Source organism: Dipteris shenzhenensis, chromosome 27 (genome assembly GCF_047967505.1).
Source record: "Dipteris shenzhenensis isolate YYH24624 ecotype China chromosome 27, Dip_SZ_1.0, whole genome shotgun sequence".
In the NCBI taxonomy this organism is placed as follows: domain Eukaryota; kingdom Viridiplantae; phylum Streptophyta; class Polypodiopsida; order Gleicheniales; family Dipteridaceae; genus Dipteris; species Dipteris shenzhenensis.
In genome coordinates this window covers 21,321,504-21,465,682 of record NC_141622.1, presented here as the reverse complement: position 1 = coordinate 21,465,682, position 144,179 = coordinate 21,321,504, and the positions used below count along the sequence as shown (strand labels likewise).

At 43.4% G+C, this 144,179-nt stretch overlaps 1 protein-coding gene across 7 annotated transcripts; it reads left to right on the top strand.

Moving 5' to 3' along the window:
- Positions 1-60,088: 60,088 nt before the first annotated feature.
- Positions 60,089-134,314, top strand: MEE18 (maternal effect embryo arrest 18). Of its 7 annotated transcripts, none has more exons than XM_087398557.1 (13): positions 60,089-60,456; positions 72,337-72,453; positions 72,606-72,738; positions 88,221-88,317; positions 96,048-96,091; positions 96,665-96,821; positions 97,171-97,254; positions 97,397-97,480; positions 127,800-127,901; positions 128,424-128,471; positions 128,686-128,811; positions 129,020-129,112; positions 133,551-134,314. In XM_087398557.1, the coding sequence occupies exons 1-13, from the start codon at positions 60,123-60,125 to the stop codon at positions 133,647-133,649; spliced, it is 1,518 nt and encodes a 505-aa protein (XP_087254683.1). In that variant the 5' UTR covers positions 60,089-60,122; the 3' UTR covers positions 133,650-134,314. The 7 variants fall into 7 exon arrangements, with proteins under 7 accessions (XP_087254683.1, XP_087254684.1, XP_087254685.1 ...); XM_087398559.1 differs by having other exon boundaries at positions 60,327-60,456; positions 72,337-72,457; XM_087398562.1 differs by having other exon boundaries at positions 60,439-60,456; positions 72,337-72,496.
- The last annotated feature ends 9,865 nt before the right edge of the window (positions 134,315-144,179 follow it).

Here is a 144,179-nt window from a genome sequence, read left to right as displayed (position 1 = left end):
AGGGCATGGGGCAGAGAGAGGAATGAGAGGGCAAGGGAGGTGATGGAGGGCTGAAATGGAAATGGGCCAAAATGGAAGGGGACTGATAGAGGGCTGAAATGGAGAGAGGGCTGGGAGAGGGCATAGGTTTGAGAGAGGGTTGAAAGGGCAAGGGGGAGATAGAGTGCTAAAATGGAAGGGGGTTGATAGAGGGCTAGGAGAAGGCAAAATGTGAAAGAGAATTGAGAGGGCAAGGAGGGCTGAGAGGGTTTAAGAGGGCTGAGAAAGGGATGAGAGGGCTGAAATGGAAGGGCGAAGAAAGAGGGCTGGGTGAGGGCAGGGGTTTGAGAGAGCACTACAAAGGAAGGGGGCTAAAATGGAAGAGGGCTGAAATGGAAGGGGGTTGATAGAGGGCCGAAATGCAAGAGAATGAGAGAGGACTAGCAGAGGGAAAAAGGAGCTAAAGAGAATTGAGAGGGCAAAGAGGGCTAAGAGGGTTTAAGGGTTTTGAGAAAGAAAGAAAGATGTATTACCGTCTGTGGGAGGCCTCGCGGGCCTATGAGACAAAGTACAAAATTAGAGTAGCACATACAAGCCTTTGTGGGCTGAGGCAAAGGGCTCACTAAGGCCCTTTGCTAAGTATTGTACTAAACTAAACTAAACTCAAAAACTCTAAAGTTCAAAGCTAATACTCAATCTCAGAATTCAGACCGCATAGCTAGGTGCCATGGTAGCTCTCCTATGATCTGCAAAAGTATCGTGTGTCTATCGGGTTGTCTCTCATTGTGGGCGTGCTCTCTGGGATCTCTATATCCTGGTGTGTCTCCGGGATTGTTGTGGGTGTGGCCTCCGAGATCTCTGTATCTGGTGGGCCATATTGAGAGTGACACATTTGCTTGTGCGGACAGGTTCGACCATCATGTGTGCTCTGGTCCATCTCTTCACTATGTGTAGCCCTTGCATCTCTGGTTGCATCTCTCCTTGTCTTCGTCTCATCCCATCGACCCATGTTGTCCTCATATCATCTATCTCTTCATCCTCTGTCCCACCATGTCCAGGGGCAGACTTGAATGTGTAGAAGTCAAAGACGTGTCGCTGAGCACAATCCATCCCTGTCTCTCGAGGTACTGTTTCCTCTTGTTGTCTGATTTGGCACAGTAGGGGCTCTCTATGTCATCGCATCTCCATCAAATAGAGTCCAATGTAGACGTAATCCTAGAATTGAATTAATTGGGAGAGCGGTCCAAAACCGTGTGCATCCTTAAAGAGACAATGGTACGTACAATCCTCGGATCTCATAGTAAATTGGGCAAGTACACAAAAAATACTCCTGCATCTCTACCTCATTCGTCGTGCATAGTTTGCAAATCCATTGCTCTCTAGCCTTGCCCGATCCTCAACTGATGGGACGAGATCCAATATTTGTCCGATGGCAATCCTCAGGGCACGCGTCCTCAAGATATTGGGGTCTGATAATCGCTCCATCCTCTGACACTCTCAAGAAGTAGTCGTGATACAACTGGATCTTGGTAGGGAACTCCTAGTCCCCTCCCCAAGTCCGTTAATGACGTTGGAGTGGGTCCAACCATATAATACGGTTGATCTCATCTCGTGGGACCAAGGGATTAAGGGCACCCTGTGACGTAAGAAGCTGGAGTAGGTCCAACCATATAATGAGGTTGATCTCATCCCGGGGGACCAGGGATTAGGGGCATCCAAGCTCAAGTGAATGGACCGTCTCCACGGTCCATTTGAATACCCTGGTTGTCAAACCATTTGGATGTGTGTGCATATACCAAGCTATGCAAACCCCACTTTCAGCTAGTCATATAGATGACTCCAATGCCAACCTCTGTAGTCTAGGCAGTGTCCAGACCCTATGAAGATAAGTGACCATCTAGAAGATGGCATCAACCTAGAGTGGTCATGGCAAACTCTGCCTGTGGGGAACTGAATGCCGCCACTTGATTGTTGAGAGGTGACATCCTTAAAAGGGTGTCACATACATAGCTGTCAATCTCACCAATGTGTCAAACAGTCGGGGGGGGGGGGGGGGGGGGGAGGGGGGGTCCTCGAAGTGTGCCTGAAAACATCGTTGCTCTAGTCGAGCTAAAGCTCCTTGTCCTATGTCAGTCGTGCTATAGCTGTGTGGGTCATCGTGAAGATTGGCCCCATGAAGACTGCCCCTAGATAAGTGTATGACTGTGCAATCTCTAATGGCTCCCCTCTGCAGTGAAGTTGTGTCGGTGAAGTACTTTCTGTGAGGTGTTGAAAATCATAACCTTAGTGTTGCCAAGGTTGATTGTCAAGTATCTCTCTCTACAAAACGCCTCCAGGGCCTCTAGAGTCTAGGTGTGTCTATAGGCCCATTGCTGCTGAGGAGGATAGAAGGACTATGTCATCTGCATATAAGAGTATCTGTATTATCAGGTCAACCAACAAAGATCTCACCTCCTAGGCCTTCAATGAAGGTCGTAATCTCATCAATATAGAGCTCATATAGTGTCAGTGAGAGGGGGCACCCCTACTTCAATCCTATCATGTTCTTGACTCAATCTGATAGGCCTCCAAGGGTGCATACTCTCCCTCTGACTGACTCGTATAAGCTCATCACCCCCCAAATTATGACTCTCGGGATCAAAATATCCTGAAGTCACTTAATCAAGTGAGATCGTGGGATTGTGTTGAAGGGCCTTTCGAAAGTCTACGAAGCAAGTGTAAACTTTCTAGGATCTTGATCTTGCCTCCTTGATGACTGTTTGTAGGGTGAAGATATGATCAAGAGTGGAGTGTCGTCTCCAGAACCCAACTCATCCCAATGCCTGTTGCCCATGTGTCTTTGTGTAGGAGCTGATCTATCTCTCTAGTACCGACCCATAAATCTTATCCAATGTATGACCGATCATGAGAGTGCAGTAGTTCCCTATATCCATGGGATCCCTAGCTTTGTGTATCAGCACGATGGTGGTGGTAATCCAACCAGGGGGCAAGCCATGGCATACAACATGATTCAACATCTGGGGTAGAATCGGGGCCAAGATCTCTTGTGCATATCCAGAGTGCTCAGTCCATAGTCCCTCATGGTCTAGGGCTCTTCGACTGTGGAGACGGCGTAGTGCAGCTCAGTGCGGTGAATAAAATGCAAGTGGTGGGCTTTGGAGGTCCGAACATATTAGGTGGTGTCTAAACTGGGACATCGTAGAGGGATGCCGCATAGGTGTGCCATAGCTCCAGGTCTGTGATGGAAATATGTGACTTCCCCTCAAGGATAGGAGTCCCCATGAAAAGGTGGGGCCACCTCCTCGAAAGGACTAGATCACCTCATCCATGAGGAATGCCCACCTCTTACGTAAGAGGTGGGCACCTCCTCGAAAGGACTAGATCACCTCATCCATCTTATGTAAGAGGAATGCCCACCTCTTATATCGTGTCAAACATCGTGAGATCTATTGTGCCTCAGACCTTGTCAAATGTCCCAAAGCCTACGTATGAGCTGAGATCTCGTTTCTCGGCATTCATCATCAAACCATGGATATTGTGGCATAGAAGAGCTCAAATTCAGTGGGAGACAATTGCAACTGAAAATGTTAAGTACATTACCCACTCTCAATCGGTATAGGCCAGTGGAAAAAAGACTCCTAAATTGATGCCAATAGATGGATGAGGATGAAAAAAATGTGTTTCGTGTCTCAATACATGTAGGCCTCCTACGCTTGAAACAAGATGCAAAAATAATCTATGAATGTTTGATGGGAAGCCCTCCTCTTTAGGTAGTAGCTAGACTATTACCTTTATTACCAAATCCATCATCCTCCTCCCTAGGGTTTAATTCCAAGTCACATCCAATCTTGAAGTTGACAATGCCAACCAAAATATTAAAGGGCTTGTCTAAAGACCATGTAGTCTACCTCAAATCCAATATCCCCTACCTTCTACTCTCTTCTCTAATCTCCTCACATCCTTCCCCAAATCAAACATCATACTCCTTACCTTTTCTAAAATCAGACATCATACTCCTTACCTCACATCTCTTCTCTAATCTCCTCACATCCTTCCCCAAATCAGACATCATACTTCTTACCTTTCCTAAAATCCAAGCTAGCTACTATTCATTGCCATGCCCTTTGCTCATGCCTCCCGTCAATTCCATCGAATGTAAGACTCCCAATCATATCATCTAGTAAATTCTACTCTGTGTGGAAGAAGTAGAAAGGGGTGGGAGTGTGGTTGAGCGAGGGCACTTTCTAGTTGAGCTAAGGGGAAGGGGATGCCTTTAGATAGAGTATGGTAACGAGATGGTGGTTGGGAAGAAGATGATGTATTAGATGGAGGTGGTGTATGGAAATTGAAAGATGGTGGTACTAGTGAGAGAGTAGAGACAGAGGTAACAAGTGGTGTTAAGGGTTGAGAGGGGTCCGAGTAGAATATGTGGCGAGGCTGATGTGGGTGGAAGGAGAGGAGATGGTGGTAGAGGTGGCGAGGGCGGGATCAAGGTGATCTATGAGGAAGTTGTTGGGGACAAGAGAGTAGTGATTAGTGGTGTATGGAAAGTGGAAGATGGTGGTACTAGTGAGAGAGTAGAGACAGAGTAACGAGTGGTGTTGGGGGTTGAGAAGGGAGTAGAATATGTGGGGAGGAAGTTGTTGGGGACAAGAGAGTAGTGATTAGTGGTGTATGGAAAGTGGAAGATGGTGGTACTAGTGAGAGAGTAGAGACAGAGTAACAGGTGGTGTTGGGGGTTGAGAAGCGAGTAGAATATGTGGGGAGGAAGTTGTTGGGGACAAGAGAGTAGTGATTAGTGGTATGGAAAGTGGAAGATGGTGGTACTAGTGAGAGAGTAGAGACAAAGTAACGGGTGGTATTGGGGGTTGAGAAGCGAGTAGAATATGTGGGGAGGAAGTTGTTGGGGACAAGAGAGTAGTGATTAGTGGTGTATGGAAAGTGGAAGATGGCAGTACTAGTGAGAGAGTAGAGACAGAGTAACGGGTGGTGTTGGGGGTTGAGAAGGGAGTAGAATATGTGGGGAGCTTGATGTGGTGGTACTAGTGAGAGAGTAGAGACAAAGTAACGGGTGGTGTTGGGGATTGAGAAGGGAGTAGAATATGTGGGAAGCCTGATGTGGGTGGAAGGAGAGGAGATGGTGGTAGAGGTGGAGAGGATGGGATGGGATGGGATGGCTATGGGGATGGGATGCCACTTTAAAATATTTTCTCATGCCACATCCTTGAGACCTTACCACATGTCAGGAGTTCACACCCTAACTGAGTCTCTAAACCATCTTATGACCCTAGGGTTCACACTCGCCTTTGTGCATCGTAGGTATTAACTAATTTCATGAGAGAGGAGCTCGCTCCCACTCTTCACAATGCACTCACCATGTAACACTATATGGAGGCCCAATGAGGAGAGTGGATTGTGGAGGCAGCGACCTTCAAGTCACTCTATGAGTAGTTATATATGCAGGTGCACCACCATGCCCAGGCGGTATCATCCCCAACCTCGTCATTGACACCCCCCTACCCTCGTCATCGACACCCCCTCTATCCTCATTAGCAAGACCCCCTCTGATTCCACAACAACCATTCTCTCCTCCATTAATTCCTTCCTTCTCCACTCTAGGAGCATCGTCCTCTCCATGGCCACCCCTTCCATTCACCCTCCAATGCCTCATACACTCACTTATGTCTAGTGATGATGATGTCTCTCATGGTGATGAGGATGATAAGCAGACTCCTAATAGTTCACAAGCATCGGATGGATCCGAGGAGGACCCATCATCCATCTATTTCCATCATATGCCACTATAGCTAAATCATTGTCTGCATTTGATTTCCATCTCACTTTTGTCCATAACATTGTATTCAAAAAAATTGGACTCATATAAAGTCCAATTCCAAAACTGGACTAAATACAAGTCCAATTTTTTTTAATATCATAGTCCCATGGTTTTTTTATATTGCAATATTGGTTGAAATTTTACACACCCACTTATATAAAGTAACCACTGGCAATTTTTCTAGCAAACTTTGAAAACCCAAATTTAGTCAAATTACCAAATACTAGATAAGCTTACAAAAAATACCTGAATCTATGATTAACCAAATAATTACACTTTGGTCGACACCACATAGATTTGAACCAAAGTCCTAAGTATATCAAGATGACTTGTTCTCTTAGAGAGATGCTGTAGATATACACCTTCTTGGTGTAAAAATACATCGTTTAAGCATAGGCCGTTTTCAATTACAATTGGATGCATGCTTGTTTCGACCAACTTTATGATGAAGGGTGGGGCTTGTCCCCCTATATTGTCACTAGGAATCCAAGTGGAAGCAAAAAATGCATGTAGAGGAGAGAACTTTTTGTTATATATATTTATTTATTTATTTGTTCACAGTCTCCATTAAAAAAAAAATCCCCACAAAAAATTCTCAAAAAAAAGAGTTTTTTAAATAAATGTTTTTTAAAAATCAAGATAACCTTAATTTATATTCAATTGACCTATATATCTTATATAAATTTAAATCAATACATACAAAATAATCTAATATTAATCTAACTAGTTAATTAATCTAAATCAAACTAATCAACCTTATATTAGTTAGTATATATTCAATTGACCTATATATCTTATATAAATTTAATTCAATAGTATACCATATATTAATAATTTTAAATAGATTAAGTGATTAATTAATCTTAATTTAAATAGATTAAATCAAAAGGATTATTTTCAAAATAGGAATTAATTAATTTAAATATAGTAACTTAAATTAAATAGATTAATTTAATTTCAATAAACTAATTTAAATAAATCGATTTAAGTAGATTAACATAAATAGATTCATTTAATTGATTTACTATTTTTAATTAATTGAAATAGATTAAATTAATTTCAATAGATTAAATTAATTAAAATCGATTAAATTAGCTCATCTTGATTTAATATGTAAGTAATCTTTTTTTAATGTAATTAGATTTAAAATTTTAATCTAACAATTTACTAATTGCCTTAATTAATTTAATTTAGATTAACTTAAATTAAATAGATTAATTTAAATAGATTAACTAAAATTTACTATAAATTAATTTAAATTAACTCAATTAGATTAAATTTAAATAAATTAATGTAAAAGATTATATTTAAATCAATTAATTTAAATAGATTAAATTTAAATAGATTAAATTAATTCAAATAGATTAAGTTAATTTAATTAGATTAAAATAGTTTAAATTAAATAGATGAAGTTAATTTAAATAGATTAAATTAATTAAAATAGGTTACATTTGTTTAATAGGTTAAATTAATATTTTTTTAATCTAACAATTTGTTAATTGCCTTTAATTAATTAATTAAATTGATCATAGAATTAATTTTACTAATTAACTTAAATAGATTAACTTAAATTAATTAATCTAATTAATTAGATTAAACTAAATTAATGTAATTTATCTAATTAAACTAAACTAAACTAAATGGAACTAAATTAATCTAACTAAACTAAACTAAATCTAACTAAATTAACTAGATGAATTAATATAATTAAGATAAATTAATTTAAATTAAACTAAACTAAATCGAACTAAATTAATCTAATTATTCTAACTAAACTCAATTAAACTAAATCTAATGTACTTAATCTAATTAACCTAATCTAACTGGATGACTAACCTAAAGTACGCACTAACCTACGTAGCCAAACTACTAACGCAACGTGACCACCAAGCGAATCTAACCTAGCCTGTGACCTAACCCCTAACCTAACCGAGGGCCAAGATATGGCGCACCGAGGGCCAAGATGTGGCGGAGGGCGAGCTCGAAGACTCGAATCCTGTGATCATCATGCGCGAGCAAAAGCTCGCGTTTTCCTGGTACAAACTGCATCCAAATGATGTTGCTAGATGGTTTGCTCTTTCGATGAGTAGATCGTTTTCAGGCCTTAGACTTTTCGACTTTGCGGTTGCCATGGATGTCGCAGCTTGAAAAAGCCAGTTGCTCTTCGCTTTCCGTCGCCCCATTTGGAGAGGGCAAACGTGATCGTTTCCGAGGGCAATCTCACTTTAACACAACCCCAGGAGAAAGCTACTACGGTAGAGGAGTTTCCAGGCCTCCAGATGTTAGACGCACGATCGGCTCCGTGTAAGTACCGGATGAAGCTAGCTACGACTCGTATCCAGCTGCAGCTCCTCGAGAGAGGAATTCAGGACAGCAGCTGTGCAAGCTGAAAGCCCGTATGGCCAAGGCGGAGGCCGTAGAAGGGAGGCTGCTCTAACAAATGAGGCAGCTGGGAGGTGATCATGATTTAGCGCTGGAGAACTCCGTCCGTTTAGTGTTTCTGCATTGCTAGCTATAAACGTAGAATTAACAGGAAATATGTAACAGGCTAAACGTCCTTTATCCTTTACGTGCATTTACTATCTACATGAATTTCATAAAACGACAACACTATTGAATAGGATTCTACTGTGTGCTTTTCAGATGCAATTTAATTTGATGGCGGCGGCTGGCTTTGTCGCCGGTTCTGGCCAAGCACAAAAATGTTTGTTGAGTGAATTCTGTAGTGGTAAAGGTACGTCAAAGTTCTCGTGAGAGCTTTCGTGGGCAATTGCTTGGGAGAGCAAGTGAAAGCCGAGAGCCCAGTAGCCACCGCAATTCAGGTCTCCTGCTTTTTTGCACTGCATCTGTTTCTTTGCGGAAGCTCCCATTTTCAACAGCCTCCTGTTTTCCTGCAGCTCATCCAACGACGACCAAGGAAAACGGCTCTGGAAACAGCTTGGCGAATCCGAACGATGCATCCTATGATCATCATCCGCGAGCAAAAGTCCGACAGCTTGATGTCGATGCCCGTCCAATCCACATGTTGGAAGGACTCGTCGAAGCGCAAGGCCTGGATGGTTGAAGAGCTACGGTGGTACATCGCCATGAACCTCGATGTTTCAGCGACAACTACCAAATCAATTCCTCTTCTCCATACTTTCATAGGATTTCTTCCTGTCATCGACACTCCTAGCCTCGGACACACATACAGATGCAGATAAGATCCGTCTTGGGCTTTCACGAAGATCAGAACTTGCCCCGACTTCATCAGCAGCACCCTCTAGTCCAGCCTCTCCAAGCTTGGATCCAAGGTTATCAGCTCCACGGCCTCGGCACTAAATGGCGGAACCAATGCATTTCTAGACTGAGCGCTCATCACCTCCTCCACATCTCGTTTCGACGGAACCATCTCGATTGCTTTCCATGTGACTGTTTCTGCCTCTAACCCTTCCTCCACATATATCAAAGTTAACTTTGTGTTGCTCATCAAGTCTTTTGCGCTCTGCATCCAACCACGGACCGAAGCTCCAAAACTCTTCTGCGATCTTGGTTCAACAACAGTCAACTTTTGCATTCCGATCGCTTTCAATTCGTGGATGTATTTTACATCGTTGATGATGTGGCTTGTAGTCTAGCGTGATTTATAGTTTTCAGTTCGTGCAGTTCTCACTCTAGTCGTTTACTTCATTCTATGGAGCATTTTTAAAAAATGTAATTACTTAATGGTGGAGCATGAAGAATCAAGAACTTCTCACCTGCAGCTATGGATTTCTCGGAGCATGAAGAATCAAGAATTTCTCACTTGTAGCATGAAGAATCAAGGATATCAATACCCTTTTCATCATAGCCTTACCCAATTAGAGTACTTCTACCTACGGAAACTCCTAGTCTACTCATACTCTATTGTTGCATTAGGTTCAATGTCTACACATTAGGGTGCATGACACAATCTTTTACTTTGGACAAAAGCGTCCTTAGGACTTGAGATTGAACTAATTAAACCATTCAAATCATTTCAAAGCTATTAGAACTTTCTCTTTTCGTTATCTTATCATGTGCATTTGCTTTCTTTGTGTTAGCATTCCCTCCTTATAGGTCACTCACTGTAGTGGAGAAATGGATTCTCTTTTTTGAATTTTAAAGGAAGATTTTTTTAATTTAAAAATTGTGTGTAAAAGAGAGGGAAAGATAGGCGGGAAGCGTTTTTTTGAAAGGGCTAGGAATATATAAAGAGAGAGGGTCAGTCATTTCACAAGTATGAACTAGTGGGAAGGCTTCCAACTTCCAGCGAGATTCTAGAAAAACGTCCAAAATCAAAATGAAGGTAATGTGAAACATATGGCGCACGCCACATCTTCTCTTTTTTTTGAACATGTAGCTCATTTAGAGAAAGAATACAAAATTGAGCAAAATGATTAATTCACATATGGCGTACATCACATCTCCACTTTCTTTTGAGCATCTCTACTTTCTTTTGAGCATGTAGCTCATTTGGAGAAAATATACAAAATTGAGCAAAATGATTAATTCACATATGGTGTACGCCATATGTTGTTTTAGAGAAGGCTTCCTTTGAAGGTGTGGCTTAGGTTATACCTTCATCTAAATATTTTTAAATTTGAGAAAAAAAATAAATTAATAGCAAAAAATGTTATTTTAGAGAAGGCTTTCTTTGAAGATGTGGCTTAAGCCACACCTTCATCTAATTTGAGAAAAAATATACAAAATAATAGCAAAAAGTGAGGGTTTTTTAGAAAACGTTTTTACTTTGTTTTTTTAATAAATTTCTTTTCAAAAAACATAAATTCACTTTTGAATGATATTTTTAATTTTATACCTCAAAATGGGGGTTTTCTATAATTTTTTATTTTCCCTCCAAATTACTAGCAAAAATGAGGTTTTTTCAAAAAACGTTTACAGATTTTAAACTTTTTTGTATTTTTTTCTAAAAAATAATAATCACATTTGGATTTTTTTTTCAATTTGATAGCTTAAAATGGGGGTTTACTAAAAGAATTCTTCACAGTTTGTTTTTTTTATTTAATTTAAAAAAGATATGGTTTTTAAAAATATACTTATACATTTGGATTTTTTTCTAATTTATACCATTAAATTAGGGTTTAGGGTTTCAATAAGAAAATAAGAAAATATGTGTGTCCAACCATGCAAATGATGTTCCAAGGGTACGATACTTTGCAAGGACTTATATTAAGGCCTATGCAAAGTATTATGCCCATCCAAAACACAAGAAGCATGTTTTATGCTTTTAATACTCATGCAAGATCCATGGTTCAAGTAAGTGAACAAGGAAATATGCATGTCCAACTGTGTAATTAATGATATTCCAGGTGTCTAATCCTTTGCACAGGAATCTGATACTTTGCACATGCCTTAATATCACTAAAGTTAGGCTTGTACAAAGCATCATGTCCATCAAAGATACATACATAGGTTAGAAATACACCCTTGCATGATTCATGGAAAGAAAGATGAGTACTAGGATCTGTCTATGATGAGTTAGAGATGTGCTCCACTGAGTCTCTCTCTCTCTCTCTCTCTCTCTCTCTCTCACCCCCCCCCCCTCTCTCTCTCTCTCTCTCTCTCTCTCTCTCTCTCTCTCTCCCCCCTCCCCCTCCCTCCCCCCCCTTCTCTCTCTCTCTCTCTCTCTCTCTCTCTCTCTCTCTCATAGTGTGTCAAGCCACATTTACTAACTCCCCCCACTCACACACACACACACGCATGTGCACGTGCGTGCACAAACATATACACATGCACACACATACACACACACACAAAAAAAAAAAAGCACACATATATATATAATTTTTAAATATGTATATATAGAAATTATATATATATATATAATACATATATACATATATCTATATAATATATGTAATAGTACATAATAGGTTATATAATTCCCTCTCCTTGTCTCTCCTCCCCCTCCCGCTCTCTCTTTCTTCTTCTCTCTCTCTCTCCCTATGTGTGTGTGTGTGTGTGTGTGTGTGTGTGTGTGTGTGTCGCGTGTGATATTATAGGTCAACATGTATAGCTACAGAGTGTCAGAGTTTCAAATGCCAGATGTTTTAAATCTTAATATATGCTAATATATTGAAATCTTAATATATTTGAAAATAAATATGCATATTTAATACTAAATAAATATATTTAAATCTTAATTTATATGAAAGATTTTCTAAAATTACAATATATATTTTGGACCTTAATATATCATAATATATTTTAATATTTTAATGAATTGTAATAAATATTATATTTAAATCCTAATTTAAATACTTTCTAAATAAATATATATTAACTAAATATACTATTTTAGTCTTTAGAGTTTAGGGTTAGGGTTTAGATCCTATACCCTTTAATTTTTTTAGAAGAAATTTTTAAAAAAAATTCATTACTAAATTAAATTATCTTTGTTGCCAATAGAGGATTTCACTCTTGAAGAGGGTTTAGATGTGGTATTATATAGAAAAAATGAAGTGGTTGCATTTGGGCAAATACATAGTCTGGATCCCATAAGCTTGTGTCACTTTCAACGTTGCATTTGCTAGAGAGTCCACTATAGCTGAAGATATGGAAGAAGCTGAGCAATGCCTTTTGCCTCGTAAATTTTGTGGTAGGAAGGGTAATAAGCCGTTGCCAGAGTTTGTACCATCCAATGAAATCCAAGAGGGACTTTTTGTTACCGTTTGTGCAGCAGATCCAAAATCAAAGTTGGATGACCAAGGGGGACCAATATGGGTCGCAAAGGTTGCTCGGATAACACATTCACAGCATTATGGCATGAACCCAAACCATCAAAAAATCTCCCAAAGAGGTATACAATGAAACAACTTTATGAGGGTTGTTTGGAAAAGAAACAGGAATGGGCTCCAAATAAAGAAGGCTTGGGTGAAGTGGAGGTGAGTAGCATCAGCCATTGTTGGAAATCAAGGACTCAAAATCTTAAAAAGAAGCATGGGTATGATGTGGAAAAAAGTATCATGATCCCTGACAGCAACCTCGCACATATGAAACATTGTTTAGGTAGACTTGATCCGAATAAAGATGAAGTAACAGAGTCTGATGACTCAGAAAGAGATTCTGAAGCATAAGAAAAGATATATCCCTATGTGGCGGTCCCCTCTCAATGATCTTATACACCATTTTCCAAAATGGTGTCACCACCTCTATGTTGATATGAAGAACTCTTGATTTCTATCTATTAATAATTAAGTTTAAATTAAGAAATTAATTATCAATTAAGCAAAAAACTAGTTAGTAATAAAGGTAATTAATAATTATAGAATTGACAAGAAGTAATAAAAATCAATAAGTTAATAATTAATCAAAAAAATATTTAGTAATAGAAAAGGATTAGTAATAAAAATTAATTAATAATTAAAGAATTAATTTTAAATTTTAAAAAATAATTTAAAATTAGCTAGTAATAGAATGCTCAAGAATGAGGTGGGCATGTAAGGATCAAGCCCTATGTGGCCACATATTAAGGGGTGTGTCACATGTCTCTCGTCACATTCTCTTTCCACTATACCTACACCTTTGCTTCTAAAGATCATAATTTGCAAAGATAGATATATATAGTGTTGCAAAAGCACCCTTTTTTGAGTCTACTAGATCGATATCAAGTGGAGGTGATTGGTTTGGGAAAAAAGTCCAAAAATTATGAATACAATGTTCCATGAGACTGTCCTTCATGGAACATGTTGTTTTTATTCTCACGTTGATGTCCATACATGTTGTAATATTGTATCCATATTATTTTTAGTCATGTTTTCTTACAATCGAAATATCCCATGGATTCCCCAAGGATGGCAAATGGCTTAGCAGTGTGGCAACTATCCTTAGATGATCTTATCTTGTACATGTTTGAGGCCCATGTGCGCATGTCTTGGTTGAGGCCCATGTGCCCACGTCCTTGGTTGTTTAGGTGCCCCATCCACTCCCCAAGAGCAAGACTGAGATTGCAACGGTCAAGGAGAGAAACCTTGATCCGGATGTGGAGGGTTTCATTGAGCACCATTCCAGTGTGTGAGCAAGTGGGAGAAGCCCTCTTCTTGGAGCTCAAGTCTACAGTTTGAGGGAGACTGCAGAGGCTTGAGGACTCAAGGGTCTTGGTTGGTAACAGTGAGGGAGTGTAGCTATGTGCTTTCAACTCCTCTGTGCATCCAACAAGCGCGAGTTCCTCAGAGCTTGGTGTATTCTTGTTGGCAACAATGGAGTTTGACTCACTGCTTATTGGGAGTCTTCCTCTTGCCTCGCATAGAGTGGGTATTCCCGTGTATGCTGGCATATTTCTTTTGTCATGTGACATTGGTATCCTTGTTTTATGAGGTGATATTGTCCATCGATGTGCATTGTAGGACATTGGTTGTGTGTTCACTTGCCATTGATTGTGTGTTTGCTCTCTCTTTTCATACTATCACCGAGAGGACCCTCTCTCTCCTTTGTGTCTCTTGATACTCATCATCACCAAGAGACTAACAAAGAGGACTATAGTAGCATTGCTACAAGCCAAAATTATAGGCATAGTAGCAAGAACCCCTGAAACATTCATAGGTGACAAGGACTGCATGTTTGAGTGCATTGATGCTTGTTTGAACCATTGAAAAGGTACACTTTTCTTTCCATCCCTTTTTTTGCTCTTTAAAGATCCAAATGGCAGTGGAAAAAGTTGAAAGAAAAGCCAATGACGGGCTAAATTCAAAAAAATGTTTAGAGAGGAATTCATTCAAAAACATCAGGATGAATTCAATCCCCTCACAAAATTTACACTCCCAAATATGAAAAAAATACCATCCAATACCTATTTGTAGAGATTTAGGCCCAACATTCAAAATCCTTGTACATGGATCCTACCACCTTGTGTGGGTTTTTCATCAATGGTTTGGCAAAAGAACAAAAACTCCAAGTGAAAGACAACCATAGTAAGAACCTTGACAATGCATATCAATACGCCAAGGCCTATGATGATACATGGTGAAGGGCAGGTCTTCATAGAAACCACTGGCTACCATGAATATGATGATACTATGGTGAAGCGTAGTCCTTGGTGGGCTATTAACATGAAAGAGTCCCAGAAAGCTGAGCTGAGTGGGTGAGCTCCCCCTCAGTCCATGGCGGTCTGACTGCCCTACCCGTTGCTCCTCCGCCCCACCCCCTTGCCGCCTCTCCTCGCTGACCTTTCGCCTCGCAGCTCCACCACCACCACTGCTCCGCCCTTCCTTCTCCCTGCCATCTTGCTGCTCCTCCACCCCTCGCTACTCCTTCTGCCCCTCGATGCTCCTCCACCCCTCCTTCTCCCTGCCATTTCGCCCCCCCGCCTTCTATCCCTTCCGCCTCCCCCGCCAATGTGCCCCCCCGCCATTTCGCCTCCCCCTCCATCTTTACACTCCGCTTCCCTTGCCCTCTTCTCTGCCCATCTTCCTCCTCCCCCTGCACCTCCACCCCTTCACTCCCTCCTTCTCTCCTTCTCCTCTCCTTCCCCTTCTCCCTTCTACCTTCCCTTCTGCCCTCTCCATCTCTCTCCTCCGCCTCTTCGCCTCGCCTCTCGCCTTCGCCTCCCCCTTTGATGCACTTCTTCCTCTCCACCCCCCCATTTTTCTATTCTTCCTCTATGCAGTGGGAGCATTTGTGCTTGTTAAAGCGAAAGAAAATCTTGGTGGTGACCCTTGGTTTGGCCAGAGGGGCTCTATGGCAGCACCCCGACTCTCACAGCCGTTAAGGTTCTTCTTTCCCCTGGTGACAAGCAATAGGTATAGCTGGCCATTCAGTCCCTCCAGGACAAGGCACTTGTGGGTGGGCAGAATTGTGGGCCTCACGCCTACATGGAGATAGGTGCGAGAGTGGATCCAAGCGAGCTTGATATAGAGGGTGACCACATCCAGGAGGTCACCATCTATCGAAGAGGCATTTTCCTCATCCAACTAAGCTCCCCCGACACTGCCTCGTCACTCGTGGAGCAAAGCCCCATCCTCCTTGGCCCGCACCTAGTTTACCTCTTTCCTTGGTATCATGGGTTTACAGTGGAGGACATGGACACGACACACCATGTTCACCATTTTTTGATTGTGCTCCACTTCCCAGGGCTCCCCAAGGAGTATCGAGCCATCCTCCCCTCCATTGGTCGGGCATTTGGCAGTGTGCTCGAGTCCTCGCCAGAGTTGGCCGCCTTAGTTGTAGCAGATGATGGGGTCCCCAGGATCAGAGACTAGTGGTTGAGTGCCCAGAGTCCCTCCTACAGCTGATCCTCCTAAAGACCCTTGAAGGGGGCACACTTCACCAGCGTGTGGAGATTTCTGGGCTACCATGCCAGTGTCTTTGGTGCAGATAGATGGGTCACCTCTAGAGATTGCCCCCATGGCCATGGCCGAGCACCTCCCCCATAGAGTAGGTAGAGCTAGTAGACCAGAGTCTCGCGCCCCCTCTTGGATAGGAACAGCAGGAGTCTTAGACCCCCTGGGTGATCCCTTCACAAGGGGATTGGACCGAGGTTAAAAAGAAAAAGAAACCAAGCAAACAGGCTCACAAGCGCCGCAGGCAGAGAGCCAAACACAAAGAGAGAGACAAGGTTTTTCGCAAGGCATCTGAGGAGGAGCAGCGGCAGGCAACAGGAGCCCTTGCATGGGGATCCACCTCCCTCAGCGGAAGGGGCCACCACCCAGCTAGATGTTCCTCACGTGGTAGAAAGGTTCAGCATCCGCATCCACCCTTGCATCAGCAGAGAGCCCCAGGAGTTTCTGATGTAGTGATGGCAGATGATGGCTAGATAGCAGTTGAGGAGGAGCGGATCCAGAGCCCTGATGAGCCTGATCAGCAGGGGGAGCCTAAGATCGCCCCCTTTCCCCCCCCTCCCCCTTTAGATCCCTCACGAGTCTTCTGGAGGTTGGGACCTTGGAATTACCTGGAGACCCCGAAAACCTATCCTTTACTGCTGGAGGTAATACTTATGATCCTGTAGCCATGGAAGGCGGGTCTGATCAACGCAGTGGGCTCTCAGACACACCCCATTTGGAGTTTCCAATTTGCCTCCATAGGGTTGGAAAAGTGGACCCCAGAGGTGTTTGATGCTATTATTGAGACTAGATTTCACGCATGATGGACGAGTGGATGGGAGCACCAGGACTGGATCTTTGGCACGCCCATGGTGCGGAGGTGAATTTCTAGCTGAGCTTCACACGAGAGGAGCCGATGTGTGGTCTGGCGGTAGGAGTTATCAGATTGCCGCTTGAGGCAACAGTGGATCATGCATACTACTGGCCCCTCCAGAAGTGTACGGAGTGGTTCGGGGTGGAAGTCTCCTTCATGATGAACTGGGCACTGAAGATCGGCATTGAGCCGGTATCCACCCTAGTACATCGTTGCACAAACATGGACTATTCTCCCTTAAAACCCCCGACAAAGTCACATAAGGCAGTCATTACTTCCATACTTCAATCTTGCTTCCATACTTTGTTACATCCATGCTACAATCTTGCTAGTGCTTGATTGAAGGAAGAAGACTATAGTTGAAGAGTCACCCAAACATCACAAGAAAGAGAGCTTCATGTGATTAATAATTGTTGACACAAATAAAGAAAAAGAGCATCAAGACACGTTAGATATTGAAAGATCAGAGGTAAGCATTAACTACTACTACAAAACATAAGTAAACCCCTCCCACTCAAATTATAGCATAAAAATAATGTCAATGGGCTAAAGGCTACAACTCAACACCCATCCAAATATACTAGGTTGTTGCATGGTCATTTTTAGGTTGTTCTTTTTGGCTCAATGGATGTATACAATACAAAGAATCTAGAGAGTCCTTGAAGCTCTTCAAGAAGATGATCAACTTATTAGATTGCTTAAAACCTCAACTGAATCTTTGAGTGAACATGTCGAAATTCTGTGTAATACTCATGCAATATCTCTCTATGGCAACATTCACTGAATATGCAACCATAGATGAATGGCAAAGGATTGCAATCAAATCTTGAAAGTACATGTAGATAGGCAAACTCTTCTACCGCAAAGGGGGGCATGGTCCTTTGGTGATGTATTATTTTGCATGAAAGAGACGTCATCATGGACAAAGCACATCAAGGCATGGCCAGTGGTCTTTTTTCCACCAAAGTCATAGTCAAAAAAATATTAATTGCCATCTTCCAAGGTTAGATGCCATTAAGGCTGATCCCCCATTCCATATTGTAAGGTTAAATGCCATTAAGTTTGACCTGTCCATGGGAACCCTTTTAGAAATTGGGATTGGATTTCATCATTCCATTCAAAGTAAGCTCTTCTATTTTTACTTGTAATTCATTGTGTCAATACCGAATCCCCTCAAAGATGCTTGTCCCTTACCCATCAGTTATGCCTCAACTTCTATCCATTTGGATTTGGAAAGGGGACCTTTTCCAAGGTAGTGTCATGTTGAGCTTCCAACATACTAACTCCAGTCTTCAATTCTATGTTCTCTCATTCCACCCAATTGTTGTTCATTTTGGTAGCTTCAACCTTATTGTTATGACACTTGCTCTAGTATTTGAGCTTCTTGAGTTCGTCTTTTAGTGCCTTGTCCTCATCTTTGGCTTTGTTGCTTCCAAATTGATGTTGAGAGCATATTTGACAAAGATTTAGAATCAGAAAAGTGAACCCAAATTCTCAAAAAGCTTATGTATTGGGGTGTTTAGGCTTTTTCCTACCACATGCTCCTATCAATTGGTAGCTCAACACTCTCTTTTTTGTCATTAGATTCTCCCTCATCCTAGAATCATAGCCATTTCACAGTGTACATTTCTAGGAGTCCATGGGTTGATTTGGCACTCATCTTGATCCTGGTTTCACCTAGTTGCACCGTTAAACCTTACTTGACGTTTGGGATTGGTGCCCACACAAGTTGTGCTTGCAACCAAAATAGTTTGACCTTCATCCCATTGATTTGTTTTGGTATTTTGTTTCCTTCTAGGCCTTCTAAGGCGACGGTCCCATTGTCAAATCATTTCTTAATTCGTTATGGCTTGACCGATATCCAAGTGAGATTTTGCTTCATTGCTCCTAATGGGACATTATGCATCAACACCAGCATTTTATCTTGGAATGATCTCTTTTTTATGTGGCAAATCATGCCATGCCTTTCTCCTCCACTAGATTATGCTTTGCATCTAAGCTACCCTTAGCTACAATTCTCTAGCTTGAACAATTCATCCAATTGTTTTTGGAGGGCTTCTTCTGGGCCATTTGTATGACTAGGTAGTATGAATTCCATTAGTATGACTACTTCAAGACTAACCACCAGCTAGGAAGGAGTGTTCTTCATTGTGACTTTAATGCCATTTGGTAGGCCCACAGGGCCATTTGGAGCTTGTGATCCCAATCCTTTCAATCTTCATTCACCATGTTGTGGAAACTTATTTTGAGTACTTTATTTGTTGTTTTTCCTTGACCATACGCTCATGGGTAATGTGTTGTCAAGTTCATGTGTTGAATTAATAATTTCTTTGCCATGATTTCAATCTTGAATTGGTGTGAATTCCTTGGTTAGTCATGATTTCAATGGGACACCTAAATCTATAGATGATATTCTCATATAAGAATCTTGTGATGCTTCAAGTTGTGTTGTCCCTTAGAGATTTTGCTTTGGCCCCTTTGGTGACATAATAGGTTGCAATGATGATGTATTTGTTTTGGCTAGGGGGTGTGGCCATGGTGACTGAAACCATGATGAAAAAATGACCCTAAAGGCAAAGGTAGAGTAGCTACAATTAAAGGAGTGTCTGGGTCAATGACCTCATAAACTTCATCCAAGGCCACTCCCACCAAACCCAGGTGCCAAAATAGTAGAGGGAATACAAGAGCTCTGGAAGTAGAAGCAAAGTGTGATGTCTTTAAATGAGGAACCCTACCCACAACATTAAGGACTCTCTCTCCCTCTAAGTCCCTCTCCCTATCCCTCTTCCTTCTTCCCTCCCTCTCGCAGTCCCTCCCTCCCTCTCTCTCTCTCTCTCTCTCTCTCTCCCTCTCTCTCTCTCTCTCTCTCTCTCTCTCTCTCTCTCTCTCTCTCTCTCTCTCTCTCTCTCTCTCTCTCTCTCTCTCTCTCTCTCTCTCTATGTCTGTTTCCCTCACTCTCATCTCACATGTACTCTCTCTCTCTTTGAATGTATGTTTCCCTCGCTCTCATCTCACATGTACTCTCTCTTCTTTTGAACTCCCCTCTATCTCCTTGTCCCCTTTCACACCCTCTTCCTCTCCCTCTCTCCCTCCCCCTCCTCCCCCCCCCCTCTCTCTCTCTCTCTCTCTTTCTCTCTCTCTCTCTCCCCCCCCCTTTCACACCCTCTTTCTCCCTCCATGACTCTATCCCTTCACACACCTCTCTATCTTCTCTCTTTGAATGTCTGTTTCCATCACTCTCATCTCACATGTACTCTCTTTTCTTCTCAACTCCCCTCTATCTCCTCATCCCCTTTCACTCTCTCTCTCTCTCTCTCTCTCTCTCTCTCATGTGCAAGAAATCTCTTGAATATTTTTCTTGTGAATTACGTCAAGGGTCTAACTATGGATATATAAAAAAGATTAAAGTAAGAATATGGAGAAACACAACCATTTTACTTAAGATTTTGGAATGGTTTATAAGTATTATGCTGATCAATTATGCAAGTAGGCATTCTTGGAGGTGGTGGCTTTTCCCCCTTGATTGAGCTACGAAAAGCTTGGTTTATTAGCAGGTGTGGCACTATAGGACTCATTGCATTGGTGGGTTTAATCCCATAAGCATAAATGTGGCCCTAATGGCCCTTGAATATATTGGCTTGATCACCCCTCTCTTTCTCATCTCTCCTACTATGCTCAGTATGCATCAATGGGGGCATAACCTGGTCTAGAAAAGGGGACTAGTCTCTCCAATATCTCACCATCCTATTGAACACTAAGCAAGTGTGGCAATGCATGATAAAGCTTCAAATTGAAAAGAAAGAGGAAATTCAAGAGGTGACGACGACGAATCATCGAACAACACTACCGGACATCATTGTACAATTTTGAGACCCACACAGCCAATACTCTATTTTAGCGGACTCTAAGATTGGAGATGGAACTGGCAGTGAAGTACTACCACTGGGTAGATTTGCTGATGGGATTGGGAGTCTCATCAGATATAATGATGATATGGAGACTCTCCACTTCTCCAAGGTCAACTAGACCAAAGATACTTCTTTGGTACAAGTTTTCCTCCATGTCAACTTGGAAGACAAGTGGGGGCCATGAAGAAGGAGTCAGCAGAGAAAGTGACAAAAATGTGAGAGAAAGTGATGGAAGTAGGGTCCAAACGGCTAGAACAAACATTGGCTCTAGAAATAAGAGAAAAGATAGTAGGTCCTCTTACAAGGGTATAGTAGGTCCTCTTACAAGGGGAATTTAAGGGAGGGCTTTTTACCCCTCCCTTTTCTTAAAACTTTGCTCGCACTTCTAGCTTAGATGGAAGGGATTTCAAGAGAACCACCCTAGGAACAGGTGGAGGAAAACCCCCACTCAACAAGCTTCAACAGAACCAGTCTTGTGGGCAATAAAGAAAACAAGCTGTAAGAACCAGCCAAGCCCAAGGAGAAAATGATGGTGGAACCTCTCAAGCATGGATGTCACGTGACCCACAAGAACCTCAGGCATACTTGAAAGAGTGATCAAAGTAAGGAGAAAGAAAGAGATACATCATCCTCAACCCTTGCCAACCATTATGAAGGACAAAGTGTTGTAGACAAGGCAGGAAGCTGTAGACAAGAGAGCTAAGACACTCCTAGCCATGCAAGAGCCTCAATAGCTAGCCATGGTCCCACAACTAGAATCGAGCATCCCCACCAACATGAAACCCAGTTATCTCAATTTGCATGAAAATTAATGAGGAGAGTGAGGAACACCAGGAGGAAGAAGCATCATTTGCTAAAGGTAAAGTTGTTACCTTTCTCAATGAAGACTTGCATCTTGAGTCAATAGATTGGTTGTCTACTCATGCACTCAAAGGCTCCCTTCCTGGGCCTAGACCCCCTACTACTTTTCTTGAACATTGGATTAGAACAAGCTGGGGGAGAAGAGGAACGGTCATAACTAGTGTGAGATTCTTGAGAGAGGGCTTCGATTTTTTCCTTTTCAAGCAAGAAGGTATGGCATATGATGCATTGAATCAGGCCCTGGACCATCAAAAACCAACCACTTAATATCCCAGTGTGGGTTAAGCTGCCAGCCCTACCTTTCTCTATTGTCCCTCAAGCTACAAACCTCTACAGAAGTCTAGGGGACGTGGTTGGTGTAGAAAAAGAACAATTCATTAATCCTAGAGGCACAACCCATAGGTCTGCGTCAAGCTATATGTGGCTGAGGAATTGCCTGACACACTCAAGATTGTTACCAGGAATGGTGAGGTGTACAAGGAACAGCCCTTGGTTTAGAAAAACCTCCCAAATTCTTATTTTTTATGTGGGATGTCCTCACATACAGTGAAAAACTACCCGCTCAAAAGGCCTAAGGCTAAACCTATCAAGGAAGCTGCTCCCCTCCCTCCCAATCCAAGATGGACTGTCAAAAGTAACAAAGAGCATGTTGGCTCTATACCAAGCAATCCAGCAAAATCTCCCTACCTCAACAATAAGGGGTCATACATCCCCCCCCCAAGGCTATTGAAACAAAAGATGCCATAGATTCTCTCATGGACCATGGACAAACGAGGAGGATCTCAAGCTTGGATGGTCCCAAGGGTTTGAGAATGAGATTAACCAAAGGGACACTATCATGAGTGACACTGATGTAGATGACTCTGAATAGCAACTTCCTCCACACAATGTTACAACAAAGAAAAGCATCACCCTAAAGGGTAAAGCCCAAGTCACCCTTCAGAAAAAGAGAAGGATTTCCATGTCAAGGGCTAGAATGCCCCCCCAAAAGAGCCTTGCCCCTAAGGCAAAAAAGGGAAAAAACAAGAATGGTAAGTAAACCCATTTCCTTTCTGACATTGAATGTGTGCGGACTTACTGATCCTATGAGAGTCAGGAACTATCTAGCTAGTTGAGAACCAATTCTTTTTCTCCTACTTTTCTTGTGATGGAGAGGAGGTCTTATTGGAGAGCAACAAAGAAAGGGAGAACACCGAAATTGTGGGTGCTAACTCACCCAGATCAAGGTAAGCTCTCATTATGTATGTATGGTACAAAGGGGTATATACTAGGCCATTCGCCTTTCACCCAAAATTTCCCACTTAAAGGCCAATGCACCTTTAAGGGAGAAGATGGGCATCCTAATGTCATCTGACACCCATCAATATTCTGCAATGTGCAAACCGCTCTGAGGAAAGACTCTTTGTAAGAAGATCTGCAGGGTTCTCATCTGTGTGAACCTTGACAAGCTGGATGCGCTTGTCCTCAATCACCTCTCTGATGAAGTGATACTTCATATCAATATGCTTTGTCTTTGCATGGAAGATAGGATTCCGTGCCAACTAGATCGCACTATGACTATCACAGTGCAAAACTGGAACCTCTCCTGCAATGCTCAAGTCTACCACTAGACGAGTAAGCCATATAGCTTCCTTGCATGCCTCAATGGCTGCAACATACTCTGCCTCAGTGGTAGACAAAGCCGTACATGGCTGCAAATGAGAGACCCATGAAACTGCACCTCCAGTGAATGAGAAAACATATCCTGTAGTAGACCTCTTGGTGTCTATATTCCCTGCAAAATCAGCATCTGCATGTCCAACAACAGATGTGTCCTTCCTCCCAAAGAAAATGCATATGTTTTTTGTACCATTCAAGTATCTCATGATACCTTTCACTACCTCCCAATGCTTCTTGCCAAGATTTGACATATACCTGCTAACAGCTCCCACTGCAAAAGCAATATCTGGACATGTAGCAACCATGGCATACATCAAGCTTCCTACTGCAAATGCATAAGGTATCTCTGCCATTTCAGCCTGCTCCTCGTCTGACTTAGGGCTGTCCGCTTGGCTCAGTTTCACATATGGAGGCAACAGAGTACCTATGGACTTCCCCCTCTCCATATTGAAATGCTCAAGTGCCTTGCTAATGTACTCTTTCTGTGACAAATGGAGTTTCTTATTCCTATCTCGAATAATCCTCATGCCAAGTATGTGACTGGCATCACCCAAATCCTTCATGTCAAAGGTCTCATGCAACCTTTTCTTCAAGGCATCCACATCCAAAGTAGATTTCCCAGCAATAAGCATGTCATCAACATATAAAATCAAAATAAGAAGGCTGCCATCTGATGCCTTCTTTGTGTAGAGGCAATGATTTGTCTCACTCCGTGTGTACCCTTGGGATCGCATAAATGCATCAAACTTATGGTACCACTCCCTAAGAGCCTGCTTTAGCCCATAAAGACTTTTATGAAGCTTGCATACCATCCGTTCTTTGCCCTGCACAACAAATCCCTCTGGCTGCTACATATAGATGTTTTCATGAAGATCTCCATGTAGAAAAGTTGTTTTTACATCCATTTGGACAAGCTCCATGTCCTCTCTGTTAACCAATGCAAGCACTATACGAAGGGTAGTCATCTTCACCACTGGGGAAAAGATCTCATCAAAGTCAATACCCTTCTCCTGCTTAAAACCCTTGGCTACCAACCTTGCCTTATACTTAGGCAATGCATCTGCTGGAGACATCTTTAGCTTGTAAACCCATTTGCATGGCAATGCATGCTTTCCTTTGGGCAAATAAACCAAATCCCAAGTAGCATTCTTCATCAAAGAATCCATCTCTGACTGCATAGCCTTCTCCCACTTATGCCTGTCATTCCAAGACATAGCATCCTCAAAGCATGAAGGCTCACCACAATCTGTCAACATGACATAATCTAGAGATGGAGCATATCTCTGTGGAGGTCGTGAGACTCTAGTGGAACGTCTCAACACTTGCTCACCTTGAGCATCTTGGTGTCCCAACTGATTTTCCTGCATAACCTGAGGTTGTCCACCTAGATGTGGCTCTCCCACCTCACGATCTATGGGCTATCCATGCCCTGCATCATATGGAACAGTTTGTGCATGCCTCTCATATGGTGGTTGTCCATCCTCTTGAAACACCACTCTGCGTATCTCAACAGTCTTTTCTGGCTTCTTGTGCATCTTGTCCTCATTAAATATAATATCATGGCTGCGTACTATCTTCCTGGCCTCTGGATCCCACAATCGGTAATTCATCTCGCCTAAATTACCATATCCAAGAAAAATGCACTTCCTTGACTTTGGATCAAGCTTGCTACATTTTTCCTTAGGGATATGAACATAAGCTTCACAGCCAAATACACAAAGATGCCCATAAGATGGTGGCTTGCCTGACCAAACCTCTTCTGGCACTTTCCCATCTAGTGCCTTGCTAGGCAATCTATTGATAATCTAGATGTACTGCTATCTTGATAGACTCAGCCCAAAAGCCATGAGGTAGACCGGCATTAGAAAGCATGCTTATATCCCTTTCTTGAATAGTTCTATTCATCTTCTCAGCAACCCCATTCTGAGAAGGATTCTGAGGAGTAGCCAACTCCCGCTTGATGCCACGTAGCTCACAAAAATTCTTAAATGCATGAGAGATATACTCTCCTCCATTATCAGTTCGCAAGCATTTGAGCTTCTTGCTTGACTGATTTTCAGTGAAAGTAGCAAAGTAAGAAGCACCACCCAATAAGACAGTAGGCATAGGTCCACACACATCACTGTGAACCAACTCCAATGGTTCAAGCCTCTTCTTGCCCAAAGATTTTTTATGTGAAGACCGTGCTTGCTTCCCATACATGCAATGCTCACACATGCTAAAATCTGAAAAGTTAAACATAGGAACGTACTGCAAACCAGAAAGTATCTTCATTCCTGTCATGCTCATGTGTCCCAACCGATGATGCCACAAAGAGACGGATGGCTACTCGGTCACATTGATTACATTATCTCTTATGCCTGACACATGCATTGAGTACAATGTTCCATGCTTGGAACCTCTAGCAATCACAAGTGACCCTTTGCTAATTTTCCATGTATTGTTGCCAAAAAACGCATGATAGCCATCATTATCAAGCTGTCCCATACTTATCAAGCTCTTTTTCAGATTTGGAACATGCCTAACATTCTTGAGTACAAATGTAGAACCATTAGGAAGAGACAGGTGGATATCTCCCACTCCAACAATGTCAAATGGATAATCATTTCCAAGTCTCACAGTTCCTTTCCTTCCTGCATCATAAATGGTAAACCACTCCCTATGTGGAGTCACATGGAAAGATGCTCCTGAGTCTAGTATCCAATTCTATGACAATGCATCATCACTAGTCACAAGAAAAGCATGCTCAAACATAGAGGGCATAAAGAATGTCACCCTCATCACTATTGTTACTTATGGCATTCACTTCCTCTATATTGACCGTGGATTTCTCTTCCTTCTTGGGCTGCACATTAGCTTTGCCTTTGCCTTTATCGTTCTTCCATTTGTAGTAATCTTTTTTGAAATGGCATTTCTTCCCACAATAGAAGCATTCCAAATCCTTTTTGGCATGGGATTTTCCTCTAGATTTGCTTCTAGACTTGCTTGTATTTCTGTCGTGGTATTTCCCCCTGAAATATGACCTCCCTCTCACATTGAGAGCACTTGAACTTTTAGTTCCAGCATTGTTCTTTCCATTTACCTCCTCAGTGAGAAGGCTACTCTCAACATCACTGCTTGTCAGGCCTCCTGCATGGGCTGAATTGCTTATAGTAGTCCTAAAAGTGTCCCAACTTTCAGGAAGGGTGACCAATAAGAACATTGCCTTAACTGAGTCATCAAAGGCAATATTCTGAGCTGAAAGTTGACTGAAATTTGTGTTAAACTCGTTTAAATGGCTAGACATTGAAGTCCCTTCTTCCATGCGAAGATCTATGAGTTTCTTCATCCAATAAACTTGACAAGCGGCACTTTGCTTCTCATAAAGGTCATGCAACTTTGTCCACACACCATAGGCACCACTTGCAGTCTCTTTCACATTGAAATACACCGATTTTGAAAGTGTGAGCATGATCGTGGAGTGTGCAAGCTCATCCAATTCCTTCCACTCTTCATCATCTTCCCAATCCTCTGGCTTTATGTCTTTGCGTTTTATAGGCTTTACTTGCTTCTTCTGCACCAGAACATTGTAGATTTGCTCCTTCCAATAGGAGAAGTTTGTGCCATCCAACTTCTCAATGTTAAACAATGCATTCTCTGATGCCGAAGCCATCACAATGGATGACAGAACAACCAGGATACATTGCACCAATGTACCAAACTCAAGCCCAAAAAAATATCAACTGCAATGACAACAGCCACACTGTCACTGTCACAAATACATGTTCTACTGTAAGTGACTCAGGGCATCCCAAAACTAGCCAATAGCTTTTACACGGTAGCTCCGATGCAAAAAGTGTAAACAAAAGAAATGTAGCTTGTAAAAAACTCTACAACTTCTCAGTTTATAGCAAGTCCAAAATCCTTACAGATTTCCTTATATCTATTGTTGGAAGCCGCAAACTTTTACTGCTGTAATAACAGTCTGCAACAGTTTTTGCTTGTTTTGAACTGTCAATATGTTCCCAATCGTAACTCGGTTGCCTTTGCTATAAACACCAAAGTTGTAGACAACCAATAGATCTACAAACTTCTAGTTTAATGCAAGTCCAAATTCATTATGGATTTTTTGATATTCACTATTGAAGGCAGCCCCCTGCTCACTTTTTTTGTCATAAACTATCAAAACTATAAATCATGGGCATAGTGGGCATCATAACTTTTTCTCTAAATCTCGAATTGAAATGCTTTCAAAAACAAGATTGTAGATTGTCCCACTGTCAAAACTGTAAATCATGGGCATACCGGGCATCATAACTTTTTCTCTAATATCGCGAATTGAAACACTTTCAAAAACAAGATTGTAGATTGTCCCAAAAACTAAGACTTCTTAGTTCAACTCAGAAGACAATTCCTCATGGATTCTCTGATATTCACTTCTGAAAACAGCCACCTGCTCACTTTTTATTGCTGTCACAAGACTGCAAACTACCAATCACCAACTTTTCCTGAAGCATTTGAGGCGTAAACTCCAATGAAATAGCCCAACAATTCTGAAAATTGTTGTCCAAAAAATTCCCTTAGTGGGAAGAGTATTGCACTCACAAAAAAATCCCTTCCTGGGATAACAAACAGCTTCATAAAAACACTGCTCACTTATGCTCACTTTCTCAGCTAAACAAAGGCTCAAAATGCATCAATTGTAAGCAATCACTTTCAGCCAACCTTTGGCTTGATATGCATCAACTTGAAGACATAAACCCAACTGAAATTTGAATGTACTAGCCGCCTTTGATCAACTAGAGTCTGCCACAAGCAAAAGACGTTTTTTGCTTTCGGGCCCCAAAAAAGCAACTTCCAGTGGCTAGAATTGCAGAGCAGCAGGTCGTTTTTTACCGTAGATGAATAATATTCCTTCTCCCCTGCTCAAACAAGGCAATAGATTGCTAGAACAGTCGAGGCAACCTTATATATATGGCTGAAACAGTAAAAACAAGCTAGTATATGTCAAAATACAGCTCCCAGGGGCAGCCCACGGGTAGTAGGAGACTCCATGCAACAAGTTCGGGCTCTTGGTACAGCAACACCGCAATGCTACAGTCTCCTTGTTGGCTTCGCTCAACCAAGCTCTGATACCAGTTGATGGAGAGGAGGTCTTATCGAAGAGCAAGAAAGAAAGGGAGAACACTGAAGAGGTCTTATCGGAGAGCAACAAAGACCATTGGCCTTTACCCCAACAAAATGCAATGATGTTTTTTGGGTTTTTTCTGAGCCTCCACGTGGCAAATTATTACTAGGCCATCCAAGGACCTCTAAGTAGGCTTCGTTATAGTTGACAAATTCTTTTCTTGCGCCATTTTATGGTGCTATGGCGACCGTCGCTCCTAATATTTATTCATTTCCTTTATTGTTCAATGGATTCTTGCGATTCTATCATTCATTCATTAGATTTTGTACAGGGATAGGCTATAGCGCATACATGGATAGGTTGTAGTGCATGCTTTGCCTATAAATTGATGTAGTCTTCTTCATCTCGCATTGAATTAGGATCTGGTTCTCTTTGTTTCGTACACTATGGCTGACAACGACCACTTACCAAAGGCGATGGACACGGAGAGCAGCACCTTTGGCAAGGGTACTCTCTGACCTTCCTTTATCTTCAACTTCAACTTCATTTTTTGCTTCGTTTTCTTATTTTGCAGTTCGTAATAGTATGGTTTAGTTATAGAACTAGAGAAGCGATACGGAAAGAAGGTTTTGCATGAACGGGAAGGCGAAACTGGCAATATCTCTGGTGCAGTCATACTAATGCTCCTTATTTTCCCTGCAATTTCTTTCGTTTGCATGTTCTTCATTCATCTTTTCCTGTATGTGTGCATGCAGATGGCGCTACTTTAGGAAAGTTGGACGTTCAGCTCGGTGGTGCTTGCATGACGCCTCTCTCGACTCCCATCTTAGCGTTCAACTATGGAAAATTTGAACAAGATGCCCACCTGTTGAACCTGCTGGGATATGTGTGATCAAGGGCTTGCTAGGTGCATGTGTGCATCCACTAGCAATCATATGGTTGTGTGTGTGTGTGTGTGTGTGTGTAGAAGAGGCACACTTAGTGCCATAGACCATGACACAGGTGATGATGTAATGCAAAGGCCCCCACATGGGGTGGTAGCTATGATTGTGGAGTTCCTATGATTTAAGAGTTACCTCCTTTGATGTAGGAGAGGTGCCATTGATTTAGGACACCCACTCTCCATTTCTATAAAAGAGGGACTTCCCTCTCACAATGAATAGAACACCCATTGCAATATCTTTTGTGTTCTCACTCCACTTGCCACAATGCATCTATTCCTCCCCACGTTCCAACAATGGGTATCAGAGCCAAACCATCCATTGAGCCCTAAGTCCATTTTAGCTTCAAACTACCACCTCATCACCTTCTTCTCCACTCTCCACCTTCTTCCACATTTTGCCCTCTTCTCTCCAGATTTTGCTTAGCTTTGCTCTCTCCATCTGCCGTGCCATTTGCCAAACCCTTTGAGCTGGAGATACCTTGTCTTGGGGCAAAACTATGACACAAAGGAATTAAGCTTAGGCCATCTCTGCTATGCGTGTCGATACGTATACAGTGCACCAATTTGTCGTGTAATTCCGCCTGTTCGAGCCATATCTCGACAAATGCTTTGAGCACAAGCGGGCATACCTCCAAGTGTGTAACCACCTTAACAATCATGAACTATATTTATAAGAGGCCTTTCCAGCGACAACATACAGTGGCAAATATGCCTAGTGAAGGATGGCGAACATTCCCGTTTGGTCTCCATGCTCTTTTTCCCCATTTTTACTTGGCCAGCACTAGGACGTTTTTTCAAATTTTGAAATCCTATGCTTCCACATGGCACAATATACACCCTTAGATTTTTTAAATTCTGAAAGCCCAAAATCTTTGAAAGCTTTTGAAAAGCTGCGTAAAAAGCCAAGGCAAAACCTTTAAATATAGGCGAAACGGACGAACGAAAGCCGTCTCGTACATGAAGGCTCTGTAACGTAGGCTTTGCCAAATTCAATCAAGGTAGGCTTCCAAATCTTCTTTTGTAAATGCAAATTCTTTTGGAGCTACTTTTAACATCGCCTAACACGGACAACTCGTGAATGCCACTTAGTTGACTAAGATGTAGTCTTCATCATCATCCTCCGCTTCAGAAATCAACTCCTGGCAGCACACCTTTGCCTACTGGTATCCTCCTGCTCCTCTTATGCAGATGTCCTCCTTCATAGCTTTCGTCCAGGGAGTCGCCCTTACTTGTTACGCCGTGCTTCACTTGTTGTCCACTCAGATCATCCCTCTTATTGCTACCTTGGTCGCCTCCCTTCTCTTAGGAATCTTTCATTCACTCGCCTCCCTCCTCCCTGCATGCTCTAAATCCCGTTTCTCTTCCTCATCCAAACGAGGTCGTGTAGTTCAAGGTTTTTCTGGGACCCATCAACAAGAGGATGACAATTTCAACGACTCTCAGTTTAGAGATTACGATGTCCTTGGGCCAATAAGAACCCAAGAAGAAGAAACTGATGATTACCACGAGAGGGAGCAATATGATGAACAATTAGCTACTTTGGGCCACGATAACAACGACGGAACGTCAGCCCCAATTCCAGAAGACGAACTCTCGGGTGAAGTGGTTACTAACAACCTGTCAGCCGTCCACCTTCCGAATTCGGCACCTCTGGATGACATTAAACCAACATCCAGGCCCAAAACATTGCTGCCATCTTTCTCGATGATGTCGAGGAGACTGAGGGAATTCTCCAGTACCGGTGACAAGGTAGACGCTTCTGAAAGCTCTAAGCTACTGAAGAATGAGCATGATGGGTTCACGGCAAAGTTTCGAAAGCATTTCAAGCTGGACAGATGAAAGTGGGCGTCTAGTGAGCATAGATGTACAGTTTGATCATTTTACATTTATGCACTGCATTTCAAGCTGGATAGCTTAGATGTATAGTTTAATCATCTTACATTTATGCACTGAAACCTATTTAGGTAGCAGGGTATTGTAGTCGATTAGAGGGTATTCAAACATTCACTCTTAAATGGTATTCTGAGTTTAAAAGATCCGTAGATGCCAAGGTCTTGAGCTTGTGGTTACACTCATCTTGTCGATATCATAAATGTTTGTTAAGGAGTGCAACATCCTGGACAACATCTTCAATTTCGGGAGGCAATGGATGGGCACGAGAGGAGCCTCCACCTATCGCAAACCTTCTCTTGGATTTGAGAACGCACTTTTATATTTCCATAGTCGTAATTTTTTGGAATCTTGCAAAGGCAAAAATTGTAACTACAACTGCTCGAAGATGTGTGAAGATGATTACCTTGATGGTTTGAACATTTTTGATCGTTGGATTGTGTATAGCTTTTGTGCTTGAATTTATCATCTTTAGGAAATTGCACATATGCTAACCAACATATCCAAACATGCAGAACATGAGGAATGCATATTGACTGATCATGATTGTTTTTCAGATTCCAACATTCCAGCAAAGAAATAGGCGACTTCTCGTCGAGCTGTGGACGTCACAAAGGATACTCCACGTAAGTTGAATATACGGTCATTTCAATTCTGGAATGTTTTTGCACCATGTGTTGCTCTGGTCCGCATTAATGCGCTACACCTCCAACACTGGAGGTGACTATTCGAAACGGGGGGATGGCATGTTCCCCTATGATATATAATTTTTGGAGAGACATGTGCCGGCTCTCCACCATACATTACGTATGGTTTTTTTTTTTTACACCTCATCTTGAGCACGCACACTTCTTTGCACATTCTGTTTCTGCAAGGGAACATTACATTTGCTTGGTTCGACCAACATACTAATCATGTCTGCAACACTTCTGTTTTCGAGATGTTTGCAGCCTCCAAACGAGTGTCTTCTCCTAAAGGTATGCACAACAAAATGTATTTTCTTGATTAAAGTTATTTTATCAATTCTTTCACCTTCTAAAGATAGAGGTTCAGTCCATTTTGTTTTTCTTGTTGCGTTTAGACAAAACCACGTGAGTGAAATTGTAGCAAAGTTTCGGATGGTTTTTATTATTAATCCATGTAGGTGTTTAAACTCGAACATAAGACATCGATTCATGTCACGATGTAGAAATGACCACCGGAAACTCCTTCGAACATGACCATTCGTCAATGCTCAGAGCAGCCAGAGGTCGAGCTATTCAACTTGATATAACATCAAGAAAGATGTCCTTGAGGCCAACTACGTCATCGTGGTTGACCATCGCAGATAGATACAAGCAATGGGTTAGTAATTGCGTGGCTATTTTCTCTAGCCTTCAAATCTGTTTGCGGTGTCTGTGGCATAACCACGCTACTGTCTGCAAACCAAAGGATCGTTTCTTCGCAAGGCATAGGCATCTCGAGCCACAGCGCCGCACTTGGAAACATGATACTTTTGGATGCCTGCGAGAATATGGGCATGCAAGTGACTTACTGGAAATGCCAAAGCTGCACACGAGATGCCCAGCGGAGTAGATACATTGTGCGGTTGATGCCACAGTACTCTCAGCAGTTGCTTAAAACAAACCACCTCCACACGCAACTGCTAAGCATCATAGATGTATCCATTTCAGTTACCACGACTGCAAATGCGATTGCTCGTGGCACACTCGATCGAAGGTCACTTCTAGACAATCCTCTGATATCTTGGCGAAACGTCCCACTAAGCTCGGCTCAAGAAATCGTGACGAATGAGCTGTCAGCTGTGCTCGCATACAACATCAAGAACAATCCAATATTGCGCAAGTACAATTCTTTAGCAGAGCGTGCGGACATCAAGATGGGTATGTGCATCTTGAGTCCTCAAACCATTGCAGGTATCTTGGAACTACACGATGAGACAGCTCCCTTCGAGTTAATGTCAATAGCAGAATCTCAGCCTGAGCTCCTGCTTTTGCAAAACATGGTGGACCGCGCGAACCATCGCACCTTTGATGCAAGGGACAAGCATGAGTTTGCCTCCATACAGCTACGGGGTACAGAAATGCTTTCAGCGAGGGTCGCTTCATTCCACATCGATGGAGTAGCAGCAGCTGGCAGTGCGTGCGTTGACATAACCATGGAGTCAGCAGTGTTCCCCTTCCTGTTCCCTTTCGGACGGGCCTACTATGATGGCTGCATACAGTTCAGCAACTATGTGAAAATGAGAATATGCACCTTATTCTCTATCTACACGCTCTACAAGCCGTACTTGTTTCAATCATGTTCCAGTTAAAACAGGCAGTGATGATTGCCAATTCAAGCAACTCTACATGCTTGCAACGAGACATCGACCAATATAGGAAAGCCAACACTGCCACGACCGATGAAGACGCAATGAGACACGTGCTTCGCTACAGCATGCCATCAACAATGCCGGGGTCCCCATCGTGGCATCGACGGCAACTGAAGGACCTCATAACGATGGTCGATGCTTGGGGCCTCCCAGATTTCTTTCTGACATTCACTACAAACGAGGTCACCGATACACGGTGGCAAGAAATTAATGTGATCGAGAGCATCGCAACACATTATAATGCGCAATTCACTTGGAAGGACTGTCCTGTTGAATGCGTGGCACTTTTCCACGCACGCTTCCACATGTTCATGCGCAAGCATTTGCTTTCATCCGACAGTCTGCTTGGCCGAATACAACACCATGTTGTTCGTTATGAGATACAAAACAGGGGCTCCCTACACGCCCATGTCATATTGTGGGTCCACCATGATGACCGTCAGCGAATTGCAAATGAGATTGCGGCTTACGTCCCCAGGGACGAGGCCCTGGATCCTCGAAACACAAGGCTGCGAGAACTAGTTCTCAGGAAGCAGTTGCATGCATGCAGGAAAGCGTGCTACGTCGGACCGTCACACCACAGTTGCAAGCACGGCTTCCCTTTCGCAACAACACAGCCAGAATATGAACCCATCCTCGACCCTCTGATGCAACGTTGGTTGTATTACCGGCCGGGACATGAGCACCGAAACGTCGTCCCTTACCACCCTTCCGTGTTACTGTTGTGGGGTGCACACATGAACATACAGCGGGTGACAAACTCTTCAATCTCTCACTACCTCCTCAAGTACGCGATGAAATCTGAACCAATGGGCAAACTGAACATCCGTTCAGAAGACGCCTCGCGTTTGGGGTGGCAACATCTCGACGAAGTAAAGCTGAAACTCATTGCCGTGAGCCTCCTATCAAAACCAACCTCTCCAACAGAGGCCGCGCTAAACTGCATGCAAATACCAACAATCACAAGGAGGGAGACCGTTCACTATGTCGACTCCTCGCCACGATCTCTAGGACAACGCATCGTCTCGCAAGACAACAACGTCACCCTGCACCCAGTCGACATATACTGTGAGAGACCGAGCATCATCGAGGATAGCACGTTCTACGATTACCATAGGCAATATGTGATCCGAAAGCCCAAGGAAACGCAACGTGGAACGGTCGGTCTTGACCTATTAGGCAACAGGATCGCAAAATGTGAGCGAGTAGTTAGATTCACTGACTACCACCCTGGACATCAACCAGAGGGGTACTTCTACAACGTGCTCTTGCGAAAACTCAGCTTCAAGAATGAAACGGAGCTCATATCACCTACCAACACAGCTGGATCCTACTTTGTCGAATGCCAAATGCACGGCCTCATATTGAGCAACGAGGACCTCGAGATGTATGTGACTGAATACACGCAAAGGAACTTGCTAGCGACTGACCACACGGACCAGTTGATCAATATGATATTGCAAAAGGTTGCGATCATCCGAGACTGCCCGATGGAAGCGCCTAACATCGACCAGCGAAGGGCCAACACACGCGAGGATGTTGGAAAAAATGGCCAAGTTTCGCACCGTCGCCAATGCCGCATTGACAGTAGAACAATAAAGAGTCTTCGAAAGCCTAGCTTCAACAAGCTCGGGGCTGCACGTTGTCTGTGGAACACCAGGTAGCGGCAAAAGCTTCTTGATACGGTACTATGTTTCGCATCTGGTAGTGCAAAACAAAACGGCAATACTCTGTGCATCAACACGGGCGGCTGCGACGCGGCTGAGCGGGATTGCAACCACTGTACACTACCAATTCAAGATCCCTGTGCGCAGCAGTCAATACCCACTGAACATCCATGAGACGGATGAGCGACACCTCGCAATCAAGGAAGCCAATGCGATCATCATTGACGAGATGTCCATGCTAACAAGGATGACTTTCGATCTCGTGGTAAGACAAATCATCAATGTGACTAATGGCACATTGCATGAGCCATTCAGACACAAAATGCTCATAATTTTTGGTGACCTGGCGCAATTACCGCCAGTCTGCAAACACCGCGAGGATCTCTGCGAGCCGTGCCACATCACGTCCTCCGCGCACTGGGCTCAAGCGAAAATGTACCACATGCAATTCTCGGTGCGACATGCACGAGACATGCCGTTCCTGGCATTCTTGCATACCATAACACTCAGGACGCCCACAACTTTGAAAAGACGGTGTAATAAGTCGTGCCTGCAAGCAGCTATTTGAGCTATACAAAAGCAACGCGAAGGCAACAAAACCTCCACTAGCAAAGAGGAGGTTCTTCCTAACCACAAAGCAATTCTGGCTAGCAAACAATGCAGGAGAACGTCCGGGAGCTTACATCAACGGCTTCAACACGTATGCGGAACTACGCGACTTCATTGACAACTGCAATAGGCGTTTGCCAGCTAAAAGAGAGCCGGGAGGCTTGTGATTCGCAAATGGTGCGTAATGCTTCCGAAAATTTAAAAAAAACTGCAACAATTGAGAAAAAGAATTAACGAGTTGCAAGAACAACAAACTCATCATGGATTGCACTTCTCCTGCAGGACTCCTCAAAGAGATCCTTGTCGAGCTTGACATTGAGTTCGATGAGACCGATAGGATGATGGAAAGTTTGGAGGGGCAGAAGCTACTAGACACGAAGACGAAAGGGATCACAGCGTATGCGTGCGAGCTGCTGCATTACGGGTACAACGTATCCTTGGAGTTGCTGAGGGACACGACGCGTGATCAAGGAACGGCTATACTCGAACAATTCATGGAACAATTTGGAGGGACGCACGACGCGACGCACCCGATGACGACAATGGAGAAGCTTACGTATATTTTCGACAGGGACTTATACGAGGAGCGCTTCGGTATTGGAAACGATCCTTTCACGCCAATAGAGAAAAACTAGGGCAAGTAAATAAATGCATTCTATTATGGACCTCAAACGAAAAAAAAAAGATCGAAAACCTCGATGACTAACGTAATTGTCAATGTTTACGCAGGTACGACATTGAAAGACGCGAGCCTCGAGATGAAGGAGGAGCCTCCACTGAAGCGCCCGCGCAAGGGAATCGTGCGAGCCTCGTCATCTACTGCATCACGTGCAAGCCCAACAACAGAAAATACATAGGGAGCACGACGGACCTGCCGCGGAGGATCAAACAGCACAATAAAAAACCACCGACAAAAATGAAAGAGGACTTGCAGCGTTACAAGCCCTTCAAAGAAAATTTCGAAATCAAAGTTTTGGAAACAACAGACACTGTAGACAAAGCACGAATTTTAGAGCAGTACTACATAAGGAGCCACAACACAGTAGGTCCATTAGGTTACAACACGCTCGAGGGCCATCCGGCTAGAGCGCGGAAGTACTATTTCCTAAAGCGTAGGAACATAATTTGACCCAAAAAATAAACATTTGTGCCTTCGAAAAAAGGGATCCAATGAAGTTGCAAATGGTGCTGGAACTTTTGTTGTACATGCAATGCAGCTTTGGGTTTGGATTATTCCTGTCACAGTTGCATGCTTCTGTCTCAATTTGGTTTTAATTTATTATTTATACATTTTTGAAATACATCTCCCCGTCGTTCGCTCGAAGTGGAATGACAATAGATTCGCTTACAGTGCAAAGAATAGGAATTAGTCTTCCTCCGAAAAAAAGAAAAACTACGTTTTACTATCGACATGAACAACATCAAGTGCAAGCAGGACTGGATGATAACGAAATCTCTAGAAAAGGTTGCATGCAATTGAACATCAATCTTCTGCATCATTTCTGACAACGTGACTCATGTGAACCTCAACAAGATAGCAAAAGAGAGAAGTATTCATCAAGAGCCCAGCTGGCCAAGCAATCTAGTTGCAGGTAAGGGACCCATTTTTGCAGGTCGTTGCAGGTAAGTAGTGATGCAGATACGTCCAACAGCTTTCAGCCCTGAAATGCTCCTCAGGTTTGCATCTACAACGGGGCATTCTTTTGCTACATCTTGGCACCGAAAGCTCTAGGGCGAGACGGGGAACACGTGAGGGCCAAAAACGAAGTATCATCGGTTACATGGATCGAAAAGGCATCAAATTTGCACATTGAGGTCGAAATGTCCAAAACCATGAAGAAGGTGGGTCCTAATAAAGGCTTTAATTGGGAGGCGCAAGGGGACAAAAAAGGTTATCCACGGCTTTTGGAGGTCCAACGCGGCAGCCCCACCTCAAAACGACGCCACGTGGATCCCTACCAATCGTTATCCGCAATGGGGGGTGAGCATTCTAAAAGATGCCACGTCGCATTTACTGCGTGGTAAGCAGGTCCACGTAGGACATGCTCTTTTGGCTTTTAGACTTCTGTCTTTATCTGCTCGTTTCGTGCCTTTTGAAGAAGCTCTTCCACTTTTTGCTTCTGCGGATTATATACCTGCCCTTTGCACTTTTAGAATTCTCATCCTCTTCTTGCTTGCTTGCTTGCTTCTGGATCAATACATCTTTCTCTTCTAGCCTTTTCAAGCTACTTCCACTCTTTGCTTCTGCACTTCATACAGTTGCCCATTGCCTTTAGACTTCCTTGCTTGCTTCTGCATCAATCTTCTAGCCTTTTCAAGCTCTTGCTTCTGCAGATCATATAGCTGCCCATTTCTCATCATCGGCTCTATCTGCTTGCTTGCAATACATCTTTGTTCGGCCTTTTCAAGCTCTTCCACTCTTTGCTTCATTAGCAATTCCACCTTGGTTTTGCAGATCATATTGCTTCCATCCTCGGCTTTATTTGCTTCTTGCTTCTGGGACAATACATCTTTCTTCTGGGCTTTTCAAGCTCTTCCACTCTTTGCTTCTCTCATCTTCGGCTTTGCATCGATACATCTTTCTTCTGGCCATGTCAAGTTCTTCCACTCTTTGCTTCTGCAGATCTTAGACCTGCCCACCGGGTTTCTCAGCTCCTTTCTTCCTACTCTTGCTTTCTCACGCTTATGCCCTTCCCACTCCTTCCCTTCTAGCCTTCTCCATCTTTTCTTTAGTACAGCTTTCTCACCCTCTCAAGTTTCTGCCCTTCCACGGTCTTCTCTGGCACTCCTTCCCTTCGATCCCAATCCTCCCTTCCCCGTCTTGCTGCTGCATCAATATACGTTTTGACAGTTGCTTTGCCATTCTGCCCATCCACGAAACCTCTCAAACCCGCCTTCCCTCCCTCTTCCATGGCTTCCCATCCTTTCGTTGCCTTCCCCAATTCCCGTGGTCCCTGGTTACGTGGGCTTCCTCTTCCCGATCAACTCCTACGACAGCTTTCCTTCATCTCCCTTAGCCTCCTGAATTCTCCTTCGGCTTTTGTTCAGATGGGTCCTGCCGATCGCCCCCGCCCAACCCTCAGAACGCCTCAGTTATCTGCAGCAGGCCTTGCATCGCTTCTGTTGGGGATCTCTTCCACGTTAATGCTCTTTGGGTCTTTTGCTCTCATGATTGGCGTGATGCTGATGCCTCTAGTCCTTGTCATCATGTTCGTGGTCTGTATTGGAGCGTTACTCGCCAACTTCAAAGCACCTGGGATTGGTCGTTACTCCTGGGGAGCCAGCGTCTCGCCGAGGAAACTCGTCTTGCAGTCATAGGAGACAACCGATGTAGCAGCGTTTGTGGAAGTTGAACTCACAGCTCAGGCAACAGCACGACACTGTGCCATTGTAAGGAGTGGGGCATTTCCCCCCATTGATATGGTCGTCTCGATCGGTAGTGTGTATAATTACGAGGAGTAAAAGAAAGGAAAAGAAAGGAAGGGGCATGACGTTGGCGCAACTGTACAAGCTCGGGAGTACCAAATTTTCAATTATGTTTGAGTCCAAGGACCATTTGAACGTTATAAAAATGTCGTCTTTGGCTTACATGTTCTCGCCACGAGAGTAACTTGGCATACTTCTCATCTCATTTTATAAAAAATATTTAAGTTGTAAGATTAGAGATGTATCAAGTAGGTGTCCTAAAACCACTTTTGGGCTTTGGATGTTAACGAGGGAGATACTATTATAGTTAATGGTTTCTAACTTTTTGGTAAAGCTTGTACCTTTTGTTTATTGTCACAATGGTGCATTCTCGATCTTCTCGCATCATCTAGATATACAATTTTAGCAATTAAGCAAAAATTGGCCAAGGCCCAAGATAGATATTTATCCTTTGTATATCTCATGTTGCATCTCTACTTTAAACATCTACAGTTTTTCTTCATCTTTTCCTTGAAGCGTACATTTTTTTCCCTCTTCAAATGTGTGGGCTCGTGTTCGAGTTTGCATGTGCATGTGCTTGTAGGCATGCACACGTACTTTTGTGTGTGTGTGTGTGTGTGTGTGTGTGTGTGTGTGTGTGTGTGTGTGTGTGTGTGAGAGAGAGAGAGAGAGAGAGAGAGAGAGAGAGATTTTAAGCTAGCTTCTCTAATGAACTAATTTCTATCAAGATGCAAATGTCAAAAAATTATAATTTGTAAGTTCAGGTCAAGAGAGGACTAACTAGCCCCTTGACCTCTTGGGAGATTGTTAGGAAGAGGTTACCTCGAGTAATAAATTGCCATGGATTGGTGGAAAAAGGTTACCTCAAGTAATTAATTGCTCTTATGGTGTTCTTCCTTGCTCACTTCCACCCTTGAATCCGGGAGCTAATTTTTCAACTGCATAACATCTCAAAACTTTGTTTACAGGTATCTAGTGAGCCTTGATTACCATTCCACAAGACCATGCAATTGTCAAGCTTTATGCAAACCTATTCTCAAAATAATCTTCTTATCGGAGAACTTTTGAATAAGATCTTGTAGAGCTCCTTGTATGGAACCAGCTCTTCTCTTTTCATGGAAGCATGGATTGCTTCCACGAAGACAATGTGCTCTTCATTCTTTAAAAAAATGAAGACTGTGTTCCTCAAGCTTTGTGCAAGCCTATCTTCACAAATTTCTTCTTATTAGAGAACTTTTGGCATAGGATTTAGAGCTCCTTATATGGGACCAATTCTTTCATTCTTTGATTTCATTGTCTAAGGGATCCATAGCATAGTTACCTTGCCATGCTAATAAACAAGGGTGATGATGACTACTCCTAGAGGTCAAACATGGTCCAAATGATATACAATAGATTTTAACTATTTCTCTACAAGGTAAACGACTAGTGCCTGTGTGAAAAATACCTGTGATTTTTTAAAAGTGAAAAAATGAGCCTCATGTCAGAGTCATGCTTTATTGAAAGTGTGCTTCCAAATATTTATTTAATTAACACTTGAAATTAAAATAGCCATAACTTGGGAATAAATAAAAACTTCCATCATCCATACATGGTTTTATAGATGGATTGGAACACACAAATTGTGCTCTTTGGATTGTAGAGGCCATACAAAGGAGTAGTGCTGTTTGGATAGTAGAGGCCATACAAATTGTGCTCTTTGGATAATGGAAGCCATACAAGGGAGTTGTGCAAGTCCAGCCCCTAAGCATAGTCAAGCCCTTGAGAGATGAGGAAGAGAGCCCTCTCATGAGATTTGGCATTTGCATAGAGGCCAAGGGAGCAAGAGCCAAACTCCCCTTGGTTGACAGATATGAGTGTGCCCGCTTGACCCTACATGAGTAGACATGCAAAGTACTTGTATCACTCCTCACGGGCTCATTGGGTATAATAGGGAGATAGGGTGATGAGATGCTTCTTTTAGACTACAGGTCCATGTTCAACTAGATCATCTAGGTAGAGGAGAAAACTCTGTAGGTTAGGACCACGGAGGTATGTACCCACATCCCTCGGTGTTTTTGTTTAAATCATCCTCTTCCATTTGACTCATCTTATAAAGCACCATGCTTATAGGCTAAGCTCATGGAACTAACTCTATTTGATGATCTATCATGTTAACATGTAGTAAACTAAGTAATAACTCCAAAGGAAATACATGAACAAATTCTGTTTTAATATTAGCAACCAACAAGTGCATGCGTTTCCCATGCATCTAACTTAGAAGATTCATTTATATTACTAACCCCAAAATGCAAAAGTACATAAACTAGATCCGAGCAGGTAGCTATATTGAGGTAGAATATATATAAATGAATTTATTAAAATTTCCTAAAATTTTTTAAATAATATTTTCAAGTTTGACTTAATTAAAGTGAATTTTGAAATTAGATTTATGTAAACTTGCATTTTTTATAATTAATTATGATATCAAGAAGAGCACTATAATAGTAGAAATTTTTGAAATACACTACAATATTATTATAAGAGTAACAATACATGAAAATTTATCTCGTATACTTAAAACTAGTTATTATTGGAATTGTTATATGCTTTTAAAAACATGATGTTTTTAAAAGCATGAATTAATAATAGTTCATACATGAAATATTTTATGTGTATTGAAAAAAAGTAGTAATGCTTTTAAAAAAAATTTTGAGTGATATATGCTATGAATTAAGATTCCTTCCTTCAAGAGTATGACTTAAATATAGTTTGAAATTGTATTGAAAATGGTCTTCTACTTAAATATACTAGATTATGTCTCTATTTTTTAGAAAGTAAAATTTTTTTGTAGATGCCGGATTTCCACTGAGGTTATTGTAGCCATATGTCGAGTTGGTTGCGTTGAGTTCTCTTATGAATTTCTCTTCGAGTGTATCCGCTTTGCTTTTTAAGGTTGTGGTTGCTAGGATTTCTGTTTTGAAGTTCGAGTGGAACGGTTTGTACCTATTAACATCATGTTTCATTTTTAATGGAGGATTGGTTTGGTGTTGTGCTATCCATTTTTCAAGATTACTAGTTTGTCCAATATATCGTTTTTCTGTAGTAATACATAGAATAGAATATACGTAATATGGGCCTTTTGTGCCTTTTTCTTTGTCTTCTTCGCGATTTCCTATTTAAAATAGCAAAATGAAGTACAATGAGTTTTTTCATGTGTACTAAAAATGAATTTTGTATGTATTCTAAGATATGGAGTCAAGAATGTACCTGTAGGTGGCTGAAATATATTATTCTTTGGTGGAGTTAGGAAAAACTCAAAATATTCGCCATATGCTTCTTTTGCAAAATTCAAATCAATAATGGAAGTTATACCTTCAATGGTAAATGGCAACTCTTTTGCTTTTTTTTTATCATATGTTTGGAACATGTTGTTGAACTCCGCTAGTATGACATTTGTAGTCTTATGATCTATTTTGAAGAGTTCAACTAAGCTTACATTTTGTAGCCAAAGTGTAGAAGTTCAAGGCAATAAGCTGAAATTCCTTCTAAGTGCTTATCTATTATAGCTTGTGCTTCTGTTCTCAACATCATTGGAGTAATGATATCGTCTTCTTTTGTGATTTTTTGAATTATGTACTTAGTTAGACCTGCATTATGTTTGAATTGACATTATGCATATGTTATTTTTTTTTAATATGTAAAGTTTAATAAATTTTTATAAATAATTTTTTTTAACTAACCGTTAGCTCTCATTTCTTTGTCTCCATGTTCTGCCTTCCATTGTTGTACTTCATGTTGATTGTTATCCATGAAATTCCTAAGGTCTTGTAGTGTGCTCCATCCATAAATGTATTCATTTGGTTCCTTTCCAGCCATGTTTGCTAGACGCATTTGAGCTGTATACAAGAAATAATTTTGTCCCTTTGTTCTTTTTGTTGATTTTTCTTGATCTTGTTGAGCTAATCGGGCCTTACTTTTAAATTGATTAAATATCTGCGAAATAGTAATGTATTATAAATTTGAATATAAACTAATGTAAAGAAATACTACAATGTGTAATATTGAAAACGTACCTCGTTTGATGTTGCCATATTTTATTGTTGGCTATTCTTCAAATAAGTGTTCAATAGATCTTGCATATTAGTTTGTATATCAAAAGTTTCTTTTGTCTAATATTGATGAATATTTAATAAAAGGATTTTCTATTGATTAATTATTTTTTTAAGTTTATGGAAGCATTGGAATGAAGTCAGATGGATTGATTTTATTTAAGATTCTTAAGTTGTTTTGAGTGGTGATGTGTGAAAGCATGACATGTTAGGCCTGGTGCAAATGATTTTTGTATTACTATAAGAGCCTTTCCTTTCAGTGTGCATCCTTGTGACTTGTGTCCTGTAATTGCATATGCTAGTGTGATTGCAAAAGTTATTTTGTGATACCATATTGAGTTTAATCCCTTCCGTTTATGTTTTGATCGTCTTAGTGTGATTTTTTCATTTGTTAGATAAGATCTTGGCATGAATTTTTAAAATGTTGTTTGTGTTATTATCTATTTCTAGTGATATGACACTTGCAATAGCGCCATTTGTAGCTCCGATTGTGAGATCTATATTTTTTGTGATCATCACTTTCGCTCCTATTGCTATTTGTTGTATGGAGTGGAAATCTGGATCCATTATCCATTCTTGTAATTCTAAGATTTGATCTGCATTGGATGTCATAGAGACGCTTTTAATTTGATGCTCATTGAATTTCTTATGTAGTATGAGCTCATAGTATCGTGTGTCTTTTTGATGGGTGCACAGTATAGTTGTGTCCTTGTCAATGAAATCGTTTGCTTCACTATCACTTATGATTAAATTACCTAGGTAATACTGAATCTCTTCTACCGGTGGTTCTCTTATCCTAATTATGTTTAAGAATTCTATGTATGTTGGATCTTTTAGGTGACGTATTGATGTGTGAAGGAATGAAAAGGTTGCAATTGTCCAGAAACCTGAGTTTCCAATATAGCATTTTCTACAAAATACACCTTGCATTTGCATTTTGCATTTGCATACTGGAGGCAACTGGGACATATCTCTGAATAAGAGCATCTTTTTATTTTCAAAGGCTGCAAGATTGTTTGCTTGCAAGTTTTGCACAGCTGACTGATTACTGTGTTTAATGTTTGGCATGTCATCATTGAGATCTCATCAATTATTATGATTTCTGCATTTTGCAATTTGATGTATCGTTCGTCTGGTGACACTGGTAAGGAGGCACAAAACATATCATGTCTCTTTGGTAGAGCAAACTGATGATGGACATAATCGACTTAGTCTCATTGCAGCTGCTCCTGTTGTTGCTGCTAGAACAATGGACTTTCCTTGTTTTACATAATTATAAGTAATATACTTGATCATAAATGTCTTTCCTGAACCAGGAGTACCACAAATGACATGAAGTCTTGTGGGTGATCCATTAATCTTTTCGTAAATTTCTTGTTGTTCAGAAGAAAGAGTTGCATTTTCAAAGTCCTTGAACTCGTTCATCATTTGAAGTAATTTTGTGCGTGCTGTGTTATGTGTATTGGTATCTTTATGAAGGTCGATTGAAGCCATGAAGGAGTTTTGAATAACACGTAATGGGCTTTTTTGGAGTATCATGTTTGTTAGTTGGTGGCGATTTTGATCAATTAGCAAGTGCACTTTGCAATATTGATCGATAAGAGATTCTATGTCCTTCTGTTTTTATGAGGTCTCGGATATGGCATTCTAAGAAGTAAGATTTCGTATGATTGTTTTCAAAAATGAGCTCATTCTCATTTTCTCAATTTATGTTCTTTAGTAGAAGGTTGTAAAAAAATCCTTCAAAATGATGAGCAGGGTGGTAATCTGTGAAATGTACAATCCGTGTTGATGGATATACATAATTTTCGAAAGAATCTCCCGTTGTGGATGAGAGTGTTAAAAATGACTTGAAATTCACTAATTCGAATAATCTGCAAACAAAATATCAAGGCTGTTAACACTTTATTTTTTTCACTCAAAATTTATAACGTCTCTAGTTTATTTTGATACCAATTTGAATATAGCATATAGGAATTTGAATGTAGCACATAGCATTTCGAATATAGAACATGGTAAATAGCTCTTTCTTTTTGCACATAGGAGTTTTGTTTAGTATATATTTTTTTGCATATATTTTGTAGCTATTTGAATTTGGGATATAGCAGTTTTCATTTATCACTTTGTATATATTTGATGGCAATTTGAATTTGAGATATAGCACTCTGAATTTCGTACATAGCATTTTTCATTTAGAATTAGCACTTAGCATTGATCAACGAGCATTTTTGCATTTAGCATATAGCACTTTGTATCCAACACATAAACAAATAAACTTAACCACACATTCGTGTGGGGGGAGAGTTGGCACATTTCCTCTCCAAAAATTATAAGACCAAGGAACATGCCCTTCCTTGGGTTCATATCATTTTGCATTTTGCACATAGTATTTTGCATATATTATGTAGCAATTTGAGTTTGGGATATAGAACATAGCACTTTGCATTTTGCACATGATATGATTTTGTATTTTGTGCATAGTATTTTGCATTTAGCACATAGCATTGAGCAACTAGCATTTTTGCATTTAGCACATAGCACTTTTTATCGAACACATAAATTAATAAACTTAACCACACATTCGTGTGGGGGGAGAGTCGACACATTTCCTCTCCAAAAATTATAAGACCAAGGAACGTGCCCTTCCTTGGGTTCATATCATTTTGCATTTGCACTTAGTATTTTGCATTTTGCACTTAGTGAGTTTGTGATATAGAACATAGCACTTTGCATTTTGCACATGGTACTTTGCATTTAGGAATGTATGATTTTGTATTTTGCACATAGTATTTTGCATATAGCATGTAGCAATTTGAGTTTGGGATATAGAACTTTGCATTTAGTATATAGCAATTTCCATCTAGGTATTAGTGTTAAAATGGCTAACATGCCATATCAACATCTTGGGTGGTTGTTGTTCTAGGTATATGTGCATTGAGCTATAAGGTGCATTGACTTTGTATGGTTTCAAGCTTGTAGAATAATAGCTAGGAATGAGGAGGAGCTTTCCTACACCTAGGTTAGACGGGCATCATAAGAGTGGGCTTGTGAGGAATGAATACTTTTGTCCTCTTGAAAGCCTGTAGGATGAGATCCATTTGGTGAGGGATACAAAATCAAATTTTGGCAAGTACGGGGGGAATTGTGATTGGTCCAAGGTTGCAAAGGAGGTGCTTAAGGAGCTACAAACTAGAAACCCTTGTGATATACATATAATGGATTAGCACCATCAAATTGTCTTTGCAAGGAATTATGACTGCTTTTTTGAAAGCTTGAATGAGGAGATGCTTGTTTAGTTCTGAGAGTGAGCGTGTGCATCGATACATGAACAGGCATGGATATCTGGATAACAGATTTTTGAGTAACCTTCTTGTTGAAATGTATGGAAAATGTGAAAGCTTGGAGTATGCACAAGTGGTGTTCAACAAAATACTCCTGGAGTATTATGATCGCTACGTAAGCCCAGAATGATTTTGGCTAAGAAGCTTTACAATTGTTTAGCTAAGAAGCTTTCCTACACCTAGGTTAGACGGTCACCATAAGAGTGGGTTTGTCAGGAATGAATGCTTTTGTCCTCTTGAAAGCCTGTATGATGAGATCCATTGGGTTAGGGATACGACATCAAATATGATCACTATGCATGCCCAGAATGGTTGTGGCAGAGGCTTTAGAACTGTTCGAAGAAATGCAAACATAAGTCGAGCCAAAAAAGATAGCTTTCACTTGTATATTAGATGCGTGTGCTAGTGTAGCAGCCTTAGAGAAAGGTCGAAAGATCCATTCTCTTATCGTTGGGAACACATGGGAGTTAGATGTGGTGGTGGGGACAGTCCTTGCTATATGTATGGTAAGTGCAGCAGGCTCCTGGAATACTATGATTGCAATTCTGATCCTTAATCTAGCCAATAGAAGTAGGGGCAACCCAATCAGTTTGCTTGGACGTACCTGTTGTATCAGCCATCCAATAATGGCCAACTGGTCTGCTGTCTCCTAGGCCTATAAAATGTCCAAGCTAGGGTATTTATGCAGCCCTCAACCTGAGACTGCCTTACATTTGGTAGTCCATTGGAGTAGCAGGAAGGTGTGTTTGCGGGGAAGGTGTGTTTGCGGGGAACCACTACAAAGGCCACAGATAGTCTAGGAGATCAACACAGGTTGAAGTGTTTTGAAGTTCCCACTAGGAGGTAGGAGAAGGAGATTTTGCAAGCCACAAGGGTCCACATCTAGGCAATACCCTACTGATAAATGGTGGCACTCTATGCCCAGATTTTGTATATGGTTTGGTTCATCTTTGGACAAACATATATTAATGTTTCTACATCTCTCTACAGCATTGTTCAATTATTGTATGGACATCTCTCACTCTCTATATTAGTACACACTAAGGAAAGTAGTTGGATTTGAAATTAGGCCTGTGTGATCTTGGGCACTATCTCTTTATCTTCTAGTTCACAGAGTATTGGTAGTAGCAATCAACCTCCACCTCGGTTTACTAAGAGCCTTGATGGACACTCACAAGAGTTGTGCTATATCTTTGTCAAAGCATTTGCAGTTGTTCCCATAACTATGGAGAGCAAGTGCATCCTTCAGATTCCATTCCTTCATGTTATCTCGATTTGCTAGAATTGTGACCTTCCTTGAGGCATCCACATGTCAACAAGTTTCAGCTCCGTGCCTTCGATCACAGACCCCAATTTTCTCATCTCTAGAAAGGGCACAGCGAGGAGGCTTTACAACTATTTGGTCAAATGCAGGCTGAAAGCATTGACCATAACAAGGTCACTTTCATTTGCATTTTGGACCATTGTGTCCTCCAAAATGTTGTCTCCTGCTTCCTCTTAACACCTTCAATCTTTTGTCAGCTTGTGTGCTCTCCAGTGAGCTTCAGTGGGCTACACACTTGCTCTTGGATGAGTGTTGGGTCACTGTGGATGCCTAATGAGACCACAAGGTGCCTAAGGTTCCCTTTATACAAATGAGGGAAAGACAGCCCTCATCCCTTTGATTTCAATAAATTGGAGAATCGATTCTGTCAGCACCCCACAATGTCGGTTGGACAGCAAGTTCACCCACCCAACTGACATGCCCACACTGCTTGTCTATTTGTGCCTTTTTGCAAAGGCATTCCATCCCTTATGCCTAGATCATCTAGCCCATGGTTGCCCTGGTTTGCAGCACATGTGTCAGCCCACATTACTCCTTAGATGCAGCATAGAGCTGCTCTTCTTCTAACTCCATGTTCTGCCCATGTGGCAGCCTCACTTCTTCTCCTAGGGTTTTGCTGACCTTCACTCTTGTATTCTCTCTCTCTCTCTCTCTCTCTCTCTCTCTCTCTCTCTTTGATTTTGTTTTCCTTTCTTCGATTTTCTTGCATAGCCTGCCTACATTTTGCTCCCTACATTGCTTCGCAATTCTCTTTTTGCTCCCTACATCACTTCCCAATTCTCCTTCATTCTTCCTATGTTTTGCTGCCTACATTGCTTTCCAATTATGCCCGCATTTTTCTCCCTACTTTGCTTCCCAATTCTCCTTGTATTTCGCAACAATGGCCTCTATTTATATTTAATGACTATTGATGTGGACCCTTGTGTCCTCCAAAATATTGTCTTCTACCTCTTCTTAACACCTTCAATCTCTGTCAGCCTGCATGCTCTCCAGTGAGCTTCAGTGGGCTATAGACTTGATCTATTCTCTCATAGTCGTGACACGCATGCAACTCTAGCATAAAAGGGTGGCACAATGGAGGCCAAAGGGAAGGGAAGTGGGACATTTAAGTGCAGAGGGGTGGAACTGTAATGAGACTCTCACATCGGAGTTGCATAATGCATTTGATTAGACAGTTGAAGGGCCTCTTTGGCATGCCCATTCTAAACAGACACTCCAATCATGGCATTATCCACAATGGGATCCTTGCAAACACAACCTTAGAATCTTCCAAGCTCCCACATTTGTTATACATATTGACAAGGGCTATCCCCACAACAACATCAGAGGCTCAACCATCTAAGCTCTTCTATACCATTTGCATGCTGCCACATATCAGCACCAGCATCTTCTCTACCATTCATGGCTCATAATCATTATTAAGGGCATATTCCCCTAGCAGTGCATTCCACCCTCTTGGCTCTTTAAGTGGAGGCATGCTGGCTGCAGCTTCTTTGTGCATTTAGCCATGGATAGGAAAATAGAAGAGTGTGGAGGTGAAAAGAGGGGGAAGAAAACTGTGAGTAGATGAGTAGGGAATAAGGACAGTTTAGGCTAGTACAGCACAGAAGTAGAGTGCTGCAAGAGAAAGTAAGATCAAATAGGTGCGCACAATTAAGCTCACCAGATAATCTCTACACAATTGCTGACGCCTGCTATTGCTGCTACTTATGCTTCTGCTGCAAGCCTGCTGTTGCTGCTGTAGCCTCAACCTTCTCTAGTACCATGAGGTACTTTTAATGGCTAGAGTAGGTCTCTTGATCCTCAGTCCTTGCGGCTGTCCTTTACTTCCTTCTCTGTGAGTGTGGGATCGATTAGAGGGAAGGGGTGAGGGCTAAGACTGTGGGCTGGCTTGCTGCTACCGCTATCCACCATCTTGCAATCTTAGCTGTATATTTGGCTCTTATCTATGGGTCTAATGCTGCCACAACCCTTCAAGCCATAAACAAAATTTCAAGACACACTATCTAGTTGCATTTTTGTTAAACAGTTTAGTATTTCCTCACAAAGCCCATGTTCAACATATTATCCAATTATTGCAGTCCATGAGAGTAAATCATGAGCATAAGCCTGTGAAATACATCGCTTAAATTCACAAGGAACCATAATTTGGCATACACAACAGCCAAGGTGTTGCCTACAGTCAACTCTTGGGAAAGCTTGCAAGGAAGCATCCTCCAGTGGCTTAGCTACAAGTATGCTAAACATGTTGAGTGTAATCGCCTATGGGGCAAATCTTCATCCATTGGTAAAAATTCATCATGTTTTCCCCAAATGAAAACAAAACAAATCATCAGTAATATACCTACAAACTTTGATCTGTTGGAGAAGTCACCTCCCCATCGGTAAGCCCCCCCACATGAGGAGTGCATAGGGAAGGTAGACTTAGGATTAGGGTTGTCACATGGGCAAAAAATTGCCATGTGAGCAGCAAAGGGCACGAAGAGGCAACACCTAGGCTACCATGTGGGTAGCAAGCTCTAAGAGAAAACCATAGAGAAGGGGTTGCCACATGGGCAACAAATAGGCTACCATGCGGGAAGCACAATGAAGGACTTACTTGGCATGTCAGAGGCTTCCTAGAGGACTGCGTCAACATGGATCAGAGGCAAATGATGGAAGGACACATCCAACTATTTGGAACAGGTAAAGAATTGGATCTGGGATTGAGAGCAGTCCAAACAGAGGGCAGAGGACAGGTAGGTATTGTACGGTCCAATGCCTGCAAGCAATGCCCATTGTTAGCACCCCACAATGCAGATTGGACAACAAGTTCACCCACCCAACTGTCATGCCCACACTGCTTGCGGCAAGAAGCTTAAGACCAAATCCATAGATTCCTCTCATTTCAACACGCATGCTTATTTTCAAAAAATACATACCGATCAAAGCATACCCATTGCAATTTTTGGTTGGAAGGAGTTGACTTCTCTTTTCCTTTTCTTTGTGTTTTAATCAATGATCCCCAAGACACCAAAAGAACACTCCTTCTTGAGGTGATCAAGCATGTGTCATTGGCTTCCATTTTGAGTAGGTCCTTCAGAGGTTCACCTTGTGGATGTCTTTAGGGATCCTACGTTGGTCCACCTCCTTCTCATGCTCAAATTTATCCTGGAGTGTCTTGTGATGTAGACCATACAAATTGCAGGTAAGGAATCCTGTGAGAAAGGGTATGAGCGTTGAGTGTGTTGATTGCCTACTAAGCTTTCTCAACCAAAATTCTACCAAAATGCTATTTGAAAAAGTTAGATATATCCCCAGAAAGACATTACAACTCCACCACATTTTACTTTCTAACCCATCATCAATAGACCACATCCTTGAACTTGACTAATCATGAATAAAGCATCCTTGGATTTGACGTCTATTGAGCATCTATTCCTCTAGTCCCTTTAAAAACTTAGCCAATGCTAAAATATAACCAAGGGAAGTTGGGATTCTTTGCCTAAAACACCCTCCATGAAGGTTATACAATTATAAATATTAGAAGGCCTAAGAGGAAACACAATTAAAGCACGATGAAAAATAACAAGAGGGAAATTGAACTTAATAGAATCAATCATGTTAACCATTTTTCAAGATTCTAGTGAAGTGTTAGACAACCAGACACATCTCACATTAACCAATCCTCATTATGTTTCTCTATCCTCCCCAATAACCTCCTATGCTAGCATTGAGACTTGTAAAGCAATCATTTGTTTTTTATTGTTGGGAATAGTCCACCATTTTAATATCATGTGCCTAGGTCTCTAGTATATATAGGAAGCAAAAAAAACAAGTCGGGAGTAATCTTGCCAAAAGAGGTCTCCGTAGAACTACTTGAGCTAGGACCATTGAAATCCCACTATCTACTTGTGTTTGTGTCCCCTCTAAGCAATTTAGATGTAAGCACCAAGTTTGGCAAGACAAATTGAGCCAAGCCAATTGTTGTCCCAATCAATCCCAACTACCAAACAACTTTTGATCAGCACATCCCAACATTGAAGGACAATGTCATAAATTTAGTAATTTTGCAATAGAATAGAGAGGTCTAATACATAAAGAATAAAATATGCTCATACATCATCATCAAAAATGTTTTATATGGATCATTCCAAATCTTAAGAGAATTCAATACTAGTTAAGCATTATGTTGCTTTACTCTAAATATTTATCAAGTCGTGAGAGGGTTGCACAAGAGGATTCTTCAAGGGATGAGAGGAACAATGACAAAAACAATTTTGCTTTCCTCAATTCTACATTTGATCTCCCAATGTTTCCCAAACAATAATAATAACCAAATGTAGGGAGTCCACCAACATTATCTCCAAGACCTTCTCCAAAAGTATTTTCACAAAACTTGTCAAGAACATATCCATAGTCTTGTAGGTAGACTGTTGCGTCATGTGTCACCTTGCAAGAAGGCCAAACTCAATACTTGTTGCAGAGGGTAGATAGGCTTAAAATCTAGTCTCTGGTTATCATTCCTTCATAACAATTTGAAAATATATACAAAGAGATTATTGCCTTTAAAAATCCTGATCCATTAGTAAAATTTAAAAAATAAATAAAATTCGAAAAGAATCTTAAAAAATGCAAAAAAACCCTTCCAAGAGGATCTATTCTTCAAAATTGGTTCCCAATATGTTATACTAATCCAAGAAATTTGAGAGACTCACAAAAGTGCATCCATTTATGTGTAAATATTAACTACAAGCATACATGAATGAAAGGAGCAAGGAAGAGAAGTAAGGGCCTCAGGGATGATGTCTGCCTCCCCACTCCTTAACATATGAAATGATGACATGCATCCTCTCCATCGCTAGTTCCTTTGACTATTAGCATGTGGTGGGAAGGGATTAAGATAGAATGGGACCTATTTTTCCCATTCCATCCTGTTTTCCTCACTTGTGCTAGTAGCACATTCCCATGAATGACATTTCTACCACCTATTTTGCCAAAAGCCAAAAAATAGGATGGTCACAAAGTTCACATTGCTTTATAGGCCTTGAGAAGCTTCCACAAACGTCAAAAATGGTGATAATAAGTTGGACACTTTGGAGCTCCTCTTTGACCAATCAAGCTCTTGCTTTTGCATCTTGCTCTAGCTAAAGTCTTCCTTGTAGGGTGAAACAATGCTCTGTGAGGAACGGTGGAGACAAATGGGAACACATATAGATCAGCAAGGACTTACTAGATCCTATTTAGACCCTATTCACATTTCATGCAAGGACTGGTAAAAATAAACCAAGTTGCAATTTTTAACACATACACAGTTATGAAACAACATTTTTATAGTCTAGAGGTAGATATTCAGACTCTACACTCATAAAGATGACAGACGTGTCTCTGGAAGAAAATGTCCCAATAATCATTATTGCTTTAGGGTGTCTACCAAGCTAGAAGGGGGTAGCAACCAATTTTAAACCCAAAAATCATGATTATTATAAAAAGAATGTTGGAGATAAGTGCACACTAGGTGTACTATTTCCCTAGTCTACATTTGTCTAGTCTCAGTTTAGTCTTTGTGTCTTGAGTGTGTGCCATGTGGCACCTCTACAATTATCCCATAAGCACTCTTGCTCTATGTCTTGTACTTTGGCCCATATATTCATGGGTCACATCATTGCAATCTATCTAGCTTGTGTCTTGTCTACACTCATCTCAAGGTAACTCTTTGTCCTTCAATCTTGTTCTTATTTCACTTCTAGTCTTCTAGTTTCTAGCTCTTGCTTTTATATTCCTACATGGTATCAGAGCCAACTTCCCTTCCTGTCATCTTCCTCTACATCAGGCCACCTGTCCTCGGAATTTGCCCGCCATTTTCTACACGTTTTTCTCCAGCTGCTGGTCGCCCTTCTCTGCCCCGACACTTGCTCCAAATCTGGCCGCTCATTTCTGCTCCTGATGCTGCACGTATTCCTGCTCTAGCTACGGCCATCTTCATATATGATGCTGTAGCAGCCCTGCGACAGGCCGCCCCCCATCCCTGCAAACAGCCGCTGCTGTTTACCTCTGGCTGCCGCCCTATTTCTGTCCCTGTTCATCCGTCTACAATTGTCCGCCTGCTGAATCTGCTGCCACTTGCTCTACTCACTTCAGTTCTGCCATCGCCTCCTCTTGAAGAGTCTACAAGGTACTATGCATTGTCTCTTTCAGTTTGCTGAGCAGTCCTTTTTGTTATCCTCATATCTGCAAACTGCTGGTTCCTCATGCTTCGATGGGCTGTCACATGCTATGGCCTTGACAAGTGGTGAGAGAGCCGGCTTCTTGGATCTCTTCTTTCATTCATTTCTGCAATCTTGTAAGGGAATAGACACTGCCCTTGCATCTTAGCAAGAGGTAAGACCTTCCCACATGGCCTCTTCTACTCATTCTCTCATGTCTATAGACAAATTCAATGGATCCAACTTTCATACTTGGCAAATTAAAATCAAGTGCCATCTTATGAAAGAAGGTCTTTGGGACATTGTTCATCGTGCTGCTCCCGAAGATTCCGACATTGAGCAAGTTATCACTTATGTTTCCACTACCAAGAACGACAAAGCCTATGCTATCATCTTGCTCAGTCTTGGAGATGATTACATTCATCACATCTCCGACATACAGTCTGCTTCTCAAGCATGGATCACTTTGGATACCCTTTTTGGACCCCGATCTAAAAACTCTAAGATTGCACTTATGATCTCATTCTTTGATCTACATATGCAGGAGGGAGCTACTATAGCCTCTCATGTCAATTATCTTTGCAGTCTTATGGTTCAGCTTGCATCAGTGAAGTCCCCCATCTCTGAAGATATTGCTATTGCTGTGCTTCTCAAGAGCTTACCTGACACCTATGCTACTCTTGTCACTACCTTCAAGTATCACAATAATCCTACTCTTGAAGGTATCATCAATGTTCTCCAAGAAGAAGAAAGAACTCAACAACAAAAGGTAACTGACACTGCATTTTTAGCAAAGAAAGGAAGTTCTAAGGTAAGAAAGCCTTGCACCCATTGTGGCAAAACTAATCATATGGAGAAGGACTGCTTCAAGGCTCATCCATGCACCCTTTGTGGCCGTGATAATCACCGAGAGAAGGACTGCTACTCCAAACCCTCTACATCAGCCCCTGCATCTACCTCAGCCCATGTTGCTGCAGCATCTCCATCAGCAGATCTTGCTGTTCATTCCTCATATGATGAGAAGTGGGCTTTCTGATTACTTCATCTTTCTTGTCTACCACTTTGACCATCGATGATGTAGGTCAAGGGGTTCTAGTGTCTTACTCATTCTGCTTTTGGACCTCTCTCTTGTCCCTACCCAAGAGGAAGAGTTTGCCCTTGAGGAGGGAATGTCTTCAAGGTCTATCTGTTTGTCTACAATCAGTCTTCTGTCTATCTAGTCTTGTTTGTCTATCTATTTGTCTATCAACCTGACTGTGTTTTGTTTGAGATCCATCTTGTCCCTACCCTTGTGGACCCATATGAGGATATCACTTGAGGAGGGGTGTCTCAGGTTCTTTGTCTGTCATGTCTTCTATCTTGTCTCTCAGTCTATCGGTCTTTATGTCTGTCTTCTAGTCTTGTCTTTCTGTCTTCCTCCTAGTGTCCACTTAAGGAGGGTGTTGGAGATAAGTGCACACTAGGTGTACTATTTCCCTAGTCTACATTTGTCTAGTCTCAGTTTAGTCTTTGCGTCTTGAGTGTGTGCCATGTGGCACCTCTACAATTATCCCATAAGCACTCTTGCTCTATGTCTTGTACTTTGGCCCATATATTCATGGGTCACATCATTGCAATCTATCTAGCTTGTGTCTTGTCTATACTCATCTCAAGGTAACTCTTTGTCCTTCAATCTTGTTCTTATTTCACTTCTAGTCTTCTAGTTTCTAGCTCTTGCTTTTATATTCCTACAAAGAAAACCTCTCTCTCTCTATGAACAGGCTATTAGAGGGCATTCTTGTGATGGAATGACCAGCAAGGCTATTTTCATGCAAGCAAGGCGTGGGAACATCTCTGGAAGTTTTGCAATGGAGCTCCAAACCATTTAATGGAAAAAGGTTTAGGGTTGTTGTTTGCAGAAGAATAGGCCGAAATTCGTTGGAAGGATTTGGCTCCATCTCCTCTCCCTTCCTATTTTCATGCCTAACTTCGCCCATATCCTTGATATTAGGCATATTCTTGATATTAGGTGTGAAAGTAGGGAGCTTCTCTTGAGGTGATCAAAAAAGCGTATTTCATGCTATTTTCTACCTCTGTGTAGAGTTCGAGAGAGCAATTATGCTACATGGGAATGCCCTCTTAGGGCCAGCACCTGCCCACATACGTGCGATGCATATGCCCACACTCCCACCAATTCACACGTGGGGTATCAATTAGGCATCGATGGTGAGGCATTCTGAGCAGTCGAGTGCTGAGATCGCCATCGAACGCAGTGTTGCGGAGTGGGGAATGTGCAATATGCTGAAAGGCTAATGGCCTCAAGCGAGGTGTTTACACACATGGCCCACCCCAAGGGCAGGCAAGATTGCATGCCCATTGCTCCCTCATTGTTGAGATGAGTAGCATGACCCGTCTAAGATGGGTTAGAGACCTGCTCCGCAAGGTCTCAAGGTGGGATCTTTAATTTCAAGAAATACAATTTCAAGTTTCAAGATCCCCTCCACCACAGGTATTGCTTAGCTTGTCTCTAGATGCTCAATTTATTGCTAGGTGAGTGACCATGTGATGTTAATCGAGGGTCAAAGCATTCGCACAAAAAATTATGCCCCCTTCCTTCTCTCTCCTTGGGATCTTCCTTATTCCCTCTCCGAATGGATTTATACACTTGTTTTTTGTTGTCCCATAGACCTTTTGGTCTCCCATGGAGATTAATAGACTGACTCTCTCTCTCTCTCTCTCTTTCTCTTTCTCTCTCTCTCTCTCCCTCTCCCCCCCTCCCGTCACCTCTCCCTCCCGTCGGCCTCTCTCTCTCTCCCTCTCTCTCTCTCTCTCTCTCTCTCTCTCTCGCTTCTACTGCTCCCCTCCATGCTAGCTTCTCCCCCCCCCACCCTTGCTCTCTACCTCCACCCACCTTGCTTGTTGTTCTCTCTCTCCTCAACCCCCGCCACCCTTGCTACGTGCCTCCGCCCTAGTCACTCTTGTGGGAGCCTCGTTTGCCCCTCCAAGCTATCACGGGCATCGCAAGAGCCCTCCAGCCACATCATAGGGGCTTCTTAGCCCCCCTTCTCTATGTGGCGCCTGCTGCTAAGGTAGCGGGTGCACTTGTGTGAGCGGAGAAGATAGAAGACCCGAGTGTCAAGGTTTGCATATCGACACTCAATTAAGTATGTAAGATACAAGACATTGAAATTGAATGCCTATGCAAGAAGTTGAGAGAGACTAGAGGAGACAAGCTCTCCAACCTTTGAGCCCAAATGCAAGATGAAATGAAGAAATGGCAAGAGGAGATGCAAACCAAATGGACATGTGAAAAAGGTAAAATGTTGCAAGACATGAATTGTATTCTAGGTAAAAAAATCAGTCATTTGGCCTCTCAAATTGAGATATTAGAAGCCCATGTTGTTGCCCTTAAAGATGAGGATGACAAAGGCAAGTGCACACTAGGAGGAAGGGGAGTTTCAGCCATCAGTAAACGAGAAGCTAAACACCATTAAAGAATAAATGCAACAGCTCAAAGATGCAAAGGGGGTGCCAGAGGAAGGATACAAGATCATTGATGTGTTCTAGATGGGAAGATGCCCCAAAACCCCTGGTTCGATGATGAGTGTTGAGAGATGAGAGCCCACCTTACATGTGAGTGAGCACTGGGACACTTGACTTCACCAAAGGCAAAATGGATCTCATGCCAAGTGACATGACATAAGAAGAAGGCTTTCCTCATGCTGAGAATGGATGAGGTGATCAGCTCCTTTCGCGGAGGAGACCCTACTACGGGATGGGGGCTCTTGTCGGAGGGGAAGTTGCCCATCCCCATTACAGATCCAGTAGTATGGCAAACATATGCATGCTCCCTATATGATGTCCCAGGTCATGTCCCATATCTATCTATTTATTTATATATAGATAGAGTTATGCCCAAGGTTAAGCAGTGAATTTTTTTAACTCATTGAAGGGTTATTCAAATCAAATGACCAACATTGAGGCAAAAAACAGTCACGTCCAAAAGATTTTAATAGAGAGGGCAAGAAGAGAGAGAGAGAGAGAGAGAGCTTCTGTGTGTGTGTGTGTGTGTGTGTCTTTTTCTCCCTTTGTCCTTGCCCCCCTCTCCCACTCCTTCTCTCTCCCTCCGTCCCTGCCCCTCCCCCTTCTCTCTCTCTCTCTCTCTCTCTCTCTCTCTCACTCTCTCGCCCTCTCTCTCTCTCTCGCTCTCTCTGTCTCTTTGTCTCTCTCCCTCCCTCCCTGTGTGTCTCTCTCTCTCTCTCTCTCTCTCTCTCTCTCTCTCTCTCCCAGTCTCTCTCCCACCCTCCCTCTCTCCCTCCCTGCCTCCCTCCCTCCCTCCCTCTCTCTCTCTCTCTCTCTCTCCATCTATCTATCTATCTCTACCCACACACACATATATACCCCTCACTTTGCCTCTTGCCATTCTATGTGTGTGTGTGTGTGTGTGTCTGTCTGTCTCTCTCTCTCCCTCCGTCCCTGCCCCCCTCTCTCGCTCCCTCTCTCTCCCTCCGTCCCTACCCCCCCTCCCTCTCTCTCTCTCTCTCTCTCCCCCCTCTTTATTTCTCTCTCTTTCTCCCCATCTCTCTCTCTACATTTCTCTCTCTCTCTCTCTCTCTCTCTCTCTCTCTCTCTCCCCCCCCCCCCCCCCCATCTGTGTGTGTGTGTGTGTGTGTCTCTCTCTAGTTCTCTCTCTCTCTACTTCTCTGCTACCTCATCCATCTGCGCCGACTGTATTTGAACGTGCCACGTGTCGTCAGTGGGTTGTGCGTGCTGCTCGTCGACCACCACGTGTGCAGACTAGCCCACGCGCAATCTTGCACCATGCCATGTGTCCCCACCCGTTGGCCGCCAGTCTGCAAACTGCCGCCACTAGAGTTGCACCTGTGGCGCACATTTACTTTACCCATGTCTACTAGCCCTTGTTAGCACAGGTAGCAGTACCGCGCCTTTGCCATGTGGCAAGACTGCCTTCGCGGGGTATTGATGGACTCTGGGTTTCGCTCCCACTGTGTCACTGTAGGCATGCTGTGACTTTTTGAGCCGCCTCCAACCATGTTCCCTGCATGCCACACGTCATGATGAGCAACAGTTGCTTGGTCCCACAGTCGGACAGTCCGCCACCACCATTTACTCCCAAGCTAATGGCGACGTGCCATGTGGCTGCTTTTGCCCCGTCTGTCCCTTTTCCTGCAGCCTCTGCCCCCGATCGCATAGCGCCACGTCTTTTCTCGCAATGCACCATGTCACCCCAGATTGTGCCATGTCCTCTCTACGCTTTGGTCCTCTTGCACTGTCGTGCCACATGGCTGGCTACAGTTTGTCCCCTCTTCTACATATGCCATGCATGGGTTTAAGCTTCTCTCCTTTTCCCCGAACCTCCTCCTCTTCCCGAACCTCCCTCCTCCTCCATCGAACCTCCAGAATTTGCCCCTGAACCTCCAAATTCGTGCCATGTCATGAGGTGTGCTAATAGAATAGAGGAAGAATAGAAGATGCATTTGAATGAAGGTTGGGGGGGGGGGCTTGGGGACCCATAGGGTGTAAACGGCTTGAGAGTGGTATAAGTAGGTAGTTTCCAATGTTTCTTTCCCTTGGGTGGCGTGCAAAAACACACCCACACAACTCAGGGTGTTTACACACTTGCCCGCCCGTGGGCACTCCCAAGGCTCATGGACGGGCAAGATTGCCCACCCACAGCCCGCCCACGGTTGAGATGCATTTATTGCATCTTGGGCACTCGCAGTGTGTAAACACCCATCACACTAACACTGAAGTCACACAGTCCTCTCGCAATGCCGATGCTTGGTTGTCTCCATGCTCCTCAACCACTGGGAGTGGGAGCATCAACAGCAACAGCAACAGCAACAGCAACAGCAACTGCATTAGCTTCAGCAACAGCATCATCATCATCAGCTGCAGCAGGAGCTTCATCCCCACTCTCCTCTTGCCTCTCCTCCCGCTTCACCTCCATCACCATGACCTCAGGTCGTCCCAGACCTTGCCCCTCTCCCTCTTCCGCTCCCCTCATCCCCCCCCCCCCCTCCCCTGCCCTGCCACATGATTCTCAGCAGACCCATGTATTTGATTCACCCTCCCCTTCGCCTCCTTTCATGCTCGTTTTTTCAGGTACGCAGTAGCTGTTTGTTTCTCGTTTTGTTCCTTAGGCATGGTTCTGTTTCTTTCCATGCTTGCGCAATCAATGTTAACGCTTAAAAGCACGAGCTTTGCTCCAGGAAAATCTCCACGACTTTCACCACATGGCTGTACAGCCTTGCAAACGGACTCTAAAGTATTGCCACGTGGCGACACCTGTAAACCTAACGCTTCCAAACGCATTGTTGCTTGTATTGCCAATTGAAGATATCTGAAATGGATCATTTGCCTCATCTTGTTACTGTTCTCAACTTTGAAAATTTATTGAATAGTGATGGCGGGGATCTCGTGTGCATGTCCACTAGCATGGATAGAGCCGTTTAATTTTAAATGGAAGGCCCCTTGCTGAATCATTAAAGCGCGGATCCATTGAACATTCAACTCAACCCTATGATTTATGACCTTTGTCTTTGCAGGCCCATGACATAATTTGATTAACGTGCTGGAAAGGGAGTCCTGGTGCCTCAGCTGAAGGCACAATCCAAGCTATTCAAGGCCTTGTTTAGATAACCTTCAACCAAATTTGTACTAAAGAATCTCCTTGGCTCTAATACCACGCATAGCAGGGACTGGCTACTATGACATCCCCAGAGGGCCCAATCAGCATATTTCTGCATTCATTGCACATTTTCTGGTATTAGCCTGGATGTGCACTCGTAAAGGGCTGGAATAGAGTCTGCAATGAGCTTCTGCAATGCTTCCCGCCCAATGGGTGCCTTATATAGGGAACTAGGCCCTATGGTATCTGGCCAATTGGGCCCTTGTTTTGCCAATTGGGGTTAGGGCTGGCTGGCTGACTGGGTCAGACTACTGGAGTCTATGAACTTGCCTACGAGGAGAGCCATGGGGATCTATAAATTCCCCTTACTTGCTCCATTTCTTCTAGGCTGCATACAACCCAGGTGTGGCCCAAAAGATTGCCAACATGTCACGTGCACGGATTGGTATTTGACGTTACTGGGTACACAAGACTAGCTCGGGTAGCGTGGGGAGGCTTAGGGCTAGGCAGGCTTGATTCTCGGGTTGAGTAGCAAGGGTACGAACCTGTTAGTGGTCTTTGCTATTTTTGGCGCATTGGGTCCGAGTCTATATAAGGGCCCTAGAGGTTCAGTTCTCAGAGAGCCGATGTGAGTAAGTCTCGTTCCTAGGTGCTAGGTCTGATCTTGGATTGAGTCGCGGACGCGCGTCTACTTCATAGCGTAGCCCAAGGCCCAAGAGCAGATCCCAAGCTTCACGGCACCACTTGGTGGTATGGGACATCAGGCTAGTTAGGCTCTGGTTGGGAGTTCGTGCCAGTAGCTCAGCTCATGGCTCGGAGGGGACATCTCCTGATTTGGGATCGCATCTCGTAGATGTCATGGTTGGGTGGTGAGCAGCCTGCTCAGATTCCTCACGTTTGGTGTGTTCTTGTGTTTGTTTGCAGGTCAAAGGTTTGAGGATTGCTGGGTTTGTGTCAGTTGGTATCAGAGCCAACTCCTGCGATAGGAATCTCTGTTGCGAGAAATTTGGACGAGATTTTCTCCAGGTATGCCTCAGTTTCGAAATTCATGTTCATGCCTTGCAAGTGTCAGCTGGTTCATGGTTTAAGGGTAGTGGTTGGATTGGGAAAGAAGGAGAAAGAGAGAGTGGGTGAATTCGATGTTGATATGAGGGGTTAGGTGAGAGAGAGTGAGAGGTGTAGCTTGGAGAGAGCGGAGAGGATTGTAGGAGAGACGTGAGAGGAGCCGCTAGGCAAGTGATGGGTTGAGGGGAACCCTAGTGATCCCGCGTACGGCCAGGCTGCGCAGAGATCAGGATGGCGCCATGCAAGGGAGTGCAGAGGGGTGCGCCATAGGTTGGAGTAGGGTCGCGGTAAGGCTGAGCTGTTTTGGGGGGGCCTAGAAGCTAAAAAAAGCACCACACCTCCAAGATTAGGAGGGTGGGCTTTTTTAGAAAGCTGAGCTTTCTAAAAGCTTGGACCTCCCACCTTATAGCCTGGTGAAATTGCAGCTCTGCCCCAGATCGTGATTGTGCGCACAGCACAGACTAGAGCAGGAGTATCCGGGTTCAGTGACTCAGGCTGATCGTCAGCTTCGTACCTCTTTTCATTGGCCAACCTCTCTTCTCTTTCGTCACCTCCTATTTGGCCAGCTTTCCCTCTGTTCTAGTCTCTAGTTCTTATCCCACCTGTTGCTTCTCTTCTCTAAGTCTGCTTCCTTCATCAGATCAGATGTTTGATTCCATAGACCCCGGGCTCGCAATGGGTGATCAAGATATGAACTACCATGCATATGATGACTAGGGCCTCTACGATGATTTGACTGCCTTTAGTGAATTCACCACTGCTCTCGATGAAAAGCACCGAGAGAAAGGCATCCCCTTCTTTCGTTACATGGTCATTAATGCCAGGAAATTCCAGCTCAGCTGTGGGGGTTGGAGGCCCACCAGAGCTCCTCATTGGGAGAATTATCAGATTTCTGCAAACTTGCAGAAATTTTTTTGGCAGAGGCTTTGGAAATCCCACGGAATAGAAAAATCACTCTCTTCTTTTGGCTTTCTATTCAGGGTGGGATAGCAGTGAATCAATGGAGATCCAGGTTTGTGTGCTGACCCCTACTTGCCCTCGTTGCCTTTCTGCTTCGGAGACAGTATAGCACTGCCTTTGGGATTGCAGACAGGCGAGCATCATATGGAAGGGGATTGCAAGACTTTTCAGCACTTTTGTTCGCCTCCCCTTCTATATGACCTGGGGATCAGTGGCTTGGCTCACTCTTTCAGGGCCCCAGGTTTTCTTCGAGAGACATGACTTGTCTTGGGCTCTACACATCCGACGACACCTTGTGGAGTCGCCCTCTTTAGAGGATGTTTCGGCCACTCTCTTCAGGGCTACTCATTCCTCGGTTGACTCTCCATGGGAGGTTTTAGCTAGCATTGCAGCATGGCACATTTGGAGAGCCAGATGCACTGAGGCTATGGAGGGTTCTCAGGTTTACCCTTCTCAAATCTTGGCCAGTACTTGGACAGATACGGTACACACTCTGATGGCCATATGGGCGACCATGTAAGGATCCTCTCGAGCAGCCTCCTCCAGGAGAGTTACTTTTTTAAGGGATTGGAGAGACTCTCCCTTCCTTGCTAAGACTTCTACAGGGTTGAGTTGGCATTTTCAGCCTCAGCCTTGGTTTCTTTCTACCTCATTCTTCTGAGGTGTTTTTATTACACGCTTAGCATGATGTAATTCCGCTCAGAGCTTGCTCTAGCGAGTTTCTTTCTTACTTAATAGAAGTCTCTTTTTTGCAAAAAAAAAAAGTTCGAGCGAGTTAATACGAATCAAACGGGGTTGACATAGCAATTTCAAGGGATTCAGACTTCTCTCACTTTTGACTAGCACTGTTTAGGCGCTCACGCATGTGGATGCCTTGGCTTCAGTGTTAGGTCCGAATATCACTCCAGATCCTTTTCTTGGAGATCAGAAGTCTCGTACCAAGGAGGTAGTTGACACTTGGTTGCACAAGTGGCAAGTAAACTTCCAGTTTCACCCTCACTCAGATGACAAGAAGATGCAACTTGCAGCAGGGTATATGTCAGGGAAGACTTTATTGTGGTGGAAGGAACTTCGACCCAAGCCTATAACATGGATAGAATTTGAAGAGGTCTTCAGGAAAGAGTTTCTGAAGGAGGAGGAAAATTACGATATCGTAGGCAAGCTCAAGGCCCTCGATATTTCCAAGCTGAATTTGACTTTTGAGGTTTATCTTCAGAGGTTTCGGGATTTGTAGACCAGAGCTATCAAGATGGATCCAGTTACCTTGTTAGGTTTCTTTGTGGATGGTTTGCCTGACTCGTACAAGCTTCAGATTAAGAACAAGTGTAACACTTTGCAAGAGGCCATGAACTATGCGCATATCTATGATGATTTCATGGCCAGCGCAAAGGGAACCACTGTTGCCGACACGAGTGGGAAGAACAAGAGGAAGTTCTTCCAATCTACCACTGGTACCGGGGAGTCGAAGTCTATAGACAATGCCTCCAAGAAGAACTCGACTCAGACGAAGAATGGTCATGCTTGTTTCTTACGCACATTGAAGTTAAAGAAAGAAGGACGTTGCTTCATATGCGAGGAGCGGGGCCACACTCGAATGATTGTCCTAAGCGCAACAACCAGATGCAAGTGCTGGGACCAAAGCTCCATGCGGGACAAGGTACCAAAGCCAAGGGAGCTAACCAAGCCTCGATGACATGTATTTCTATAAATGTCATTACCTGCCTACTTTCTTGTAATTGCACTTTTAATAATTCATTATTTTAATTCATTATTTGGCCCCCATGATATTTTCAGAGTTTATGGAGAAGTAAGGGACCAAAGAGTTCACATTCTCTTTGACCCGGGCAGCTCTAACAATTTTGTTAACTACAAACTTGTGCAGAGGATGGGGTTGTTCACGATACATAGCGATCACACCTACGAAGTGCAGCTTCCAGCTGGGAAGTAGTTTTGGGATCGCAAGATTGAAGCACTTTCTATCTGGATTCAAGACTACACAGGTGCTCTTACGTGCTATGTCATGCACTTGGAACATGTGGACTTGTTAATCGGAATAGAGTGGTTTAAAACCCTCAATATTCGGATTGGATGGAAAGAGCATACACTCTCTTTTTTGGATAAGGACACCCAATTTTGTATTCAGTGTGATAATATTCCCTCTTCTCAGGGACCTATTGTATCTGCGATGCAGTTTCGGAATGTAATAAACACTTCTCATTATGATGTATATTAGTGTGTCTTTAGAAACCCAGTATAGCTACTTATGCTTGGGCACTGATGACGACATAAGTGTTGCTTTGCTTGCTAAGTATGTCTTCCTTTTGTTTTTCATAAAAATTTTTGTTTACCTCCTTTTTCTTCTCTTTCATTTTCTCTTTTATTTTCTTTGTAGATTTTTGATCTTTAGAACAACAAAAATTCTAAATTTGTATGATTGGACTTATTCTAGTCTTACAAAGGTATATATATATATATATATAATATATCAGTGTGTTTTGATTCCGCTTTCTTCATTTGTTGTCTCTGTTAATAACAAAAATGATTTAAGCGTGTTTGAACACCGTGAATTGAGAACGTTGTTGGATGATTTCATGCATGTATTCCCTACTCAACTACTGGAAGGTTTACCTCTAGAACGGGTAGTAGACCATCGCATAGATTTAGTACCTGGGGCTCAACCTATTAGTATTCCACCTTATAGGATGAGCCAGCTTGAGGAGGATGAGTTAGCTTCACAGCTACAAGATTATCTGAATATGGGCTACATTTGCCCAAGTAAATCACCTTGGGGAGCATCTTTCTTAAGAAAGAAGAAAGATAGTTCGTGGAGAATGTGTATAGATTATAAACGATTGAATAAAGTGACAATTAAGAATCGATACTCTCTTCCTCGTTCCGATGATTTGTTATACCGTTTGGCTGGAGCAAAGTATTTCACTAAGATTGATTTGCGTACGGGTTATCACCAAATCCGTATCTATACGAAATACATAGATAGAACCGCATTCCGGACTAGGTATGGCCATTACGAGTTTCTCGTATTATCTTTTGGTTTGACCAATGCTCCTGCTACCTTCCAACAAATGATGAACGATTTGTTTCGAGATTTTCTGGGCAAATTCGTTGTCGTGTTCTTAGATGACATCTTGGTATATAGCCACACGCTAGAGGATCATATTGGACACCTCCGAATTGTCTTAGTTATTCTAAGACAGCATAAGCTAGATGCCAAGATGAGTAAAGGTGACTTATTTATGAAGGAGATCATTTACTTAGGACACAAGATTTCTTCTGAAGGTATTCGGACAAGATGCCAAGATGAGTAAGGGTGACTTATTTATGAAGGAGATCATTTACTTAGGACACAAGATTTCTTCTGAAGCTAGATGCCAAGATGAGTAAGGTGACTTATTTATGAAGGAGATCATTTACTTAGGACACAAGATTTCTTCTGAAGGTATTAGCATTGATCTGGATCGTATCCAGAAGGTTTTGGAATGGCCTATCCCTTAGACTATGAAACAACTTCGTTCTTTCCTAGGATTAACGGTTTTTCTATGGTAGTTTGTGCGTGATTATTCGAACATCATGGCACCCCTGACCAACATATTGAAAGGTTGTGGACGCAGGTCTACCCAGCCGATCTCTTGGAATAATGCATTGAACAAGGCTTTTGAAACCTTGAAGTTAACTATCAAGGAAGCACCTGTTCTTACATTATGCGATCCTACCCGGCCTTATGTTTTAGAGGCCGATGCGAGTGATTTTGCGATTGGGGCAGCTTTATTCCAAGAAGGTAGACCTGTAGCTTTCGAGAGTAAAAAACTAGACGACACCCAATATCGTTGGCCCACACTAGAAAAGGAACTCTATGCCGTTGTGTATGCTTTGAAAGTTTGGAGACTCTACTTGTATGGTTCGAAGTTTCTTGTATTGACAGATCATCAGTCAATCAAGTATGTGTGTGATGGATTTGAATTAAGGGGAAAAAAGGCTAGATGGGCAGATTTAATGCAAGATTTTGATTTTGAAATACGTTATTAAAAGGGTTCGATGAATAGTGTGGCCGATGCCTTAAATCGAGTCAAGTTTGTAAATGCTATGTCATTTACGAAAATATCCTGAGACCTATTTCAATCCTTAAGGAGGCTTTACGCAACTGATAGTCATTTTAGTTCTTATTAGCAGAAAGTCTAGGATGGGAGCTCCATGGTTGACTAGGACTCTGGGATTGTGCCACCTATGGTACAGGCGGCGGGAGGTCAGTGGTTGATTAGGAACGGCTTGCTGTTCCGGAATGAAAACATGTGTGCCAGATGTTTCGGATCTTCAATCCAAGATTCTCTGGGAGTGTCTTGATGCTCCTAGTGCTAGACATCTAGGTATACATCGAACTCTGTCTCTTGTGAAACATACCTTTTATTGGCCTAAGATGCGTGCATTTATTGAAAACTATGTGGTAGGTTGCCGGGTTTGTTAGGTTACTAAGGCAGAATGCCTTAGAAGCGTGGGTTTATTACAGCCATTGCAAATCCCGGGTAATAAATAAGAAGGTATTTCCATGGATTTTATTACCGGTTTGCCTCGAATGCGCAAGGGTCATGACTCCATTTGGGTCATAGTGGACCATCTGACAAAAATGGCTAGATTCTTATCTACTAGAACAACTATTTCAGCTGTTGAGCTGGCTCACGAGTTTGTGGACCACTTATTTAAGCTGTATGGTTTGGCGTATGACATAGTCAGCGACAGGGACTTAAAGTTTACAAGTAACTTCTGGACACTTGTTTTTGAGAAGTTGGAAACTACTCTAAGTATGAGTTCCTTAGATCATGCATAATCTGATGGTAGTATAGAGAAGGTCAACCAATTGGTTGAAGATATGCTTCAGGCATATGTTTCTAAGCGACAGTCTTCATGGAAAGATTATCTCCCCATGATAGAATTTGCTTATAACAGTGCAAAGCATTTGAGTATTGGTTACAGTCCTTTTATGCTTATGTACGGGTTTCAACCTAAGTCACCAGTTGTGGTTGGGTTAAAGGGAATTCAAAATGATGCTGCAAAGACCTTCTTGCAAGACATGCAAGAAATGTTGCAATTTGCCAAGGAGTCTATTAGAAGTGCCCAAGATCGGGACATTTTTTATCCTAATAGACATCGTTTACCTAGAGAGTTCTCTGAAGGAACGATGGTATATTTGCGTATGCCCAAGGAATCCAAGAGCCTAAGTACTGGTTTGGTTCCGAAATTATCCCCCAGATATAGTGGTCCTTTCAAGATTATTAAAAGAATTGGACGAGTTGCATATAAACTAGAATTGCCTCTTGATGTTAAAGTACATCAAATGTTTCATGTCAGTAGACTGAAATAGTTACCGGGTGTGGATGATCAACTTGTTTCTCCTCAAGAAATAATAGAAGTTACATATTTGACTTTTATTCCACACGAGCTTGAGAGTATTCTTGAATTTCGTGAACGACAGATTCGTAATAGAACTATCACGGAATATGAGATCAAGTGGAAGGATTGTGTTGAGGAGGATGCAACATGGGAGACCTTACAGAACCTCCAGAGGACATTCCCGGGTTTTTTAGCGAACTCAGGAGTGAGTTCTCAGAGGAGGGGAAGTATGTCATGTGCACGGATTGGTATTTGACGTGTACTGGGTACACAAGACTTAGCTTGGGTAGCCTGGGGAGGCTTAGGGCTAGGCAGGCTTGATTCTCGGGTTGAGTGGCAAGGGTATGAACCAGTTAGTAGCCTTCGCTATTTTTGGCCCTTTGGGCCCGAGTCTATATAAGGGGCTCAGAGGTTCAGTTCTTAGAGAGCTGATGGGAGTAAGTCTCGTTCCCAGGTGCTAGGTCTGATCCTGGATTGAGTCGCAGATGCGCCTGCTTTATAGCATAGCCCAAGGCCCAACAGCAGATCCCAGGCTTCCCGGTGCCACTTGGTGTTATGGGACCCCTGGCTGGTTAGGATCTGGTTGGGAGTTCGTGCCAGTAGCTCAGCTCGTGGCTCGGAGGGGACATCTCCTGATTCGGGATCGCATCCCATAGATTTCATGGTTGGGTGGTTAGCAGCCTGCTCAGATTCCTCACGTTTGGTGTGTTCTTGTGTTTGTTTGCAGATCAGAGGTTTTAGGAGTGCTAGGAATGTGTCACAACACCACGGCTTTCCCTTCCAAGACAGATCTGCCTTTATGGTTGGATCTCCATCAAATACAAGAAGTACAAGTATGTGCTGCCTATGTGGCAGCTTATTTGTTGCATACATGGCAGCCTCTCTCCCCCTTCATAGTCCCTCTAGCACCTACAAGTGTCACTCCCCCATGCTCTCCTCATTTGTGGGCTTACAAGCAGGGAGTTTACCCTTCTTTTCTGACAAGTTGCATGCTAGATATAGCAAATGGGGACTTCTTGGCAAGAAGTCTGGAGTAGAGATGGAAGTAGGAAAGTGTTTGCTAACCAGAAATCGTTGCTCCTTCGTCTTGGCCAATTAGCTGTTTGTCTTTCAAGTGTTACAATGGGGAGTAGGATCTTAAGGATCATGTTGGGAGCTACTAGCTAACTCCCTGACAAATGACTAACTAAACTAGATATTTTTAAAGAGCACCATGGTCATCTCCTTGAGACTTCTTGTACCTATGGGGACTAGGCCTCTGAATTCTCTCTCTAGTAACTGCCCCATTGCTTTTGTGCTCCAAGTTTGACTCAAGTATAAGGCTGAAATGGATGACAAGAATGAGGGCAAGGCCCTACGTCTATAGCCCTCAGAACTAGCTGGCCAGCCTGGAGGACAAACTAGCCGACCTTGAATGATTGTGCCCCAGGTTGACTGCTAAAAGGCCTATGGCCATATCTTTCTGGCAGGTGCTCTGGTTAATGAGCTAATTTATGGGATGGGGTCTGATTTTTATTGGTGCATGCTTTCTACTAGATAATGTTTTGGTACATGCCAAATAGATAGGCAGTATGCAGTGTACCAGATAATGATGCAATTGACATGTTATACCCTGAGGGAAGTTTATAATGGGTGCCAAGAAGAATTTGTGGACATCATCTGAAACATTCATTCTTAAACATTGATTCTCTCATGGCACCTCTTCTTTATGTTTGTAGTGGCTTTTTTTTATCTCAGAATTGTGAGTGCTGACCCCTAACTTGCAACATGAAGCTGAAGCCTTGGAACCGCCCCAACAACCTATGCGTATCATTAATTCTCTGACGGCACTTTTCTTTATGTTTGTAGCGGCTTAATTCTACCTCAGAGTTGTGAGTGCTGACCTTTAACTTGCACCATCCTTAACTTGCAACATGAAGCTGAAGGCTTGGAACCGCCCCAACAACCTATGCGTATCAAGCTTCAAACTAGCACCAATCAGCAGTCTGGAGTGTCTTGCAACAGAGTAACAAGCTAAAGAATTCTATTCAGAAAATACATGTTGCTGCAGTCCTTGAAGGATCTATTGTTGAACATTGTTGTGATTAGTTGGCTTTGAAAACAACCCAAGCATGATAGCCCAATGTAGAAACTGAGCCAAGCTGAGGCACTACAATCAACTTGTGTGTAACTGACATTAGAGAAGAGCCTCCTGTGCTATTTGTTATCGGTGCTGTAACTAACGGCATCGGAGATGGAGGCAGTGCTCCTGGGGGAATTATCGCTGCACATACTCCCTTTACTTTGCTGTCCTGCATTTGCATCAGGCATTCATTGGCCAGGTGTTTGCTTGCACAACTGCGAAAACACTTTTTGTTGGCCCTGTTGTGCGTTGTGAAGACTTGTGTTTTTGTAGCTGTGGCTTCGGAGGAGTCATTGGCAGACTTGTACTTGGCTTCCATTCGTCTGAAAGTAGTGGCAAGGTATAAGGCCTCACCCATTTTTGGATTCAAGGGATGCACATCATCTCTGAACTTAGTTTTGAAATAGTTTTCAATGCATTGGGGAGGGGACGAGCATTTTCTGAGCAAAATCTTCCGAGCGTCCGAGCGAAGGAAAAAAAAAGCTTCCAACTATGCAAAAATATGGCAAAAATGGATCAGAAGTAAACATAGTTTCACTTAGAAATATGCAAAGTATTATAGCAATACCTATTTTATACACGAATCTTTATGTGAATCTTTGGGAATGGTGAGAACAGAATGGGATGGCTTTTGAAGAAACCCACATGTAGAGTAGACTTCTCCATGAAAGTTCCCTTATGATCCTTCTTATGACTTTTACTTAATAGGGGGTGACATTGAACAATCTCTCTCAACCAATCTTCATGAAAGGGCTTCTCCAAAGAAAACTCATTGAAGCAAGCCATCAAGGTAGTTTCGCCAGTGAAACCCCTTTGAAGTAGTCTTCCAAGGTAGTTTCGTTGGCGAAACTACCTTGGACAGCACTTTTAAAAGTGACATAACTTTCACATCCAATGTCCAAATATAGTCATTCATCCACTCAAATTGATCGGAAAACCCCATTTGAGCACATCTATGGGGTTATATTTTGAAAAATCTTACATATATAGTATCAAATATTACATGCATTTTATGAAAGTGATATTTAAGCCCAAGTTAATACTTGTTTATAGTAATTTAAACTTCTTTAAAAACATGTCCATAAATATCTTGTTATTAATACTATAAAAACAATAGAAAGATGTTGCCATATGATATAAATGTGTTTAATAAGTAATTATTTATGTATAATATTATTACATTGAGAGTGATTATGAGGGATGTTTCTTAAAGGAATTATTTTTCAACACTTTTTTAAGGTAATAACAAGGGTACAAATGAATGTCTATGAATAAGAAGATTTATGTTATGTAAAAATGAATGAGTGACTAGTCTGTATAAAATAAAAGTGAAAATACCATGTTTCCTAAAGAAATACTATTTTTTAAATCTCTTGAAAAACACGCTCGGATAAACCTGCTCATAGGTTTTTGCTCGTAAAATTGACGCATCCCATTGGGGAACCTACAACAATTTGCTAAATCCAGAAGAAAACAGTATACATACAAAATCATACTGACATGGAACATGCCCTTGTACACATAGCATATTGTTGCAAGACACATAAAATTGCTTCAATTGGTCGCAGGATGTGGAGATTGGCGCAATTCAATAAAGTTTCAATTCAGTGTATTATCATCCAACAAAGATTAACTGACATGTTATGCTGCTAATTGATCTAAATTGAAATGAATTGGTCTTGCATAGAATCTTGTTTTCTTTTTGGCCTCCTTTGATGTCATTAGTGTTTAAAAGGCCCAATTTTATGGTAATTATTACATGTCAAAGATAGAAACAAGGTGCATGATAGCAGCATTGATGCAGGTGGTACAGCTTTCAATGGTGTAGTGGAAGAACTCAAAAAGTTCACAACTCATGTGACTCACGTTCTCCCAGTCTCAGACAATGGAGGCAGCACAGCTGAAATTGTCCGTGTGCTTGGTTGGTTGGCTTTTATGATCCTATTTTGGTGATCCATTTAAAGGCATGCATCATTAAGAGCTACAATTTAGTAATGTCTCATTTAAGTGCTACTCCCTTTGTTCCGTATGTTACTGGTTCAACTTTATCTTTGGCATTGTCTTTCTTAATAGGTGGACCAGCTGTTGGAGATATTCGGTCTAGATGTGTTCGGTTGTCTGATGAAAGTACCGTAGAGGCAATGGCTGTGAAACGGCTCCTTGGGCATCGCTTACCTTTGAATGCAACCCAGGCAAAAGCGGAGTGGTATGAAGTAAATATTGTTGACCATGGTGGCTTCTACTTTTTTTCCCATCTGCATTTTAGTACATGTGGCTTGTAATTTTTGTGGAGAGGGTATGATGAAGCCATCTATGATATTCATAGAGCAAATTGATAAGAAGCTGATGAGCTCAGCAGGTTTTGAATAAAATGCTTTTGTGGACATTAATAATGAACTTGCTGACATATGTGGGTCCACAGAAATACAGTCTGGACATTTTTCAAGCATAGTATCGAGTCTTCCAGTATGTTGGAATACAATGCTGAGGCTGCCACATGGCTTACGACAGGCAGGACCGCAGCAGTACTGGACTGCCATGTGTTAGGTCAGGACGCCCCTCTGACGATTACCCCTAGCTCACCTCAGTCTCCGACTCTGTCCCCTCTCCCTGTCACGCATTGTATTCTCTTCCCCGCCCTCAGATACCGATGCTGTACTAGACTCCCTTGACTGGGTATTTGGGTATTCTCCAGCTCGCTGTACACATATCCACCTCAGCAGCCGTTGGCCTTCCCTGATCTCTTACAGTAACTCCTCATGGAGTTGCACCCCACACGAGATTGAGAGGTGGAGCAGGAAGGACAGATAGATACCCTCTGGCGTGACTTCCTCACGACCTAGGCAGATGCCTTTGATCTCTGAAAGGCGGTATAGGATATCCGGCGCTGAGCAGATTTAACCCCAGGGAGCAGCCCTGTTGTAGATACCCAGGCTCAGCTGGCGGCATTGCACAAGTGCCGAGATCACCCATAGGTCCACATGGGTGAGGATCTTACTCCCTTGTAGGTAGAGGAGAGACATGTTCTCTTACAGCAGCGGGATGCCACCCATAAGAAGGAAAATTGGGCAGTGGTACGTGAGAAATGCCTCTTGGCTGGTCATCTCCCTTCCCGTCTTCGGAAGGACAATTGGATGCTGTTGACATCTAGTAGAGGAGAGTGTGGCCAATAGTTGTATGTGGAGCTTCTTCATCCTGGTTGGGTGGCATGTTCCTTTCTCTTTGTGTGAACTAGTCTTGACTTGTGTCGCTTTTGCTATTAGCATATGTGCATCGTGAATCCTCTCAAAGGTCCATCCGGTTTGTGGGCCCACTTATAGTCTAGCCATAGATAAAGGCACATTGTATGCTTCTGCTTAGCAGCCCATCGAGTGCTTCCAACAGGCTCTTGATTGGAGCATGTGAAGAGATGGCAGCTGTCATTGATGCATATGCGGTTCTTATGAGGGACATCGGGCATGGTTGCCTAGCTCTCATAGGGGAAATGAGTCTTTGAGTTTGAGGCTGACAGTGGTTCAGTGGCCAACATGGCCTTTGTGATTGTATCCCTAGCACCCAAGCTGCCTCTTGCAGCCTAGGGATATGCAGTCAGGCTATCCAAACAGTGGCCTCCTGGGTGGGAATCGGGGTTGACGTTGTCTACACCATGCATTGCATTTGGGATCAAGGCTAGAAGGACCCGAAGCATTGTGAACACTTTGGTAAGACCTAGCGTACTGGCACATTTACAGATATGTAGATCAACGTATCTTGATCAACAGATTTGTAGATCAACAGACCTAGCCTCGATGCACTTTTGAGCCAGTTGTAGTGAGCTGAGAGCCATGGGCAGCAGTGGTATGCGCCGCACCATTGTGAATAGCTAATTTGTACTCATTTCTTCAAGCTTAATTGGAAGTATGAAAACTCCGTCCTCCTGCCTGCGTGCCTGCCCGCCTTCCCTCCCTGTTCTCTTCCCCCAAAAAAGGGTTCCATTACAAGGAAAATAGCAGTCAAGGCAGCTGCCTGCATGCAGTTATAAGGGTCGCTTAGTCAATTAGGTGATTGACCAAGCAGCTGGCCATGAGATGAAGCAGATCATTCAAATCCCAGTCGCCCCTTGTAAGAGGCATATTGATTTATCAAGGTTTGCAAATTTTCGAAGGGGCTGCCTATTCATGAATGAATGATCAGTGGTCCAAGTGCTCACAACGTAAGAACATTGATGTTTAATATTTTGTCAATTAATGAATGGTTGAGCTGTTATGCTTTGCATCGCTTACATCATCATTGGGTTCCACAGAGAGTTAGGGGGCACTAGGAACCGAGATTGATTCTCACTGCTGGTGTTACTGACTCTTTTCTATCGGTGGGCCTCCTTGCTTCGGCTACAACCCCATATAATTCCTTAAGGAGTGCTCGTTGCTCCAAGCCCGAGCCCATAGCTGTAGTCTGGATTCTGCTATTTGTCAATCTTACAAAAGGGTGGTTGAGTTCTTCTCCTGCAATATGTGTTGGAATGGTTACCTCCCCATTTGTAAGCCCCCATATGAGGAGAGCATGGGGGGGGTGAACCTAGGGTTTGAGGGAGTGCCACATGGGCAGCATCCTGGCTGCCATGTGGGTGCTAGTCAGACAACAAAGAGTGAATTACCTGGAGAGATCAGCATGGCTGCATCAGAAGACACCTTTGTGAAAGGGAGATGGCGGGGACAGGATGTCTTTGATCTGCCCTGGCAGAAAGGATCTGATGAGGAGCATGATTGCGTGGTGATCCAGAAGAAGAGGCGCTTGCAACAGGTGTCTGCAGCAGCAAGGCCAGCACATGGTGCATTAATGGCGGGGGGGAACCAGCAGGAGTGTCTGCCATAGAACTGGCTGGTTAGGGCTCGTTGGAGCCAGCCAACCAGGCCAGCTATTGGGCAGAACTAGGGGCTGGACTCGGCCTTGAAGTGTGGGCCAAAGGCTGTAGAAAAGAGGGCCCCAAAGGGGCATTTATAGGCAGACCAGGTGAGGGCCTGGTCGGCCTGTTTGGGTCGGCCATAGGCAGCCTGACTGGTCAGTTGGTTTTCCCAGCCCCTTGGGGCCTATAAAAGCAGAGGCTCTTGGCCTCATTCCACATCATCTGGAGCAGCAGAGCCTCAGCAGGAGCAGCAGATCAGTACCTATAGGGCCTACATCCAAGAGGTGTATAGGAGGCTGAAGAGCTGCAGAGTCCAGACAAGCTGAGTTAGGGCTGCACACCTAGGCTGACATCCACGGCAGCAAGGTGTAGAGATCAAGTTTGGACAGAAAGTCTACAGACGCTCGACAAGGAGCACGCGGGCTCGAGTCTAGAGATAGCCAGCAAAAAGGAGAAGTACCTTGTGGTAAGATCAGAGGACCACACCATTGGTGGGACTCTGGATCTCTCTCTTTTGTATTGTGTCCATAGTTTTGGACTGTCATGACAAGAGAAATGATTATTTAGTTAATTGATAGTCATTAGAACTTTATTATTGTTAGGCGCCAATTTGATGGTGCGGTTATATGTTTGTATTTATGATCGATCAAGCGGTGTAAATAGTACCGCCAAACTATGTAACATTGGCCAATGATTAGTAATAAAGATGTGCACACACGTGTCTAGGTCCTAGGGGCAATAGGAAAGGGAAAGGGTGCATTAGAGTGCATTGAATGGTAGGTGCATGGGTCATAGGCTAAGGGTAGGTGTAAATGGGAAGATGGAACTTGAGTGATCTCAAGGGACATTAATGAAAGGGTATCACCCTTTCATTGTGAATCTCACGTAGCATTCTTTCTACCACATTGCATTCATCCGTCATCTCTCTCCCACCTTGCATGTAGGTCGAAAAAGAAACAAGTACTCTCACGAGGGCGCTCTTCCCCATTGGAGGGCCAATCGGCATTCAAATTCTGCATGCATTGCACACATTTGCATTTTCGAAAAGCGTGGATCTTCACATTTGGTATCAGAGCAGCGACGATCCACGAGCGGGACGAGAAGAGGGCGACAGTTACGAACGACGGAAGTCGCAAGAGAGGTTGGTGGAAAAGGATCACGACTGACCGATCTCGAGGTTCTGAGACAAGGGATTTTTCTGAAAAATTTTGGCCTTCAACGGCGAACGGCGAACGGGGTGTTCTCTTTTGCCCCCCCCCCCCAATGTGAATGTACCCTTAAACCGTGAGAAAAAGGGATTCCCGTTCTACCCAACCGGAAGTCGGATCGGAATAAGATTTTAAGGGAGTGATCCACCCATCAAGTAACCCCTATAACGGTATCTAGAGCTCCAATCCGCTCAAAACAAGTAGCCCAAACGGAGCGTACCCGTTTACAGCAGAAATACAAGAAGAAAAGCTTCAAAGAGAAGGGAAAGGAGGTCATTTTAAGTGTCTTCTCAACACAAACGAAGCGGGAGTCGGATAAGTACCACCACCTCTACAACACTTGAAGTTTGCTGTAAAATAAACCTTCTTTTTTGAAATTACAGCAAGACATTTTCTCTCTTGTATTAATAAAAGGAAAGAATGGAAGGGGAAGGGACATATAACAATGAACTTATTCCTTTTCCTCCATTACCCCAAGGAGAGAGAGAAAGAACACCTTCACCCCCTCTTGAAGAGGATGGATTAGGTGAGAGTTATACACATCTTGAGTATGATAACCCACAAATAGATTTACAACAGTCTCTCCTTCAAGAACCTACTGATAGGGAGTTCTCCTTTCGTAATGAAAGAAGAAACGAGACCAGCCAAGAACAAGGTGATGAGTTCACGCCTTTAACTCAAAACCCAATACACATGGATTCTAATCCAAGTGCAAGAGGAAGAGAGGAGACTCCTGTTGATAAGCTGGTTTTCCAGCTTAGCAATATGATTGAGCAGTCCATTATGACAAGATTAGGGACTAAGAGGACTTTAAACTTCGGGGATGAAGAGTTGAGTAACCCTTCTAAGAGGTCCAAATTCCAACCGCGAGAGAGAATTGAATTCCCCAAATATGATGGGGCAAGGGAGGCTGACAAAATCCTCAATTGGATTCGTCATTTTGAGCTATACTTTGCCCATCAAGACAAGACCGAGCAAGAGAAGCTTGCTCTTGCCACATTGCATCTGCAGAAGGATGCTCTAATGTGGTGGTCCTTGTCACAAACAGGAAAAGAGCCTATTCATGAATGGGCTAAATTTGTGGAGCAACTAAAAACCACTTTCATGCCACCGAGGCATGAAGAGAACCTAACCTTTCGTTGGGAGAGGTTTAGGCAGTTCGATAATGAGAGTAATGCAGATTTTACAGCCAGATTTTGGAAACTCTCTCTAGAGTTACCCGAAAAGAGTGAGGAAGATAGAAGAAAGAAGTATTTAGCAGCTTTAAGCCCAAAAGTAAGGTATGAGGTTGAAATGTTTAACCCGACCACGCTTAAGGACCTCACTAAGCTGGCTGAAATAGCCGAGAGAAAATTGAATCCTCGTAAACCCTTCAATAAGGAGTATGGGTCATCATCTAAGACCAATAATATACCCACTTTTAGGAAACCAAACCGGTTTAAGAATAATAAAGGGAAGGGTAAAGCTCTTGTAAGGAATGTGAATAGCCAATCACGTCCTGGATGGGTGCCATTTCCTTCTATGACTGACGAAGAGAAGAGGAAATTGATTAAGGAAGGAAAATGTTTCGGTTGTAAGAAACATAAGCCAGGGCACGTATGGCATAAGTGTCCCGTTCTCTTGGCTAAGATTGCCAAGACGAATTCAGTAAAAGGGAAAGCCAAGGCATCCAAGCAGGAGGGTGAGGCTTCCACCTTGTCACCCTCGAAATCTACTGTGACTATTGAGCCAATAGTGAATGCTGTCCATTCAGCCAATACCTTTGGGCCTCATGATCTTTTTAAGGTGTATGGATTCGTGAATGGACAGAGAATAGTGGTTCTCCTAGATGATGGATGTAATTATGACTTAGTAAGTGATAGATTGGCAAAATTACTCCATCTTAAACCAGAACCTATAAAAAACATGTCGCTTTCAGGAGCTTTTAGGGGACACAATGAAGAAGACACATCCATAGTACGAAATATTCCTTTTCGTATACAAAAATATAGAGATCGAAGGGATTTTCTAGTAGCCCCTTTACAAGACGTTGACATGATACTAGGTAAACCATGGCGGTATGATTTTAACCCTGCTATTCATCCTCATACTCATCATTGTTGCTTTGTACATAAGGATGAAAACATAAGGATCGTAGCGGATCGGGACGTGTATACAATTCCATTGATTACTCCTACCCAAGCCAAAAGATTGGTAAAAAGAGGGGTAGATTGCAATCTTGTGTATATACGGGATTCACGAGATCTTCATATCTCAAAAGAAGATCGGAAGAGAAATGAGTTCCTTAGAGCTTATGAGGATCGATTTTCAAGAGATGACTCATTCGAATTGCCCATGGAGAGAGAAGATGATCATGCCATAGACTTAGAGCCAGGAGCTTCCCCTCCATGTAGAGCCCCATATAGGATGAACAGGATAGAAATGGAGGAGGTAGAAAAACAAATTGAAGATCTGTTGCAAAAAGGCCTGATTCGACCAAGCAGTTCTCCATTTGGAGCACCTGTATTATTGGTTAAGAAGAAGGATGAATCATATCGTATGTGTATAGATTACCGTGCTTTGAATAAACTTACGATTAAGAACCGGTATCCGATTCCAAGAGTGGATGATTTATTGGATATGCTTAAAGGTGCTAAAGTTTTTAGCAAATTGGATTTGAAATCTGGTTATCATCAACTTCGTATGAAAGCTGGGCATGAACATAAGACTGCTTTTCGCACTCTCACTGGACATTATGAGTTTTTGGTCATGCCTTTTGGCCTAACTAATGCTCCAGCCACTTTTAGTAGGCTGATGAGAAGGGTTTTGCGACCCTACTTGGGAAAATTTGTCATAGTCTTTTTTGATGACATTTTAGTGTTCAGCCAGAATGAGGAAGAGCATAAGGATCACCTTGCTAAGGTGATGGAGCTTCTAAGGAAGGATCGATTGTTCCTAAATATCAAGAAGAGTGAGTTCTTCAAGACAGAAATAGAGTATTTGGGACACATTGTGTCTGCCGAGGGAATTCGGGTTGACCCTAAAAAGGTCAAGGCCATAATTGAATGGCCAATACCCAAAAACTTACATGAGCTGAGATCCTTCCTAGGGATGTGTAGTTATTATCGCAGATTCATTAAGAATTTTGCACGTCTTGCTTCCCCACTAACAGATTTGTTGAAGAAGCATTCCTTGTATGAGTGGGGAGAGGTTCACCAAGTAGCTTTTGAGGAGCTTAAGAGAACATTAGTGACTGCACCAGTGTTAACACTTCCGGACATGGACAAAGAGTTCTTTGTTGTATGTACGGATGCAAGTGGTACCTCGATTGGGGCAGTGTTGATGCAAGGAGGGCATCCCATTGCTTATGAGAGTAGAAAACTTCAAGGGGCTGAATTGAAATATATCACGTATGAGAAGGAGTTATTGGCAGTCATTCATGCTCTAAAGTTATGGAAGCATTATTTATATGGTTGTGCTTTCAAGATTAAGATTGACCATCAAAGTATCAAGCACTTGTTCTCTCAACCCATTGTCTCTTCAAGACAAATCAAATGGGATGAATATATTCAATCCTTTGGGCAACCAAATATCGAATATCAGCCGGGAAAGGAGAATTTAGTAGCTGATGCTTTGAGTAGACGGCCCCAAGTTAATCACGTTTCTGTGATTAAGGAGAAATCATTAGGAGCAATGGTTGAAGCTTATCCTTTAGATGAGGACTTCGCTGACATTTATGGGAAGATTCAACGTAATGAGGATGGGGATTTAGAGGCTTATTCCATCGTGGATGGATACTTATTTTTGGGACGTGCCATATGTGTACCCAAAACATTTCGGTATCTAGTCATGAGTGAGTTACATGCGAGTCCATATTCTGGACATAGAGGTATTAGAGAAACCATTGACAATATTGAGAGATACTTCCATTGGCCTAAACTTCGCAAAGAAGTTTCGACCTTTGTTCAACAATGTGACGTATGTCAACGCATTAAATCTGACACAAGTAAGACTGCTGGTCTTTTGCAGCCTTTGCCTATTCCTTCGGAAAGGTGGGAACACATTACAATGGATTTTGTGTCTGGTTTCCCCAAGGTTGGTCAGTTTGAGCAGATTTTCACTGTTATAGATAGGCTGAGTAAACAAGCTCATTTTATTCCCTGTAAAAAAGAGCTGTCTGCTCCTGAAACAGCAAGGTTATTCATTAGGGAAATCTTCAGGTTACATGGGTTACCAAAATCCATTGTATCCGATAATGATGGCCGTTTCATTAGCAACTTTTGGACAGCTCTATTAGAGAATCTCGGAACCAAACTGAAATTTACTACAGCCTTCCATCCTCAAGGAGATGGACAAAGTGAGAATGCCAATCAAACCATAATTACTTTACTTCGAGCTTATGTCCATGACCAACCTAGAAGGTGGCCAGAGTTCTTACCCATGTTAGAGTTTGCTTATAATAACACTGTACATACTTCCACCAAGAAAGCCCCATTTGAAATCATCTATGGGCAATGTTTACCCACTCCAATAACACACTTGGGGGAGCGAATTTTTGCTGCTGATCAGTTTGCTGAGGATATGTCACAGGTTATTGAGCAGGTAAAAGAACATATTAAGAAGGCCCAGGTTCAACAATCCAAGGCAGCCAATAAAAAAAGAAAAGAAGTTTATTACAAGGAGGATGATTGGGTTTTATTGAAGATTGATAAAAGAAGAATCAAGTCAGTGAGAGGAAGTACCAAACATGTCAAGCTAGCACCGAAGTTTTATGGTCCATTTCAGATTTCAGCAGCTTTATATCCAGAAGAAGGATCCAGAGCGTATGAGCTGAAGTTACCAGCCCACTGGCGTATGAAGAACATCTTTCATGTGAGCAATTTGAAGAGATACCGTGGCGATACTTCTGCGTTTTTGGATACTCAGCAGCAAGAAGAACATGAACTTGAAGATGGGACTGAAGTTCTTACTCCGGAACAGATCGTATACCATAAAGAGAAGAGTACTCGTGGAAAGAAGAGATATATGTATTTACTGAAGTTTAAAAACCAGCCAGCTAGTGATGCACAATGGATGGAAGAAGAGTTCTTTACAGATTTTCCACAGATACTCGCAGATTACAAAGAGGCGATGCAATGGCAGAAGTAACAAGAGAAAGTGCACATAAGAGGAAGAGACAAGCAATAATCCAGAAGAGGACTTCTGCTCATTCAAGCAGGAGGGAGTGTCATGACAAGAGAAATGATTATTTAGTTAATTGATAGTCATTAGAACTTTATTATTGTTAGGCGCCAATTTGATGGTGCGGTTATATGTTTGTATTTATGATCGATCAAGCGGTGTAAATAGTACCGCCAAACTATGTAACATTGGCCAATGATTAGTAATAAAGATGTGCACACACGTGTCTAGGTCCTAGGGGCAATAGGAAAGGGAAAGGGTGCATTAGAGTGCATTGAATGGTAGGTGCATGGGTCATAGGCTAAGGGTAGGTGTAAATGGGAAGATGGAACTTGAGTGATCTCAAGGGACATTAATGAAAGGGTATCACCCTTTCATTGTGAATCTCACGTAGCATTCTTTCTACCACATTGCATTCATCCGTCATCTCTCTCCCACCTTGCATGTAGGTCGAAAAAGAAACAAGTACTCTCACGAGGGCGCTCTTCCCCATTGGAGGGCCAATCGGCATTCAAATTCTGCATGCATTGCACACATTTGCATTTTCGAAAAGCGTGGATCTTCACATGGACGGAAATATATTATTTTGGTGGTTTCTCTATCTGGCTGGTTCATTGTCTATTGATGAGTCTGCACATCTATTTTATGCACATAAGTTAAGAAGTTTGTGATTCCACATCCCACACCACACTGTGTGAGCTCTTGGGCATTACTATCAGTCTTCCGCTGTGCATACCCTCTGTTGGGTCATTTCTATCATGGTATCAGAGCCCAAGTAGGAGGCTCACAGGTGTGGGAGCTTGGAGGCAAGGACCTTGCTGAAGGATGACCCTGATTCAGACGCTCTTGGGAATCGACTTCCACGACTGGAGGATTGTGCCCTTGCGAGAAGGAGGGTGACTCAGGTTCAGTCAGGTGCGTTTAAAGTTCGCGGTCCAGGTTATCTGGAGATGTACTTTGGTTGCAGACCTTGTCAAAGGAAGGACGGGTTGAAATAGACCCTCAGAGCATGGTGCCTGGAAGACTCCAGGTTGTTCACTCATTATGAGGGGGACAACTGGAAGATTGTGATGGCTGGATTGCTCGAGTTCAAAGGCGGGAACGTGACTGAAGGAGGTGGTGCCATGAGGTGCTACCAAAGATGGATCTGTGTACCAGGATCGTGTGTAGAAGCGGAACCAGACCTGGTGGAGCAGGAGCCACTGGATGAAAAGCTAGGAAAAGATTTTGACACCGAAAGGTTCCAGAGGACTATGACCATGGAGTTATTGGAGCATCGTCATCAACGTGTTGGCATTGGGCCGAGATGTGTCGGTGAGAGGGGGTGTTGGAATGGTCACCTCCCCATCTGTAAGCCTCCATATGAGGATAGCATGGGGGGGGTTGAACCTAGGGTTTGAGGGAGTGCCACATGGGCAGCATCCTGGCTGCCATGTGGATGCTAGTCAGACAACAAAGAGTGAATTACTTGGAGAGATCAGCATGGCTGTGTCAGAAGACACCTTTGTGAAAGGGAGATGGCGGGGACAGGATGTTTTGGATCTGCCCTGGCAGAAAGGATCTGATGAGGAGCATGATTGCGTGGTGATCCAGAAGAAGAGGCGCTTGCAACAGGTGTCTGCAGCAGCAAGGCCAGCACATGGTGCATTAATGGCGGGGGGGAACCAGCAGGAGTGTCTGCCATAGAACTGGCTGGTTAGGGCTGGTTGGAGCCAGCCAACCAGGCCAGCTATTGGGCAGAACTAGGGGCTTGACCCGGCCTTGAAGTGTGGGCCAAAGGCCGTAGAAAAGAGGGCCCCAAAGGGGCATTTATAGGCAGACCAGGTGAGGGCCTGGTCGGCCTGTTTGGGTCGGCCATAGGCAGCCTGACTGGTCGGTTGGTTTTCCCAGCCCCTTGGGGCCTATAAAAGCAGAGGCTCTTGGCCTCATTCCACATCATCTGGAGCAGCAGGGCCTCAGCAGACTGGAGCAGCAGATCAGTACCTATAGGGCCTACATCCAAGAGGTGTATAGGAGGCTGAAGAGCTGCAGACAAGCTGAGTTAGGGCTGCACACCTAGGCTGACATCCAGGGCAGCAAGGTGTAGAGATCAAGTCTGGACAGAAAGTCTACAGACGCTCGACAAGGCGCACGCGGGCTCGAGTCTAGAGATAGCCAGCAGATAGGAGAAGTACCTTGTGGTAAGATCAGAGGACCACACCATTGGTGGGACTCCGGATCTCTCTCTTTTGTATTGTGTCCATAGTTTTGGACGGAAATATATTATTTTGGTGGTTTCTCTATCTGGCTGGTTCATTGTCTATTGATGAGTCTGCACAATCTATTTTATGCTCATAAGTTAAGAAGTTTGTGATGCACATCCCACACCACACTGTGTGAGCTCCTGGGCATTACTATTAGTCTTCCGCTGTGCGTACCCTTTGTTGGGTAATTTCTAACAATATGAACGTTATGACAAATCTTATGGCATTGTAACTGATTATAGGCAACTGTTGGTGATTAAATACTCTATTCCTCTTACATGCATGGTATACATATATATGTACATTCATACTTTCATACATACATACACATGTATATAGACGCAACGTAGCTATTACTGAATAAAATGCCATCTAAGTAGTTAACTCTTCATACAAAGGAATACAATTTTCTTATGGATTGGCTTTTTTGTCAGATAAGCTTATCAACTAGACCCTGATACAAATAAGTGCATCAAGCAGTGGACATCTATCTCACTTCCCACACCATGAACACAAGACTGTAAGAGAGATGAAATTTCCCCAACTTACCGGATACAGGGTCAGAGCATTCATAGGATTGAGTTCCATGAGGCGGTCCCTCTTGATAGCCTGGTTCCTCTTCCTCCGGAGGACAGCGTATGGGAGGTAGTAGCTAGTTTCACTGCGTGGAACATTTGGGTTGCTCGCTGCAGTCTGGTGATGGGTGAGCATCTGGTTCCACCCTCGGCTACCTTGGTCGCCATTTGGCAGGATATCATCTACACCCTCCGCTCCCTCTGGGAGCGTGGGACCCCAGGCTCTAGGGCAATGGTTGCGAGGCGTGCTTGTTTCTGCAAGGCTTGGCCTGCAGGAGTTTTTTACATTTTCACTCCGCGAGGGATTCGGTAGTTGTATAGTCCCCCCCACCTGCCTGTTAGCCCTAGTACCAGAGATCCCCTAGGCAGTGAGCTGGGTTTCTCTGGAACAGGCCGGTTTTTTCTTTCAGCCTTTTTCCGGTTTTTTCCATACTCAGCACCTTCGGGGCTGCTGTTTTGTATGAAGTTTTTTCAAGCATTAATAGAAGATTCCTTTCTTTCCAAAAAAGAAAGAAAGACTGTAAGAGACAGTGGACATCTAATTTTCAAAAGTGCACATGCGTTTAGATGGTCCAGATTCTGTAATGGTTTATGAGCTGTTTTGTCTCCTGAAATCAAAGTTCTGCAATATATCGTCATTGTACCTTTCAAGGTAAATGCATGTTTATTCAAATCTTAAAATGGATACATTTATTAGAATGCAATTTTTAATCACACTTGTCCTAGCTACTATTTATTCATTTTATTCAGTTGGTACGTCGATTTTTTGTAAATAAGAATAGTAAACAAGTGGGGAGGACAGTGGTTTTTGACAAACTTCTGGTAAAAGATGGTTTTCTTTCTAAGTATTTATTCAAAATTACTATGCAGACTTCTGAGTAAGGTCCCAAAATTCTCAGTGAACATAAGCAGCTGCTTGTGCTAAACAAGTTTGGCCCTGTCAGTTGAAGTTGAAGAGAAAGTCAGGTAGAATCACTGAAGAGGATGTTGTCTTCATGTTTTAGTGATATAGGATAGCACTAGTATACAACCCGCGCTATGTTGCGGATGTAAAAAACTTCAGCATACGTTAAATTATCTATATGTTGCCTGTCACACATTGGAGAATCAAGACCAAATCAACAACAATTTGAAATCACATGGATTCCGTTGGCGGACTTGTCCTAAAACATGCCTTCCACAGTCTCTTTACAATGCTGATATTTACGTTCGCATGTGCAGAAAACCATTCATCATTTTCTTGTAAAACATTATTTTAAACTTTGACAAAGCTCAACAAGTATTTTCCATAGCTTATCAGCACACCCATAAAAACAATTACTATAAAACCTCTTTAGATTGCGGAAAAAAGACTTTACATGAAGCTTTTACCACGCTCAACAGTGGTATCCTTGCGTCTTTTGGTCATTTATCGAGTCTAAAAACAAATGCTTATCACTAATTGCACCTTATCTGGATCGATTTCAACTTCTTGTGGGAACCTCACCAAATTGCAACTCAACAACGATGACTTGAGCGACATACTGGCAGCATCTCTCAGCTTGCTCTCTAGCCTCACGAAGCTTGTCCTTTCTAGCAATTCACATCTTACCGGTCCTATTCCCATGTCATTTGGTAGCATCTCCAAATTGCATAATTTTGATGTCCAAGATTGTAGCATCACGGGTCCTCTTCCGTGATCCATAGGAGGAATGGGCTTTGGGAAAGGAAAGACCTTGCAAGCACTGGAGACTCAGCCATTAGAAAAAGCAAGACAAAAAATCTTCTTGCAATTGGAGGTGTCGTCCCTCGAGCTGCTATTGCTCCTTCCACCGCCCTCTCCTCCTCCTCTTCTTCTTCTTCAATCTTCTTCTTCTTGTCTTTGGACTCGGTCTCTTCATGTAATGTACTTTTCTACCTTAAGGCATGTAATTAATAATGAGTTATTTATAGTACACTATATTCCAATGTAATATAATGGAAAGGGGTTCCCTTAGACTCTTAAGACTATGTAAACTCCATTCATTATATATATTGGGGTGTTGCCCCATCCAAAACATTGCATTGATATATGCTTTTGAAATCATTTCATTTGTGTCTTACCAATGAATATAAAAAATTAAGAAATCTTAAACATGTAGTCCCCAAAAATAAAATAAGTTGTCACCCGAAGAAGTGCTACATATTTGCATATTTGGTTGCCTTCGAGAGATTGTTGATTTCTCATGATCGAGAGCTTAGCAGCTTTATATTTCAATGCTATAGCTTACACTTTGTGACTTTTGGTAGCTTGTGCATATCCTCGGAAGGTGAATGCCATACTATGGTTAATGCAATCATAAATAATTTATTTTCTGCAGGAACAATGCTTTGCTTCCTAAGAAAAAATATGTTAGATCGTTGCAAACTGGACAATCCAAACATGCCGATTTCTTCTTCACTAGATTTTCTTCATAGCGGTGTTCTTCTATAGTTGTATTTGGGCTTTGATGAAGGTCCGTTAGCTTTTCATGATCGTCTATCAGGTGTGTTGGACACAAAGTGAAGTAGCAGCTTACCCTTTAAATTTCTTATTTTGTGGCTACTTCTGGCCTTGATCTTCGCACTTTCCTTTGTGGGCACTCGTTCCTTGGTTTATGCTGCCCTCCTCCCCCTCCTCTCCCCCTTCGCCGGACTCCACGCCACTCTTCACCCATCCCTCCTCCATCACTTTGCCTCCTTGCATACCTATGGAAAGTGGTAGAAGATAATTAAGGGATATACGCTGAGGCAGGGGAAGTATACTGGCAGTTCTTGTACGATCAGGCCGAACCTTAGAAGAAAACCTAGTGCTCGCACTAACTTTGCAGGTACAAATGCTGGTTGATGGAATCACACTAGCTTTGTACAAATGCTGGTTGATGGAATTGATTGCAAAGTTTGGTGGTGGTGGTGTACGTAGTCACTACCTGCAATACGTTCGTTATTATCCCCCCAAACATGGCTTGATTTGAGAGGCGTTTTGTACATGGATGCCGATTAGGAGTCCCTCGCTTTCACCCGCTCTTCACTTCTCTCTAGCCTTGACATTGGTTCACCAACGAAGACCTCCAAACTATGTCGCAATCCTATCCTCCCTCTCACTCGAGCGCTCCAAATCTCAAGCTTCCGCTTTGCAATTTGCCAAATGCTTCAATCGGGAGTCCCTCACTTTCACCCGCTCTTTGCTTCTATCTAGCCTTGTCATCAATCCACCAACCAAGGCCTTTAAACCTTGTTGCAATCCTGCCCTCCCTCTCACTCGAGCGCAGGCTCCTCTTGTTGATGGGATAGACGGATAGGGCTCCCACTAAAGGCTCCAACGACTCCATTCCTAGGGGTTTTCTAAGGACACCATCCGGTTCATTTCTCAATCTCTTGAGGGTACCATACATCAAACCCCCAACCTTTGACCTTTCGAGCTCCATCTCCTTCCCATCGACCTCTCCCCTTTGAACAATCTGCAATCGTCCCTATTTGTGACACGTGGCAGCCCCTCTTTCTCCAAGCTACCACGTGTCCTCTTTTTTTTTTTTTCATGTCCGTGGTTAATCGGTAAAAGATTAGATACCATGGAATTCTTACAAAATTTTGTTCACCACTTATTTCAATATGATTTGTAGGTACACAATTGTTGAAGGGGAGAATAGTCTTTGGGAAGGTGTTTCTGGGCCTTATCGAGAGACTATCCAGGCCTTCCTTATATATTTTCAAAGTCAAGTAAGTTTATCTTCATAGAAAATGCAAAATAATGTGACGTGAAATTTTTGGGCTGGTATCACCTTGTTATGTGAATCATTTGTGAAAGTTGTGGGCAAGGACAGCCTTGTCTGAAATTGCAAATAGTGTATTGCCATTGAGCAAAGTTTGCAAAAAACAGATAATGTGGTGGTGTGACCACTTTGCTAGTATAGAAGAGGTATAATCCAAGAAAAATAATGAAAATAGTACGCAATCTTAGATATGAAGTCTTTTATCTACGGTGTATTGGCCTTAGGTATGTTTAGAATGATTGAACATAAGCTGAAAACAAAAACCGGGGAGCTGGACAGACCGTTTTTGTTTTAGTTTTGAAAAATAGTTAAATTGAGTACGCATATGCTTTCTACGTAAGGACTTTAATATTGCATCATTATTGTAGGAATCACAAGTGATTCCTTTAGTGTTTAAGATTTTAAATAATTCATTGTTTCTGTCATTCTTTCTTTCATTTAGACTTGAGAGAGAGACAGAGGGAGAGGGAGATTTTTTATTCCTTTTTTTTGGTCTCTTTTGTTTCTTGATTTGTTTGTTTATTTTTGCTTAGTCACCTTGTTCCTTTCTTCTTTATTTCTTGTTATCTTTCCCTTTTGTTTATTTGACGTATTTTAATAAGCACCGGGTTTGCCCAAGAGACTCCACGGGTCTTTAGAAATACAATATAGCTGCTTATGCTTAGGCACCGGTGACGACATAAGCTTTGCTTTGCTTGCTAAATATGTCTACCTTTAGTTTTCAAAAATTTTGGTTAGCCAATTTTTCTTCTCTTTCGTTTTTCTCTTGTATTTTCATTGTAGAAATTTTTTTTTTCAAGAAAATTACTTCATTAAGTATGAATGAAAACCGCGAGAGCAAGCTCAAATGCGGGAGTGCATCATGCAATGCATGAGGAAAAAACAGCTCAAAGTGAGCTAATAAAGAACCAAGGCGGAGGCTGAAAATGCATGTTACACAATAAACTGTGGGAAAGGGCAGAATATTGTTGTCTTGCAGGTTGTAATAATTTTGTGAGCTATTGTTACAGAAATTTGCAGTTTTGGATGCGTTTGGATTCATGATTTTGCAGGAATTCATTGTAAAGATTGGGGTTTTTGTGTTTGTGCAATATATTACACTTCAGCTCAGCAAGAGATTAGCCCATTTGTTGTGTGTGAAGGAAATACAGGTTTTGTGCTCATTTTGGTTGTAGTCTGATAAACTTTGAGCTCAAAATAACGTCTGTAAGTGATCAGATAATTAGTGATGCAACAAGCTGGAAGGGTTATATAACTATCACATCTTGAAGCACAAGGTTCAGAATTGCCTCTTAGCTTTTGAATTATGGGAGGTTGGGGATGGTATAGAATGGTAGCTGGAGACAAGTGCTAAATGAATAGCGGACTTTGTGGAAGGTAGAAGAATGCGCTTGCATCATTAATCTTCTATTATCCTTACTCAAGTCCTCTTTTATATCCTTACTCTACTTTAAGTCTATTACTTGAGTCACCCCTACCCACTCAGCCCTAGTATACCTTAAGCCCTATACCCATGTGCCTACTCACTTAAGAGTGCATAGAGCAATGAGTGGTATATCTTAAGCCGCTTGTGATACCCTAATCCCTAAAGCAATATCCAAGGCGCCCTTTCAAAGCACTACCCTTTCAATACCTTGAGTCCATTGCAATTCCCTAAGCTCTAAAACAAATGCCAAAAGCCCACACCTATCCTGGATGTGTACAACTATTGCCTACCCACAGCTATATACAGAGCTAAAAAACTTGATACAGATTTTGTCCTATCATTTTGCCCACCCCCAAGTCTGCAGACATTCATGTCTTGCACTAGAGGAGCGGGATATCTTCAATCCTAATCTTTCCACACAAGCTTGGGTAATCACACAAATCTGTGCACCTCCATCTGTATAGGCCTCTCCAAAACCCTTTCCTTTATGCGAGGCTTCTACAGCAGGTAAAAGATTTTCAACTCTGAGACAGACATCAGCTTAATTGTACCTTTATGAGAGTTCTTCTTTGCTGGATTTACAGCCTGCCTCCATTCTTTTTTAAGCTTTGGGCATAGACCAATCATTTGAGCAAATGTAATGTTCAGTTTCCTCGCTGAAAGATCTTCCACCAAATCATAATCTCCCTGCTCCTTCCCCATGGGATAATCTACAGTTCTATACTTCCTTCTGGGCTTCCTGCTCTTCTTCTTTTGGTAGGTCATCATCTCCTCAGACTGCTTCCCCTTCTTTGCACTCGGACCAACCTCCTCTTCTCTATCTCTCTTCCCTAATGGCATGACATCTTTAACTTCCTCCAACTCCAACAAGCCAAATGTAACTGCCTTACCTTTCCCTTTCTCTTCTGCGGTGGCTTTATAGATTCCAGAGGTACTAGGCTGACTTGCATCTTTTACTTCTACACTATGATCATTCATCCTGTTATTTAACCCTGTTGGCAATGGATAAACATCACCTCCAGCACGAGGAGGCTTATCACAGTGTGTGCTGTAATGTCCCCACTCTCCACAATTAAAGCACTGAATACAAGGTGCAAATGACCCTTGACCTCGTCCTGCCTGCCACGAGCCTGAATTATTTGAAGAAGGCATGCTGCCTCTACCATAACCACCCGATGATCTACCTCTTCCCCTACCATTCATCAAGTTCAAACTCAAACTCTTCATAAGCTCCGACATTTCATGAATTTCTTCTTTCATATTCTCCTCCTTCTTGACTTCAGGCTTTCGTATTTCTGGCTTCACATGAGAGATAATTTCAGGCACATGCTGAACCATTGGCATCTCTTGCATCATTTGTGACAATCTTATCTGCTTCCTCTCCTTCTCTTTTGCTACCCTGAGAGCATCCTCATAAGTGACCAGCTCTTTACATTCAATCTTTATCCTAATCTCCGACTTCAGACCAGCAACAAACCTATCCTTTTTTATGACTCTGGGAGGAACTTCAGGTAATAAGGCCACCTGCCATTTATTCCACAACACAGTGAACTTACCGACATACTCATCCACTAACTGAGTCGGCTGTTGCTGCAATAAACATAGCTCTCTCCAGATGCCATCAGGATCTCTAATACACATAAACTTGTCCAGGAAAGCTGTCCTCACCTCTGGATAAGTCGGTTTTCTGTGAGCACCCTGATCATCACGCATCCTTGCAGAGAAAGTCTGCAGCCAAGTTCTCGCTTCTCCCAACAGACAAAAGGATAGAATCTGAAGAAGAACTCCTGGAGCATTCCTGTCTTTAATAAGAGCTGTAAACTCCAAGCACTCTAAAAATCTCTCTGGGTCTTCATTGGGCAATCCATGAAATCGAGGAAATTCATGAGCCATCTCTCCTCTTAACTGACTTCTCTCAAACACACTTCCAACCATAAATACCACCCAACCTCTTCTGGGAAGAAAGCGAAAATAATCACTCTACTGAAGAAAGCTTACCCTGCATCTGATTGGCATTCTTCTTCCTAAGAGCAATCACTTTCAAAGCCTTTTGAATCTTAGCACGGAGACGTATCACCCGAAGTTCAACATCAAGGCATCTATCTCTCCTGTGTCCACACTCCCCACATAACTCACAATGAACCACTCTCATACGAGGCTTTGTCTTCATAGTTTCAATCCCTAACCACACATAAATTCAAGCAACATTCCCCAGCCAATTCTTTTGGGCCGTTTTGTCTTGAGTACCCAATCTCAATTCAAAACTCCTCTTGTCCCCAGCAGGATCACCAAAAAAGATGATAAGGAAAAATATAGAAAGACAACCAGGAATTATGTACTTCACCACGTCAGATAGGTGAGACTTCACAGGGATCAGCTGCAATGCGGGCTCGTAGATGATGAGCTTATGAACCAGGTTCCAGAGCAGATATCCAGAAGAGCACACAAATAACAAGTCAATCTCCCACACAATTTGACTAGAACACACACAGACTCTTTGAAAGAGGGGAAAGACTACACAGCCCGAAACAGATTGAACTTAGAACTGAACTTCCCCCCAAAAAAAACTCAGAAAACAGTCAGCCTCAGAATACTATGAACCCACAGCCCACTGCTTAATGGCCAGCAAGACCCCCAAGCCCACAAGCTGTTCAAAAGAAGAACTGGCGGGTACAATCATCTGTAAACTTGCAGGTACATTCACCGTACAAGCAGCCGTACAATCATACGTATGACAGCAGGTACTTACACCCCGTACAACCATGCATAGTAATCCGTACAGTCTGCATTTAATGACGACCATCCTCCGTACAGCTCGTAGAAGACATCTTTAATGACCCGTACGTGCCCGTTCAGCCTGCAATCAAGGCACCGTACTACCAGCCCGTACCAATCAGCAATTAAGGCCCGTACAACCTCGTATTGCAGCCCGTACAAAGCCCATGCTTGAGATTCCGTACCAGCCCGTACCAATCTCCTTTGCAGCCCGTACAACCTGTACGGCTCTTTCCGGCCCTCAACCCACGCACGTCACCCGATGCAAGGCTACCCTTGTTCTCAGAGCTCATGAAGCTCCCAGCCCTTCCAAGGTCCTCCCGCTTGTTCTGTGGCGACGCCTCCACCGTCACAAAGCTCTCTTCTACTCACTGCCTAGTAGCCTCTCTCGTACACGATCCCCGTTCTCCTTCCCTTCTTTACGTGATCATCCTCCAGGTGCCCACGAACTCCTTCCCGAATCCTCCTGCAAGCTGTCACCTTCATCTACGTCCAGCTCGTCGACTAGAAGCCTCTCTTCATCCATCACGTAGCCATCTTTGCATGAGCAGGGTGCCTTCCTAATCAGTCCAGCCACCTCAGCCTAATTTGCCTTCTCATCAGTGACATTATACCACTCTCAAGACATTTCCCCCAAATCACGTTAAATGCACATTTTGGACCTTTAGTCACACAATTCCCACACACATTAGCATGCACATTAAAGCTTGCATGCACCCCCGTACACACACATGAAAAGCCCCTTGACATGGGCACCAAAACATATCAAATTCCCGGAACATGCAAGTGCACATTGACTCAGGAAAATAAAATTAAAAAACCCTTCATGACTTGATTTTCATGACCCCAAAAACATTTCACTTGACCACACAGTGGATACCCTTGCTCTGGAAGTCTGGTACAACCACATTGCATTTCATCATTTCCCATGAAGTCCCTGCAAAACATACTTTATTATCTCAAAAAATATATACATTAGTCCATCATGCTTGTGAAAGAAAAATCCACAAATGACAAAAGCCCACACCTATCTTGGATGTGTACAACTATGTGCCTACCCACAACTATATACAGTGCTAAAAAACTTGATAAAGATTTTGTCCTATTACCGGATACAAAATGGATACAAATCAATGTCCCGTCTCATGCAGAAAACTGTACGCTGAACTAGAGGGAGTACGATGATGGGCGACTTTTGCTGCATCCATGGCTGTGGGATATGCTGGATCTGATGCGCCGTGCTGCTGTCCATGAACTGATGCTGCTGAAGCCAGAAATGGATGAAGACCGAATCCCCAAAATGGGGGGGCTGAGGCCCCTAATATAGGGCCTGGTCAGCCGATTGGGTCAACCGATTGGCTAACATGGTGAACTGACCAGTCAACCAACTGACCTGATCATCCCAACTAGGCCGACTTGGTCTGGTCTGAGGCTGCTTTTTCGCCCTCCTCGGGAAGGAAGCTGATTGCTTGTGAATTTCTTGCTCTTGCCAGAGGAGCAGAGTCGTCAAAACTGGGCTACTTGCAGAGGAGAGGGTTGCCATTAGATGGCATAAAACATTTTCAAGGTGGCTCTTGGAGACTCTCATGGACAGCAAGCAAGCTCAGCCCTTGGCTGCCCGCACAAGAGGTAGTCAAAAACATATGCATGGCAATGTGCTTGATTGCCACTGCTTGTAATGAAGAACCCTTATGCCATAAGGATGCATTTGATGGCAAGGAATGGATGGATGCCATGAGAGCTGAACTTGATTCTATTCATGCAAATAGCATAAGGGCAAGCGCACAATTGGCACTAAGTGGGTTTACAAGGTGAAGTGGAAACCTGATGGGAACGTAGATTGTACAAAGCCTGCCTTGTTGTTGCAAAAGGCTATGCACAGCAACATGACATTGACTTTGACGAGACCTTTTCTCCCATGTCTCGTATCACGACCATTAGATGTATCATTGCCATTGGGTGGTTCACCAACTTAACATTAAGACAGCTTTCCTTCACGGTGATCTACTTGAAGAAGTCTATGCGAGTTATCCATTTGCAAGTACAGTTCAGTTTCTTCAGCTTGTTGTCTCCTCCTTGCATTCCAGCTTCCTTTGATTGCTCCCCGCATCCTACACAATGAGGGTCACACGTAAGCTGGAATTCCTCGTGATGTAAAAAGTCCAAAAGAGAAATTGGGAGGAGACTATAACTCATCGATAGATGAACTGATCTGCTTAGAGGTCTTGTTATCCTATATTTTTTATGAACCAAGGCGATTCTAGATTATAGTTTGAAAAAAATAAAATTACGTGTAGTAAAGATGACAATAGTTGGGAAGCTTTGGAGTCCCATAGGGAGTGATATCCTGAGTTCATCTCTCAAAGATTTTGTTTGTTGAAAGCCTTTGAGAATGCTATGTCCTTGTTAGACATAACTGGGGGTCTAACCAATGGTGCGCACTAGCTCAAGACTGAAATCTGAGCTTGCACGGAGGAGGTCCAAATAATCTAGTCAAGATTGTCTTTGGAAGGATTGATACCCACACAAGGGCTTCTTCATATTCTTGGTGCTTAACTCATGGAGTGAGCACTGGTTTGGTAGTGACTAGCAAATTTGTGATTGTTCTAGAGACCTGTCAATATTATAGCAAGGAGATTAATAACCTTGAACAATATCTTTGATGTAGTGAACGGGCAAGAAAACGTAAAGGTGATGTTGGCTTTAGAGTGCCTTGGGGGAAAAACAACAGTATTGGCTGCTGTAATCCTCTAGACAAACTAATGCAATACTCCCAAATGTCAGGAAGGATATCTATACTATTTGTCAAAAAGCAAGAAAAGGTATTTGCATCTATAGAGATCACATTATCAGTATTTAAAAGCATTGTGCCCACTTTATGTGAGATTTGAGAGTTAGGCTAAATGTTTCATAGATGAAAACTGCTAATTGAAGCCATGAAGTCTCTCATGCAGGATCTAGCCCTCTACAGGAAGCTTCAGGCTCTGAAAAAATCACCATGCTAAGCTTACATCAGACCTGTAGTGGGGCTGTGCTTGAACCCAAAGCAATTTCTCCATACTATGACATCTGAAATTGTCATCCGCTTGGCTGGCTCCTCTTCGTTTATACTAAATGAACAGCCTCGTTTTTTCCTGTTCTGTAATCCTGATAACCTTTTTTTCTTTTTGGGGGCTTGTGTGAGTTGCGACGAATGGGACCATCTTTCATTAATAAGAGGGGTTGATTTTGGGGAAAATAATCGATGATTTTGGGGAAAATAATCGAAGCCATTTAGCTTGCTTGGTTCTAGTAGTTTTAGAAACTCTTGAAGAACTCACTCTCAAATTTTCTTTCATTGTTTCAAAATTTCCATATTAACAGCATAACTTTGACATAGCAATCTTAGGGCGTGTATTTGATTCATGGTGGCTCTCAGAAAGCTGCCCGTCTTGTAATGGAAAACTGAAAATGGCTCAATGTTTGTGGTTTTGTAGATTCTATCTCGCTCAAGCGAAAGGTTCTGTTTTAGTAATGGAAGGTACTTGGAATTATCATATTTCTTTTCAAGTAAGAAGTTGTGCAGATGGGGTCCCTGCTTTTAGGGTGTTGGTTGTGTCCCATATATAAGGATTTGAAAATGGATCGTGGTGTTGCTTGTGATTAATAGAAATCTCAGATTTTGGGGTTTGTTGTCTGAACTTCACCCTTTACATTACCCTTTGTGGGGGTGCGGGGTACCTTTTGGTTAAACTTGTCTTCTTTGAGCAGATGTCTATTGGTGTTGGAAGTTCTGTATGTGAATGAGGCAGAACACTTTTTAGATGCAGCTTGCTTGAGTGCAACTTTGTGATGACTTTGCTGCTGGACTTCACAGTGTCATACCTGACCTTATGATGAATGGTCATGCCTGTGGTGGCTCGTTTTCATGATATTTGGTATCCATGTTGTAAAGTATCAACACACTGGTTCTACTTGCAAATCATTTCAAACTTGTAAATTTCAACTTCCATTTGTATAGATAACATGAGAATCCTGATTTAAAGAGTCTCTTTCATTTTTGCTAATTATTATTATTATGCGATCTCTCATTCTTAATTTTGCACTTCTGCAGTATAGGAAATTTCTTCTTTGCTGGAGCTCGGATTTTCTTCCAGTCACTAGATGCGGCGATTTTTTTATTTTCTCGCGTTTCCCAGATTCCAACAGATAGTTTTGTCCTTCCTGTTATTTGTACAAATGACCGCCTCACACTTGGGTGCGAACTACAAGTGAGTCATGATGCCTCTTGACATTTGTGCTGATTTTCTCTCGCTCAATCATATGTAAGTGGTTGCATATTTGCTTGTTTCTTTTGAAAGTAGTGGGTGGCATACATCTTTAGATTTAGTTTTAGGATTTTTCATTGGTGTGATCGGTGGTGGGCTTATGAAAGGGAACTGTCAAGAATGTAGAAGGGTGGCTCGTGGACCTGCTAGTTATGGACTTATAATCTTGTAGCTCATTTCTTGCTAGGGGATACTTTCCCATTGTGTTCCCGTCTTTTTCCATTTTAAGTCTTTTGAAACCTGTTCTTGAAATTTAATTTATTTTCTCACTTCATGTCCTTCTTCCAAACAGGACGGGACAGTTATTCGTGGGCAGAATGAGATATCTCATCCATTTGCTTTGGATTCTGTGGAAATCCCACACTCTGTGAACAAGGTTTCTCTTTACATTTGCATAACAGTGCATTCATACCAGCTTTAGAGGGCATGTGCATGCATAGATTTTTGGTTTCTAATTATTCTCCATAATGGTACAGAGTTCTCATTGAGACTCCCTAATGTATTTGATTTTATGGTAGGTCATGCATTCTTCGAGCAGGCTTCCGGCAGCCATTAAGCGCATATTCTACATGTCAAGTGAAGGCACAAATTTGCTGCATGAGGTGTGTTATATTTTCTTTTGAGGGTTGTACAACAATCCGGTCTTGTAGAAGTGGGAGTGAGACTGGTGTGTGTGGTTCCAGAAATAGTAAATTTCGGGCTTTTCCTTTAACCACCTCAGTAATGGTGGAAAGCATGTAGATAATTCCTATGACATGCTTTTGTGGGACAATGGACATCTGATAACAGTATGTTCGGACTTTTAGGAGTTTTCAACAGCATGTCATGTGGAAATCTATTCTGCAGGGTTGATCTTCAATTAGTAGCTTTAGGAAATGTTGTGAAGAGTGGAGCATGTTGTTTGTATTGGTTTTGAAGCACCCCTTGCTTTCGGTCAAAATGGAAACAATTCCTGGGTTCAAGTTTTAAGGAATCTGAGGCGAAGGTGAGACGAGCATAATTATACTCCGGTGAAATCTGAAGGCAAAATTTGCATATCTTAAACTTTCTCAACTAATCTTAATTATAGGGCAGTTGCAGAATGACAGGCCTTACTGGGTCTCTTATTCTGAGGTTACTCTCTCACAGACCAGTAGGCTATTTGCTATAAGGGACAAAATGTCAGCACTTTGTAATCATTCCATGCAAACTGGGGAGTCCTCTAGGAAAGCACCCTAGTTAATCCACATGGCAGGGGATTATAATGCATGCCCACTTGGATCTAACCCTAAACACAGCCGAATCACAAGGCTATGCCCATAGCTTTGACATCCCTCGCCACTAGAACCGTTCATAAGGAACCTTCAGCATAATATCTTGTAATCCGCCATGTGGAAGGTAGGCAGGAGCCTAGGCTCAAAGTCCAGACCAGAGCATACAGTGGCGTGTAGATACTGAATACGAACACAATAGCCTTGGCCACTCTTATATAGAAGAGCATCCCACATTATGGAAAGCGTCCTAGCTAAATATAAGCCAACTAGCCCTTCGCTAGTGTTCAACTCTCTAGTCCCACGTTAGCCTTCTTCTTTTAGCTTTGAGGTACATAGCATTTTCCCCCTCTTTTAAGCGTTTACTCTAAACGAAATTGGGAAAGTTCTACAAAAAACTAGCAATCGTGTAACAGGGAGAGAGCCTCACTCACTCTCATCAGAGGGAGGATATATAGTGGGCCTCTGAAGAGGGACATAATAACTGAAACAATGTCTGGCCTAGAGGGCTGAATAGCACATACTAGAAATTCCTCCTCCTTGCCTGCTTGCTCTGAAAGCAAACCATGCACCCCATGGTCACACACTCAATTCCCTGTGTAGTCTTGTAATGCCCCTTGTAGTACTACAGCTTCCATCTGACCTTGAATCCATAGGTCCTTCCAAGGAATCCTCCCTCGTGTTCAGTAATACTAGCCAAGCAACCAAAAGAATCCAAGCACTCAGTGCTGTCATTCATCTTCATAAAGTCTTTGAACTCCTCTCTAGACCAATTCTCAATGGCAGACATTGTCACCAAGAAAAGCTGTTTCTTAACTACGCATTTGTTGAATTCTTTGACTCCTGATTCTGAATTGGACTCTTTCCTCTGCTTTAGAATTGGAATTTTTCTTCCTCTTTTGATTTCCCTTCTTTTTCATGTAGTCCTTTGCTAAGTTCCCTGGTAGATCACAGTAGAAGCGCTTCTTCTAATGCTCTCTCTTCTTCTTAGTCTCACCATCTGAAGTGTCCCCATCATCCTCAGATTGTTCTTCTTGGGCTTGCCATTGCTAGGCTTGCCTTTCCCCCTTTCCTTTGCTCTTGTCCAGAGCGGTAAAGGCCTTGTCCTTACTGGATCTGCCTTCGTACTTCTTTTCCAGAGCCTTTTCTTGTAGAAGCAAAGGTACTAGTTCCTCGAAAGTAATCAGCACCGACTCTCTCCCTGTAATCATTGTAGTATCAAAGCTTTTGTAGCTCCTGGGAAGCATGCCAAGCAATAGCCTAGCCGTCTTGGTAGAATCCATAGACTGACCAGCTGCTGAGAGTTTGTCCTTGACCATGTTATGCTCTAGCCGAGATAGCATGACCTCGGAAAGATCGGTGGGCATTTTCCCTTAGAGGACCGACTTCTGTAATATTTTCTGTGCGTAAATTAAATGGTCAAGGGAAGTAACTGCCAAGGTCCTAGGTGAGGTGAGGGTGCTTAGGCCAAGGTGCACCTAAATGTGTAAAAATGCCAAGGGGCAAATGGTTTAATTGTGCCCCAATAGAGGGGTAAATGGTGTACCAAGCTAAAGGTCTAAAATGATGACATGTGGTAGGAGGGAACCATCTAGGGAATTGTGGCCTTGTGGATAGGCATGAAGGAAAAAGGAATTACGTATCTTTGTGTGCATGCAATCCATGAGAGAGGATGGGAGGAAAAATACGATGTCATCCCCTGTGATTGCCCGTGATTCGACGAAAGGAACTGATAGTAGTAATTAGTGTATCATTTGGTGTCAGAGCGTTCAGGCTGGACGAGGGGATTCATACGGGTTGCGTATGAAGGAAGCGCAGGGTATTAGGACGTGCGACGGAAATCAATGGGGTAGGCTGACGATGGGCGGCGATGGGCATTGACGGGCACTGACGGGCTCTTGGCGACGACAGCCTCTTGGCTATTTTAGGTGGCTCTGTTCGTGCGGGCTTGTAGTGGTATTACGCAAAGGAATTCAGGATTCCGGGATATTGCAGGGACGTATGGCTCACGTAGCCAGGTGATGAAAGTTTAGACGCCCACTGGTTTACGGTGAGTTTAGGACCAGAGAAGCAAATCGTCCGTTGGCATCATGCAAAGAGTAGAGGTTATCTTGGTAGCGTGGTCGAGCGGTTCTTCAAGGTGATTGCGCATCTGGGATGTGGTCACGTAAATAGCCCGTGGGCTGAGGCTGATTCCGAAACAGAGAGCAGGCTTCGGGACATCTGCGTTACGTGGAGCTTCCAGGGAGCATCAATTTTTCCTTCTATATAAATTTTCAGTTTCCAGTTTGCAGTCGATTTAATCCTGTACAGCAAAGGGAAAGTTGAAAAAAAAAAAAACTATTTTCCCTTTTGAAAGAATGGAGGCAGAGGGACAGCATTCCAGGGTAAATCCTGGTGAATCTAGAGCGCGGTCTACACAACAAGTGTCCCATCACACAACACCTACTCTGGTGGGTAGCATGAGTACCCGAGAAAAGGGGGATTTCAGAGGAAATGGACTTCAAAGACAAGTGTCTCGCAGCCAAGTGGCCAAACCAAGCAGGTGAAGCCGGTTGAGGGACCAACAAAGACAAGTACCACCGTTGGGATGAAAAGAAAAGTAACTCCAATGGCAGCCCGGGCTTGGTCAAAGTCCTCGTTGACCCCTGAGCAAAAAGAAAAAGCTAGGAAAGAAGGATTGTGCTTCGGCTGCCTTCAGCAACATCAGTGGAAAGATTGTCCACTAAACAAAGACCGTCGCACGGCCAATATGATAATATCTGAATGCGACGCGGAAATGCAGGAGAGTCCCAATGCAGAACATATGCAGATGCAATTGGCGGGACCTTCTCAGAGGTTAGTACCTGTGTTGTTAAGTGTGTTTGTTACCAAGTTAGTAAGCGGTGCACCCGATAACATCCTTTCAAAGCGCGCAGCAACGGGGTATACGGTTTTCGATGAGCCCGAGTTGATTAAAATGAAAGGGCAAGTAGCCAATCATGATGTGATTGTGTTGTTTGACTCAGCGTCAACGCACAATGTAATTAACTCAAAGTATTAAGCGGCTCAAGTTGAAAACTAGTCCGTCTGACTATGCTTATACGGTCAGGATGGCGGACGGAAGTTCAACTGAAGTATGGGACCAGAGGGTTACCCAGTTGGAACTTTGAATTCAGGACTATGTTGAGAAGCTGGACTTTGAGTTGACCAGGCTTGCTCACGCAGATATAGCCCTAGGCATGGCTTGGCATTTTTGAAAAAATCCAGCCATTGATTGGAAAAAGCATATTTACCAGTTCAAGATGAACGGGGTAGAATATGTTTTGTGAGGTGAAAAGGATTTACCTCGAGGACCATTGATTTCAGCCATGGAAATTCGGAAGACTCCGAAAGAGTTTTTGTGTCTGTGTATAGCATCGGTAGAGTCGATTGATGACGCATCGACTAGCACTGAGGCTACCCAAGATGGGGAAATGGCCGAGTTGGCTAAAAGAGAGATCGGAGAAGTACTCTGATTGTTTCAGGGATGAGTTACCTTATGGGTTACCTCCAGAGCGGAATGTTCAGCATAAAATTGAGCTTATCCCGGGGGCAGAACCTGTAAATAGACCTCCCTATAGATTAAGCTTTACAGAAGAAGCTGAGGTGCGAAGACAACTGGAAGAATACCTCAAGCTGGGGCAGATTCAACCCAGTTTTTCACCTTTTGCTTCGCCAGTGATATTAAAGAGGAAGAAAGATGATACTTTTCGTCTCTGTATAGATTACAGAGCATTGAATAATATCACTAGTAAGCACAGGTATCCGATGGCTCGGATCGATGATTTGCTAGATGCATTACATGGGGCCGTAATTTTCAGTAAGATAGATCTTAAGTGTGGCTACCATCAGATCCGTATTAGAGCCGAGGATGTGCATAAAATCGCTTTTAGAAGCAGGTTTGGTCATTATGAGTTTTTGGTAATGCCCTTTGGACTTACCAATGCTCCAGCTACATTCGTCATGCTTATGAACGATTTACTACGTCCGTATATCGGAAAGTTTGTAGTACATTTTATTGACGATATTCTGGTATTCAGTAAAAGTGTTATTGAGCATTATGAACACTTAAGAATAGTGTTCAGTACTTTGAGGAAAGCCAGTCTTTATGTAAATAAGAAGAAAACTATACTGTGTATGGTTAGACTTGAATATTTAGGATTCATAATTACTCCTGAGGGGGTAGAAATGGATCCAAAGAAAGTGGCTGCGATACTGACTTGGCCAATCCCTCAGAGTCTGACCGCTTTACGATCATTCTTGGGATTTGTCCAATTTTATCGAAGCCATATCAAAGGATATTCCGAAATAGTATCGCCATTGACTGATCTGACCTCAGATAAAGTACCTTTTATATGGGGACAGAATCAACAGGAAAGTTTTAACACCATAAAACAAGCTGTGGTCACAGGATCGGTGTTAAAAATAGTTGATCCCCAGAAACCGTTTTTCCTTGAAATCGATGCAAGTGGCATTGCGGTAGGAGCAATTCTCCTCCAAGGGGGAAGGCCAGCAGCCTTTGAAAGCAAGAAGCTTTCTCTCTCTCTTGGAAATTGGCCAACTCATGAATTAGAGTTGTATGTTGTTGTCCATGCTTTGAAAACATGGAGACATTATTTGTATGGATCAGAGTTTTATGTGGATGTTGATCATGATACTCTGAAACATTTTTGTAAACAACCTGACTTGAGAGGCCGCCAAGCTAGGTGGGCAGAACTCATGCAGGAGTTTAATTTGACGATTCGGTACCGAAGAGGGAAGGATAATAAAGTTGCTGATGCGTTGTCACGCATTATGCATATAACATGAGTTTCACGGTGTTAGAGAGTGCTCTAATGGCCGAGATTAGAGAAACTCAAAAGGTGGACGAGTTCGTCCAGAGCCTATGGCCTAAGGCTCATATATTAAAACCCGGGGAAAAGGATGACCTAGCATCCAAAAAAGGCCAAACTTATGCAAGATATGCCATAAGGGATGGTATGCTAAAAAGAAATGGCAAGGTAGTAGTACCTAATCAGAATGATCTCAGGCAGAGAGTCATTCAACAATGCCATGATAGCCCATGTGCGGGACATTCAGGAGTCGAGAAGACATATGATCTCGTGAAGCGAGATTTCTTTTGGCCAAAGATGAAAAAGCATATTCATGAATATGTGACATGTTGTTTTTCGTGTCAGGTAAGTAAAGCAGAGCGGGTGAAGCCACTCGGACTTTTACAGCCCTTGGAGATACCACTAAGTAAGTGGGAGAGCATTTCCATGGACTTTATTGTAGGGCTGCCTACGACACAAGGTGGATATGATTCTATCCTTGTGGTGGTTGATCGTCTTACCAAGATGGCTCACTTCATTCCAACTAGAGAATCTGTTAGTGCCCCGCAAGTGGCGGATTTGTTTATTAGACATATATTTCGTTTGCATGGATTACCAAAATCCATAGTGTCAGACAGAGATGTCAAATTTACCGGTCATTTTTGGACTGCGGTATTTGAGACACTAAGGACTGAGTTGGGAATGAGTAGTGGGGATCATCCAGAAATGGATGGTCAGACGGAAAGAATCAACCAAATTTTAGAGGATATGCTTAGAGCATATGTGTCATTGAGGCAACATACATGGGACAAGTGGTTGCCATTGTTAGAGTTTGCCTACAATGATAGAAAACATTCCTCTACAGGGTTTAGTCCGTTTGAGCTGAACTATGGTTATAGGCCAGCGAATCCAACTATAGTTGGAATACCTCAGAAAGTGCCTAGTGCCGCTAACTTTGTGGTTCAGATGCGGGAGATGCTAGCACTTGCGAGAGCTAACATCCGCCAAGCTATGGATAGAGCTAAGGCGTATGCGGATGTAAACCGATCCACTAGAGAATTTAAGGAAGGAGAAAAAGTTTTTCTCAGAGTTCCTTCGCACTCTAAGTCTTTGACTGCAGGAGAGTGTGCTAAGTTATCACCTCGATACTGTGGGCCATGGTTAATTCTAAAAAGAATAGGCAAGGTAGCCTATAAATTAGAATTGCCACAGGGGTGTAAGGTGCACCCAGTGTTTCATGTTTCTCGTTTAAAGAAATTTTTGCATACAGGTGACTCACTAATCGAAGGTGTTGTTTTGTTTCAGGAGATAGAGGATAATGCAAGATGCAAACCAAGAAGAATCCTGGACCGAGGAACAATGCAAGTACGCAATCGGAAGACACCCACGGTGTTGGTTGCATGGCATGGTCTACCTCTATCGGAGGCTACCTGGGAATTCGTATATCAGCTACGGAGAGTGTTCCCAGATTTCATCATCGAGGACGCTGATGCTTGAAGAGGGAAGGAATGTTATGCTCTAGCCGAGATAGCATGACCTCGGAAAGGTCGGTGGGCATTTTCCCTTAGAGGACCGACTTCTGTAATATTTTATGTGCGTAAATTAAATGGTCAAGGGAAGTAACTACCAAGGTCCTAGGTGAGGGTGTATTGGCATCGACTAGGTGGTTCTGAGTGCTCAGGCCTAGGTGCACCTAAATGTGTAAAAATGCCAAGGGGCAAATGGTTTAATTGTGCCCCAATAGAGGGGTAAATGGTGTACCAAGCTAAAGGTCTAAAATGATGACATGTGGCAGGAGGGAACCATCTGGCATGAAGGAAAAAGGAATTACGTATCTTTGTGTGCATGCAATCCATGAGAGAGGCTGGGAGGAAAAATACGATGTCGTCGCCTGTGATTGCCCGTGATTCGACGAAAGGAACAGATAGTAGTAATTAGTGTATCAGACCACCTTCCTCTTTGTGATGTGGTCCTATACTGAATCCCCCTCATCCATGCTTATGGCGTACAGCTTCGTCTTGAGGTTTAGAACCCTTGCGTCGTTATTCACCTCATACACTAATATCACTAATGGGTCTACTAAATTCAAAAATTCATTATCTACACATTCTAGCATCCGATTTCTGTGGGATTTGTTCCACTAGGTTTGTAATTTTGTATTTCAATTGCATCTGCATTGAACAATTGCATTTGGTCTGCAAAACTCCAAGAATTTGCAAGATTCATTGGAAAAAATTAATTGGTTCATTAGCCTAACTTAATGCATTTAATTAACCGCCTAACCTTATCTATATTAATTTAATTAATCCTCCCTCCCCCTCCCCCTCCCCCTCACCTCTCCCCGTCTCTCTGTGTTCCGCCTCTTTGTGCTTTTTTTCGCCCCTCGCAAGCATCCAAATCTCCCCGAGACCTACTTTGCTTGCCGATCACCCCTTCTTCCCCTTCCCCCATATCTGCATCCCCTTCAACCCCCCGCCCCCCCTCTCTCCTACCCCCCGCACTCATCTACATTGACTCTTGAGTTCAGTGAGGCAATCATCTAATGTGCAGTGTCGAGGAAGCAGTGGCGACACTAAATCAAGGTCCGCCGTTCATCTTCATTGAAAAAAATGAGAAGCCTTCGGGGAGGCTAGATGCTGAAGTGCAGCAGATTGCAACCACCTGACCATAACAGCATCGGCTGCGTCGCCTGCATTTTGAGCCGGAATGTAGGCTCCCTTGGTGATCGATGCATCAAGCATGAAGAGAGGGCAGCTGACGATGTCGGGGAGATGAGAGGAGGCAAAGCGCAGTGAGAACGCAGATGGGGGCCACGGGTCTTATATCCTGTATCAAGGCTGTGAAGAAAAGTCTAGAAAGGACACGGGCCATTTATCCCTCCCCTTCCCCCATCTCTCATGCTCTAATAGCATTTTCACCAACTGGGGCCCCTATTCACCTCATACATATTGTTGAATATGGTCCATGTGGCAAGGGAAGTGTCTGTGTGCGGGAGCATAGAACCCCCACTGGTGCCAATGATTATGGCCAAGGCCTCCGCATCATGCATCACCTAATTCTTCATCGCTATAGGACCTGTAGGTACTATCATTGCCAGCGCAGTCGCAGTGGCCGGTGTCTTGGTCGCGTGTGGCCTTGGCTCCAATCCCGTGTAATCTTCCAAGTAGATCTTACCACCATGTTGCTCCGGGCCTTCATCTTCCATAGAGGGTAATTTGTCCCATCCAACCACCTGTAAACTTCCGTCAAGGCTCTGATACCATGTTAGACTAAACAAATAGAGGGTCTGCACAATGGAAGACTAACCCCATAGTTAAGCTTATGGATCCTAGGGACTCAAACAGTCGTGTATTTCAATCTCAAACTTCTTGCCTTGGTGTGTACTGAGCGTAGATGTGGAAAGAACGTGGACACAATACAAAAAGATATGTTCGGTGTGCCACCCTCCATCATAGAGTGCTGACTAGATGTGGACCCCTAAATACACAAAATGCTGTTTTGCTACGTCCGTGGCACTTCCAAAACACTTGGCCTGCGTGCTCTTCCAGAGCTTGAGTTGGCCTCGTAAATGCGCCCTGCAAACACACCTTTGGACCGATCCTTCTGGACAGCCCTTTGTAAGGCAGTGCTTGCCATGGAACTTTGATCTCCTTGCTGCTTCGAAAGCATCCAATGGTGAGGCACAAGCTCCCCCTTGATCCTATCTTTCTTGCTGCTCTTGAGGACAGCCAATGGTGAAAACACTTTGAGCCAGCCCTTAGACACCTGCAGTCAGCCACCTCTCGTGCTGTACCAGAAGCTTCTGGATAGATCCTTGAGATAGGCTGCCTGCTGCTCCAAACTGCTCAAACATTGGATGAGATATGAGTCTTGAAGGCTTCATTTTACAGGTCCCAAGGGCGCCCGAAATACCCGACTAGTTGGGCCCAAAATGTTCGACCCAGTTAGCTGACCCAGGGCCTGTTTGACTGTAATCCCCTTCGTAAAAGACAGCAAATACAGTTTCACAATCTCTCCCTCATTCCCTCTCTCTACAGACGCACTAGGGCCCAAGATAATCGTCGGGCTGGACCCCCCCGAAGGTTTTATTCATGAAGAGAAAAGTCTGTTACAAGAGTTCAGCGTAGAGCTGTCTGTTCCAAAATCCAACGTGAAATCCATATTACAAGAGCTTCAAGCTCATTCCAAATTGGCAACATGCCACTTGTCAAAAATCTAGACTAAGTCCTATTACATGCCACTAAGGGCAACTCTGGAGTCTTCGAAGCACTTGGTCACGCGAACCGCCTCCTAGATGCTTGTTAGGCTCCATTGCGCTTAGGAAAATAACTCTTCCTAGTACCTGCAACAATTAATTAAAGCGCACCACCATGGTACCCATTATTATTATTATTATTTCTTTTTTTTTGCAAAAAAGAGACTTCTATTAAGTATTAAAGAAAACCGTTAGAGCAAGCTCCATATGGGAATATGGGATACACCATGCAATGCATGAAAAGCTCAAGAGCCAATAAGAAAGGATTGGGGCTGATAGTGCCATCTCAATCCGGTAGCAACCTCGGAGAAAAAGGGAGAACCCCTCCAAACTCGAAGAAATACAGTCCTCCTAGAAGAGGCTGCCCGTGAAGGGCCCCTGCATGCTAGCCCATATGGCTATCAAAGTGTGAACCGTGTCACTCCAAATACCAGTGAATACCTGTGATGGGTGTATCTGGGTGTCATCCAAGGCCTCTGTGCATCTGGCTCTCCAAATGTGCCAAGAGGAAATGCTAGCCAAAATCTCCCAAGAGGTGTCCACTGAAACATGTGAAGCTCTGAAAGGAGTATGTGGTACATCCTGAAGAGAGCAGGGCTCTATCTCCTGTCGGCAGATCGAGAGTGCCCAAGAAGAAGGCTCACCTTCATAAAACACCTGGGGCCCAATAAGGGATAACCATGCGACTGAGCCCCAAGTCATGAAGAAAGGGGACGTATGAAAAATGCTGAGTATCCGAGCAACTCCTTTCCAAACAATTCTCGCTTGATTGCAGTCCCAAAGGCAACGTTGCACTGACTCCTCTGCAGAATGACAACGAGGGCAAGTGGGATCAGTCCCAAATCGTGATCTCCATAGGTTCACTGCAATCCCTTCATGAATAGAAAGCCAAAGGAAAAGAGTGATCTTTCTATTTCTGAGGGATTTCCAGAGCCTCCTCCAGAAATTCCTACCTAAATCTACGGTGATGAAGAAGCTATCCCAATGGGGGGCTCTGGAGGGAATCCAACCTCTACTACTCAGCTGAAATCTCCTGGCATTACCAACCGTGAAACGAAAGAAGGGAATCCCCCTCTCTCGGTGCCCATGATCTATCCACTCCCACTCTCCTGGGTCCCACTGCAAGCATCTGATAGGTGCACCTCCATATAACCACAACCTCCAGGATCCCAGGGTTAAGAGCAGAGGGTCGGGGTCTAAGTGCCACTGCAAGCCCACTCCGTGGTCCACAAAACCAGCAATCCTGACAGGCTGAAAGGCAACCTCTAGAAGAATATCATCCGTGGATCTAGAGAGTATACCTCCATCCCCAACGTCAAAGACCAAAGCATCTTCCCCGAAACCTATTATATGCAGTGGTCTGGATGGGAGAGAGGACCCGCCTACACAGTAGGCACTTGGAAGGCTTTTATCAAGCTACCTGAGGATTAGAGACTACAGTCCGTGAGTCACCTCACAAGGGGTAGCACGCAGGATTCAGCAGATAGATGCAGCCATCCCGGTGGAATGGACAGTTGAGGTGCCTATTACTTCCACCACTTGGATGGGAGCTTTTTCGAGGACAGCAGTTCCTCTATAGGTGATCGCTCTTCTATCAATCTCTTCAAGGGTAGAGGGCGGAGCCCTTCGAAGAGTGTTCCTGAAGCTCCCCCAAGCTTTGAGGATGGCAGTAATGAGAGGAGAGGCAGGAGACCTGAGAGAGGCGGAAGAAAAAATCATGCGAGGGCTGTCCACCCAATCATCTCCTAAGCTAGGTGTGCAAGCCTGAATGCGTCCAAAAAAGAAATCCTTCCAAGGTTCCTGCCCAGGCAGGAGTCCCCTCACCACCACCTTACAAAGCAATGCCCTGCACTGCAAGTCCGGGTCAATGATATTAAGTCCCCCTTCCCATGTAGGGAGAATAATGGTCTCCCAGGCCACCCTCGCTACAACATCTGCCGTGCCATCAAGTCCACTCCATAGAAAACTCCTGACTGGTCTAATGAGCTGAGTGATGCAATCCCTAGACCGGCACCAGCAAGAACACACAAACCAAGCGGTGGCCAAGAGAACCTGGTTCACTACCACAACTCTAGAGGCAAGGTCGAGTTTGGCTGAGCTCCAAAAAAGGAGCTCTTTCCTTACACTTTCTAATACTGGGGCAAAGTGCTGTGCTGGAGAGATGCCCAATCCTACCTGGCATCCCAAATACCTGACAGGAACACCCCTCTGAATCCAAGAAAAGCCAATGTCAACTCCCCAGCCGGGAGTGTCCTCATCACTGATCCAAAAGCCAAAGGATTTATGCCAATTGATGTGTGCCCCTGCAGCTGAGCAAAAAATATCCAAGGCTGTCCGGAAAGAATCAAGTGACTGCGAAGAGGCCTCAATAAAAATAGCAGTGTCATCAGCCAACTGATAGTCAAGAAGCTCCTGCTCCTGTCTCAAGGGCAGTCTCAACCCATAAAGCTCAGCCTGAGATCTAAGGAAGATACTCATAGCTTCTGCCACAAAGAGAAAGAGGAAGGGGGCTAAAGGGCATCCCTGACGAACTGATCTGGAAACCTGAAACCTGTCACCCCTTACCCCTCCAATCAAAACCTGGCTGTGGGCTGATCTGTAAAGGGAGGCCACCCCTCTAATCCATGCATCTGAAAATCCAAACCGTAGAAGAGTGCCCTCAAGAAAACCCCAATCTACTCTGTCATAGGCTTTCTCAAAGTCGAGGAGTAGAACTACCAACCTCTGCCCGCTCTGCATAGCCCACTCTGTGGCTTCCCAAAAGGAAAATATATTATCAAATATGCTCCTGCCATGCACAAAGCCTGTCTGAGTATCATGGATAAGGTTTAGAAGAAGGGGCTGCAACCGGATGCTGATCGTCTTGGTCATGATTTTGTACAGAGTGCCCAAAAGAGTGATGGGTCTCCAATGGGATACAAAATTCATGTTGCCACCTTTCGGGATAAGGTGTATGAGTCCCTCGGTCAGTGAGTCAGGCATCTCACCCGAGTCCCAAATGCCCTGTAGGGCTGAAGTAATATGATCACCTATCATATCCTAAAAGGCTGTAAAAAAAGGAGTAAGACCATCGGAACCAGGGCATTTGCCCTTATCAAGGGCGGAGAGAGCACTCTTGAATTTTGTGTTGGTAAAGCGTGCATCAAGTGAGCATCTCATCTCTGGTGTGACCAACACAGGTAAACTCTGCCGAATCTCATCTCTAGCCACATCTCTGGCATGTGTGTCAGGATCTGCGGACAGAAGGGAGGCATAGAAAGCTGTCGCTAAGTGCATGACGGTATCCGAATGAGACTGCAAAACGTCGTGAGAGTCAATAAGCTGCTTGACACTCTCTCTACTATGTCTGGGACCAAGTGTAAAGAAAAAGTGTTTATTGACTCTCCCTCCCATCTATATCCAAAAGGACTCCCGTGCATGGAAGGCATACTCTGCTCTCTGATCAAGCAATGTCTTCAAGTGAGCCCTTGCCGTAGCAAGGCACTCCTGTACCCAAGCATTAGATGGTCGTTTCTGCTCCTCCCTTTGCAAGGCTGCCAACTGCCGGTGGATACCAATCTCCCGCCTAAGTACCTCACCTCGCCGAGCACTAGCAACGGAGTGATAAAAGTCGCTGATATTGGCAAGTGCTGTGGCCACATGTGAAGGACCGGCCACCCCTCCCTACATGTGAGAAACCCAGATCTCCAAGATTGCCTCTGTGAGGGTCTCATCCGTGTATAAGGCATCGGGGATCCTGATACTGTGAGACCGTCCTCTCAGACGGGGCTCTGAGACGGACAAAACTACCAGAAAATGGTCGGAAGTGGAAACACCAGGTGCAATGTAAACTGTCCCCCCTCTATCAAGAGCCCAGTCATCCACATAAAATCTGTCAATCCGGGCATGGATAGGCATCTGCACCCTATGGTTCGACCATGAAAACAAAAGTAACTGAGACTGAACATGAAATGCATCATCTGACCAAACATCTCTGCCACTGAACATGAATAAGAAGGCATCCCAAGCTGCTCTCTTGAGGGAATGAATATCACCTTCTTTGCCTCCTTGCTTATCAGAAGGTGCCTCAACCATGTTGAAGTCACCTCCAATAATCCACGAATCTGCAATGTCAGCCCACGAGAGCAACTCTTTCCAAAACAGAACGCGGTCCCCTCTGTTGTTCGGAGCATAGAGGTTGAGGAAACCAACCTTACGTCCGTCAATCAGAAGTAAAACCCACTGGGCCCTGAAGGTGGGCCCTGAAGGGGGTAATGGTACCGTGTCCAATGATCAGAGGGAGAATAGAATCTGAAACTGATATGCATGTACCTCCTCTGGTTCCCAAGGCAAGAAGCGAAAAAGTCCGGCCTGAAAGCAACTTACCTGACTCGGAGCAATCTCTGACATCCAATTTGTATTCCTGAAGAAAAAGCATGTCTAGGGAACCACTTGAAACACCTAGATGGAGCTCAGCTGTCTGCGATGGCAATGAGGGATGTCGCTCAATCCCTGTATATTCCAACTGGCTATCCTCATCGGCGGGAGGAAGCGGGTTGGAATACCTTACCTGACTTGGTGGCGGAAAAAGAACCCTCCACCGGAGCTGACCTCCTGCCATACACACGAGGTCCAAGGGGAGGAAAGTCCACAGGTGAGAGAGAGGAAGATCTCTCAAGAGGGATGCCGATAACTGGCTCTCTGAAAGCGGAAGGTACAAAATCATCATCTGGGAGGTCAGAGAAGTTCTCCAGAGCGGAAAAGGAGTTCCGCTGAGCCAGTCCTGGGGAGGGGGTGCGAAGGATTCCTACCGAAGCAGGGATAGAATGTAAGACCCCCTTCCCTCTATCCACAGAAGGAGGCACCTGTACTGAGGCCTGATCAAGAAGTGCTGCAGATGAGGTGCCAACAACCTGGGCTGCTGAGGAAGGTACAGCCTGATCCTGGGGTGGAGTCGAACAAGACTCCTAAACACTAGTCTCCTCCCGAGGCTCCAAGGGGGTAGCCTCCGAAGCAGTGGATGTGTGATCTGAAGTAGAGGGCCTAACCGCGATCGGAACCCACCGTGGGCCATAGGTGGTGCGGGGTGCAGGAGGGACTCGAGTAGCCCTTGGAGGGGGGGGCGTGTCTGAGGCGGTGCCTATGGAGCGGTAAGTCCTGCGCCTGCTCTCTGTCATAAGCTAGTACGAGCTGGTTGCTTTTTAGGCCTCTTTTTCTTCTCTGGGCAATCTCTGGCGAAGTGCCCCGAGGATCTGCAAATCCTGCACTGGTCCTGCCGACCTGCAACCTCAAATCTCTGGCGGAGGAAGGACCCATCGGGTCGCTGTAGCATGATGTGGTCATCTGAAATAGTAGGGTCTTGGACAATGACCCTAACCCTGGGTAACCCATCCATCCTGACCGCCTCAGCAGTCGAAGAGGGCTGGCCAGGAAGAGGGGGGATCTTTGCTACCACACCAAACCTCTCTCCAATAACTGAAAGAAGCCTATGATAAACTGAGGGGAGACTAGGGAACCTGATGCAAACAGAAACTCCCTGCTTGTCCTCTTCAACTGGGTCAAAGCCTAGTTGAAAGGGAAACAAAAAAATCCTCTTGTAGCCTAGAAATAGAAACCCGCCTGTAGCAGGTCTCTCATGACGTCCGAGGAATCTAGGCACACCTGAAAGAAACCTCGTCCCAACAAACGAACATCCTTAAGGTGGGGGGCGAGCTCCTGGGGAAGTGCCGCAAGCATCCAATCTCTAGCTTGTGACCTGGAGCGGTGGGAGCCATGAATGCGTGTAAAGAGAGTCGTGGAACACTCATGCTCCAAATCCTTTTGCAACTGCTGTAGCTCGTCTTTTGAGAAAGTGATGGTTCTCGCGGCCGGTGTGGGCGGTAACGGATTGACTGAGTGGGAACCCATTCGTCAATCGAGGTGGAAAAGGCCAATTCAAACGCAAGGAAGAACTCCGTCCGCTTTCCTGAAGCCTAGGAGACCCCTAACAGAGAATAGGGTACTCTAGATGAGGGGAGAGGGTGAAAGGAAGGAGGGAGAGAGAGGATGAATAGAGGAGGAATCAGCAAGGGGATAGGGGGGGCAGCAAGGAGGGGGGAGAGGAGAGGAGGGGGGAAAGAGGAGAGGAGGAGTGTAGGAGTGACACGTCCCATCACTCCTGAAACCTCTGATCGCATAATCACTCGCATCGGCCTCTAAAACATAAGGCCGGGTAGGATCGGGTAATGCAAGAACGGGTGCTTCCTTGATAGAAAACTTCAAGGTTTCAAAAGCCTTGTTCATTGCATCATTCCAAGAGATCGGCCGGGTAGACCTGCGTCCACGACCTTTCAATATGTTTGTCAGGGGTGTCGTGATATGTGAATAATCACGCACAGACTTCCGTAGAAATACCGTAAATCCTAGGAAAGAACGAAGTTGTTTCAAACGGTCTATCAAATCATCTGAACGAGGTAGAGGGTATCGATTCTTAATTATCACTTTATTTAATCGTTTATAATCTATACACATTCTCCAGGTAGAATCTTTCTTCTTTCTTAGGAGGACAGGTGCACCCCAAGGTGATTTACTTGGGTGTATATAGCCCATATTCAGGTAATCTTGAAGCTGTGAAGCTAACTCATCCTCCTCTACCTGGCTCATCCTATAAGGTGGTACACTGATAGGTTGAGCCCCTGGGACTAAGTCTATGCGATGATCTGTTGCTCGTTCTGGAGGTAAACCTTCCGGCAATTGAGCGGGGAATACATCCTTAAAACTATCTAACAACATTCTCAATTCACGGTGTTCAAACACACTTAAATCATTCTTGTTAATTACAGAGACAACAAATGAAGAAAGCGGAATCAAAACACACTGATAGACATCATAATGAGAAGTGTTTAATATATTCCGAAGCTGCATCGCAGATACAATAGGTCCCTGAGAAGAGGGAATTTTATCACACTGAATACAAAATTGGGTGTCCTTATCTACAAAAGAAAGTGTATGCTCCGTCCACCCAATCTGAATATTGTGGGTTTTAAACCACTCTATTCCGATCAACAAGTCTACATGCTCCAGGTGCATAACATAACACGTAAGAGCCCCTGTGTAAGCTTGAATCCGGATAGAAAGCGCTTCAACCTTGCGGTCCCAAAACTGCTTCCCAGTTGGAAGCTGCACCTCATAGGTGTGATCGCTAGGTACTGTGGGCAGCCCCATCTTCTGCACAAATTTGTAATTAACAAAGTTGTGAGAGCTGCCCGGATCAAAGAGAATGTGAACCGGTTGGTCCCTAACTTCTCCATAAACTCAGAAAAGATCATGGGAACCAAACAACGAAGTATTGAAAGTGCAATTACAAGAAAGTGGGGCAGGTAATGACATTTACAGAAATACTTGTCATGGCAACTTGGTTTGCTCCCTTGGCTCTCCCTTGGCTCTGGTTCCTGGACCTGCCTGGAGCTTCGGTCCGAGCGCTAACTTTTGATTCTTGCGCTTTGGACATTCATTCTTGGTGTGGCCCTGCTCCTCGCAGTAGAAGCAACGTCCTTCTTTTTTAAGCTTCAAGGTGCGGAGGAAGCGGGCTCGACCATTCTTTGCCTGAGTCAAATGTTTCTTGGAGGCGTTGTCCGTAGACTTCGTCTCCCCGGTACCAGTCGTAGGCTGAAAGAACTTTCGTTTGTTCTTTCCACTCGTGTCGGAAACTGTAGTTGCTTTTGTTCCGGCCATGGTATCATCATAAATACGCGCGTAATTCATGGCCTCTTGCAACGTTGTGCATTTGTTGTTCTTTATTTGCAACTTGTACGAATCTGGCAAACCATCCACAAAGAAACCTAACAAGGTCACTGGATCCATCTTTGTGGCCTTGGTCTGCAGATCTCGAAACCTTTGAAGATAAACTTCAAATGACAAGTTAAGCTTTGACATATCGAGGGCTTTAAGCTTGCCAACGATATCATAATCGTCCTCCTTCTTCAGGAACTCCTTCTTGAAGACCCCTTCGAAATCTATCCATGTATTCGGCTTAGGCTGGAGTTCCTTCCACCATAGCAACGCTTTACCTGACATGAAACCCGGCTGCAAGCTGGATTTTCTTCTCATCTGGGTACGGGTGGAACTGGAAGTGTACCTGCCACTTGTGTAACCAAGTGTCAACAACCTCCTTCGTTCGAGACTTTTGATCTCCTGGAAAAGGGTATGGAGTTATGTTTGGACCTAGCACTGAAGCCATGGCATCCACATGCGTGAGTGCCTACACAGTGCTAGCCAGAAGAGTGAGAGTCGCTTGAATCCCTTGGAGTTGCTGTGTCAACCCCGTTTGATTCGCATTAACCTGCTCGAATTTTCCATCCAGAGCAGTGGTGAATTCACTGAAGGCCTTCTTCGTAATCAGATCGTCATAAAGACCCTGGTCTTCCTCTCCCATAGGAGTGTAATCCAAATCCTGTTCTCCCATGGTGAACTCGGGATTTGCAGAATCAGACATATCTGAAATCTGATTTGAAACGAATATAACTGAGAGAAATAACTGAGGGAATCGAAGCTGAAAGGACAGTGGAGCAGAGAAAAACCGTCCCAAGAGATGCTGACAGAAGAAGATGCTGAAAACTGGCGAACCTCAGGCGCAATAAACCCTGTGTCTTGCTGAATTCATAGCAAGTTGCAGTGTACGGAATCCTGCAGCAAACCGTACCGTACGGTACCCTCCTGCTGACCGTACATGTGACGCAGCTGTACGGATGGCTGACGTGGCTGTACAGCTGCTGACGCGATCCGTACGGTTGCTGACACAATCTGTACGGACGCTGATGCAGTTCGTACGGTCGCTGATGTGTGCGTACGGTGGCTGACGCAGGCAGTACGGTGATGACGCAGGCTGTACGGCCAATGACGCAGGCTGTACGGTCGATGACGCAGGCTGTACGGTAGCCTGCGCAGGCTGTCCCGAATCCCGATGGCGCAATCAGATCATAGGGCAAAGAGGGCTCCTCGCAAAGCTATGGCTGGGGTTGGAACCTTGTCCAACTATATAGGGAACAGGGCAGCCTAATTAGGAAGCCCTGCTTCCAAAAAAGGCTCACCCTCCTAGCTTTGGAGGGTGGTGCTTTTTCGAAAAAAGCAACACCTCTCTCAGGGTGGCCGCACCCTGTTCCTGCTCCTTGCGCCTCTCCCTGCCCTGGCCGAAAATCCTACCAGCCATCGCACCAACACAGCCTCCACCGCAGCCCCGTCAGTCGCTATCTACTTGCCTACAACTCAGCTACCCTATCGCCTCTCTTTCCTTCTTCTCTGCTCTCTCCCTGCTACGTGCATCCTTCTCTCTTAAACCCTTCAGTAAATTCGAAACACTCTCCTTCTTCCTCCTACCTTTTCCCTACATCCTGACCACCCTTGCTAACCCAGGAGCCAACCAGAATTTGCAGCAGCAAATTTCGAAATTTAGGGCATACCTGGAGGAAGAAATCGTCCAAAGTTCTCGCATAAAAAATTCCTACCTCAGGAGCTGGCTCTGATACCAACTGACACGTCCCAGCACTCCTGAAACCTCTGAACTGCAAACAAACACACACCATGTGAGAACTGAGCAGGCTGCTCACCACCCAACCATGACATCTACGGGATGTGATCTCGAATCACGAGATGTCCCCTCCGAGCCACGAGCTGAGCTACTGGCACGAACTCCCAATCAGATCCAAACCAGCCTGGTGTCCCATACCACCAGGTGGCGCTGTGAAGCCTGGGATCTGCCACTGGGCCTTGGGCTACACTAAGATGCAGGCGCGTGTCCGCGACTCAATCCAGGATCAGACCTAGCACCTGGGAACGAAGCGAAGACCTATAAATAGTTCGTACCCTTGCCACTCAACCCGAGAATCAAGCCTGCCTAGCTCTAAGCCTCCCCAGGCTACCTGAGCTAGTCCTGTGTACCTAGTACACGTCAGATACCAATCCGTGCACATGACAAGGAGAGAGGGGGGGGCGGGAGGGGGGGGGGAGCAGCAGGTAGGAGGGAGGGGAGGGAGGAGGCAGCGCGCAAGGGGAGGCTGCAGCAGCGCGGGGGGGGCTGCAGCAGCGAGGGAGGGGAGCCGGGGGGGAGGTGGGGGGTAGGGGGGAGGGGAGGGAGGAGAAGCAAGGAGGGGAGGGAGGAGGCGGGGGGAGCAGCAGGTAGGAGGGAGTGGAGCGGAGAGGCTGCGCATGGGGGGAAGGAGGCAGCACGCAGGGGGGGCTGCAGCAGCGAGGGAGGGGAGTCGGGGGAGGAGGCGGGGGGAGCAGCAGGTAAGTAGGAGGGAGGGGAGGGAAGAGGCTGCGCGCGGGGGGGGAGGAGGCAGCACGCAGGGGGGGCTGCAGCAGCGAGGGAGGGGAGTCGGGGGGGGGAGGCGGGGGGAGCATAAGGTAGAGGGGAGGGGAGGGAGGAGAAGCAAGGAGGAGAGGGAGGGGGCAGCAAGGAGGGGAGCAGGAAGGAGGGCAGCAGGAGCAGCGGGGAGCAGCAGCAGTGTCTGGTACCCATTAATTGTTAGCGCTTTGCATGCAAATAACACACTGTGGACTAATTCTAGTCACGGTGGGCATCCCCACTGAACACATGTGCACATATAACAAGTATATATAAATATATTTATTCTCTGGTTGATCGGAGGCGCCTTAATTATAATCAAGTCTCTCCAACCGAAGTTGGCACAACTCTCCAACCGAAGTTGGCACAACTCTCTAACTGAAGTTGGCACATCTTGTATAACCGTAGTTAATCCTCTTGGCGCATGCCAAGTCTCGTTGACCGAAGTCAACACTCTCTGACCGTAGTCAGCTCTGTGGTTCTCTGGTTAATCGTAGTTAACCCTCTTGGTAATAAACCAAGTCTCCCTGACCGAAGTCAAGCTTACTTGACCAGAGTCAAGTATCTTTGACCGTTAAAAGATGACCATGATTAACACATATGAAAACTCTTTAATTATGATCAGATAAATGGCCAACTGTTCTTTGACTTAGGATATTTACATTGTGGTGACATTGACCCTGGCCTGCTGGTCTGTAAACTAGGCCCAACTGCATTCCCGCCTGGCCATGTGGCAGATCAGCCACTGGCCCAGGCTTCCTGTTCCGTCCCGGGGCCTTTTCTGGGCCTTTCATGGCCCAGATCTCTACTCCAGCCAGTCATCCACTGAGCTCCTTCTGATCCCGCTGTTTGCTGGCTCTGTTAGCGTCAGATCCAGCTCCGTACAGACTGCTGCAGCCTTCTATACAGTTCCATACAGAGGCGCCTTCAATCCTGGCCCTTTTCTGGTCACCCTTCATGCTCCTCCTGGGTCTGTTCCAGGCCTTATGCTAGGTTGTACACATGCTGAACACCCTCCAGGACATGCCACGTGGCATCACGGCATTGCCCAGTAGAGTTCCAGGTTTTCTGTGTGAGCTTGCTGCCCACATGGCAGCCCATGCGGGTGGTAAACCAAGCGGCAACATGGATGGAAATACATCAGCAAATTTTGTTTCTATTTCAGCAAGTATGCATGTTTCCCATGATCCAACTTAGAAGATTCATTAACATTGTTAACTTTAAACACGTCATACTCAGAACTTGCTGTCATATTTATTACTTCCAAAGATTTTACAAGAGGGCAGAGTGAGACATCAAAATCACCCTGCAAGACATAGGGTACTCCCCCTTTGACAAAAGCTCACCTATGACTCTACCAGTAAGTTTAACATTCAGCTTCTTCAACCATTCTTTCCCTAGAATCACAGCCACTCAATTGAAATCTATTGGCATGAAGTCTAGATCTTTAGTGGAATTTTGTATATTGAGGGGAATCTATGTTGCATGTCATTCCCATATCTGCTTTCCCGTTGCCACGTCCACCTCATAGACATGGTTACTTGGCTGCATTGTGGAGCCTCCAAATTCTGCACAAATTAACCATTCAAGAAATTTCCAAAGTCAACTAGGATGTGCACTGTTCTACCCATGATTGACCCGTATCTACGTACAAGATGATTGGGTTTGAACACATTCATATTAAAGTTACAATCTTTCTTGCAAGGACTTTGGCCCAATATTGTGGTATGAATGGAAGAGAGATTGTTACCGTTGACTTTGGTCAAAGTAGCCATCTTTGCCTTGCCTTTCTTCTTCGGACAGTGCATCCACATATATCCCTTTTTTCTGCGAAGAAAGCAACGATGGTCCTTTACATACTGAAGGGTTTGTTCGGCCTTTTTTACACGCTTTGCAGTCACCTCAGTCGGAGTCTCTGATACCAACTAATGCATCCCCACTAGGATCTAACCCTAAACACAATCCAAACACAATCATAATAGCATAATAGAGATCAGCAGGCGACTCACCTCCCAGTCACCCCCTAGCACGTGGGCTAAAGATAAGACTCCCACAAGGCTATGCCCATAGCTCTGGCATCCCACACCACCAGAACCTTCCACAAGGAACCTTCAGCATGATCTGCCATGTAGGAGTCTAGGCTCAAAAGCTAGACCAAGCGATCTAGTGGTGTGTACACACTGAATACCAACACAATAGCCTTGGCCACTCTTATAGAGTAGAGCATTCTGCTTTATGGAAATTGTTTTGGCTAAATATAGCCAAGTGGCACTTCGCTAGTGTTTTATGTCATCTCCTCCATGTTGGGGTAAAGGCACATTGCCAACCCTTCATTAAAGATAGGACACCTATGACTGTCTTAAGACAGTCATAGGGTAAACCTAATCCTAATAAAAAACAAATGAGTTTGTGGTGTGGCTCATCACTTCACACCCGCACACCTTGAGTCTACTCTCTCTCACTCTCTCCCTCTTGCTCTTCTTCCCCCTTCAGGCCCCTTTCAACTGGTATCAGAGCCTTCTACCCTTGACCAGCCTACCCACCCCCCTCCGTACAACGCAGTACCATAGGGCCGTACGGACATACGTCGTCCGTACATCCGTATGGACGGACATCGCGGGCGCGGGCTGTGTCGTGGGCACGGGAGCAGCGCAGGCGCGGACGTGGGCTGTGGCGTGGGCACGGGAGCAGCTCGGGCGCGGGCACGAGCGGCGGCGCGGGTCGCGGGCTGTACAGCAGCTGCTAGCAGCAAGGCGGCGCTGCATCAGGCAGCTGCACAGCAGCTGCTACAGCTGCATAGCTGCTAAGCCCTTCGAGCGTCGCGCAGTCTACTCCAAGGACAGCCATACGGACGACCGTCGTACGGACTGCCGTACGGTCGTACGGACGCCGCCGCCGTACCTGCAGGGAACTTCAACAGGGCAAACTTTCGACATTTTTTTGCTTTCCCTCTTCTGGGATTCCGTACACTGCGCCGGTACAGGAAGTTCAGCAGGTGCAGTTTTGTTTTTGTTTGGGGAAGAAAGAGAGGAGAAAGCGTATTCTGCTCTTCATTCCTCTTGATTCAGGGTCATTTTTCAGTTCACAAAACTGTGTTATCCTGAAAGTACAGCAAGTACTTTCATTCATCTCGTGCTTGAGGTGAAGAGAACCACAGTGTGTGGTTGATTGCACAGTTATTTTGTTCTGGGAAGGTAATGCCTTGATTTTGCAAGAGGACATATGCTTTTACTGGGTTTGAATCTCAGTTTACAGGTGAGCAGATCATAGGGCTTTTGCCCGGAAGGTGATGCATTGTATGCCTTGAGGCAGTGTGGTGCCAGAGAGCACACATTTGTCTTGATTTCCGCAGTGTCGAGGTGACATTTTATTGCAGGTCACATTTCTTGTGCAACACTCAGAGAACCTCAGTTGAGCCACGCTTGGCCAGGGCGCATCGAGTTTACTCGGTCCCTAACTGTCCATCGTTGACAGTGCTCAAAAGGTTCCTCATTGAGTGTTTGTACGTTGGGATCTGTGTATGTCATTTCTACATAGGGCAATATATGCATTACACTGGTGGATGATTTTGTCAGAGAGATTTTCACTTTGCATGCTACCTCAGTGTTGAGGTGTTCTCCACTTGATTCAGGTGTCAGATCAAGGGGCTTTTGCCCAGATTTTGTTTGATAGCACTTGGGTCACCGACAGAGATCTTCAGATGCATTTTATCCCCTTGGCAGAAGGGTGATTGCTTGGGATTTATCCCATTTTCTGTTGCAGGTTTTGTGACAGGCTGAAGTGTCATTTTTTTTTGGGTGTTAGCCAAGTGGTTTATGCATATTAACTCAGTGCAATACCTCATCTGAGGTGGGAGAAGTGATCAGTACAGTCAGTACAGCAGTGTTTGTGCTTTGTCAGATGATTATGCACTGTTAAGCACTTGTTGAGCAGCTGCAGCAGTCTGAAATTACTGTTTTTATGCCTCTTTGAGCACGGTACAGTGTGTCAGAAGGTACACTATTTGCAGGGTCATTTACTGTTTTGCTGCAGATTTTCCTGACAGTAAAAACAGCACCATTGAGAGTGCTTCTGGCTCTTGAATAGAGCAGGTTTTTTCTGAGAAATCAGAATTTTTATTCAGTCTTTTTACTTCCAGGGAGTCAGGTACTTTCCTTATCTGATATGGCATCAGGGGGAAGTGATTCTTCGATTCTGAACATAAAGAAACTGGAAGGAGCACACAACTATGCATTATGGGCAGAACAGTGCTTGAATGTACTTCTGTTAAAGAAGATTGCTAAGCCCATAAGGGTGAAGGGTGTCAAGCCATCTGACATGGCAGCTGATGACTGGGAAGAGCTTGATTTGTCTGCAAGGGCAGCTATCATGCTCACTATTTCAGACACTCTTGTGTTCAATGTTCAGGCTGAAAAGACCTCTTATGGTCTATGGCAAAGACTAGAAGAATTGTATGCCCAAAAGAGCTCAGCCAGTAAGGTTTATTGGCTGAAGAAGCTGGTCGATCTTCGCATGAAGGAAGGTACAGCTATGACCTCACACTTGAGTGAGTTCAATGCCATCTTTACACAGCTGATTGCACAGGGGTTGAATCTTGATGAGGAGTTCAAGGCTACTTTCCTGTTGTGTACCCTTTCTTTCAAGACCACCCTGTCTAATTGAAATGTCACTCTTATATATGCTGATGTAGAGAGCTCTCTCCTTATGGAGGAGATGAGCAGGAAGAATAATGCGGGCAGCAAGTCTTCAAATGCTTTGCAGGTACAGGATAGAGGCAGGACTCAGCAGAAGGGGAGATCTGCTAGTAAGTCCAAATCCCGAAGTCAGTCCCGTGGTAAAAAGGAAATTGAATGCTTTTATTGTGGCAAGAAGGGACATGTGAAGTCTAAGTGCTTCAAGTTCATACGGGATCAGAAAGCCAAGAAGGCTGAAACAAAGGATGCAGGAAATGCAAGCAAAGGCAAAGGCAAGGCCAAGGCAGATGACTTGGATGCAGTGAATGTTGCAGCAGAGGACAGTGATAGTGACATACATGATGTTTTATGCTCTTCTGCTGTAATAGCACATGCCTTGGTTATTGATGGTCACGACATGCACACCTGGCTCTTGGATTCAGGTGCCTCTTTTCATGTTACTCCTCATAGGGAGTGGTTTACTTCCTACACAGGTACTCATGGAGTTGTTCATCTTGGGAACAACTATGCATGTCAGAATGCAGGGATTGGTAGTATACAGATAGTATTTCCTGATGGACGCATATTGATGCTTGATGGTGTCCGCCATGTGCCGCAAATCAAGAAAAATCTGATTAGCACTGGCTTATTGGATGACAGTGGTTACCACACCACATTTGGGAATTCCAAATGGGTGATTACTGATGGCCAGACTGTAGTGGCTGAGGGTTTTAAAAGTGATACCTTGTACCCTCTTTATGTTTCCAGTGTGGGTAATCATGTTGTTGCCATAACCGAGCTGCCAAAGGTTTCATTGTGGCATAGCCGGTTGGGACACATGTCTGTTAAAGGAATGCAAGAACTGTCACGTTTGGGTTATCTGCCGCCTCTTTCTTGGGTGATCATTGCATTCTGTGACTCCTCATAAGAGGAGAACTCCCCAGAATAGAGCACCACTTGATCTAGTGCACACTGATTTGTGTGAGATGCCACAGTTATCACTAGGGGGTGCAAAATATTTTATTACTTTCATTGATGATGCCACACGCAAAGTGTGGGTCTATTTCTTGAAGCATAAGGGAGATGCCTTAGATGCTTTCAAGAAGTTTGTTAAAACCGAACTGACTGTGAAAGACAGCTATGGTTTCACTTCAACGACGGAATTTAACTTTCCAAAGCTCTCCCTCACTCTCTCTCTCTGGACATACACTAGGGCCCAGGACAAATTGTCGGGCTGGACCCCCCCGAAGGTCTTTTTTCATTTCAGAAAATCTGTTACAGAAGTTCAGCTTAGAGCTGTCTCGTAAGTCTCTCCCTCTCAAACGTGAAAAGAATTCTTCTTTTACAAGAGCTTCAAGCCCCATTCAAATTGGCAACATGCCACTTGTCTAAAATCTAGACTAAATCCTATTACAAGCCACTAAGGGCCATTCTGGAGTCTTCAAAGCTCTCGGTCACATGAACCGCCTCCTAGATGCTTGTCAGGCTCCCATTTCGCTTAGGAAAAATAATCCTTCCTAGTACCTGCAACAATTAATTAAAGCGCACCACCATGGTACCCATTAATTGTTAGCGCTTTGCATGCAAATAACACACTGTGGACTAATCCTAGTCACGGTGGGCGTCCCCACTGAACACATGTGCACATCTAAACAAATATATATACAAATAAATATATATATATATTTTCTCTGGTTGACCGGAGTCAACACTCTTGATTATAATTAAAGAGCTTTGACCAAGGGTCAAGGCGCCTTAATTATAGCCAAGTCTCTCCAACCGAGGTTGGCACATCTTGGTTAACCGGGGTTAACCCCTCTTGGCGCATGCCAAGTCTTGTTGACCGAAGTCAACATTCTCTGACCGCAGTCAGGTTTACTTGACTGGAGTCGAGTATCTTTGACCGTAGTCAATCCTTTGACCATTAAAATAACTCTTTGACCATAATTAACACATATAAAACTCTTTAATTATGATCAAATAAATGGTCAACTGTACTTTGACTTAGGATATTTACATTGTGGTGACATTTGTTGCTCAGGTTGAGAATCGGACAGGTCGCAGGCTGAAATGCCTCAGGTCCGATAATGGGGGTGAGTATGTGTCACATGCTTTTGTGCAGTTTTGCCAAGCTAAGGGCATCAAACAGGAACTCACAGCTCCTTATAATGCATCTCAAAATGGTGCAAGTGAGCGTATGAATCGAACTATTCAGGAGAAGGTTCGATGTATGTTGTCTTATGCTGCATTACCCCATGGCTTTTGGGCAGAAGCCGTGCAAACAGCAGTTCACATTATTAACAGGTCGCCAAACAAGGCTTTGGAGTTGAAAGTGCCAGAAGAGGTGTGGTCTGGCAAGCCACCTTCATATAAGCACTTACGTGTATTTGGCTGCGAGTGCTTTGCTCATGTACGCAAAGAACTGCGCACACCAAACTGGATCCAAAGTCTATCAGATGCATCTTTATGGGTTATGGTGACGAAGGTGAAATGGGGTACAGGTTATGGGATCCCGTTAAACGGAAGATTATACGCAGCAATGATGTCATCTTTAAAGAGGATAGTGTACACAAGGAACCCGTGCAACCTGTGGAATACAGGAGGGTTATTTATGATGATGTTGGACAGCAAAGAATGCCCATTTATATGCAGCAGCAGCCTGCTGCAGGTCACCCTGTTCAAGAGGGTATACAGGCTGAAAATCAGCCAGATAATTTTGCCAATGATGCACCACTAGATATTCCAGCAGATGGGGCTGTAGAACAGCCAGATATAGTGGTACAGCCACCTGTCATGCATGAAGAACAGGCTGGACAGCAGCCTAATCCGGAACATTTTGTTAGGAGGAGCACCCGTGCACAACGGCCTCCTGCCAGGTTTGTTCCAGGAGCCAATAATGTGGCTGATTTTATCATGCTGACAGATTGTGGTGAGCCTTCCAGCTTCAAGGAAGCTATGGGAAGAACAGCGAAAAAGAAGTGGGAGAAAGCCATGCAGTCAGAAATGGACTCCCTACTTCAGAATGATACATGGGACTTGGTGCAGCTACCTGCAAGCAGAAAGGTTTTGCCATGCAAGTGGGTTTACAAAATCAAAGTGGATTCAAATGCTTTACCAAGGTATAAGGCCAGATTGGTTGCCAAGGGATTTAAGCAGGAGAAGGGCATTGACTTTGATGAGATTTTTTCCCCTGTAGTCAAGATGACTACTTTAAGAGCAGTGTTAGCTCTTGTTGCTCATGATGACATGGATTTATGTCAGATGGATGTGAAGACAGCCTTTCTTCACGGAGATCTCCATGATGAGATCTATATGAGTCAGCCAGAGGGATATGCTGTTAAAGGGAAAGAGCAGCTTGTGTGTAAGCTGAAGAGGAGCTTGTATGGACTCAAGCAGGCGCCAAGGGAATGGTACAATAAGTTTGATGCCTTCATGCAGTCCCAAGGGTATCATAGGTGTGAGACCGATCATTGCTTGTACACCAAACGGGCAAAGGATGGTAGTTTGATGCTACTCATTCTATATGTGGATGACATGCTTATTGCCAGTAAATCTCAGCATGAGATTAGTGCTTTGAAGAAACAACTGCATAAGTCTTTTGACATGAAAGACTTGGGTGATGCCAATCATATTCTTGGCATGCGGATTACTCGTGACAGGTCCAAGGGACTTTTGTTTCTGTGACAGAAAGAGTACATTGACAAAGTATTGCAGCGCTTTAAAATGGAGGGGGGGAAGTCTATTAGTACCCCGTTGCCTCCACATTTAAAACTCAGCAGTAAGGACAGCCCCAGATCAGATGATGATAAGGCTGAAATGGCCAAGGTTCCGTATGCATCTGCAGTTGGATCTTTGATGTATGCCATGGTTGCCACTCGTCGGGATATTGCTTTTGCGGTGGGAGTCATCAGCAGGTATATGGCAAATCCAGGCAAGCGGCACTGGGAAGCAGTGAAAGGTGTCTTGAGGTATCTCAAGGGTACCAAAGACTTGTGCATATGCTATGGTAGGCAGGATGCATTGGTGCATGGTTTTACAGATTCAGACTATGCAGGGAATGCAGATAACCGGAAGTCTACTACCGGTTATATTTTCACATTTGCAGGAGGTGCTATATCATGGGTGTCTCGGTTGCAGAAATGTGTTGCACTGTCAACCACTGAAGCTGAATATGTTGCAGCCACTGAGGCCTGCAAGGAAGCAATATGGCTTACTCGGCTGGTGGGAGATTTGGGCATTACAGGAGATATGCCAGTTTTGCATTGTGATAGTCAGAGTGCTATCATGTTGGCAAAGAATCCGGTCTTTCATCAGAAGACCAAGCACATAGAAGTGAAATATCATTTCATCAGGGAGGTACTGGAAGACAAGCGACTTGAGCTTGTGAAAGTGCATACTGATGATAATCCTGCAGATTTGCTCACTAAGAGCTTGCCTACAGAGCGGTTTGGACATTGCCGCCACATCATGGGATTAGGATGAGACCATTCTTATTTTATGGTCTTGTATACAGTAACTGTATATTGCTGTAATTTTTATTCTTTTCTCCCCTTTAGGCACATTGGCCTTTAGGTGGGAGGTTGTTGGGGTAAAGGCACATTGCCAACCCTTCATTAAAGATAGGACACCTATGACTGTCTTAAGACAGTCATAGGGTAAACCTAATCCTAATAAAAAACAAATGAGTTTGTGGTGTGGCTCATCACTTCACACCCGCACACCTTGAGTCTACTCTCTCTCACTCTCTCCCTCTTGCTCTTCTTCCCCCTTCAGGCCCCTTTCACTCCACTACTAGTTGATGGACCTGCTCCACCACTTGTGGATGTAGAAGGACCCTCAGCTTCACACAAGCTTACTTGACTCTGTCAAAGGGGGGCTGTAGCTTGGCCTTAGTTGGAGGATTGGTTCTTCGATTTGAAGAGCTCCTAGAGCTGAGGTCTGGCACATAAGGGACCTTGAGATTATAGAAGGACCTATCTTTACATTTAGACCAAAAGTTTCCCTTGTAGAGGCAGCCAAACAACAAGACTTTATATGAATGAGAAATGTCTAAGATTTCAGTAAAATCAAACAATCAAACACCTTTTGATATTTTGGCAGCCTTTACAATATTGTGTTCCTATTCTCCATCAGGTTTGCTTACAGTTTGTCTGCATGCCGTTTGTCAATACTAGGACAGGTCTTTTCAATATTATCTGAAAGATATGCAGCCCAACCTGATGCAGAGGCTTGGCATACACTTTCAGTGGCTATTGACTTTTTCAAATAGATGTACCTTGCTGAAATGTCTTCTAGTAGATGAATTAGTTTGCCATTCATGCATCGTCTCCAGCGTCTTGCTTATGTGATTTCATACTTCTGGTATCCTTAGGTGAGGTCCAGGGTATAATGCATTCGTAGGAGCAGAAGAACAGTTTTTGGTAGCACATCTGTGTGCCTTGGGTGATGACCAGTATTATGTTGTATTCCTGAGAGCAGTAGAAGACTTGTCAAAGAGCATTTGTGTGCCTTTGTTAGATGAATTACATTCTGATCAGTGAGAAAAAAGATGGTTGCTTCTGTTAAAGTAAAGCATTGAATTTGCAATTGATAGTCTGTTGTGCTATTTCAGGTCTTTCCCACAGTGAACAGCACTGTGTTGGAGCATCTCAAGCAGGTGCATGCCATATTATATGGCATGGGATCCCTTTATACATCCATATGCCCTTCTCTGGTGTGCGTCTAACCTTACGAGCATAGAATGTCAATAAGATATTGGATGTGAAGAACTAACCTTCAAAACAACATTTTTTCCTTTCTGTTGCAAACTTTATTCAGCAATGAGATGTGATGTTCCAAATACTGTAATTTGTTCTATGGTCTTCATTCTCTCCACCTTAGTCTGCATTTTCCCTCCCGCTTCTTTTGGCATATCTGTACCAAGGAGCATCTGTTCCATCTCTCCGTTTTCTATAATTTTCTTTTCTGCAGCATACATTGCTAGGAGAACTATTGTGCAATCAAGAGGGCATGTGTTCATTTGTTTTGTATGCTCAAACCTATGTTCCATATTGCAATTTAGAAGTTTTTTAAACATGCGTCATCATCGATATTTTGAATTCAAAAATCATTGGCAATATCAATCTATCGCTTTCCCTGGGAATGGGAGGAAAAAGAATGCTGATTCATCAAAAGATTATGTGGGAAGAAGGTTATTGGCATAAAGAGTGGCATGTTTACGATCTATGTTTTGCAGGTACTTTGTGGTGTGGGAGAAATTATTTCCCAGCGGACATGTCCAAAGGTAAATCACTGTGTGGTTACAAAAGTTCACCAGAAAATGTGTCATCCTCACAAAAACTGGAATGCATGAACATAAATCCTAGGTGAAAAACCTACAAGTTTGAGATGTTATATGTAGTGTGATGAGTTGCTGTGAAAGGTTCCTGAAACTAATACGTCAGTAAGCACGGTTAGAGAAATTTGATAATGATGTGATGAATGTATTTTTGATGTAGATATTCCTACTTAATGGCTCACATGACAGAGAAACGTTTGGGATGTCAGCTTCAGATTTTGTGATCTCCATTTGCAATGCTCTTAACAGGCGATATGGCGATCCCCACAAAAGCCTGCAATATCCGGTAAGTAATTATTCAAAGGCTGCAAGTCCTGAGGATTCTCTGCTTGAACTTTTAAAAATAGCAAGAATAACTAACACTTTGAACGCTCTTACCCTCAATTGAATTAACCTTAACAGGACATTGGAATTTTGCATTTTACACCTCATGATGGCTTCTTTAGATTGATGATTCTTTGTGGAAGACACTTTTTTTTTTGTTTTGTTTACAGGCAACTGCATATATAAATATCATGCTTGTGCCAAAAGGAGGTGACATACCTGTGGACATAGACAAGCTATCTGCCTTAGGTCTGGATCATGTGGTAAGATGCTGCTATCCATTATTATTATTATCTTTGCCTACATATGGAATCAATGTATGATCTAGAGCTAATATTGGATAACTAAAAGCCAGGCAACTTTATGCATGCCGCCAAAATTATGAAAGTGTGCACACTGATCCTGGTTGCAATAGATTGTGTTTCTGTGACAATCTTTGTTATGGAGTCGTATGTCATTGTCTGTTGTGAAGGAGGCTGTCTATACACCAATGTAACCAGGGACTGGACATGTGGTAAGGAAAACATGTCATGTTATGAGGGATTGTCATCACGGTATGTGTCTTCTTTCATGGGCTCTTGTGCTTTGTACACCTCTTGTATGATGAGAGGGTTACAGGCAGGGTGTTCTTAACACAAGGGATACTAGAGGAGGTGAGCAGCACCATTGGGGAAACCAGGGATGACCCCTCTCGCCCACCCTCTTCTGACTTGTCACTTTACATTGATGAGCTGGCCTTGTTTGTGGATGCATTAGGTGATCAAGCATCAGCTCTGGCACAGTTTGTCATATCTATCTGGTTATATGCGGATGATGTGATACTGATCTCAGATATGGTAGTGGGACTACAAATGCATCTAATAGAGTTGTGTAGTTCCAAGCGGGAGATTGGGTTTGAAGAAGATTGACAAATGGAGAATTAAATAAATTGGAGGGCTCACCAAATATCTAAAGCTTGCAATGAAGTATTGTGGTCCTTTTCAAGTGAAAGCAGCAGTTTTCTTCTGGTGAAAATCAGGTTACAATATTAGTAAATGCATGGAGAATGTAAGTACACTTTCATGTCAGGAGTTTGAAGGCTTACAAAGGACAACCTCCCTTAGAACCTTTGATTGAAGAAGAGCCATAACTTGAAGATGCAATAGAACTGCTGGTAGTTGAACATATTCTTTTTCACCAAGAGAAGGGTACCTACAAACAAAGGCACATGTAGTACTTGCTGAAGCTTAAGAACCATGTAACATCTGATACTCAACAAATTTCTTTTAAGAATATCCTGATATATTGAAGCTAAACTAGGAAGCTATGCAGTTTAGGACAACTGCAATATAAGCAAGAGGGAATGATATGATAGATGACATTTACCAACATGGTTACAGTCGAGGCGTTGATGGCATTGATATTGCTTACATTTATAATGGTAGTGGTTGACATGATGACAAAGGTTATCCACTTGTTGCAACTAAGACTAACTACACGGTCTCATAGGTGGCACATTTCATAGGCTACATGGGCTTCCCCGAGTGATAGTCAGTATAGAGACGCCAAATTTATGGGTAAGTTCTGATAGGAAATCTCTTGTGCTATATGGGTAGTGACTTAATCCCCAGCACTTCTCATAATCCTGAACTGATGGTTGGACAGGGAGATGCATGGAGGAGTACCTCAGGTTTCTCTGGGTGTGGAGTACATGGTTGTGTTTGGCAGAATTTTGATACAATACCACAAGCATACATCGATTGGAATGACTCCATATGAGCTCATATATTACTGTGTATCACTGTCACACATCAGCATTGGTAACTGAGATATTAGGACTCCTCAAGCGCTGAAAATGGTCACCCAAATGGAGGCATTGCTTCAGCTAGCCAAACAGAAAATGGCAAAAGCACAATACAGAATGAAAGAAAATGCTGATGAAAGGAGAACACTTGTGGAGTTTGAGGAGGGGGACATGGTGTACCTTAAGGTGCACAAACATGGATATGCATCATTCAAGGATGGCACATGGAACACCAGATCCAGAGTCGCCTGGCAGACACTGATTCTACTGCAGGCACGAGGAGGTTTGGGGATTATTGATTTGGAGATGTAGAGCAGACTCCATAGCCCTCTTGGGCAAGTTGGTCGTCCGTGGTCTCACCCAGGGCATAGAGTCCTAGAAACTCCTCTTACAGTGCGGGCTCCGGGGGAACACCCTTGTAACAGGGAGGCAGTGGCGGCGCCAGGATGCCGCTCGAGATCAATGCCATCTTCCAGGTGGTTACTTAATTTTCGTAGGGTCTGGGCCTTACCTAGAGGGAGGCTACCGAGGGTGGCGTTGGAGTCATCTATATGACTAGCTGAGAATGGAGCTTGCATAGCCTGGTATGCACGCATATCCAGATGGTTTGACAGACAAGGCTTTCAGATGGATTGTCTCCCCCCTTCCAGTACAGCTTGGATGCCCCTGATCCTTTGGTACCATGGGATGAGATCAACTGTATTATACGGTTGGACCTACTCCAGCTTTATACGTCACGGACTTTGGGAGAAGATCAGGAGCTCCCCACTTAGACCCGGTTCTACCACGACCATTTCTTGATAGTGTCGGAGGATGGGGTGATCATCAGATCCTAATATATGGAGGATAGGCGAGTTTTAGATTCTCTCAGGATTGCCTTTGGACATTTGCAAGTCTCATCTCATCAGCTGAAGATTGAGACAGGGAGAGCCACAGCTACACCAAGGAAAGCAGCAAATCTGCAGATTATGCAATCTGGATGAGATAGAGACGGAGGAGCATTTCCTACGTCACTGTCTGGTTTACTATGAGATATGTGGACGTTATCACAACCTCTTCCAGGAAGGACATGGCTTCGGACCTCTCTCTGGACTGATTCACTTTCAGGACCAAGTCTGCGTTGGCCTCCATTTGATGGAGAAGAGATGACGTAGAGAGATCCTTCTACGCCAAATCCATGAGCAGGAGAGGGCAGTGCCGCAGGAGACAGGGTTGGATCGTCGAGCCCAGCTACATGAGATAGGTTTCTATACATTTGAGTCTACTCTTGGGTATGTCGGGAGGATATCGATGACATGAGAGCAGTATGGATTTGTGAGACGAGATGACGACGAGGGATGCATCCAGAGACGCAGGCAATGCAGTGATGGACTAGAGCACGCATGATGGAGGTCCATCCCGTCATAGCTCTACTCGGTGGAAACCGTCTGACCAGAGGCGTCACTATCGTTATGGCCCATTGGATAGAGAGATCACGGCCCCGCCACAGCATGAGACGACCAGACGGACACATATACGAGATATTTCTGCAGCTCACAGGAGAGCCACCATGGCAGCTGGCTATAAGTCCCTAATTCTGAATTTGAGTATGCGTTTTGTATTACTGAGTTTAGTTTAGTATAGCACTCAGCAAAGGGCCTTAGTGAGCCCTTTGCCTCAGCCCGTAGCAGCTTGTATGAGCATGTGTCACTCTGATATTCTGCTTTGTCTCAGAGGCCTGCGAGGCCTCCTCATCTCTCTCTCTCTCTCTCTCTCTATTTTTGGCTTGCTGGCTTTTGTTACACCCCCTCAAGAAATACGATCTTATACGACATACATATGGGGAGCTTGTCATATGGCTCTTGGGGTCTAACCAAACTTGGAGCTAGCTGAAATCACAATTGTGGAGTTTCTTTTGTACAGCCAGCAATTGTTCTTCTCCGTGCTCTTGTATTTCCTTCGATAGCTGGAATTGCACTTCTACCGGTTCCTAGCTTCTCATTGAAGTGAATTTACTCAAGTCTAGCTTGCAGCAGAGCTCGTTTTTCTTGAGTTTTTTTCTTCTTTTGGAAGGGAGATAATCCTCCAATTGTCATTTTTCTTTTGCAAGCCATGGATTCTCTTGGAAACATTTTTAATGCAAAACGTAGCATGCAAGGTGGAGGGAGAAACATACTATCCCATGTTTGCCAACCATATCATGTGATCACAGGTCTGTGGTCAATGCTATGGAGGGAAAGGATTTGGAGGTTTGGGACCTCCGAAAATCTTTAACTCCGATAAAAAATTACACAGAAGCTTCTGACTATCTTCTGATGAACTACATCTGTATGCTAGGCTGATAGGTTTGTGTTCTCTTCTGATGAGCTAGTATCTTATGTTAATCTGGTCAGGGTTACAATGCCCTCAGCTATTAGTATCTAGCAAGTTTGTCTGGTATACCTCATGTATATGACCTGCATGTACTGATGGGTTTGGCTGATGGTGGTACAGATGTCATAGCTTGTAATTTATTTCAAATCCTTGCTAATGGTCAATCTGTTATTTCTGGAACTTGCTCTTTTAGATAAGATAGTGATCTGGTCTATGTAGTCTTATAATCTATTGAAGTTATGTGTCAAATGTCATCGTTCTTCCCCTTAAAACACATGTAGCATGCATGTCTGACGCTGTTGTACATACAATCATGTAGGCAGCTTTGAGTTTATTTTTGTTTCCGCCCAACGTGAGGTCAATTTAACTTTGTTCTTTGGATATTTTATGGAAGTTCTATCTTGATATTACTCTCATGAAATTTTTGTGGGATGAATTGGGTCTCAAATTGTCTTCGATTTTATATGCTGCAATTTTTTCCTTTCTATGCTAATTTTGCCAGCATATTGTGACCACACATATTTGGCTGCCCAGTTTAAGAGGGTGCTGACAGAATTAATGAACAGGTGATTGTAGAGTCCACACGTGATGAAAGAGGCAACATTATTTATGATGCGAAGGCTCTGATCCAAGCGTTAAAAAGTGTGATTCAGACATTTACTTGATAACATCAATGATCCTAGCATCATTTATGAACCAGTTACCAAGGGCTTTGATGCAAGCATTAAAAAGTGTGATTCAGACCTTTACTAGACAGAATCAACGATCCTAGGCCTTCTATCTTTATTAGCTCAACAGGGCAGACTTGAGGTTTAGTATTGGCAATCATATTCATGCCCTTGAGAAAGAGAAGTTTTGACGGGCAAGAGAACACGAGTGCTCTTCCGTAAATAGCAGTGTTTCAAGGCAGACAAATCATGGTAATTGTTCCAAACCTTTGTCTGTGGTGTTGCAACCAGGCATGCAGCTACACTCACTCTATATTAGAGGGACAAAATACGAATCCTTGTCTCGTAAGAGATGTACACTTGGGCTAATTACAACATGATGGGGAATGTAAGTATACTGGTAAAGCAGGGAATAGTATAAAATGTATTCACTAGTACCAGTCCAATGCTATGATCAGATTATATGTTTGTCTTGTTGCTCTTAACTTCTTTCTGTGTCTTCAACTGTTTTTGCAAGATAAATCTATTCGTGTTTCTCTCTATGTTGTAAGCCTTTTGCTAGCAGATGATGAGATTGGCAGACAAAATGAATGACTTACAATGGGACAAGATGAAGAGAGAGAGAGCAAATGCAAGACTTCATACTTTGTTAGAGAACCGCACTCAGCTACCTTGAACCTTTGAATATCTGTTGAGGTTACGTGGAGCGGCTTTCTTGTAGCTCAATGAAGAAGTACCTGACATACAGCTAATTTTTGAAATGTCTTTTTGCTCCTCCTAAGAACTATGAGAATGCTGGAGTACATGTAGCTTATGAACTTTTAAATGTGGTATCATTAAGCAGACTGAAGATTAATGTATCAGGTGCCATATGCTGCAAGGTCTGTGTGTACAGTACAAGTGGAGATGTTTGCTGCACAGGTGATTGGATCAAGATTGTGAAAATTACTCCTTTTGTGAAAGACCAGACTTTCTGTGACTTGTGGTGTTGAAGGAGGTAACCATACAATGCATTGACGCTCAATGTGAGCCTTTCTGGCGTGGTTCATCAATTTCCCATTTGCAAAGAGGAAAAGATGTGTAAATTCCCCAAGAAAGATGGAATAGCTGTGTAAAATACCGCATTCAAAATAGACATGGAGTGGTTCATGTATATAGCCTGATTTGGATGGATGATGGACACGGCGTTAGTTTACATTGGTTTCTCTCAGATGTGTGCTTGACAATAAGTCATGATTCCCCCTTCCTTTTAGGGGGGAGCAAGGAGGTCGTTTCTAGACGAATCATGTTCTCTTCTAGGGTGGCTGTGCCTTTGTATGCTGAAACACAGTATAATCTCAAGAGCCAAAAATCATTGTTGCCACCCCGGCTGAGTCTGTAATGCCGTCTTTTTCGTCCCAGCCCTCCTTCAAGGTTTCCTTGCCTTCTTGTCTCTTTTAGCCTCTTTTATTGCACTCCTCTTTACTCCCATACTTTTCAACTTCTCTTGCCCTCTTCTCCTCCACTCACCCCCCAGGCCCACCCTGAGGAAAGGAACTTTCTATTAATGCTTGCAAATACCAAACATACAAATTAGTTATTCGTGTGGTGCTGATCATGGAACCAATACAAATAACAGAAAGTCCGATTGTCAACCAGCTTATTGCCTAGGAAATCTCTGAAATTGGGGCCAACAACTAGGGTGGAGGATTGTACAACCGGCAAATGCCTCGTTCCATGAAAATGTAGGAGACAACGTGCAAGCCAACTCTTGCAAAAATGTATGTGCCTTGACGGTGATTTGAGGTCCCATTGTCCCTCACTCCCATATGGCGTGGAAGGTGTAGATGATACGCTACCACAGCAACGAGAGGCTAATGGGGAGACTTGTTGTCCATCGATCATCGAGAGGCATAGGGTGACCTAGATATCATCTACCAAATACTCTCTGGTGAGGATACGGCCGTTGGTGGGAAGGAGACATGTCTTGAACCTCATATCGGAGGATCCCCTCTCCTTAAATCTTGTGAGCTAACATAGCCGTGTCTATGGAGAAGTCCATTTTATCTGCATCATCTGGAGGGCCTCTATCCACATTGTCTATGCTGTGAGATAGTTACATAGGTAGTGTGGGATTGTCTTGATGTCTCTTTCCATGCCACGAAGGCACCTTCCATACACTTGCATCTTCTCAAACCATGGGGAATTTCGAATGGGTCACCATCCAAAAGAAACATGTAATCTTTCATAGTTGGAGGTTGGTCCATAACCCTGAAATGTACATAAGAGTAAAAAATACCTAAGGGATTTCATTATCCCCCTTGCTGCTGCATATTCCTTTTCCAATTACCAGATTCTAGCTCCTCTTTTCTTGGCATCCCTTGGATCGAGAATTTTTGCCAAAAACATATATGGTAGTACACTCTTTGCCATTTGAGAAAAACACTTGCTAAAAATTTCTTCAGCCACCATCGATGCCCAATGATGAAAGAATAATGTTTCCAAAAAATGGCAACAAACCAAATACAGAGGCCAATCTAAAAAATTGTATGAAAATCAGCTAGTCAAGCATTCAATTGATCAGTACAATGGAGCTTTGGAAAGGGCTTGAATTAAAATGCGACGTGTCAAGAAAATACAAGGTTTTGAGAACCTCATATTATTTTTAAATAAAAGACAAAACTCTTCAAATGTATCATCGTTGAAATTTGTCGAACAAGAAAGTCATCGAGCCTCCTGTCAAACTTAAGGGTTTCACAATAGCCTTCAACTATGAACTGCTATAGAAATACAAGCTTTCAAGTTGGCAACCTATAACAATTTCCCATACCAGCAAGCCTCTAAGGCCAAAGTAGCATGTATCCAATAATAAACCTTGTTATATGAAGGATAGATTTTTCGTTTAGATCATCTCATGAGGCATATGTAGGGACTATATCTTTCATGGGCTAATTGGTTTGTTCGTTTGACCATCTATTTTGGGATGATCCATTCTCATTGATAGTCAAACTTATGTAGTTAATTTGTTATTTCAATCATTAATCTTTTTGAAACATTGACTATTAAAATTGTGTGGTTATATTGGCTTCATGGTCATTGTTAATATCTTAACGCAATACATATAGCTTGAAAAAAGCCTTCGCAAGTATGTGTAAGAAAAGCCATTGAGATGCTTTTATACTTTCTATTGGAATTTCTAGTGGAAGCAACACACAACTAGCTTGTAGGCAATTGATCTTAATTAGTAGAGGTTACACTTGACAATATAGTCTTCTACGTAAGATGTCATCTTTTTCCTATGAAGGTGTATTTTGAGGTTCAATGTATGCTTGGCACTCGGCATATTATGACATTTGTATTTAGGCCTCTAGCACTCCCAAATTCTTGGATGCATAATTGGTTTAGACCTCTTACAAAATCTTTTTGTAGTAACAATCACAACATGGGGGATCCATGTACCCAAAATTTTTCAAATGGGAAAGCAAGTGAGGCTTCAGAACATGATGTAAGCCATCACAATAATAAGAGGAATATGGGAACCACACATTGCACTACATACCTTTAGAGATTTTGTTTATTAGAAGATCTTGGTTGCTATCTTGGTATTTATTGATATACGTAGGACCTCAAAGAGGAGACAGTGTCATAAGACACTAAGGCAGTGCATGATCTAATGATACGTGGTAACCTATGAATGTGAAATAACCCTCCAAAATCTGTGGAAAACATCCAACATTGGTGGATCTATAAACATTTTAGGGAGGGTTGTTTCACCTCTCTCTCTCTCTCTCTCTCTCTCTGTTTCACCTCTCTCTCTCTCTCTCCAGTTCATAGACTCTAGGTTGGGCTGAACCCCTGGCCCAACCTTGGGGGTTAGCTTGAGTAGGGGGTACACACACAAGTGCAAGTCACCATGGAATTCCCTAAGGTCAAAGTTTTTGCAACCCTAGCTGCCTCTTTCAAGCCTTTGTATTTGACCATTGCAAAGACAATTTTCCCCTACGCAAAAATACATCAAATGCAGATGGTTAATATTGACCCGCAGGAGCAAATCTATTACCTACAACAAGAGATTAGAGAGCTCAAGCTTCAGCTTACAGCCCTTGGGAGAAAAGTGAGGATATGGAGAGGAGTGGAAAGGAGGAAATTATTGCAGCGGCAATACACAAATGTAATGCATCTCCATCGGCACCGATACTTGTCTCCGCGGTTCAAGACATGATCACCACTCACGTGAGCTCAATCAAGCAAGGAATAGTTGCTGACGCCAGTAACAAAGTGAATAGATGTGACCTTTACGTGGAAGTAAAAGAGTAGGAGCTATAGCACGGAATAAGATGATCTTACACATTGGGGGACTGGAAGAATGTTGCCTTCATGATGATGAGGAGAAAAGCATTGAGGATATAATCATATGCCTTAAGAAGGAAGTACCACAAGTCGAATGGGATGATAATGATATCTACAATGTCTGTCAAACTAGCACACAAGCACAGATCTACTGCAGAGGGAAGGTAACAAGAATCAAAATTCTTAGACAAACACATAAGTTGAAGGGTACAAATATTTGGATATCTGAGGAACTCACTTCGCTCCAGCTCAAACAAAGAAACAATGAACTCACCAAGGTAAAGGAAGCACACAAGACATGCAAATGGGCGGTTTATCGAGATGGACAAGCATTGATTAGGGACTTCAAATCCAAACCCAAAGATTCTCAGTCTTAAATTGATATTATAAAGACCACTTTATAATAGTGTTAGAATGTAGCTACGCTTTATAATAAATCTGGCTATCTAGATGTAGTAAGTCACTTTTGGGTGTTGGTACTTTGTCTCATAGACCCGTGAGGTCTTCTATAGATGTTAATAGATCTTTCTTTCTTTCCTTCTTTCTTTCTCAATGAATGTGTCCTCTCATTTTTCTAACCTGATAGGCTCATAAAGACTGTAATTTTTTTTGACTCAAATCTTTTACTCATATATCATGGGGTAGCTCATGATATCATTGCCTTTATAGCCCATGGTAATTTGTTTACAATGAAATCAACACATCTCTCATAGATCTGTCCCTAAATTTAGAAGGTACAACTAGTTTTATCTCTATAGCATATGCTGAATGTCATATCACGAAATTATTGAGAACAAATTTACAAAACATTTGTGATATGTTCCAAACCAATGCAAGGAAAGTAGATAGTATGTATGTCTGCACCAAAGTATGATACCTAGTAGCACTTGGGCATGCTCAGCCAAAAGGGTGCATTGGCCCATAGGACTCTTAGCTGCAATTTTGTGCACTGGATGCCACTCCAATTATGAGGCACAACGCCAAAGTGGCCTCAATGGAAGCACCCATGACTACTACTCGGCTATTGCAGTCTCAAAGACTATAGTCCAACGACATGTTGCAAAATTTATTGAGGAGCTCGAGAAGCTCCAGGTGAGAACACCACGTTGGAATCTACCTAAGCTTCCCCCTACCTCGAAGAGGATCAAACCCAAGCGGGCCTTGCAAATTCCAAAAATGACGTTTGGGCATGCAACAAGTCGTAGCACAAGCACATCAAGCAGATGAGTCTGAGGTGACCAATCAGCCTGTTGAAGCTGAGCTAGGTTCCCTTTGAGCAAAACGGGACTCCCTCTATGAATAGATTAACCTCTTTTCCCACATCTAAGACCTCATACTAAAGATCCTTCTGTTGAATGAGCATCCCAAGAAGCTACCATGATGCCACGACCAGATGACTAGGAGGTTGTTGTGAGCTAGAGGGGCCCGTGGCCTACATAACTTTAAAGGTGGAAGTTCCCACACCTCTAGCCCCCATAATTTTTGGAAAGACGAGTGTTGGCTCAAGACCACTTCTATTGGGGCAAGATCCAAATAGGCAATAGCTATAGCCATGTTTTTTATGATTGGTCCACTGTGGGCCTATGCACTCCTTTGGCATGAATCAAGTGTCCAACAAGACCCCCCTTCTTCACCAAGGTCTTGGTCATTTCCATCCATCATTTTTTTGGCCTCATCTCCCCTATTCCTAGCCAATAGCTCCTCACCTAGGTATTGGGCTGATGTGGCCACCCAAACTTCTACCCCAAATCATATCCTTAATATAAAGCCCCTCCCTTCAGCATCAGACGTTTTTCCATATTTTTATAGATATCATTTATGATATCTAGGGAAGAGATTACATCTAGATGACCTTTTAAACCATGGATGTCTCTTTATAGATGAGTCATCAGCCCCACAAATGTACTAGCCCTCAGCTTGCATAATTCCCTATAACTATCTTCCAATCGAGGTGTGCATGTACAATTGGGCCAATCACAAGTTTGAACTCTTGGTGAATGCTAAGGAAAAATGGCAACAGGCAACTTAGAAGGCCAAGCAATGAGCAATCATGTCAAAAATTGTGGCTCTTCCCCAACACGACTATTTAGACAATCAACTTTGGAGCCAAGGCAAAATGTTGACCCTAGATGACCACAATTGCCCAAGTACCCCAAGAGTCTAAGTAGCTAGGTAGAACCAAACCAAGCAAGGTGGTAGTTTAGTCAGGAGTCTGAGATCCTAGCACTGAGTGGCGAGATGGAGATTTTGAGTACAAAATCTTGAGATAGAGATTTAGGTTCCCCCCCACCCTAGATTCCCTTCCTCTCCCAAACACCATAATTCTTATCTCCATGAAGCCATCCCTCTCAAGTTATTCATCAAGGGATACATTGCCTTTGGGACACTAGAGCTTTATTGATCTTAGGGCAGCAAGCATTAAGCTGAGAGTTAAAGGTCTTCTCCTACTATATTGAGTGTCTCACTTCATTCTACTTTATAAAAGCTCACTACCAAGATCTTTCCAAAGAGCTTGTATTCTCTTCGACAATTCATTACCTCATGCATCTTTTCACATAGCTTGTTGATCATTGCATGGTTACCTAGTTATTCTAGTACATCACTTTGATATCACAAACCATGGAGGCATCAATCGATCGGTAGTTATGGCCCATACTGGCTCTACCTTATTCAATAGTGTGGTCATTCCTTCTGTGAAAATGACATTTTCTCAACATTTTCAATAATTTCTATTGATCCATCTTCTTATTAAAACAATAATCTCCATTGAGTCATATTGTTATAAAAATTATGACTTTCAATGCCCACAAAAGCTTGCAATAAGCATGAATTTTCTTGCATTTGTCTAAATTAATCAAGTGCCATAATCCTTGTGAGTATCACTAGTGAATCTAGCCATCTTGGTTAGATGCAAATTGCTTCGTGCTTGATTGGTCTTGTCAGGTCCCTTTCCATTAGTCTGTTCTTGGGCATGCTTGATACTATCTCTAGGGTTCAAGGATTGGAAAGAGGCCTGGTTATAGGAATGGGGCTTTTGCACTGTAGAGGGAGTCCATGGTCTTGCCTTTCAAGTCTTCAGTGCGGTACCATTAAGGGGTCGGGTACTACTAGCCAAGGAACCTATTTTGAACATAACCTATGCCTTGACACATAGGTGAGCACCAAGTTTGCAATACGATGGCCATAGGCAACTACTTAAGTTGGTTTTTGAATTTGTTTGTGAAGATTCCAAGCCAATCAATCTCATACTTTCTTTTAAAGACTACCAAGGATTTTGCCACCAAGGTGTGTGGCACATTACCTGCACTTTTCTTTAGACCAATTTAACTTTGAGAGGAAACAAAAGAAGGGTCAGATGTTTTCTTCCATCGTCTAACTCATGAGAGATCACTACAAGACATTATGGCTATCATCATGAGAATACATGTTGCAATGTTTAGAGGAGATTTGCAAGTCTAAGATTGAAACCTCTTGAATAAGGTACTTGCTAGTGACGATGTTGTAGCCATTGATGAAGCGGTTATGCTTTGCCAACTTATAAGTATTGAGTATTGCACCTGCTTTAGTAGCATGGCGAGAATCAATCAATGGGATTTGGCTAAAAATCACGAAGATGATTCCAACTTGAGAATGGAATAATTCACATTCATCCATTTGATTGGATGTGGAACGGCGACATGAGAAAGCTTTCGAGGGCATGCCTAGATGAGAGTTGGTTGATCGGGGCTGTAAGAAGAATTAGTAGCCATGGAAGAAAGGAGCAACAGCATGATGGAAAATTGAAGAGAAGAATAAGGGCTTAGAGAGTGTAAGAGGGATCCAAGAAGATAAGAATATGTAGTGCAATGGGGCTTGAAAAACAATAGCCTATATTGCATGGGGAAACTGGTCATTTCAATCTCGAGGATGTTGACTGCAAATAATTGAGTATCTAGGAGCTTGGTGGTGACTCGTTATGCATGGTTTGGTGTGGGTAGGCACAAGGGAACAAGAGGTAGTCTGCTTGGTCTAGTATGGGTAGGCACAAAAGGCAGATTGAACCCACATGGAACTTCCCCGTTTTATGGGAAAATTTGCAATCAAACTCTTATAACAACAACATCTAGCATACGAGTCATCCTTGAACGATTTTGCTATTAATCAAACACATTAATGCTTGGTGATATCCGAACATAGAAAATAAAGGAATTACCAAGCAAATAATGTCAACAATTATGAGCATTGTTAACCATTCTAAGGGCCTCATTCTTGGTGCTACTATAGTTGCACTAGGGGGATGTCATGAGGTGACTGGCATAGTAAACCAGATAGTCCAATTTACCATTTGGTTGTGCTAAAATTATGCTGATTGCATACTCAGATGCATCTTCATGAACATGAAAGATTACATGCCACTTGGGTTAGCACAAAATGGGTGTGAGGGTTTCTCATTGTTGAGTTCTTTGAAGGCTATTGACAGTTTCGCATTCTAGTGAAACTGAATAACCTTTTTGGTAAGCTCATACAATGATGCAACTAATTTAGCAAAATCCTTCATGAACCATCATTATAAGCTATTGCAAATGATCATAGTTGCATTAGGTTCTTGCATTCTTACATTTCTTGGATCTTGTTAGGCTCACTCCTCATCCCTTCCTTGGATCTTGTTAGGCTCAGTCTTGATCCCTTCCTTGAAGCAACATGGCCAAGTAGGATGACAACCCTGACACAAAAGATGCATATGCTCAGGTTTAAAGAGATTTTGACCTCCCTAAACTTAGCAAAATCTTTTTGAGGTAGCCAAGGTGCAGGGTTGTTTCTAAGTACACACAAAAGTCATCCAAATAAATTGCAATGAACTCATTCATAAAATCCCTGAACATCTTGAACATGGCTTTGGAATGTTGATGGTAGATTATATAGATCAAATGGCATGATTTTGCATGCACGTGCACCCCTTTGGTGATGAAATAAGTCTTCTACTGATCTTTTGGTGCCAATGAGATTTGGTTGTAGCCATGTAACCATCCATGAAAAAGTACATCTTGTGACCTGCCACTTGATCTCATGACTTGCCACTTGATCCAAAATACTATCTATGAAGACTATTACAAATGGATCTGGTACCATCTTTGCATTGAGATTCTTGTAGTTGATGCACAACCATAGCTTCCCATTCTTCTTGAACACTAGCATGATCAAGAATAGGCAATCGCTCCAATCAACTACATATGTGAATGCTGTCTTGACGAACTGATCGAGATTGGATTTGACTTACCTACCATAATTGGGGTTCATCCAATATTTCTATTGGTGGATCATGTATCAAGGGGATCCAAGTTTGAGAGACCTTAGGTGGAGCACCCCGCTGGTGTAGCTTCAAGAAAATACATCCTCTTCAAAAACATCAATGCAAAAACCAAATATTTTAATATTTAAAATAGAGAAAATACTTAAATTTATGATATTTGAACTATTAAATTATTCAAATTACTACATGCTTAGAAAGAACAAAAAACATGTACGACTTAGAGCATGTCTCCACTAATTGCTTCAGACTAACATGCCACTTTCTTCAAAACATCCCTCAAGCATATGATTTTTCAAGCACAATCATCAATTTTGAACACCTAATTAAGGATCTTAATGTTCTACATCACCAAATCTAAAATGAGAAAGCAAGAGGACTCCAGCCAATGATTTTAGACTCTCTTCAACATATTTTTTAGGGCCTTTTACTCTGAGCCATTTCTTAGGACTACTAACCTCCTCAATGTGTGACATAATCTTGATGTAGGTCCCATTCCATATAATGGAGTCCTACCATTGAGGCATTTAAACAACACCAAAATCTTTCTCATTTGTCTCATGTTTATCACTGCATTCATTGCTGACAAGCTCTGCACCCATATACTGCTTGTTTTGAAGCCTTCTTGTTCTATTTTGATATTTCAATCTTATAGTGTGCAAGCTTTTTGAATCGGCAATGTGATAAGGTGAAGCTTCTTGCTTGACTACACATAAAATTGAAATTTGGAGCATTGGGCTAATGCAATGTTTGAGGCAATTTCGCATGAGAAAATTCTTGTGGAAAATCTAACCGTAGTTCAAGTTAAGAGTTGATCGAGTTTAATTTTTCTTTCCATTATATCATAATGTCTTAGTAGCTAATGCCTTATATGCTCTCCCATTAAGGATATATAAAGGATAGGCATGTTC

Bases quoted from the DNA above. Each gene is read 5' to 3' on its own strand.
- MEE18 (XM_087398557.1), top strand. From the start codon at position 60,123: ATGCCGATGCTTGGTTGTCTCCATGCTCCTCAACCACTGGGAGTGGGA. The intron at 96,092-96,664 runs GTACTTGGAATT...GCACTTCTGCAG, and splicing joins TTCTGTTTTAGTAATGGAAG to TATAGGAAATTTCTTCTTTG. The intron at 96,822-97,170 runs GTGAGTCATGAT...TCTTCCAAACAG, and splicing joins CACTTGGGTGCGAACTACAA to GACGGGACAGTTATTCGTGG.